Source organism: Medicago sativa, chromosome 2, assembly GCF_051527215.1.
Source record: "Medicago sativa cultivar Bolivia chromosome 2, Bolivia_mono, whole genome shotgun sequence".
Taxonomy (NCBI): Eukaryota; Viridiplantae; Streptophyta; class Magnoliopsida; order Fabales; family Fabaceae; genus Medicago; species Medicago sativa.
This window is the reverse complement of record NC_140750.1, coordinates 74062267-74205326: the sequence shown is the minus strand read 5'-3', so window position 1 is coordinate 74205326 and position 143060 is coordinate 74062267. Positions and strand designations below refer to the sequence as shown.

The window sequence follows — 143060 nt, the reverse complement described above, 5'->3', positions numbered from 1 at the left end:
TACAGGGTAGAAAGCATAGTTTATAGGTTCAATATAAAGTAATACAGATGTTTCATTCATATTCTTGCTAAACCACTTCAAGACAAACATAATCCATCTAGGGCTGTTTTTGATTTACTCAATTATTTTTGTCCCCTATAGCAGAAATATATGTTAGTTTCCTTTTTCCATGTCTTTCAAGTTCCAAGTTTCCTTTTGATTCACTATGCAGTTCTGTGTATGCTTCAATTTCACTAGACAGTTATTTAGTGCCTCACAAAGATAAACTGGTTATAGTCTCTAACTCAATTTTCTTAAAAAAAAATGTGTTTGTTGAGTCGATGTGTGTGTTCATTTTGATATAATTATGTAAGCATATTCTTTCTCCAACGACGTGGTAGACAAAACATAAAAAAAAAAAAATAGTATTATATCTTAAGAGTTTGTTGTTAGGCCTAACTCGAACCATATCACTTCCAATATAGGATTTTTTAACACACACCCTCACGCACATAACTAGACATTTGAAGTGCGACTCACACCCTAAATTAGTCAGTCATATTAAGGGACAGATTAGTCCATGTATAATCTAGGAAAAGTAATCAGATTAGTCCTAAAAAAAACCCATGCTACAAACAGAACTGTGTGACCAAAACAAGAAAATTCTTGAAACCAAATATGGACCTGCGTGTTTGAAGTAACTCAAACGTACGTCAGCTACAAGACTAACGTAAAAAAACAACAAAACTGATACATTCCGTAAAAAAAAGTCTCACATGTCACGTAAAACTTAGTAGTCAAAACTCAACCATAAAGAAAGAAACAAAAGCCAACTTTGAACCAAACCATAGTTCAATTACTATGTTACTCGGTTAAGAATATGGTGTGCTTCGGTCTATTGATGTCACTCAACCATTTGTTTGATATGGTACATAGGACATTCAATTATTTTCTTGCTTGATTTTGTAAACCTTGGAGCATCTCCAATGAGCGTGCCATAGGAAATTTCGTACGCTGATGATCATTGATCTTAATTTTTTAGTTCATCGGAGGAACTATGATATGACAAAATATCATTGAATGCAAATAAAAGAGATATATAAGAGTTGTATAATTTTTTTCATTATTGGAGCAAAATTGATGAGTTGCATATGTATGATGTGGCCGACATTGAGGACCATTTTTTAGTAGAGTATGAAACTCAAATTATGTACCTTAAAAACCGATGCTCTTGCATCTATGTTTTTGCTAAATTTTGGAGAGAGCCTAATGTTTTAAATGCTAGGAATTGATATCCTAGCATGCTAGAACATTGATTATGGGTGGGGTTTAACATGGGAAAGCAGAATTGTTTCCCACCATGGGAAAGTTTTTTATGACCATTAGATAATGTAAGGAACATAATATTGTCATAGTCTTTCAACACTAGATTATTTTTACATTGTCTTCCATCATCCTTCTTTTTCCTCCATGTCTCTACTCACCCACCACCACCAACAACAACCTCTCAAATTCCAGCTATTGACCACCACTGACTCCATCTTCATCACGTTGTTCTTAAAACACCCAGTAAATAAAATTAAAGAACAATTAACAAGAGATACCATTGCAGATTTTGTATGATTGTTTTTAACTTAATGTTTTCTTCATTAATGTTCGATTTTGTTTTCCTATGAACAAACAAGATTCTGAGTGTTATAATCCAAAAGTCATATAATTATTTCATGAAACACAACAAAATTTATTTTCTATTTTTTACTTAATTTTTTGTTGAACAATTAAGTTACAAACAAAACAAGTTAATTCATAGGAAAACAAAATCAAAACCATTGCCGTGAGCAACTTTTGATGTTTGTTTTTAACTTGATTTTTTGTTCATTAATGTTCCCACACTTTTTTATTCTTAGAATTGGTGATTTTTATTTGCATGTGTTTTAAGGTTCTTGCAAAAAAGGCCAAGAATCAATGTGTTTTTGAGTTTATGAATGTTACCTGGAAAGGCTTTGGTAAAACATGGATTTCAGATCTCTGCAAAATTTTGGTATTCATGGGTTGAAGACAATATGAAAGAGAAAGAAAAAAAATATAATACAGGCAGTCTATTATAAAATATGTACACCTAATTAATCTAATGGTCATAAAAAACTTTCCCATGGTGGGAAACAATTCCCCTTTCCCATGTTAAACCCCGCCTTGATGATTATGTCGACTTGAACAATCTATGTATCAGAATTTCAAAGGGGAGTGAAATTGTAACAAAAGTATAGGACGGCTGATATAAATAATTTGCTGGCCTAATTGTTTGAATAACGTACGAGGCCAACATTAGCATGTGGAAAATTGATTATGCTATTCTATTCTATGTCCTAGTAGTAGCTTTAGGTACTTCACAAATGAACTTGCCTAAGAAATTAGCACTGACGTTCCCTTTCCCTTATGACTCTCCCAGCAAAAGATCCATCTCCATAGGGTTTGTTTCGAAATTTTGATGGAATGAGAGGAGAGGGGAGGACTTGTAAGGAAAGAAAGAATGAAGTAAGAGTTGAGAGCTTTGGGAAGGGAAAGGGAGGACTACGTGGGTTAGTATTCTTCCTATAATATAAAATCTTTTTAATTTGAGAAACTAAAAAATTATATTGAAGAAAGGAGTTTGAAAAGTTTGAGTGCCCGTTTGGTTCAGCTTTGAATATAATTGATTCTGAGAGAATTGATTCTGATAGAATTGATTCTGACAGAATTGATTCTGAGAGAATTGATTTATGTTTGGATACAATTATGTAGAATTGATTAAACAAAATGATTTATGTTTGGATGCAATTATGTAGAATTGCTTTTGAATGTATAATTACTAAAATAGACATAGCTAAAGGAGAATTGATAAAGAATGAGAATTGATAAAGGGCAATAATGTAAAATAACGTGTTGTAATAATAAAATATACAAACCTATACACGTTCAAGGAGAATTGATTCTAGAAAAGCTAGAAGCTAGGATTTGTAGCTTCATGGAGAATTGCTTTTGGAGGACAAAAGCAATTCTGAAAAGCTGAACCAAACACGTTGTTTTTGGCTAGAATTGCTTTTGGCACTGTAGAGAATTGATTTTGGGCTAGAATTGCTTCTCAGAAGCCAAACCAAACAGGCCCTGAGTAAATTTTTCAAATTTAATTTATGTTGTTATAATACTTTCAAAATAAAAATACATTAGTCATAAGTATTAATTTATCATTCTTTAAAAAAAACACTCTCAATTTCTTTTGAAAGATTTCTCTACAAAAACACCCTCCAAAGTTCTTCTCTCTTCTCCAAACTCCCAGACATACTCTAGAGTAACCATAAGGATGTGTTTGAATAAACCGTTTATTGGTAACTTATAGCAATATGTATAAGTTTGCATAAGACATTTTTATAGTAGAAGATAAAACATTGTTAAATTGTTTTTCTTTTGTTGTAAATAACGTTAAATTGTTTTTGTATATGTTATAAGTTATTTTTATAAAATATATTGGAGAACTAGTGAAAATAAGTTAAAAAAACTTATGAAAATTGTCATAAATTCTTCCAAACAGTCTCACAAAAATTATGTCGTAGATAAACTCAAATAAACCAATCTAAACATACCCTTAAGTATAATTCATTTAATCCTTATTTATACTTCGGATAAACGTAGATTAATGTTGTGCTTATTTGATATTTTTAAAAATCAATAAGAAAATATCATAATAAATGATCATATAATATTTCAAACACACTTAATTAATTTAAAAAAATAATTTAGTGTCTATAACTAAAAAAAGAGAGTAAACCATCCCCTTCTTAGCCTTCCATCTAAACGTGCTCATAATTTGAAGCAGGATTATTTGAGCCTAAATGTTGCTCCAAACTTAACCCCTACCTAAGCAAATCTCGCAAATTTAACCAGACAAATTCAAACTTTAAATTTTTCAAAAGACAGACTAAAGTCAAAGTTTGAGTTTACCAGAATTCACTTCAATTACAGCAAACTCAAACACACATAAAAAAAAAATTGAAAATTATTTTCTATTTATAAGAAAGAAAGGTAATTTAAACACTTGAATGTGGGATAGAGGTATAATTTAAGGGGGTATGAGGTGAATTATTCTTGATTGTATACTATATACGCTGCTTGTCTAAAATTCAGGCCCAAATGACTCTGCTGTGTCCACGATCAGAATTAATGTTGGGCTTAATACAATTTCCATGGCTCTTAATCAAGAATTTCTTTTTGAACCTCCATATTTCTAAGAGCCCCCAAACTTTTCATTTTACCCCTAATTAGACAACGATAATTCAAACTTAAGTTTAGACTTAACAAATCACAAAAATTTCAATTTTTTAAACAATTACAAATCATTTTTCAAGTATCATCTATTGTAAATTTTTTAGATTAAAACTTAAAGGAACACCAATCATTGTTTTTTCTTCAATCGTAAATGTATAAACAAAATATAAATAGTAACAAAAAAATTATGATACTGGAGTTTGGATTCAAATCAATTCAGTAACACTTTAATTGGTTTTCACATATCAACTCCTTGAAATATTGAAGCCGAGCTTGGTAACGCAAGCTTGTGACCTAAGAAAGGGCAATAAAATGTTGGAAGGTCCTTTGTTGTGTGCCAAAAAACAAAACAAAAAACTCCTTGAAATATTGAACTATTTGTAATAAATAATAAAAGATTTAAAACTTTAAAAAAAATGTTAAATATAAAACTCATCTCAAACTCAAACACTAAAAATTACTCGGCTTCAAACATTTCAAAGAATTTCAAAGAACAATCAACAAATCAATGTATCAGAGCCATCAAAGTTTATATAGTTGAAGGAGTTACACTCTATCAATGTGGGAAATCAATGTTCAAATAAGATTTTCATATTTAGTGCCGAACTTAGGATTTCTTCTAGTGAAATGATCCTATTTGCGAAAGAAAATTAAATTCTTAGTAGAAGTGACATATAACTATATAAAAATTCAAACAAATTATCTACCATGAAATCCCTTCAATGAATTGCAACAAGAAGAAAATATAATAGTTTATCATACAAGTATATATACTTGTGTTGCTCCTCCGGTTTAAGCTTGATCGCTCGTAGCCTTCGTTTTGAATGCAGTATGAATGAATGGTGAATTAAAGGAAATCAAATCTTGTTCGAAATAAAACAATAGGGACAATTTTATTTTGTGATGATGGAAATTTGAGTGAGTGGATTTTAATTAGAGGGAGTGGATAGTTTTATGGTTAAAAATGGAACAAAATATAAAAAACGTATAAGTTATAAGCTGAAATGTTATTTAAAATGGTTTTGTGCCCGTTTGAATTGATTTATTTTTGAGTTTATAAAAAATAGTTTATGTAAAGGAATAAGTTTTTGTGATAAATGTTAATTCATAAGTTCTCATTAGCAAAAATTATATTTTCATAAGATGTTTTTTCATAAACTACATTGACAAGCTTATAAATAATAAGTAAAAGTTTCTTTATTTCGATAAGTTATTTTTATGAGCTTAAAAATAAATCAATCTACGGGACCATAGCATCTTAAGAAAAGCTATAAGCTAGTGAAAAAAACTTACTACCAAACACATCTAATTTATTTAAATAAGCTATAATATAGTCGAATAAGCTATACGCTAGCTTATTTGCATCCCAAAGCATTTGCAAAATGTTTTATTGCTTGGACTTGGATAACATCTTATTTCCACAAGTCGAATAAGATATAAGCTGGCTTATTTAAATCACCAAACATAAGCAAACTCTTTTTTTTTTTTTTTTTACTACAACAATAAAATGTTTTATTGCTTGGACTTGGATAACATTTTAATTCCACACGTTACAAGTAAAAGTCTTCTTAATTTATCAACACCTTGTTACGTAGTAGTAACGTGGAACTCAATCCATTCTCAACTTAACTTTATACACCCTCCGGTCACTATTATAAGCAAAAAACAACATTTTAGATTCATTCATTTAATGATGTATTTGGTCTTTATTATAGACCACATACATCATTAAATGAATGAATCCAAAATGTTGTTTTTTGCTTATAATAGTGACCGGAGTGTGTATTACGTAGTAGTAACACACGTTATAAGGCTTCGAAAGTCAACTAACAATGAGCTTCCAAAAGAAAAAAACGAGCTCCCACTTTCCTTTTTCTTTTCTTTGATGCATAGATTAATTGCAACTTGCATTTAAATAATTAAACGATTTTGTTGACATTAGCTAGCTATAAGATGTTAAAATAGAAAATTGTACATGAGTCCTATCTCAACTAATAAAATATCAAAATTGTTAGGATGGACGTTGTGATTTAAATTTGAACATCGATCCCTTTATCTATGTGTGTGAATTTTAATGGTTATATGTCATTTCGTTTATCTAAAAAAAAATGTTGGAATAGAAAGTTAAATGAATTTTCAAGTCATTGATTGAAAGTGTCATTGGATCAAAATTAATAAAAGAATATGAACCAACCGAACACCACAACATAGTAAAAATCAAACAGCATTACATTAAGACGGCGAAAAAAAAACATCTCCATATTTTAACGATGAGATAACTAAATCATGAAATAAAAATTAAACCTATATTGAAACCACTTATCTAGATAAAAGAAGATAAGAAAACAATACAAATAAATGAATTCAGATAAAAAAAAAAGATGGCAAATCATGATCTACCCATGATCACACGGGCACATTCTTAGTTGGGCACGATCATGACTACTTTTTATTTTTTTTTGAGGAACGATCATGACGAGTCTAATATCATTATAGATATACACTCAATCAATCAAACAACTTCTTATGTTTATCTACCTTTAGTTTTTTTAATTATGTGTTTATTCTTGCTCAAAAAAATTATGTGTTTATTCAGCATTCTAGTTCTCAAAATTTTTTGTCACACTTAATACTCCGTGGAGTAAACCCACGGTACAAGACAAATTAATATTTCTTTTTTTACGTAATCGTTTGAACAAAAAAAATTCTTTGTTGCGAGTTATTAGTTGAACGATCGATTTACTTTTAAAATTGACAAATAATTTTTTTACCTCTTATGCTCCCATTTATAAGCAAAACACAATTTTTTAGATTTATTGAATAACTAATGCATATGGACTATATATAAACCAAATACATTAGTTATTATTTAGCCTTGTACACAAAAAAAAAAATACATTAGTTATTCAATAAATCTAAAAATTTATTTTTTTCTTATAAATACTTTTCAACAAATCAAACAAAACTTAAGTACAATTAGAGAAGTGTAAAGTATAATAATATATGCTCTCTTTAAATAAATGCTTTCTTATTGTAAAAATAAATGCTCTCTCTCTTTTTTTATTGTACAGTGAAATAATCTCTTCTAATAATAAACTATAATCCAAGAAAGTATGATATATTCTCCCTACCCATATTTACACAGCCTTAGCCCTTATGTGTTCATGATATAAATTCAAATTCATCATAACTATATCATACGAAACTATAATCGGAATTTTAAAATGTTTTTTAAAATTTAATATTATGTGGCATGCCATGTGGCAAAAGTTGCATAGTCAGCAACTGCCACGTGGCCAAAACCATGCCACTTCAGCGTTTTGGTGGGGCCAGGGACCTTTTTAAAACAAATAAAAATTTGCAAGGATGTTTTTCAAATTTTTTTTTTTCAGGGACGAAAACCAAAACGAGCCCAAATTACAAGGACGGAAAGCATATTTAAGCCAAAATATATATATATATATATATATATATATATATATATATATATATATATATATATATATATATATATATATATATATATATATATATGGGATTTGCTAGAACACACCCACTAGTTTTTATGTGGGAGTGTTTTAGCAAAGCTACACCTTAGGGTGTATTTAACCACTTTTTAGTTATTCACTTGCTAAAATACTCCTTCTAAAAAGTAAGTGGGTGTATCCTAGCAAACCCCTATAGGATTTGCTAGAACACACCCACTTGTTTTTCTTAGAAGGTGTGTTATAGCAACATACACCTTAAGGTGTATTTATTAACTTTTTAGTTATAACTTGCTAAAACACTCCCACATAAAAACCAGTGGGTGTGTTCTAGCAAACCCATATATATATATATATATATATATATATATATATATATATATATATATATTCTACGCAACTACTTATTTTTCCTTTTTTTTTATACAGTGTTGTCATCCCAATCTCCAAGCAATAGTTCTATAGCTATCAAACAAATAATAGTATCCCTTACCTTCCCTGTTCCCACTAAACATATATATTCAACAGTCAAAACTTTTGAATAAAAAAATGGGCAGTTTCTTGTGTTAGTTCACATACTTTTACAAATGAAAATGAAAATGACCTTATATATTAAAGTCTTTGTTTGCCATATTATTCTTCACTCCACACACGTATTGCACGCATATATTAAACACCAACCCACGTCAAAAACCCATAAACCAAAGAAAAACCAAACCTCCATCTTTTCATTCTTCTTCATTTTACTCTTCTCTCTCTCTCTCTCTCTCTCTCTCTCTCTCTCTCTCTCTCTCTCACAAACACAAAACACAAAGCATATTTATATATTATAGCTATGAGTAACCCCAATAATGATCCAAACCATGATGATCATGATTATTATCATCCATTCGGAAATTTCTATCGTGGATCAAGTCAGAGTAACTTCAACAAAAAAATCTTGCTTACTGCCATAGTTTCTTTAGCACTTGTATTGATTTTGGTCTTAGCTCTTCACCTCTATGCAAGGTATGTTCTCAAACGCCAAGCTCGTCGGAGAGCTGCCATTCAACAACTCAGCCTCACCGTCGCTCAAGCTCACACTCAATTCGCGGAGCCAGCCAACACTGGAGTCGACGCTACAATCATCGCCGCTCTTCCCACTTTCCTCTTCAAACAAAAGCAACAAGAAGAAAACAAAAATGTTTCCAAGAATATTGTTGAATGCGCAGTGTGTTTGAGTGTTGTAGAAGATGAAGAAATGATGAGGTTGCTTCCTAATTGTAAGCATAGTTTCCATGTGGGTTGTATTGATAAGTGGTTAGCTTCGCATTCCACCTGTCCAATTTGTCGAACCAAGGTTGAACCGCGGCCTGAACTAGAGCCACGAGAGGGTCCCACTCCGTTTAAACCACCATCTGAAGGTACATCAGATGGTGCTAGTGGGTCCCCCAAAAATATTTCAAGGCTAAACTCTTTTCGTAGAATTCTTACTAGAGATAGATCTTCGAGAAGAATCCAACCTTCTAGCACTCATCGTGAAGATATTACTATTGATCGTGATTTAGAGAGCCAGTAAATTTTATTATGCAAGAAAATTTAGATTAGAAAAGATACACCATCATTTAAGGTCAACAAGAGTCACCAAATTCATTGATGTTTTACATATATCTTTTTTTATTGGGTTAATTATGTTTCTAGTCCCTATAAAATAGCGACCTTGTAAGTTTAGTCCCTACTTAATTTTAATAGCATTTTTAGTCCCTATAAAAAAAAAATTTACTTATAATTTTAGTCCCTGCTAAAACAAAGTTTGATTAATTATCCTTAAACTCTTAAATTTTTGAACGATTTTTTTGAGACAAGATTAGAACACCATGAAAGGTTCGTTTACTAAAATTTAGAATTTTCTGACATGAAATGAATTAAATATGAATTTTTTAAAACGACAAAAGTTAAAGATAAAAAGTAATAAAATCTGGATGTAGAAATCAAATTTTGCAATAATTTTTTGCGGACGAACTTTTAGTAATGTTCTAAACATGTCTGCAAAAAATTGTTCAAAAATTTAAGAGTTTAAGCATAAATTAAACAAATTTGAATTGAGTATGGACTAATACTCAGTGCAGAAAAACAAAATTAGGGACTAAAAATGCTATTAAAATTAAGTAGGGACTAAACTTAAAAGGTCGCTATTTTATAGGGACTAGAAACATAATTAACCCTTTTTTATTTACTTGTGATTTGCATATATCTTGTCGACCGTGAAATTTGAAATGTAAGAACAGCCCACAAAATTCAAGCATATTTGTCAACTGCCATTGGTGTGAAGCATTGATTATATATATTGCTATTATTATTATTACGAGGTATCTCTTGTATGGTTTTACCGTAATTGGCAGGGAATGCATACTGGGTTGAAAATTTGATGATGTAATGTTTGACATTTTTTTTTGTACATGTTGTGTTAGTCAAAATATGAGCGGTTTTGGTGTTGAATTAATTTCAATGATCGTATAATATTAAACTTATTTTTTAGAAAGGATCTGGTGTTTGGTAACGTGGGTTAACGTAATACTATAAAGACTCCTAGATATATAGTAGTGATATTTTAACAACCATTTTGGTACAACTTTTGAGACAACTTTGTTGTTCTCTCTTCTTATTGGTCAAAAAGAATAGAGAGAGAAAAAGTAAGAGAGAAAATAAAATCATAATGAGAGTATGAGAGAGAAAGTTGTACAAAAGTTGTATCAAAATGGTTGTACAAATATCATTTCTCATATATAATATGGGCAGATTAGGTAGTTGCTCCATGTGATGTGAGCTGAGCAAATGTTACCTGATCATTTTAATTAATGTTTTTTAATTTGTGGTTTTGTTTTACTCTAATTTGGTGAGGGAAACCAAGAATCATGATCCCGATAATTGAGTGAGAACTACGTTACCCTCTCTTGTTTAGGGGGTAATTTACCCTCTCATGATATCAACCAATCAAAATGTAATATGCAAAGACAACATTAAATGTCAAATAAATGAATCAATTTTTTCTAAAAATAAAAAAGTTCATCTTAATCATAAGGTAACTTTTAATACTTTTAATTTTTATTTAGAGTAAATTACACTCCCCTCCCCTCTTATGTTAAAATATACACTTCCCTCCCTTTAAAAATAAAATCTACACTCCTCTCCCTCTAAGATGCTTGAATTACAACCCTCTCCCTTAATAATTAAATATGTACTACACTTTAATCTATTTTAACATAAATAAATATTTTTATGATATATACTAATTTTGAACCACCATTTAAGAAAAATAAATTTATTTCTTTATAATTTAAATATCAATGGTAATTAAACTTAAATATTTTGCTATTAAGTTTATAATTTATAGCATAAAACTAATTTTTATATAACCATATTTTATTGTATTTAGTAATTATTGTAATTTTATTTTTTGGTTGTTTCATATTTTATAATAGGGCTTAAATTATATGTTAATGTAATTGTGAATAAAAAATAGCGAAAAATATGTATTCAAATTTTGATTATGTTAAAATAGACCTGCGATATTTTTTTTTTAAGTGTGTTAGATTATTTTATTTTATTTTTGCTAGATTATTGAGGAAGTAAAGTGTAGATTTTAACATAAGAAGAGAGAAGAATGTAATTCAAGCTTCTTTTAAGGGAGGGGAATGAAATGTTTTCTAATATGTTTGGAATAAGGGGGGAGGAGAGTGTATATTTTAACATAACAGGGGAGGGGAGTGTAATTCAAGAATCTTTGAGGGGAGAAGAGTGTAATTTACTCTTTTATTTAATTATATTAAGGTGTTCAATCTTAGTTAATTTACACTGCAAGACTTTTTTTTTTTTTTTTTTTTTTTTTTTTTTTTTTTGAAGAAACAAAAATGGTATATATTAACAAAGGCGGTGAAGCCTCCTTAGCACAAGAAGTACTAAGAAGTCACCCCAAAAGAGTCAAACAAATGTAGTAATTACACAAAACCGGGTGCGTCGATACCCAAACAGAGCATAGGGTCCGACCACCACTTTTGATCACCGTACACAAATGTGGCTTTACTAGCTTTTAGCCACCATAAAGAATGTAATTTTACTTTTTCTGATAAACCTTCAATGGATGTGTGGATATTATTAAAAAGTCTGTTGTTGCGTTCATTCCAAACCATCCACACACAAAGTAACCAAATAAGCTGAAGAAAGGATCTACGCGCCTTCGAGTGACCTGTACAATTAATAAACTGAATAAAATGGTCACTGAGATCATGAGGATCAACACCGGACACGCCAATCCACGCACGGATATGATGCCAAACTTCACCAAAAGTAGTACAATGAAGAAACAAGTGATTTGCGGTTTCTGCAGTACCGCATCCAGCCATGCACCCAGCTGCCTCGACATCCAGACACCCACGCCTCACAAGATTGACCTTAGTTGGGAGCCTATCCAGTAACAAACGCCAAGCCATAATAGAAACCTTGAGAGGAACCTGCTTATGCCAGACAAGTTCGCCGACACCAACACTTGGAGGATCGGCCATAGTAGTTAAAATTTGATAGGCCCCACGCACTGTGTAAACATCATCATTGTTGGAGTCCCATAGCCACCTGTCAGAAATATCAGACTGCAAAACAACACCATTAAGTAATTGCCTACACTCCTCTACCAGCTCCTCCTCCCATACCCACAAAGGTCTCCTCCAGTTCCACGCCCCTCCTTCAGTCTCCCACCCAAGAGCAAACAAATCTGCCACTGTACTCAGTTTGTTATTCGCTAAGTCAAATAAACGACTAAACCTTGTCCGAAGAGGGACATCACCAAGCCACCGGTCATACCAAAAGTAAGTAGACACACCATTCCCTACCCTCTTCGAAACCCGCTCCTCAAACCAACTCCCCTCACCTTCACCCATCCCGTCCCTAATCTTCACTACTTCCTTCCACCAAGATGAAGTACTCCGGCCCCCTACCTCCAACCTACCTGCCTCCTCACCATATCTGGCCACCAACACCCTATACCAAAGTCCATCTCTATCCACCAACATTCGCCAACACCATTTGCCTAACAAAGCGCTATTAAACTCCCTCAGCTGTCTAACCCCCAACCCTCCATACTCCTTTCTTAAACAAACAGAGTTCCAAGCGACCCAGGAAATTTTCCTGTTATCCTCACTCCCTCCCCAAAAAAATTTATTAAAAATAGAGTCAATGATAGAGATTATACCTGACGGAGCTCTGAAGAAGGAAAGGGCATAGACAGGCAGTGAAGTCAGGACAGACTTGAGAAGAACCAACCGACCCCCAAAAGAGAGAAAGCGACTTTGCCACCGCGATAATCTAGACTTAATGGTTTGCAACACAGGCTCCCAAAAGGCTAACCTCTTCGGATCACCACCAATCGAAAGACCCAGATACACAAACGGAACTTTACCAATTTTGCAATTTAAAATAGAAGCGGCCTCATTCAACCAAGAATCCGGAATATTAATTCCAACCAACATACTCTTCTGAAAATTCACTCGCAAACCAGACATCTCCTCAAACAAATTCAGCACCGCCCTCAAGGCTCGGACATTAGCCCAACTCTTAACTCCAAGTAACAAAGTGTCATCAGCAAATTGAAGATGAGATACTACTACAGTCCTGTCATTACCAACCGCGTACCCATTGAACAAATTGGTCCGCACCGCCGCATTCATCATAACATTAAGGCCTTCAGCGGCTATCAAAAACAAGAACGGAGATAGAGGATCCCCTTGACGCAAGCCCCTTTGTAAAGGAAACTCATCTGTAGGGCTCCCATTAACCAAAATTGACGCAGTAGCAGTTGTCACACACTCCTTTATCCATTTCCTCCATAACACAGGGAATGCCATTTTTTTCATAACTGCGTCCAGATATCCCCAATTTACCGAATCGTAGGCCTTTTCAAAATCCACCTTAAACAACATCAGTTCCTTTTTCTCCTTGCGAGCCTCATCGACAACCTCATTAGCAATCAAAATTCCATCTAGGATCTGCCTATTTTGCACGAAGGCAGTCTGCGAATCCGAAATAACCTTTCCCAAAACAGTTTTCAATCTATTGGCTAGGACCTTTGATAAAATTTTGTAGATAGATCCAACCAATGAAATAGGCCGAAAGTCATTAAGGCGTTGAGGGCTATCAATTTTTGGAATGAGGGATATGAAAGTATTATTGATACCTCTAGTCAGTTTACTGTTCCGGTGAAACTCAGTAATGAAGCGCACAATATCATCCTTCAACTCTTCCCAGAAATCTTTGAGGAAGCCAAAGTTCACCCCATCCGGTCCAGGACTCTTAAAGTTATCACAGTCCCACACCGCTTTTTTAATCTCTGTTACTGAAAACGGCTTAATTAAACTACTTCCTTCCGCGTAAGATAACTGATTGAACTGAAGATTTTCAACCCCTGGCCTCTGCATAAACTGATCCGCAAAATGATCCCGGAAATGCGTAAACACTGCATGCCTAATAGGTTGAACCCCCTCTACAAAAGACCCATTCACCTTCAAAGAAACAATGGAGTTACGTCGCCGACGATTAGAAAGAACCGAATGAAAATATCTAGAATTAGCATCTCCATCCTGTAACCAGAGAAGCCGAGACTGTTGCCAAGTAATACTAGTATTCACACGAGATAGTTCATGAATATTCTGTGAAATACCTCGCATTTCCTCTATCTCATCAGGTGACAACCCTCCATTCTCACCTTTATCATCCAATTCTGACACACGAATTTTTAAAGAATCAATTTTACCAGTAATATTTTTTGCGTGACCCTCATGCCACTCCTTCAGAGCCAATTTAATTAATTTCAAGTTTTCTCTAAGCACAAAGCCGCCCCAACCCACAATATGAAAAGACTTCAATTTATCTTTCACAAACTGTTTGTATCCCGGCATGTCTTGCCAACATTTCAGCATTCTATTTGGACGCGGTCCCCAATTTTCTTCATCAACTGACAACAGAAGCGGGCAATGATCAGATAGACCCCGAAGAAGGGCAACCTGAATACTATTCGGCCACTGCGCGCACCAATCTTCAGATAACAAAAACCGGTCTATCCTGCTCATAGAAGTACCATCTCCTTTAAACCAAGTATAACGACGACCACACAACGGTAAATCAAACAACCCATTGTCCTCTATAAACACATTAAACTGTTGGAAATCACTTACACCACCGCCCCCCCTTGAAGACTTTCTTTCCTCCGCATACCGGACCGCATTAAAGTCCCCACACACACACAACTTCTCACCCCTCACCGACTGCAATCTCACAGACAAGGTTGTCCATAACTCCTGTTTTGCCCGTAAATCACATGGAGCATAAATATTAAAAAGATAGAACTCCTGATTAGAACGAATGAATCTACCATGAATCATGAGCATATTTTCCTGACTAGCCGATGACCACACCTCCACTTCCATAGTATCCCACATCGTTAACATCCCCCCAGATGCTCCCACCGACGGACGAAACGAAAAATCATGACTTGCATCGCCCCACAGAGAATTACAAAGCAAAGCATCACACACTGCTAATTTTGTTTCTTGCAGACACAGAATAAACGGACTTTTCTCCCCAACTAGTTTCCTCACCTCCCTCCTTTTCTCCATCCCACCTAAACCACGCACGTTCCAAGATAACAACTTCATTACAACAACCTCCCCGCGCTGCCCCCTCCCCACACTACTCCTCCTAAACACCCCCAACCTCCCCACAACCGTCATCCCTCACCGGTTCCAACACAGGACCAAACACCTTGTTCTTAGGTCGGGATAAAATACTGAATTTGTTATGATTCGTCCCATTAAAAGAAACACCTATAATCCTTCCTACATCCTCGATGTCCTCCACCCTTGACTCCTCATTCCCTTTTAATGCCACCCAATTCATCCAATCATTATTCACCGAAGCTGATGAATCATTAATCGAGCTTTGTTTAACCTCTTCTAAAGATCTTGTGATTCTCTCCCTTTGACGTCGTCGGTTGCTAATTTTCTGTTTCAGTGATTTCAAAACTTTTGATTTTCTTAGCACTTGCATCACCTCTTCCCTATCTTTACTAGGAAGCCTTGCCACTTTTTTCAATGTAAGAACAGGATGTCGAAGAACACCACCGGCTTTCTTCTTACCAGCGGTTACCTTACTTCCACCTTCACAACCAGCCCTACCTTTCATGACCTTCTTCACACGCTTTTTATTGTTAGAAATAAGCCCAATATCACCCTGTTGAATATTTCGTAACCAATCCACACTCCACGGACCTGACTGAAAAGACCGTGCATCGTCAGTGTAACACGTTGACGATATAATTCTTCTTTTTCTTGGTGCCCAGTTTGCGTCATCTGTAAAAGCTTCCACGTGAGCAGTGCCTTCATTTGCTAACTCCACCGAGCCACTTTTGGTGTACACAGAAGCTTGCTTTTTACCATGTGTGGCTGACGGGCTTCCTTCAATATCACATATATCATCCACCTTTTTTGGTACTATATCACCATTATTTTGACCAATCAAAGAGCTGCCCATGTTGTCTTCAATATTACATATATCTTCCACTTTTTTTTGTACTATATCACCATTATTTTGACCAATCAAAGGGCTGCCCATGCTGTCTTCAACGTGAACAGCAGCTACATTCACTTCCTGCATTTCCAAATTCTCTATCTGTGTCGACACTTTGATATTAACATTACTATTACTCAGCTCTTCTGAGTCTACTAGATCTTCAATGATTTTCTCCGCCAAAATATCAACATTGTTATTTATTTCCAACTCATCCAGTATGTCTGCATGCTCTTGATTAGAAGCTTCAGACTTGACATCTTCATCGTACAAACATGCGTCATCGCCAAGATTAATCCCCAACTCCTCGACAATTTTAATATCCAACACAACACCATCCACCATAATATGATTCGAGACATTTACCACTTCTAGGGACGGAGTTGATATCAAAATTCTTGCAAAGTCAAACCTTTCTCTATTCAACGAACACGTGTCCGATCTTAGGTACCTTCCGCAATCCAAAACACAAAGTTTAAAGAAATCTTCATTCCATGCATGTAAAGGAATCCCATACACTCTAACCCATGCTCCCCTCTGAAAAGGTAACACTGTCTTGTCCCACCGCACCAAGTTAGAAAAAATTAAGTTGAAAAATTGTTTCGCTTCACCGACAATGTCAGACACATTTTTACTTGAAAGGGAGTGCACAAACACCTTGTCTGCACCAATCGGAATAATATCGATATCTTTAAAGCCCGCATCCTCCACACGATTTTGAATCAACGGTATCGAAGCCCCGTCCACAACCGTACAAATCAAACCACGACTTGCCCACATTCGATCTTCCTCATAAGATGTATACTTTCGTATCAAAGTTGTCTTTTTGATCATATTATCCGTACTTGCTTTCCTACCCTCCTTCCTCTTCCCCACTTCCGCCTTAGATCCTCCTCCCTCTCCCTTCGAACCCATCTTCCCCGTTCCTCCCACCATCACCCTCACCGACCCCACCCTCACCTCGCCTCCACCACCCTCCTTTACTCCCCCCACCTTCTTTGTCTCAACGCTCACTCTTTTTTCTCCCTCAAGCACCTTCTTACCCTCCTTAACACCCTCGACACCCTTACCAACCTCCTGACCACCTACACTCTCTCCCTTCCTCACCACCTCACCTCTCTTACCCGCCTTCCTATCAAACCTAGCAAGCACAGCACGGACACAATATTGACCAAAACAGACATTATTTAGAGCTTTCAATAATTTATCCACGTCTCGAACCTTAGCAAACCTAACAAACCCATAAACATCACCGTTCCTATTCCTAATGTTTGGCACAAAAACGTCTTCAAGAATACCGCAAACCTCGAACCCCTTTCGCAAGAAAAAGGTCGATGCTTGTGGAGGAAAATTTGTAATGTAAAAAGTGACAAACCGTTTCAAAGAAGACTCTGCCTCTCTGACATTTCCTCCTTCCTTGTTCCCATTGATCTCACGCTCTGGCTGCTGTTTGGAAACCACCGCATTTCTCACTGTGTTGTGCAAATCTGCCCTTTGCGATGGTAAAGAGTAACCATCAATCAGCTTTGAAGCATCAGTGTCAAAGTCGCACTCCGTATCCCATTCACAATCGCCCCACCGCACCATTCTTCTGGTTGAACGTTCCGAACCTGTATCATAATCCCCATAGTATCGATCCTCTCGTGAAGCAAACCTAACCCTAGACCTGCGTGGCTTGTAGTCGTCATCCCTGTTCCGAATCCAATCACCATCTTGAAGCCTGTCCTGACCGTGTGATTCCTGTCGCCGCGCTTTCCTCCGTCTCGGTCTCACGTCGATCCAGTCTCCATCATTCCCCCCCCTTTGTGGCACCCTGCCTGGACCCCAAACCCCCCCGGTGTTCCTCACTTCCGGCGAAATGTACCGGCGCGACTGCCTGTCGCGATCCTCTCTCTCAGCCCCTCTCAGTCGCTCGGTTCTCATCCTTTTGTCAAGATTTACACTGCAAGACTTATAACAAATAAAATTTTTACATCAAATTTCTTTCATCTGGATGTCCTTAAATTCATCACTTACATTCATAAATTTTCTTCCATTCCACAACCCCGAACGTGAGAACAAAAACATCTCCTTCATTCAAATTTCTTCTTTATTCTTCCCTATTGATCAATTCTTGTTTCTTTTTCGGTTTCTTCCCATTTTGATTGTTCAATTTTGTCGTTTCAAACTGCTGCAGTTTCAAATTATAGTGAGAATTGTCGTTGTTTCTAGAACCGCGTCAGGTATCGTGATTTTTTTTTATTTAAGTAGCCAACCTAATAAAATCTGCTAACACGCATAGACCTGCCCCACTATCAGCCAAAGCCTTTAAGTCCAAACAAAAGAACAAAAGCCTCGTGACATAACCATTTCAGCAGCAACCAAAAAAAATGCTAGCAAACTCCCAAAACATCACAGCAGCAACACCTGCTAGCAATCCTTAAAGTATAACGGATGACTTACTCAATTGTTATAATTAACTACCTCACAACCAAGAAAAATCAAATCAAAAAGAAAAATCAACTCACCATATCTGACGTGCTTCTGGAAATAACGGTAATTCTCACGATATTTGGAATCAAACGAACAACGACGATTCTCACGAAAATTGAAAAAATGTGGCGGTTTAGAACGACAAAATTGAACAATCAAAATGGGAAGAAGAAATTTTATGAATGTAACGGATAAATTTAAGGACATTCAGATTAAAGAAATTTGATGTGAAATTTTAATTGTTCTAATCCAGTCTTGTCGTGTAAACTAATTAAGATTGAACAACTAAATATAATTAAGGCAAGATTACATTTGGGGTCCTTTATCTTATTTTTTTTGTAACAATTTGGTCATTTATCTTTATTTTTTCTCGTTTAGGTCCTTTATCTCTCTTAAAAGCACATATACATCTTTTTTCTCATTTTTATTAAAAAATACATAATTTTATTTCTAAAAATATATTTTTATTAAAAATGAAAAAAAAATCCAGAAATATGATGAAGATATTCATCATCTTCATCTTCTTCCTTTGAATCTTCATCATCTTCTTTAAATAAAAAAATTCTACTAAAATATATCTCCAAATATCATGAATTAATGTTATATTCACCTCAAATCTTCTTTTAAACACAAAAATCAAAACCTTAATTTCACAAATGTTGCAAGGCGGATGGTGGAGGCTTAGTCACTGGCGGAAGAGTTAGGCTTTACAAAAGTTAAGATTGTTCTGGAAACAACAAAATTGATGTGCAAAGCTGCTATCAACTTTGGGGTTATTTTTATGCCGGGTTTGAATATTGAGTTAGAAAATAATAATAATATGTGATAATTTATATAACTATTTTTTTTTTTGTGATGAAACTAAATCTCTTTTCAATAGGGTTTTGATTTTTGTGTTTAAAAGAAGATTTGAGATGAACATAACATTAATTCATGATATTTGGAGATATATTTGTGTAGAATTTTTTCTGATTCAATGAAGATGATGAAGATTCAAAGAAAGAAGATGGAGATGATGAACATCTTCATCATTATTCTGGATTTTTTTTTCATTTTTAATAAAAATATATTTTTTTTAAAAAAAATTATGTATTTTTTCAATAAAAAAATGATAAAAAGGATGTATATGTGCTTTTATGAGAGATAAAAGACCTAAACCGAAAAAAATAAAGATAAAGGACCAAAGTGTTACAAATAAATAAGATAAAGGACCTATAATGTAATCTTGTCTTTAATTAAATAAAAATTAAAAGTATTAAAAGTTACCTAAAATTGATTTTTTTTTATAGAAAAAATTTACTCATTTATTTGACATTTAATGTTGCCAATGTATATTGCATTTTGATTGGTTGATATCATGAGGGGTAAATACCCTCTAAATAAGAGAGGGTAATCTAGAAAAAACCCGATAATTGAGATTTATGTTGACTTGCTCCTGCTAATATATGAAGTTAATAAAGGAGCAGATGGAATCTCTGATTAATCGTATTTGTTTTATCAAACTACGTGCACTATTACCCAAGTATTTTCCCTATTGGGATCTAGTTTATTTTATTTTTTAAAAAAGATATTGTGATCTAGTTTATTGGTTCCTTTATTTTGGACCTTCATGAAAGTAGTTAACAACTCCCTTATATACTCTTTATAAGGGATAAATGGGTTTAAAAAGTTGATGTATTTGATCATTTTTATGAATCAAATACATCAAGGATTAGAGAAAATATTTTTTTTTACTATAGACGAACGGATATACACCATATAAAATTCACATACATAACTGTGAGATCTCATATTCCAACTTAGTGAAGTCGTCAAAACTAACAATATCAAGTTATTGACATTGTTTTATCAAAAAAAAAAAGTTACTGACATTGTTAGTTGAACTAGACGGTCTTAGAGACTAATTGCCTATTTGGATATGCGGTCAAAGCCTTCAAACTTGTGAAAACATGAAGCTCCATTTTCAAAAGTCTGGATTTTGCGTTGAAAAAATGCATTGGAAAATGTGTAAACGTTAGTCTCTTGGTGTGAACAATAAACCAAACACATACTAAGGGTGTGTTTGGATGGTAAAAGAAAGTTTAAGGAAAGAAAGTGAAAGGAATGATTGTTATAGGAAAGAAAGTGAAAAGAAAGTGAGTGGAAAGTGTGATGATTTTTTAGTTGTTTGGTATGAGTGATAGTAGAAAGAAAGAAAGATTTATATTAATAAAATGACTAAAATATCCCTATAAGAATGTGATATATAACTAATTTAATGTTATAATTTTTTTTAAGAAATTTAAAGTTATCATTTTAGTAATAATCGAAAACTACATAACCGTATGATTTTTTTATTCTGATAGAACATGACCATACAAATTTACTTTCATTACTTTATATTTTTATTTTAATTTATTATACTTTAATGTCATGTTAAAAACATTTGCATTTGTGGGCTTTTAAGTAATTTCCTTCAAAATAGTGCTTTCTTTACACTTTCCGTTCTCTAAAGATCAGAAACATTTTTTGTGTGGGACCCAGCCATCATTACCCTTTCCTCCTCTTTTCAATGTGCTTCCAAACTAAGGAAAGATTGTCAATCCTTCTACTTTCTATCCTTCTTCAATCTTTCCCACTACTTTCACCCAAAACAAACAGACCCTAAATGTAGTATATTGGTGGCCGGTTATTCCCATTTTGTTTAAAAGAAAAACTTCAAACATGACATACTCTCGTAAACTTTGTTGCTGCAAACCGGCAGAGGTCGATAACCACAAAGTGTGTATTGTGATACAGGAGAGACTAAGGGTGTGTTTGGATCACCAAAGAAAGTGAGAGGAAAGATTGTAAGAGGAAAGATTGTTAAAGGAAAGAAAGTATGAGGAAAGTGAATGGAAAGTGAGATGATTGTTTTAGTTGTTTGGAATGAGTGAAAGTGAAAAGAAAGTGAAAGGAAAGAAAGATATATATTTAGTAATTGACATAAATACCCTTGTAACCTTAACAATTTTCTTTGACTTTTATTCAATTTTCTTATCAATTAAATCTTTAGTGAAGCTTTTAAAATTTTAAATTAAACAATGCTGACAATTTTCCAACTTTAGCAGGAAAAAAAGGGGCAGTATTTTGTACATAAAATAAAGGCCAATTACTTTTTTAATGCACTGCAGTTTAAAATAATATATAATATTTTGCATATTGTTGATATTACATTAAAAAGGGTTATTTTTGTCCTTTTCTAAAAAGCATGGTCTCCCTCATGTTTCCGTCCATTCCAGTGCTGAAAGGATTTTTGTGTGGGTCCCACCTAAAACTTTCTTTCCTTTCTCATGTGTAGGAGTTCCAAACTATGGAAAGGGAATCTTTCCACTAACTTTCTTTCCTCTCTTCTTATCTTTCCACTGAACCAAACACACCCTAAGACTTGGGCTTCACACATTTGAACAAGAGGTGGGTATTGTGGAATTAAGTCCTCGTTTTGGAAAAGTGTGGAGGAAAAAAGAAAGGGAAGGTATTTGACTATTTTTGGTTGAAATGAGGAGTTAGGTTGGTGTGAATATGCATATAAGGTGACCGAAGTGTTGGAAAAAACATCACACAGAAATTAACGACATTATTTTTTTTTTTTTTGGTTGAAAGGAAATTAACGACATTATTATTGTCTAATGACATTGCATGTGAATCATTGTACACTATATAGACTTTTCTCAAACACTTACATGACTTCCATTACATTGCACCACCTTCTCTAAGAAAAAATATTTGATCTACGAGGAAGATTAACAACGTTAACTTTTCAACAATTTCTTTAACACTCATTTTTTTATTAGATGTAATCAATGTATAACCCACTGCTTTGTGTGGGTTCAATGTGTTCAAAATAGAGTGTCGTTAGTATAACTCTTTAAAGTGCATCTCAAAACATTTTAAGACAAAAGTATAAAGAAAGGAAGAAAGTTAGATCCAAATTTAAAGTGTGCATTGTGTAACAAGAAACTAAAATCAATCTAGTATTGGCATCCCTCATATTACACGGCACAAGTATAAGTATTGTGAATATCAAGCTTGATTGAAATCCTAATCAAAATAACTGAGAGCCAGTGACAAATTATACATTTAATCCACGAAAGTTGTACCTTACGAGTGTATGAGGCGGGTTACACAACATAATTCAAAATCTAGTATGAGTGTTGGAACAATTACGATGTTTTTCAACACTCACTTAATGTTTACATGTACACTCACAAGGAATTGATGGAAATGAGGGATGTGTGTGGTCAAATGACATAGTGCATCTCGATAGAGAGATTATCCTTTTCAATGATTAAATAGAGTAATTCAGTATGAAAAGTGTTGTGTTTTAGCTAACATATCTATTGTGATTTCTTTAGATGTACTAGATTAAAGTATGGAGAACTATAGTCTTTTGAGCAAAAGAATGCAACAAAAACCGGTGGTTTCATTATCGAATGATGTAAAGACTTTTGTTTGATATTTTTATCATTCAAGATTGTTTGTTATTTTACAGCGTTATTTCATTTTACATGTATATTGTTTCAGGAAAAACAATTGTTCAAGTGTGGGGCTATATATGATGATAGCCACTCAATTATACAGTGTTTGTAACATTGATTAGTAGTAGTTTTAGAGTTATTCTAGCAAAATTGTATTTGTTTTGGTTAAGTTTTATAAATAAATCAAAAGAATGATCATGGAGAAGTAATTAATGTACAAGACTTTGAAACACATAAATCATCCAAACTAGACAATTTTGGGGTCATGTTATACTTTTTACAAGATATATCAAGTGATGTTTTTGGGTAAAGTCACCACTGACGTTTCAGTGAGGAGAAATGATATAAGAAATGAAGAAAAATGGAAGGTTTGGTTACTTCTTCATGCGTGATGCGTGCTACAAGCTCCACATCGCGCAACACTGGAGAAATTACAAGTGTCCAACTACTATCTCATGCGCAATGCGCACAAACTGTTCCAAATGTATTGGAAATGCGCTTCTATCAATAAAGAGGCTCAACCTCATGGGAAAAACGCTCTTTGACAATTAGAAAAGGCAAAAATGTGTTTTGGGAAGCAAGTTCGCCTCAACAAGTTTAGAGGCCTAAAGCAAATTTTATTGTGAGGCATTTTACAAGCCTTTTATAATAAAAAGAATTACATAAGTTTTACGAAAATAAATAAAATAATTCCAGATTTATTGGAGATTTATGAAAATAAAAAAAAATAAAAACAAAATTTGTTGGAGCCAAGAGTTGAACCGTGTACAAAGAGAATATGAGACCTTCACTTTTACTAACTCAATTTAGGAATTATTCAGTCATATATATTTATAAGAAAATTAAAATATTTTAAGGCCTAAAGCCTTTGCTTGGGCCATATAGCCCTTGAACTGATCTTGTTAGGAAAGCCAAGAGCGACCGAAAACATGCCCAAGGCGTGAAATCAGCGCACAGTGATCCATTATTCGTGTGTTTCTTTGTATATGCCTTTGTTTTGTTTATGTTTGCTTATCATGACTAACTAATTTTTAGGTTGGGTCTTGTAGATGAAATTCTATGTAGCTACTTGAACCATGTAATTGGTTGAGTTACTTTTGAATACACGAATTGATCTAGGTTATATAGATTGCATTCTTTATACCTTTTTTAACCATATAATCTATTGAGTTACCTTTGAATAGATGACCTTCTGCCTAGTTTTTTCCGGTTAATATTTACAATTAATGCTTTTATGTGTTTGCAAATGTTCATAAATCGATCTACATCTTGAATGACTATTAACCCTAACTTTTGGGACTTGGTCTAATATTAATTGTTCAATCTATAATGGATTTAGATATGTTTTTATTATCGCCATTGTTGAGTTTTGAACCATACATCGTTCTGAGGTGCTAGTCTTGGCGATGTGGTTTAAGAGATTGGCTGTTAGTCTTGGCAATGTAAATCAAATAACATGTTTCGTTTAATTGATTATGGTGTTAATTTCAATTTTTGTGTATGTTGTAACTCCTTGCAACAATAACTTGAAACCATGCAAATTCATAGGTGTTATTGGGTTGCACTTCTGCACGGTTACATGAGGCTATTCTCTATTAATACTCCAATGTTATCAAATGTTTTTTAGAAATCAATTACGAGAGAAGAAATTCCATTTTGCAATCTTCCAAATGAAAGCTTACTTTATATTGGGAATTTAATGATCATGAGCATTTCACATGTGGGTGAGTAAAAACTCATGTTTGTTACTTGATGCTTATTGTTAAAACAGCTTATTCAAAACAACTTATTCAAAACAGCTTATGTATGCAAAAACTCATGTTTGCGATCTCATTTTCGAAAACAACTTATTCAAAACAGCTTATGTATGCAAAATAGCTTATTACGATCTCATTTTCAAAAACAACTTATTCAAAATAACTTATTCATGCAAAACAACTTATTACGATCTCATTTTCAAAAACAGCTTATTCAAAACAGCTTATTTATGCAAACCAGTTTATTATGATCTCTTTTTTAAAAAACAACTTATTCAAAACAGCTTATTTATACAAAACAACTTATTTTGATCTCTTTTTTTAAAACTGCTTATTCAAAACAACTTATTTATGCAAAACAGTTTATTAAGATCTCATTTTCAAAAACAACTTATTCAAAAGAGCTTAGTTATGCAAAACAGCTTATTCAAAATAGCTTATTTATGCAAAACAGCTTATTTTGATCTCTTTTTTTAAAACTGCTTATTCAAAACAACTTATTTATGCAAAACAGCTTGTTAAGATCTCATTTTCAAAAACAACTTATTCAAAAGAGCTTAGTTATGCAAAATAGCTTATTCAAAATAGCTTATTTATGCACTAGATTATTCTGTAACACTGTAGAATAGAATTTTAACATGACCCTGTAGCTTGAATTGTTTAGAAACTTGAATCTAGAATAATCTGTCACAATCATTTAGAAACTTGAATTGTTTAGTAGACACATAATTAACAATCAGTAACAGAGTTAATAATAGGAAAAGCATATCCTACCCATGAGTTACAACCAGCTTGCATAGCATGGCCAACAAGTCTGTGAGCTAGAACATTTAAGTTTCTACAAACATAATTAATAGACACACTACTAAATTCTTCCATAAGGGTCTTACAATCTAGGACTATCAAATCAACACAAGCAATAGAATTTGAACCTCTAAAACACTCAACAATGATAACTTCCTCCTTCTTGCAGGCTGAGAAATAGACACTTTCTGGACCATCCTTAAAAACACAGCCAAACATGGTGAAACCTTCCGGAAAAAGGCACATGCTTCATGTTAAATTCATGGAAGAGAAGCTTGACAATTCCTCAACAAATTGAGGACCATCATGAGATATTCCAGCTACAAAAGAAAGAAAACTCACTGAATTAAAAAAGGCACATGTTAAATTAAAAGATTACAAATAGCAAGTGTAGATACTAACCAGGAGTTCCACAAAGCCAATCATGTGAGCACAATAATGCTTCAACATTATCCGGCAAATGAGCACTTCTGTATTTTAATTAAACATTAAGTTTGGATATCTAGCTTGATCTCTCGCAACTAGCATTTACAAGTGAACTTACCCATGCCCCTTACATCAGACAAACAGAGCAATAGAAGATAAAAAAATCAATTCAAAGACAAAACTATAAAACTAATATACATCAACCCAACTAAATTCAAAATGCCATGAAAGGACCACAAAGTAAACAGACATGTTGTAGTTTCTTATAGCAACTCCTGGCTGAAAAGTTGCAACACGCAATTAGTTTATCAGTTATTAAAAGCATATTTTACCATTAATACAACTATATTTAGTTTAAAAGAAATAGTTGACAAACGATCCATTTGTACACAGGCTGATATATGTGGGAATCCACTCGATTGAATAATAATGGATTATAAATACACAATAATTTCTTATATGTTCTGAAATTTGGTTCTAAAACCATATATTCAGTAAATGCTGTGAAGGTAAGCCTGAAAGTAACAAAGAAACTTACTTTCTAGCTCAGAAAAATGCCTTAGTTCCATAAACATGAGAAAGATGGTTTTTTACACAATTTAATCGGAGTATGGAGAGTTATATACAATTTCTTCCTAACTACTAGATCAGAGAAGATTAACACCAATTTAACAGTTGGATAATTGCCTTGTATTTAAAACTTTAAATACAAGGAAGCAACATAATTACCAAAGAAAATCAAACACGAAAAAGTTCATTGTTGTGTGATGAGAAATAATTGGGAAATAATAATTGCAAAGCTAAGTGATGTTGATAGTTTGGATAATTGCTACTTGAGAATAAAGCTGTGATATCATAAAATGGCTTCAAACACTCAGCAATTTTTTCTGCCTCAATCCACTCGCTATCCGATAAACTCTCAAAATGAGGATCAATGTCTTGTAGGAGGGAAAATGCGTCCCTTAAACCAACAACACTGACAAGCATCAAATAACTGGAATTCCACCTAATAGGCATGTCTTGCAAGTTGCTTAGAACTTACGTTTGAGAGTTGGTCTAAGCAATTTTTGAACTTTAACTTTCTTGCCTTCGAGCCTCTTATATACTTCACACACAATCTAATTTTGTCCAAAGAACCTTCAATAACTTTTATACCATCATGAACAATTAGGTTTAACACATGTGCCCCACATCGAACATGAAAATATACCCCATCAGCCATAAGAGAAGTTCCAAATGATGGATGTTTCTTCAAAATATTGACCATTGCATCATTATTGGATGCATTATCCAAAGTAAGTGTGAAGATTTTTTTCTCGATACCCCAATCCTTTAAGAGACTTACTAACTTCTCAGCCAAATTAACCCTGGTATGAGATGGTGGAAAGTGAAAGAAAGCTAACATTTTTTTCTCTAACTCCCATCTCATATTAACAAAATGGGCAGTCAAGACCATATATTGGTCAGTATTTATCGATGACTGTAACGCCCTATTTCTATTAAAGCGATAAAACACGCGAATATAACAAATATTCAAGAAATAGACGCTACGTTTCATCTAAACAACAACCAGCATGCATATATAATAATATCTCAACAGTCACAGCGGAATACAAACATATATTTCCATCAGTACATATACCATGGTCATACATCGACATCAACATAAAATCCTCCAAAGTCTCAACAATGAGTACACCTCAACAATACAATAAGTCCAACACAACAAAAGACACTGACTCAACCTAATCAGAGCCCTATACTATAACTCCAAAATGATAACGGAGGCTAGCTCCCGCTATCCAAACATGCAACAAGCAACTCACAAGCGACTAATCCTGCACAACGTCTACCCATCCATACAGACAGGTAGGCGGTCGAAACCACTGGGGGTAAGCATTACATTAATCATAATCAACATATAAAAACATAGCATTTAAGGATTCATACATATCACATATACATAATCGTCCCTCCTAGAATACTAGCATCATATGGTTAATATCCCCCATTACTTGCACCTCAAGCTATCATAGCATAACAGACATGTTCAATCTCTAATCAAGACATTGACACAAGCTCATCATTTATCAATAACAATCAATGAAAGGATTACTCACCTCGTTCTTCACTTAGCATACTTAACTTAACAAGTACGGTTCATCATTTCAAAGTTATAAGCAAGTAATCATCATCATCAAAGAAATCACCACATCATATGCGTATATACATATACAAATCTCACATCATCATTAATATCAAAATAATTATCTTCAATTGATTCACCAAGTGTATAAGCACAAATAAATGAGACATGCAATTAGAACATAGTTCAATTATTCACAACCCGTTAACAAAATCCACCAATGTACATATACACCAATCCACACAATCACAACATTAACCAAACACAAATCCACACAATCACAACATTAACCAAATTTCACCAATACACAAATTCATCAAGTCACATATTCAATTATGTCACAACTCATCAACCATTAAATTCCAAATGTCACAAGTATGTATTCATCAAACACACTTATCATCAACAATCACCATTCACATGCAACAACAAGATAACATTTCAATATGCAATGCGCCTATACTCGACACATATATGCATGTGGTACCATAACAACAATCATTAGATGCCAACCGCACATCTATGTAAAAGTACACCTCCTCTTACAACAACTATGTAAAAGTACACCTCCTTTTACATTTCAACATATGACTCAATATGATATGATGCATGGACATACAACAACGACCCGATAATGCACAACTTCACCACAACAACGACAATGTAAAAGTACACCTCCAATTACATTGACTATCTCAACAACATTGCATTATCAAGTATACATATCCACACATTCAACAATCATAATTCACATAAGAGTCATCATCACATAAATCATCATCAACTACACAATATCCCACAACAATTCCACATACTTCTCATAAACCAAGCAAAGTGGAATAATACAACATTTATGATAAACATCATATTCAACCTTCAACAACCATTCATACATCATCTCATCATCATATTAATCTATTCATAAAGGGTTCATAAGCAATTGGCTCTCAAAAATCATTTTCTACCAAGTTTGTCTCCAAAAATCACAACATTGAAAATAATTGAGCACCTAAGCCAAAACCAAGTAAACGAGCTCAATTGCCTATGTCATGTATCCTCATAAGTCACATATATGTGCAGTAGAGGTTACATAAGCATTTCATCGGCCAAATACGATGAATTCATAAAAATCACAAAGTTCGTCTCACCGAAACACTTTTCAAGAAATTTTCCATTTTGAAATCAAAACAAGTTAGACCCCTCTCATCATAGTTTAAATACTACTAAACACCTTAATTGAACTCATAAAACATAAGTTTGAAGTTTGGAACCAATCCATAAGGTTTGGGTCGACTTAAGAGTAGTTATGCGGATTTTTCGTAAAATTTCACCAAGACCACTTTGGAGTATTTTCATTATAACTCAAAAACCAAAAATCATTTTCAAGTCAAACCAAAGCCTCTGGAAAGCTAACAAAATTATCTACAACTTTCATGTTTACACCGAAAACCAATTCAAAACAGAAACGTGCGAAAAAGACACAAGAACGCGAAACAGGGAGTTCTGCCCTGTGCAACTCGCAACTGCGAGTGATTTACTTGCAACTGCGAGTTATGACAGTCCAGTCTCGGGAAAAACCTCATTTTCACCCCAAAAATCCAATTTTGACTTCCCAAAGCTCAAATTTGATCCCAAAGTTTGTTTAAACATTTCTAAACATGAAAAGACACTCAAAATCATATAAAATTTGCACTACAACATCCTCTTAACAAAAATCATCATTTGACCCATTTTTCATCAAAACCACAAAAACAACACAAAGTCATGGTAAACCCCACAATTATGATTACCCAAGGTTCAATTCATCAACAACAACACCTCACAACATCAACAACAACAACCAATCATGAATTCATCACAATTCATCAACAACAACATCTCATATCAACAATTTTTGGGTAAAACACAAAGCACACATATGTACATGATTTAAGCTTGCAATTTCATCATCAACAACTCAATTAGCATTCAATTTACATACCCAAACATTGCATCACAACATAAGCACGAATTTCACAATTAATTTCACAAATAATCAATTATTCAAATAAGCACTTATGTAGAAATTTAGGGTAGAAGCTACAACTAAGTGATTATGAGTAAAGACTAACCCCCTTACCTTAATTCTCCACAAACTCAAGCTAAAGCTTCACTCTAGCTCCCAAAGCTTGGACCTCTAGCTCTCTCTAGCTCTCCTCCTTCAAACCCTTTCTCTTCTCTTGTCTCTATCTCTTCCCAAATGACAAATGTTGGTAACAAAACCCTATTTCTCTACTAACACTAGTGTTTAAATAGGCTTTACTTAATTGGGCTCAACTCACAATGCCTTAATGGGCCTAACCCATTTCTATTCTAACCCAAAATGTTACTACTCGCTTAACGGTAAAATATAACACTAACGGTCACTTACCGGTAAATAAAATAATTACTACACTCTCTCTAGTACTTAGTAAAATACCCACTCTCACTAAGCACTAAAAATAATTCTCAACAAAATTACAAAATTACCCTTACGCATAAAATGACCAAAATACCCCTGAGCCCAAAATGACTAAAATACCCCTCTAACACCGAATTCTACAATTCCAAACCAAAAATACACAAAGAGGCAATTAATCACATAAGAGCACATATAACACACATAAATAAATAATAAAATAAATCTAGCGAAAATCGGGCTGTTACACTGACCACAAGTCAAATGTTAAGCAAATTTTCCCTGGGATTGAATGTAAATAACATCTTAAATTTTCTTTTTCACTTCTATACAGCTTTAGAACATCAACCTTTGCTGTGTTTCTAGAAATCTCCTTAGCATGAGGATGCAAAAAAGAGTGTAAATCGTGAATCCCGTCATGCTCAACAAAGGAAAAAGAACAAGTGTTCTTAACAATTACCTGAGCAATCTTCTCCCTATACTTGTTTTGATCTAGTGGTGGGTAAGATGATATGTCCATTCCTTCGACATGTAACACCCCGTTTTCCCAACATAAAAATTTCATTTAAAAATCAGAGTATTTTGATCACAACGGAATGTCACATACTTCATTTAAATCATAAAATGGATAATAGTAATAATCCTTCAAATTCAACATCATGAAAAATCTTAAACTATTGCAGCGGAAATTAGTTCAACGTTTAAAAGTCTTGGCACGCAGGCCTTATTGAAAAATCTCATAAATTAGTTCATGAAAGAGACACGTAAGGAATAGAAGAAAATGCAAGCCCCCATCCCGTTACGTATCAGAGCACCTAGACACCAACTGAGAGTCCACTCATGAACGCCTCTAATCTTTATTACCTGCACATTACCCACGGTCGAGGCAACATATACGCAGAAGGGGTGAGATTTCATAATCAATACATTAAGCATATAATCCAATAAAATGCATTTAACAACTTAAACATTAATAACATGTCAACAATTAACAATCAGTATATTTTTCATGTCATAACAAATACAATCATCAAATATCATTACCAATTTTCATCACAAATCATAATCAACTTAACACTCAACCTGACGACACAACTCATCTTTGACCATGCAACTTTATCAACTTGACAACAACTTGACAACACAACTCATCTAGACCATGCAACTTTATCAACTCGACAACAACTCGACAACTTAAACATCATGAACTTCTTGATATGCAAATGCATGTGGTACCAATCAGCAACAAAATGAGCATAATAGGCTCTTCAACGTGTGAGCACAAAGGCTGCCGGGCCTAAAGCCCCCAACTTTAATGAGCACGAAGGCTGCCGGGCCTAAAGCCCCCAACTTTAATGAGCACAAAGGCTGCCGGGCCTAAAGCCCCCAACTTTAATGAGCACAAAGGCTGCCGGGCCTAAAGCCCCCAACTTTAATGAGTATGCAATGAACTCAACTTCCAACAATTAGACAACGACGTGTACAACTCATACGACTCATAATCATGGACGACTTCTTAAATTCCAACAACGTAGACCGACTCATGCAACCTCAAGACACTAACAGTCGACAACAGAAAACAGCAGCAACATACAACAATTAACAACGCTTGAATGTGTTAACATTCACATAAAGAATTAATTACATCAATATAAATATCATAAAACATCATTATAGCATTCATGCAGCAACACTTCTAGGTTCAGTCACCATAACAGACTTCTGGAGCTTATGAAAGCATCCTAAACAGCTCTCTAACTTACTTCTAAGGTCATCTCAAGACTACACGTGCGAAAGGATCGCATCGGGACAATTTTGGGCAACTAACAGCCTAACTCGCAGTGGCGAGTAACTTCACTCGCAATGGCGAGCAAAGTGTGCATTCTGGGTTCCTACGTATTTACTCGCAGTGGCGAGTTATTCTGCTCGCAGTTGCGAGCTCACAGGTCACTCGCAGTTGCGAGTTGTGCTGCTCGCAGTTGCAAGTTCTGGGTTCTAGCTCGCAGATGCGAGTGTTCTTGCTCGCAGGTGCGAGCGATGAATGTCAGTACGGCCAGAAACCTAAAAATTCCAACTTTTCACTTAATCTCCTAATTTTATCCTCAATTCAACATCCAATTATCATCTTATGGTGTATCTAAGTTCTGTACACTAATTTAACATCAACCTAACATCTTTTCATGAATCAATCATCAAATTCGGTCTTAAACTAATTCCCAATTCTCACCAAAACTTAATCTAATCATGCTAAATTTATCCTATAGAATCATACTCTTAATAATATTGAGAATTAGTCTCACCCTTACCTTGTAATTGCAGAATCGATAGCCTCTCCCTCAGGTTCTCCTCTTCTGACTCTTTCTCTCTTTTCTCCAAAAGCGTTTCACGTAAAAACGTTTCCCACTTATGTCTGTATTATTTATTTACTCTTATTACTCATCTCACCTATAAACTTACTCTTTCCACCTCACAGCCCAACTTCTAATATTTTTATTTTATTTCTAATATCTTATTTTATTTAATAATAAAATAAGTCACACCAACATAACAACTTCACAACATCAAATACTCCACATAATTCATTCATAAATCATATAACTTACTCAAATCATAAATCACATAAATTACACAAATTATAAATCATATAAGCATATATTTATAAATATATTCTAAACTTCATTGAATTAATTAAATAGTTAAGACGGGCGTTACAACTCTCCCCAACTTATAGAATTTTCGTCCTCGAAAATTTACCTCAAGAAAACAACTCTGGATAAGACTCCATCATCTTACTCTCTAGCTCCCATGTCAGGCTTTCACCAGTCGTTCCACTCCAAACAACTCTCACTAGAGGAATCTCCTTGCCTCTCAACGTCTTCATCTTGCGATCATCAATCCTCAAGGGTAAGGTCTCTACCGTAAGGTTGTCTCTAACTTGCACATCATCACTCTGAATCACATGGGACGGGTCTGGAACATACTTCCTCAATTGCGACACATGGAATACATCATGCAAATTTGATAAATGCGGTGGTAAGCCAACTCTGTAAGCCACCGTGCCAATTCTCTCTGATATCTGATAAGGACCAATAAACTTTGGAGTCAACTTCTTTGACTTCAATGCACGGCCAACCCCGGTCGTTGGAGTAACCCTCAAGAACACATGGTCTCCCTCTTGAAACTCAAGGTCTTTCTTACGCTTATCATGGTAACTCTTCTGTCGACTCTGCGACGCTTTCATCTTCTCTTGAATCATTTTCACCTTCTTGGTAGTCTGTTGAACAATTTCTGGTCCTAGAACCACACTTTCACCTGTCTCAAACCAACACAACGGAGTCCTACACCTCCGACCATACAAAGCCTCGAAAGGTGCCATCCCGATACTTGAATGATAGCTGTTATTATATGTGAACTCTATTAACGGGAGATGACTATCCCAAGTCCCACCTTGCTCAAGTACACAAACTCTCAACAAGTCTTCGAGTGACTGAATTGTTCTTTCCGACTGACCATCTGTCTGAGGATGATAAGCCGAACTCAATCTCAACTTAGAGCCTAAAGCCTCTTGCAAACTCTTCCAAAATCTAGAAGTAAATCGTGGGTCTCTATCTGACACAATGCTCGAAGGAACACCATGCAGCTTCACAATGTCTCGAATATAAATATCTGCCAACTGAGCCACAGGAAAACTAATATTAATCGGAAGGAAATGTGCCGACTTCGTCAATCTGTCAACAATCACCCAAATTGCGTCATTCCCTTTAGAAGTATTTGGCAAACTCGTCACAAAATCCATGGATATACTATCCCATTTCCATTATGGTACATCTAACGGTGTCATCAACCCAGCAGGTTTCTGATGCTCTACCTTCGACTTCTGACAAATCAAACAAGAGTACACAAATTGTGCCACATCACGTTTCAATCCTGACCACCAAAACAGCTTCTTTAAATCATGATACATCTTTGTAGCTCCCGGATGAATGCTCAAGCTACTCCTATGACTCTCTTCCAGAATCATCCTTTTTATCTCATCATTGTCTGGAATACAAATCCTACCTCGGAACCTCAACACACCTTGATCATCGACTTTAAAGTCACCATCTTCAGTTTGATTACTAGCAACCAACAAGTCCACAAACTTATCATCAACCTTCTGTGCATCTCTAATACTTTTTAAGAAATCGTTATCAATTTTCAGCGTTCCTAACTTAACGCTCCGAGACGACATTTCACAAACTAAGCTCATATCTCTAAATTGTTCAAGTAATTCAAATTCCTTCACCATCATAGCAGACATATGTAAACTCTTCCTACTTAAGGCATCCGCAACAACGTTAGCTTTACCCGGATGGTAATTCAAGCTAAAGTCATAATCTTTCAACAATTCGAGCCACCGTCGCTGTCGCATATTCAATTCTTTCTGATCAAACAAATACTTCAAGCTTTTGTGATCACTAAACACCTCGAATCTCGAACCATACAAGTAATGTCTCCAAATCTTAAGGACAAATACGACTGCAGCTAACTCAAGGTCATGAGTAGGATAGTTTCGTTCATGAGTTCTCAACTGTCTTGATGCATAAGCAACAACTTTACCATCTTGCATAAGTACACCGCCTAAGCCCAATTTGGACGCATCACAATACACTGCAAAAGGTTCATCAGGTTTTGGCAAAATCAAAACTGGAGCCGTCGTCAAACGCTTCTTCAATTCATTAAAACTGTTCTCACAATGAACATCCCACACAAAGGCTTTACCTTTACACGTCAACTGTGTTAACGGAAGTGCCAACTTAGAAAATCCTTCTATAAATCTCCGATAGTATCCTGCCAAACCCAAAAAGCTTCTAATCTCTGTAACCGACCTAGGAGTCTCCCATTGTGATACTGCTTCAACTTTAGATGGATCAACCGCAATACCACTACTAGAAATAACATGGCCCAGAAAACTTACCTCGTTCAACCAGAATTCACACTTAGACAATTTAGCATACAACTTCTTCTCCTTCAGCACTTGCAAAACGATTTTCAAATGTTCTGCATGTTCTTCTTCTGTCTTAGAGTAAATCAAAATATCATCGATGAACACAACCACAAAGCGATCCAAAAATGCATGGAAAATGCGATTCATATACTCCATAAACACGCCAGGCGCATTACTCACACCAAAAGGCATCACCTTATATTCATAATGACCATATCGCGTCCTAAAGGCCGTCTTCTGCATATCTTCATCTTTTACTTTAATCTGATGATAACCCGACCTTAAATCAATCTTGCTGAACACACGTGCACCCACCAGCTGGTCCATCAAATCATCAATTCTAGGAAGTGGATATCTATTCTTTATAGTTACTTTATTCAGTTGTCGATAATCAATGCACAACCTCATACTTCCATCTTTCTTCTTAACCAACAATACCGGCGCTCCCCAAGGTGAAACACTCGGTCTAATGAACTTCTTATCTAGCAAATCCTCCAACTGTTTCTTCAACTCAGCCAACTCAGAAGCTGACATACGGTAAGGTGTCATAGACACAGGCTTCGTTCCCGGAACAAGATCAATAGAAAATTCAACCTCTCTCTCCGGCGGCAGACACTTCCTGATGTGCCGGTAAGATCAAACAACAATCTCTTCAGGAAAACTTCGGGAAATCCTCACACAATTCGCAACTTAACACTCACTACTTGATTCTCAATAGATAGTGACGCCATCAACGAAAACATCAAAATTCCATCGCGTGCTAACTGCTTCAGCTGCTTAGTAGACCAAACTCTGCTCCACTTTCTTCTTCGGCAGAAGAGAAATACACCGACTTACTAAAACAATTAATACGAACATGGTTGTACTCCAACCAGTTCATACCAGGGATTGCACAACAAACAACAAACAACAATTAGGACAACATAATGACAGTACAAAAACTGTCAACTGACACAACGCGACTCAACTACTTGGCCGGACGGACCGACCTGCTCTGATACCAATTGTAACACCCCGTTTTCCCAACATAAAAATTTCATTTAAAAATCAGAGTATTTTGATCACAACGGAATGTCACATACTTCATTTAAATCATAAAATGGATAATAGTAATAATCCTTCAAATTCAACATCATGAAAAATCTTAAACTATTGCAGCGGAAATTAGTTCAACGTTTAAAAGTCTTGGCACGCAGGCCTTATTGAAAAATCTCATAAATTAGTTCATGAAAGAGACACGTAAGGAATAGAAGAAAATGCAAGCCCCCATCCCGTTACGTATCAGAGCACCTAGACACCAACTGAGAGTCCACTCATGAACGCCTCTAATCTTTATTACCTGCACATTACCCACGGTCGAGGCAACATATACGCAGAAGGGGTGAGATTTCATAATCAATACATTAAGCATATAATCCAATAAAATGCATTTAACAACTTAAACATTAATAACATGTCAACAATTAACAATCAGTATATTTTTCATGTCATAACAAATACAATCATCAAATATCATTACCAATTTTCATCACAAATCATAATCAACTTAACACTCAACCTGACGACACAACTCATCTTTGACCATGCAACTTTATCAACTTGACAACAACTTGACAACACAACTCATCTAGACCATGCAACTTTATCAACTCGACAACAACTCGACAACTTAAACATCATGAACTTCTTGATATGCAAATGCATGTGGTACCAATCAGCAACAAAATGAGCATAATAGGCTCTTCAACGTGTGAGCACAAAGGCTGCCGGGCCTAAAGCCCCCAACTTTAATGAGCACGAAGGCTGCCGGGCCTAAAGCCCCCAACTTTAATGAGCACAAAGGCTGCCGGGCCTAAAGCCCCCAACTTTAATGAGCACAAAGGCTGCCGGGCCTAAAGCCCCCAACTTTAATGAGTATGCAATGAACTCAACTTCCAACAATTAGACAACGACGTGTACAACTCATACGACTCATAATCATGGACGACTTCTTAAATTCCAACAACGTAGACCGACTCATGCAACCTCAAGACACTAACAGTCGACAACAGAAAACAGCAGCAACATACAACAATTAACAACGCTTGAATGTGTTAACATTCACATAAAGAATTAATTACATCAATATAAATATCATAAAACATCATTATAGCATTCATGCAGCAACACTTCTAGGTTCAGTCACCATAACAGACTTCTGGAGCTTATGAAAGCATCCTAAACAGCTCTCTAACTTACTTCTAAGGTCATCTCAAGACTACACGTGCGAAAGGATCGCATCGGGACAATTTTGGGCAACTAACAGCCTAACTCGCAGTGGCGAGTAACTTCACTCGCAATGGCGAGCAAAGTGTGCATTCTGGGTTCCTACGTATTTACTCGCAGTGGCGAGTTATTCTGCTCGCAGTTGCGAGCTCACAGGTCACTCGCAGTTGCGAGTTGTGCTGCTCGCAGTTGCGAGTTCTGGGTTCTAGCTCGCAGATGCGAGTGTTCTTGCTCGCAGGTGCGAGCGATGAATGTCAGTACGGCCAGAAACCTAAAAATTCCAACTTTTCACTTAATCTCCTAATTTTATCCTCAATTCAACATCTAATTATCATCTTATGGTGTATCTAAGTTCTGTACACTAATTTAACATCAACCTAACATCTTTTCATGAATCAATCATCAAATTCGGTCTTAAACTAATTCCCAATTCTCACCAAAACTTAATCTAATCATGCTAAATTTATCCTATAGAATCATACTCTTAATAATATTGAGAATTAGTCTCACCCTTACCTTGTAATTGCAGAATCGATAGCCTCTCCCTCAGGTTCTCCTCTTCTGACTCTTTCTCTCTTTTCTCCAAAAGCGTTTCACGTAAAAACGTTTCCCACTTATGTCTGTATTATTTATTTACTCTTATTACTCATCTCACCTATAAACTTACTCTTTCCACCTCACAGCCCAACTTCTAATATTTTTATTTTATTTCTAATATCTTATTTTATTTAATAATAAAATAAGTCACACCAACATAACAACTTCACAACATCAAATACTCCACATAATTCATTCATAAATCATATAACTTACTCAAATCATAAATCACATAAATTACACAAATTATAAATCATATAAGCATATATTTATAAATATATTCTAAACTTCATTGAATTAATTAAATAGTTAAGACGGGCGTTACACGACACATTTCAACATATGCTTCAACAGATTTTTTGTCCCGCTGTCCTCTTTAGCTACATAGCTTGTACCACATTTTAAGCATCTTGCCCTTGGCGGTCCTCTCTCATCAAAATACTTCTCAAAGTAATTCCAAGCTAGTGATCTTCTTGTTCTTTTTGTACTAGGAATTACACTTTCCTCATCTTCATCAGGAACATCTTCAACATCTTCTACATTAGACATATTTCCTATAACAGAGTTTAACACGAGTTAAATATTGATTTCAAAGATACAAGTTGTAAATTTGCTTATCTTTGTGATGGCAGGTGCAGCCATGTTTCAGAAGTAGATGATAATTTTTTCAACAACTTAAAAACAAAGGAATTCCAATAATTCAGAAACACAAAACCAGGAATAGTACCTCATGTTACTACAAAATCTATATGACAATGTGATGATTAATCATGTAACTTTTCTCTATAGCATGTTTGGTTAAAGACCAAATATTGTTTTTCTCCATTTTTCTAAATTTATTTTGGCAAATTATTAACTTATCCTGATTCAAAGAGAGAACCATGAGGAATAGTCTCATAGCCTGTTACCTCACTAAACCACTATCCATTTTAAAAATGATAAGCAAATTTTAACTATAAAACACTACAAAATAAATATTTAACATCTTGTATCATACAACACTCAATATTGGATCATACAGAGGTCATCAATTAACCAAAACTTATCAATTAACCAAAAAGAATATATATTGGGGCATAGAAACTACAAAGGTACCAAAAGAATATGTAAATTCACACTACATGATACACGATTGAGATTAAACTAACCTAATTACAGTGCAGAGATTTTCCCTCATCAATGCAATTATAAACTAAACAGCCATAGATTGATGATTTATCGAAGTTAATCACTTTTGCATGGTTAAGTAAAAAATAAATGGCAAAAGGTCTAACCAAACATGCTATTAACTTGGATAAATCCTAACTTGGTTCACAGTTAATTCTCTCAAAACTTATGCAACTTCACCAAGCTATTAACATGTACAATGGCAAAAAAAAAAGAGTGAAAACCCAACAAAAAAACATTACCAGAAAATCGTCAAAAATCAGATAACCCAAACACACAAACAAAATCACAAAGGCACAAAAGTTCTTCAGAGCAAACACAAACAACAATAATCTCAGATAACCCAATTCAGAAAACGCAACAAAATCACATTACAATATAATAGAGACTCACAAAGGCACAGAAGAATCGAATCGTCAGAAGAATCGTCGAAATCGTCGCAGGAATTTGAATCAATTGGAACAGAAGAGGAAGAAGAATCGATTTCAGATTTGAAGAGGAAGAATCGATTTCAGATTTCAGATTTGAACAGAAGAGGAAGAAGAATCGTCGCCGGAATTTGCTACATAGGTGCACTCCGAAACAATTTCAGATTTGAAGAGAAATTTGGGGAAGAAATTAGGGTTCAGTTTTTAATTTGGGGAAGAAATTAGGGTTGAGTTTTTAATTGGGGAAGAAATAAGCTATTCACTATTTAGCTTTTAATTTTTTTAATTTGTTTGATTTTTTTGTTTTAATTTGTTATTTTTTAATCAAATGATCCATTGGATAAAAAATAAACAATAAAAAGTGATCCATTTGGATCTTTAAATTAATTGGATGGACTAGATCCATCCATATTTTTTAATGAATGGATTGGATACAATCCATTAAAAAATAAAAATGTTTTATGGATGGATTGGATGAATTTTGTAGTGGATGGATCAGATGGACATGGATTTCATGGATCCAATTGCCACCCCTAGTTTTGTGACTAAATGTTTTGAGAGAAACAATTATACTCAATTACTTTTTAATTGTTAATGGTGCAAACATGTAGAGAAATTAACGGAAATGATGTTATATGCAATGCAATTACTCAAGACATAAAAAGATATCAGAATAAATGAAAGGTTATTACCAACATTTTATTAAATATTTGTGAAATGATGTTTTCGATATATGCTAAATTTTAAAATTTTAAAAATTGTTTTAACATTGGGTGTTTTTTTAAGTAACGAAATAGTACACCTTTTTTAAATTATAAATTATAAATCGGAGATTTGTATGTATTGGTAAGTGTGGGGTGAAGCTTCAAGTTTGATAATTTTTGTTTTAAGTTTCCAAAAATTTGTATGTGTTGATTATATTTTATGGGGTAAAGATGAAAAAAAAATGTAAAATTAAACAACAAAAAGGGTAAAAAAAATATATTTTATTTTTATATTTTGTAGAGGTTAAGTGTTAATTGTATTGTTATAAGATATAATTTTATCTTCATTGTTAATCACTAAACAATCTGTGTTTTCGTCCGAGTCACGTAACAATGTGATAATTATATAAAAGCAATCAGACTATTGATATTGTGGAATGTTTAAAGATATTAAATGAAAACTATAAGTATTAATGTGATGTTTGTATTAAATATTTTTTTCTTATAAAACAAAAGAATGTTGAACTATTGTAGAATTATTAGGAATCAACACATTCATTTTTTTTCTTGCACTAACAATCATACATGACTTCTTAAAAAAAATCATATGTGATACCTTATCAAACTTTATCCTCAAGTGTTGTAAATCAAATAACATATTTCGTTTAATTGATTATGGTGTTAATTTCAATTCTTGTGTGTTGTAACTCCTTGTAGCAATAACTTGAAACCATGCAAATTCATAGGTGCTATCGAATGACACTTCTGCACGGTTACACGATGGTATTGTCTGTTAATACTCCAATGTTATTAAATATTTATGTTATTAAATGTTTTTTAGAATGCAATTACGAGAGAAGAAACTCAATTTCGCAATCTTCCACATGAAAGCTTACTTTATATTGAGAATTTAATGATCATGAGCACTTCACATGTGAGTAAGCTAAAACTCATGTTTGTTACTTGATGCTTATTGTTAAATAAATTTACAATTACTTGATGTTTATTGTTGAATAAACCCACAGTTTGATCCCTATATTATCGTTCCCTGTTTAATTTGTATTGGGAAAAAGTATATTATGTTATTATTAAATAAGTCTCAGTAATACAAGTATTTATAGTTGAATATTAGATGCATAAGATGTGTGACATCTGTCACACTCAAATAGGCTAATACTTAAGACTAATGAAAGATTTGTTGCTTAACTATTACAAGCTTAACATCTATATTCTAACATTCTCCCCATAAAATCTGTTCAAACTGATGGGGGTGGTGAATTTCGTCCTCTAACTCAGTGTCTAACCACTTAGGCATTACACATAGGCTAACTTGTCCTCACACTCATCATTAGAATGACTTTGTGGAAAAGAAGCATAGATATATAGTAGTTAATAAACTACTATATGTGTAAAAAACTCATATACTTGATGCTGATTATTAAATAAACCTACAATTACTTGATGTTTGTTACTTGATGCTGATTGTTATATTAGAATGACTTTGTGTAAAAAAACTCATGTTTGTTACTTGATGCTGATTATTAAATAAACCTACAATTACTTGATGTTTATTGTTGAATAAACCCACAATTTGATCCCTATATTATCGTTCCATGTTTCATTTGGTTTCTAAAGTATATATAAATATATCAAGTAGTTAATAAACTATTTTTATGATTTACTAGATATACGGGCACTCACGCGCTCATATTTCCACTCTTTTTATTGTGTTTACACGTGTAAATTACCAACAATATTTTATATGAAATTTTGATTTTAATTAAAATTAGAAGTACAAATATATGTGACTTTCAAATTGTAACAAACCCAAAAAATCATGTTTATCTTTTTCAATAACGATGTTAATTTGAGAAATATAATTTAAATCCTTATCTTTTGATGAGAATGTCGATATAACAAAATTTTGAAAACTAATGACTATTTTTATAATATCAAAATTAATGCAGTGTTTCTATTAAATAACTTTTTATTTTATATGCAAAACACCGTTTAATATTTGCACAGCTCCTCTTGCACATTTTTTTTTTGAACGACGCTCCTCTTACACATTTAATGTGCTTATATCTGCAGAAACAAGTTTTATATACATATATGGGTCGATATGATAAAATATTGGAAATCCATGACTATTTTCAAAATATAAACATTTTTTAATATATTTTTTACTTTATATGCAAAACACCGTTCAATGTTTACATCGCATCTGTTGTAGATTTTATATATTTATATTTGTACACACAAATATTTATATACATATATGAGAATGTCTATATGATAAAATTTTAGGAACTCATGATTTTTTTTGAGTAAACAAAATATCAGTATTAATGTAGTGGTTCTCTTGATTTTTTTAAATGCAAATTAGTGAGATTAAAATTGATGAGAATAAACTATATTTATGCCATCATACAATGTCCCCCCCAAGGAAATTGGATATAATAAGGAGAAGAATGAGTACACAAATTGGTTTTATATTTTTCAAAATGACCATTAGATACATAAAATTAAGAAAATGACGAGTTTTAAAGAGGACATCACGAAAATATGTTGGAATACGATATTTATATATTGTTAGTAGATGTCTCTCACACACACATGTATATATAGTCATATATATTGTTATAGATAGATATAGGTAGACATAAAAAAAGAGGTTTTGTATTATCAAGGGGGTGTGAAAACCACGTTCAAGAAATTATGGATATAGATTTATGGCCCATCCATAAGCCCAGTATCTAACCAAAACCTAAACCCTAAATATATATATAGATTTTCTCAACCGCACAAATCAAATCAATCTTGCAAGGAGACAGCACAGGACGCAAGGAACGCAGCGCAGCCATGGGAAGAAGTAAGACCTAATTCCCTTCTAATTTTCATTCATTTCTCTGTGTTTGTTTCGTCTCTGATTATTCCATTTGTTTCTTCATTTCATTTCCATGAATTCGTTTTATTTCAATTTTTAAAGAGATATGATGATGTTTATATTGGTCCGTGTTTCTTATTCACCGTGACAGACAACCCCTTCCAATTTCTGATCTCTCTTTCAGACATTTTTTTTTAAATTTTGATTTGTGATTTAAAATTTAGGGTTTATAAATCACGAGCTGAAATTTCATTATATATGCGAAATCTATTACAGATTTATTTTATGTGTTGATTTGATGCTGCTGTAAGTTGAATCTGAATAATGTTTTAGCTGTTTTAAATTAATTGAGAATTTGAGGAGTTTATTAGAATGAATGATTTGTTTTGAATCAAGTGCCCGTTTGGATTAGCTTATTTTTGAGCTTAGTCAGAAATAATAATTATAAACCAATCCAAACAGACCCTTAATATATTATTTGTTACAGATATGAAATTTGTTTTATGCTTTTGAATTTCATGATTATCCTATTATTGTGTGGCCATTGTAATTGTTTGTTAGTTCTTGTGCATGAACTGTATTGTTTGTTATTGATGAATTCAGGATCTTAAGTTCTTTTCAAACCTTTATGTTTTAGTAAACCTTTTTTATTTTTTATTGCGGTAGTGGCTGCTTTTTGTTCGTCAACTTTTTTACCAGGCACTGTTTGCCATGCTCAATTTGATCTTACTAGTATTCCCAACACATAATACATAATGGAGTCTATTTTAATGTCTATCATTCTTTGTTGTCTTTGGTACTACTATTATGAAATGCAAGAGAAATGATGATATTTATCCATACGGTTCTGTTTTTGATGATGAAACAAACATGCACTACCATCTGATCTCTTGCAAGCTATAATATTTTCTAAATTTTAATTCTATAATTAAAAAAAAAATTAAGTCTCTTGTATTATTTGTTTTCATTGTTTATGCGTCATGTATATTGCCTATGGTATCTGATGTCTAGAATTCTGACTTTTGTCTAGTAGCTTGACATTTCGTTTTACGGGGATAGATCAAACTTTTACAGGTCTTGCGACACAGGAGTTAACTTAAATATAAACACCTATTGTTACTAATTCCCTGTTTATATTTTGAATGTAACCAAGTACTAATTCTAATTATAGTTATTCAAATCGTTATATTTTTTTTTTGTTTTGTTATTGTTTATTGTTCTGCAGTCTATGATGCAATTTTTATATCCTTACTATTCTGATTATACTGTGATTATTCCAAAATATCACCATCTTTCGGCTGAGATTGCAGTTCTATTTTTTTATTTACTTAATAATATTAATTATATCATTGTCGTTATTAAGCATAATGCCATAGATATACCCAAGTACTAATTTTTATGAAATTTATTCAAATGATTATATGTTTTTTGTTTTGTTATTGTGCATTGTTCTGCAATCTATGATGCAATTTTTATATCCTTACTATTCTGATTATACCGTGATTATTCAGAAATATCACCATCTTTCGGCTGAGATTGCATTTCTAAATTTTTTTTCACTTATTAATATTAATTAGATGTTAATCTTTATTAAGCATGAAACATAACAAAAATCTTTGAATGTCATGATATTTTAATGGATGAAACTGATGCATAGTGCATTTTTGTATCTTGATCATATGATGTATTGTACTATTTATGTGAATGTAATCATGTTTGTTTTATTTATAGGGCCTGCTAGGTGTTACCGTCAAATTAAGAACAAGCCATATCCAAAATCACGATTCTGTCGTGGAGTTCCTGATCCTAAGATCAGGATTTACGATGTTGGCATGAAGAAGAAGGGTGTTGATGAGTTTCCTTTCTGTGTTCATCTGGTCAGTTGGGAGAAGGAAAATGTCTCAAGTGAGGCACTTGAAGCTGCTAGGATTGCCTGCAACAAGTACATGTCAAAGTTTGCAGGAAAGGATGCATTCCACTTGAGAGTCAGGGTTCATCCATTCCATGTACTCAGGATCAACAAGATGCTTTCATGTGCTGGTGCTGATAGGCTTCAAACTGGTATGAGAGGTGCTTTTGGTAAGCCTCAGGGTGTTTGTGCTAGAGTGGCTATTGGGCAGGTGCTCCTTTCTGTCCGTTGCAAGGACAACAACAGCCACCATGCTCAGGAGGCTCTCCGTCGTGCTAAGTTTAAGTTCCCTGGCCGTCAAAAGATCATCGTTAGCAGGAAGTGGTAAGTATTTGAAAAATGAAATATCACCTTACTTCGATTGTAGATTTGTAGTCTGGGATTACTCTGGCGTTTTACTTTAATCCATGTATTAACTCTAGTTATTGTTGTTTGTAATGCTTCTTCAGGGGATTCACAAAGATCAACCGAGCTGAGTATCTTAAGTTGAAATCGGAAAACAGAATTATGCCCGATGGGGTGAATGCTAAGGTAAATGTGATGCTGCATGTGAATTCATTGTACTGCATGTTTCATATTTTCTTCCTCATGCTAAGGACATGTACTTTTTGCTAACTTGAATCATGTTAGTTTGGAATATATTAGGGCATGTGTCTGATTTGTGAATATAATCTGTTTGAACACTCAAATGGATACTTTTCTTCAGTTAGTTTTGTTGAAGTAATTAACCTTTCAACTTATAAGTTCTTTTGTGATTTTGCAGCTTCTTGGATGCCATGGACCATTGGCTAACCGTCAACCTGGAAGAGCTTTTTTGAATGCCAGCTGTAATGAGGCTTAGGCTTGTCTGTTATTTTCAAATATTAGTTTTTGGATCACTTTTGTTTTTTGCAAGAATGAATATGAGGTCTCTATTTTGTCCGTACTTTGTTAATTTGAGTTCAGTTAGTTTCTGTCTTGAAGACAACCTTGAATTTATGATTTATGTTATATTTTGTTATGGTTGCTCTATTTCTCCTTTTAGTATTTGATGTGAGAAAAAAAAGGTTCCATTGAGATTTGGTCTCTTTGAAACTAAGCTTTTCTTACTTTACTCATCCAAATCTACTTGCAATCTCACGACTCAATTCTCACAAAATGGGTTCAGTTTCTGAGAATTGGTTATGAAACAGCAAGATATGTGAGAAATGTTTTGTTTATTTATATTGAAACCAACTAGATTTTTTTTTTTTAATTGTTGGTTCAACTCATAACTTTGATTTTTTGTTGGATCACGTTGGTCTTCTATATTGATCACTTTTTACAAGTTTCGACGACTTTTAAAAAATGTTCTACGATTTTTACACAGTTAGGTGTATCTCGAATTTACTTGTACATTTGGAATTTATTTAAACGACCTTTGTAAAATGTTACTATTTTGTTTTTTTTAGGGCAACTTCTAAATATTTGCTTCGCGTTTTCTCTGAAAACAAACAGATTACCCCTTTCAAATCATAAAACCTAATTGTTAAAAAAAATCACACGCAATGACGAATCACTTCTCCTAGTTTTATAAGAAAATGCCATATAGTTCACATTTGATGGACGGTGGAGTTTAGTATGGGAAAGCAAAGTTGTTTCCCATCATGGGAAAGTTTATCCAGAACCGTAGATATAATAATTTTCTATTCTAACGGTTGAGATTCTTTACCTGTTAATGGCAACGACTTTTTGTTGGCACCATGAAACAAAAATGACAACCCCAATCAAAAAAGTAATCAACAGTAACATTTTTTTTTAAGAATTAACAGTAACAGTTTTATGTTTTGTTTACGATTTTATTATTAATTTTAAATTCACTTTAAATAAATTAACACTGTAAATGTCTCTTTTTCATCACTTTTTTATCTTGTCAAAATCAATTTGTGTAAAAAAAATAATCAAAATCCCAATTTTTATTTTACTGTGCCACAAACAACAACCACCAGATCCGGATTCTGATGAGTGATAGGCTACCACTGGGGATCTTGTGGCGACTGACGACCACTGGTTTCTCAACATTTGCAATCGGATTCACATGACAGATGAACGAACACGAAGCAGGACAATGATTTTGTCTTCGTTGAACAAAACTGTGTAAAATATGGTGGAGGAAGTAGAGAAGAGGAACAGTGAGAAAGATGCAAAGAAGAAGAACCTAGCATTTTGTAAACATTGAACCGTGAAATATTTTATTTTCCTTTGAACCGTTTTCTTTTAATTTTTTTGTTGCAAGTGTTCAATTGGATTAGAATTATGGCAAGAGGAGTAGTTTGTTCTCTGACCAATAGGAAGCCATTTATATGACATTTTAATATGTTTTAATTAATTATTTTTTATCATCACAACAACTACAAGTCATGACTGCCAGCTGCAGGTAAAAAACAAAGTTTCCCATGATGGGAAACAACTTTGCTTTCCCAGGCTAAACCTCACCTTGATGGACACATAAAACTTACGAAAAAGATTAAAAACTTAAAATTTGATGGACACAACTTACAAAAAAGATTAAAACTTAGTATAAAACCACACACAATTTTGTTGGGACTAAAGTAAAACATAAAATTAAGGGTTAATTAAGTTTTTAGTCCCTATAAATATTCACAGTTTTGTTTTTAGTCCCTACAAAATAAAGTCACACTTTTTAGTTCTTGTGACATTTTCCTTAAGCATTTTAGGGATTAAAAATGCTGATGGAAAAATTATATAGGGATTAAAAATGTTGATGGAAAATTTTTTAGGGACTAAAAATGTTGATGAAAAATTTTATAGGGACTAAAAAATATAATTTTATTTTGTAGGGACTAAAAACAAAATTCTGAATATTTATAGGGACCATTTACTTAATTAACCCTAAAATTAAAAGGGACGTTGTTTCAATATTATTGTTAGTAAAATTATTGGCATCCCCTCACCTATATCAGTTATCCTGGTGAGGCATTTTTCTATAGAAGGATAAAAACTAGTCTCGTTAGAGAATAATGCATACACCACATGAGTGGTCAATGAAGGATAAGTCTTTTAGAAAAGTAGCATATTAGTCCACATTTTTCCCTCGCAACTATTTTTCCATTTATTTGTCTTCTCAATTACCAGGCAATAGTTCTAACTATCAAACAAATAACAGTCTCTTCCACAATACCTTTCTCAGTTCTCATTAATTTTATCATATACATTTTTTTTTTTGAGGGAAATTTGATCATATACATAGCTAAATGTCAATATTCAACGGTCTAAACATTTGAATTTTTTTGGGAGTTTCTTGTTAGTCAAGGCCTCAGACTATATACCTAATTATAGTATATGCTATATTAATAATATCTTCTTCACTCCACACATATATCCAACGCACCAAGGAACTCATGATTGTCCAATCAAGATGAGACAGTTTAAATATCAAGCTCTGCACTTTTATTTTAAAAAATAAAAAATGAACTTACATATATTAAAATTTAAATTGTCTGATCTCAATTCAACGACCATATATATGCACCAAATGTAGAAGTCAAACACCTGTATATCAAAGAAAAACCAAGCCCCACACCTTCTCCATCTTCATTCTTTCTTTTATATATATCACACACACAAAACACAAGTTAGCAAATAAATGCAAGTTAGACATAAATTATACTACCATGAGTAACTTCTATGGCTATCGAGACCATGAGAACGGCTTCAACAAAATAATGTTGCTTAGCACCATAGTTTCCTTAGCACTATTTTTAATTCTAATGTTCGCTCTTCACAAGATCTACTCCAGGTTCAATCACGAAGCTCTTAGGAGAGCAGCCAATGGCGATGTGAGACTCACCGCCACTCAAGCTCACACCCAATTAACAGAACCACCCAACACTGGTCTCGACCCTAAGCTCATCACTACTCTTCCTACTTTCCTCTTCAAACAAAAGCATCAAGAAGAAAATAACAATGTTTCCAATAATATTGTTGAATGTGCGGTGTGTTTGAGTTTATTGCAGGATGAAGAAATTATGAGGTTGCTTCCGAATTGTAAGCATAGTTTTCATGTGGGTTGTATTGACAAGTGGTTAGCTTCGCATTCAACGTGTCCAATTTGTCGAACCAAGGTTGAGCCGAGGCTTGAACTAGAGCCACGCGAGGGCCCCACTTTGTTTGAACCACCATCTGAATGCACATCAAATGGTGGTGGTGTTAGTGGGTCCCCCAAAGATATTTCAGCATTGAGCTCTTCTCGAAGGATTCTTATTAGGGATAGATCTTTAGGAAGAATCCAACCTTCTAGTACTCCTCACGATTATATTACAATTGATCATGATTTAGAGCGGCAATGGCTTTCTTCTTTAACAATAGAAAGTATAGATTTGGAAAGAAACTATGCATCATTTAAGGTTAGCCAAAGTCACCAACTTCATTGATGATTTGCATATAATTCATCAACTGTGAAATTTGAGAGTTAAATTCAAGTCACAAAATTCTAGCATAGTCAACTGCCGTTAGTGTGAAGAAGCAGTGATTATGTATTTTGTTATTATTTCTGATGATTTATCACATATGGTTTTACCGTAATTGGTAGAGAATAGCAAGAAGGGGTGAAAAAATGATGATGTGATATTTTAGTTTTTTTTTTTTAACTTTTCAATTCTAAGGAAAATATGACCGTAATGTAATAATCTGAAGTTCGACTGAGAAGTAAGTAAAATAATAATATTTTTGAAATTTCTTCTATATATTATGTTAGTCAAGTACGAGAGGTTTTAGTGTTGAACTTCGTTAATTGTATTTATTATATTTTGGAGAAAGAATTTGGTGTTTGGTAATGTGGGTTAAGGGAATATTTTTTGACAAGGTGGGTTAAGGTAATATAATGACTGCTAGATACATAATATGGGCACGTTAGGAGGTTGCTCTATGTGATGTGAGCTTGGCATATATAAAATTAGAGATTAATTAGAATAGACTGACAGTGTAAAATAATTTTACACCATCAACCAATGATATTTATTCATTTAGACACATCACCTTAAATGTTATAAAAAGGAAAAATGAAATAAAATATGGATAATAAATACCATATCCCACATTTATTATTAGCCTAGAACAAGGGGGTTACAAAATTACAACATCAACCTAAGTCTCTCTTACTTTCTCTAACTTTGTCCTACCTTTTTCTATTTCCTGTCAACAATTTTTCACAAAATGGAAAAATAGCTACTGACGAATAAAAGGAAGCAAAAAACACAGTGACGGACCCAGAAAATTTGAGGGATGGGGGCCGTATTTAAATCAATGAATAAACAAATATTAGATAAAGCATGTTTTAAAAAATGAAACGAAAAATAAAATATGAATTTTTTTAGTATATTCTGTCAATATACTATTTTTGACACATGTATCTAATAAGGTGTTGTCATATGAGTTAATGTATATAAATAAAACACGTGAGTTGTCATATTCATTAATAGATGTGGAACACATCATTAGATGCATATGCAAAATAATTGTACATTGACAAATCATACTAGCTAAACTTAGTATGAAAACATAAATACTTCTTTGGATCCTTTTTATAAAAGATAAATGAGTTGACAAAATTTTGTATATTTAGTTTATATTATGAATGAGATATATCAACTTTTGTTGACTCATTTATCTCTTATATTAAAGATTAAATAGAGTATTATTTATGATATATTTTTCTAAACTTAAAATTAAAGAAAGACAAAAATATAAAGAGGAGAAATGGATAACTTTAATAGTTGCATACATTATTATTATTATTATACTTATGGTAGTTATAGGTCATTGAAGAGTAAAATACCAGTACTCAGGCAAGGAAGAAACATATATATAATAGAAAAAAATAAAATAGAAGTGAGGGCCTTGGCCCACAGTGTGGTATACGTGGGTCCGTCCCTGAAAAAACATAACATTAACCAAATGATCCACATATCAAAACTTAATCAACGTATATCAATCCATTGAAAAATAAACAACCTCATAAGTAAATGTACTAAAATAAATTGCTCGAAATCTTCAACCTTCATAACCGCTTCAATGACATTCATGTGTTTAATTTGTGCTATGTTAAAGGATTTCTTGATGGTTCTAAAATCCAAAAAGTTACTTGTTGAGTTTTGCAACTTCAGAAGACTTCACTGATCATACATGAACAAAGGTCTGCAAAATTAGAACATGAAGACAAGGTTTGCCAGGGTGAAAGAATGCAAAATCATAATGAAGATTAAAAATGGCTAAATCAAATGTCCAAATTAAAAAACATGGGTAGAAGACAATTATTAGCAAAGATTTTATTTGATTTTTTTTTTTCCATTTTTAACACCCATAACACTTAAGATGATGTGTCTAATTAGATGCATTTAATTGGTTGATGGTGTAAAGTTGTTTTACACTGTCAGTCTATTCTAATTAATCTCTATATAATTAACCTGATATTTTCTAGAGCGTAAAATGAATCATATCAACCATTAATTAACAAATTAAATATAGATATTGTAAGTATATTATAACAATCATGAGTTTGTAAAAAAAAAAAAAACTTTGATTTTCTTAAAATCATAACCAATGAAGTGTTTGTTTCATTGATTCAAAATCTATTCCCATAAATGTAAGGTTGATAATTTACCGTTCTGCATTTATTTGAAAATTTAAGAAATTATGTTTATGCATTTTTTTAATCGGGTATCCTCCCTCTATACGCAACTACAACTAATATCTCACACTATCTATGGCCATAATAGATAACAAAGTTATCTCTCATGAGAATTTAATACTACTGCATTTTCAATGATTTATATGCATTTTTATTCTCAGTTTTCTTGTTGTTTATTTTCTTGTTTTTTTTTTTAACTCAAACTACGGGTATCTTGTCCTTGTGAGTTTAACTCAGTTGGTAAAAACAATTAGGGATGAGAATAAGCCATGCAGACCTACAGGGCCCTACGACCTAGCCTACGACAGACCATGCCAGACCAGACTTTTTTTTTTTTTAAATAGAGAAGGCTTATGCTTTTTTAGAAGCCTATTTAACTTAATAGGTCAGACCACATGCTATTCAAAAAGCTTCGTAGGCCTATTAAGCCGGCCTATTTAAATAAATATGAATATTATTATTTATTATTATATTATATTTTGTACTTTAAATTAAAATATAAATTTATTAACTTTTTCGGTAATTTAAGTTTATTAGTATACATTAATTTTTCGCATATATAAATGTACTATTATAAATTAGAGATGAAATATGATACATTATATTGTCAAATTTCGTAAACACTTATATTGATTATCAAAAAAGAGTTTAATCTAATCGGTCTATTAGTCGCAAGTCTATTTAAACTTAGATCACATTGCTTATTTAAAGATGTTCATATGATATAGGCTTTTAAACAGGATAGCAGGTCGTATCAGACTTTCAGAAAGTCAGACTCAGACCTAAAAAGTAAGCCTATGACAAGCCGCATGTCAGGCTTAGGCCTTAAAAAAAATTGACAGGCCAGACTTAGGCCTAGCAAAGCCTATCTCGGCCTAGTCTATTCCCATCCCCAAGAACAATGTATAAAATATGCAAAGGTCTGGAGTTTGAACCCCGAACACCAAAAAAAAAAAACTACGGATATCAAAGATTTTGCTACTCAATTAGTTTTTTCCCTTATTCTTTTCTTCTTGAATCCCAATTGACAACTTAAACCTAAATACTACTGTCACTATTTTATAAGCTCCTATGAATATTACTATCGGGTTATGGACATATGCATTTACCATGTTACATGGACTATATGTGTACTGTCCAATGTATATATTATATCTCTTCAATATTCTTTGGCAAGAACTTCTGTATACCAAGAGTCATATTGGATCTTTCTGAATTAATCAGAAAACATGGGTCGCAAACTCAAATATAGGGGCAGCCGCAGAGATAGCATCAAAATGAAAAGTCAAAACAAAATAAGCAACCCTAATAACAACTCTATTTTCTAGAAATACATTTCTTAGGTTGACACAAAACTTATTGAAAAGACACTATAATCTTGATGGATTAACTCCGGTCACAATTTCATACGTTCACATAGTTAAAACATTGTTGTGCGTTGGATCCAGATTGGGCGGTTTAAATGTTGTAGTCACACTTTCGTGATCTCAATTCAACTGCTACCAATATTACGAGGATTGGTTTTGCTATACATCCAAAAAGTTACAACGATGCAACTTGTTGTTGGTTTGCCGTTTATTTATGTGTAATTAATCCTTAATATATAAAAAGTTATCCTTTATGTGACTATACAATCTCATATTCCAATTATTGAATCAACAGACAGGAATCAACTACTCTACCATAAACTCAATTGAATCTTATATGACTTTTTCTGAAATTTGTCATGACATAGTTTTACAATACCAACTACCTTATCCTTTGCCAACATTTCTATATTGTCCCCAATTAAGCTGTATGATAGTAAATATGATAATGATATACAAAATTTCATTCATGAAACAGTTAAAAACTCCATTATATATACAGCGCAATTTGAGTCAAACTGACTATTTACAATTTAGATTTTAATTAATGAGTCAAATAAAAATGATTACATAATAATTTCAAATTACAACCAAACCAATTAAATCCAAGACCTCAAAACTGACACACCTTTCTTTCATTTTATCCATATCCATCACACTCCACATTCCACAAGCCATTGTCTTTGTTTTTCCAAATGGATTGAAAAAGATAAAAAAACAAAATAATAGAAAAAGAATCAAACACAACAAATAAAGAAGTGAAAGAATCATCAACAAACATTATTATACCTCCATTCAATTTTTTCTATATAGATTTATATATAGAGATATACATCATGTTAAAGCAGACACAACTGTTTCTTCCACCCTTTCTTTTGATGCCACTGATGCACATGTGTTTCCCTGCATTCCAATCATGCAAACTTTGAGTGGTCCCTTTCTTTTAAAGCAAAACACATCACGTGCATGCTCTGTTTCATAACAGAAAGAACCCTACTTGTACTAGTAGTAGTACTACTACCTCACCACCCAATAACGTGTGACTCTTCAAACTAAATTTAGTTTCCTTTTCAAAATGGATATTTTACACTTGTTTTTATGCCACATTTGGTTGTAGACCGTTAGATTAATCGAACGGTCTATAATCGACTGTAAATTCAGCGGAAGAAGATCTATTTTGTTCATTTTCACGAATTCACTAAAAAAAATGTACAATGTATTTAACGATTCAATAGAACATGAGTTGCATGCGGTCATGATCCTCTAACCGTATGTTGTCAGTCATATCTAAACCGTGCGAGTAAGATTAAACAATCCAAGTTTTAAGTTCGCTATTTTAAATTTAAAGAAAATTAAAATCCAGATGTGACCTACTGACTATGCACACGGTTACAATTACATAAGGAAATAAAACTTTTGCTGCTTTTTTTCCCTCATTTATTTTCCCTTTCCTTAAAATCTCTCATTTTCCTTATAAAAAAAATTCTGCAATGTCTTTTTTTATAAAATAAAAGATTCACAGTAATATGTAACAGAATAATATATAAACTAGCTAGCTACTTAATTAGTATGAGTTTTCTGAAGAGTTGAGTTCATACATTGAGTAGTTGTTCGCTTTCTGTTTGAGAATCACATATTGGCTTTTGTGATGGGGATGGTAAGGGTGATCCATTAGCATTTTCCATCTTCTTGAGGTTCTGATGGTGATATACCTGTCTTAATCTTTCTATCTCCCTCTTCAGTGCCTCTTGATGAGCTGCATGTAAATATATAAATGTCATTATAGTAAGTACAATATCTGAAGCTTCACCCTAGCTATGTGTCTAAATAGTATTAACTATTAAGGACATTCAATAATTAATGAAAAACAATGATTGGCCAGTAATTATTATTAATAAAACAATAACTAATGTTACATTAAACTTTAAAAAATAACAACTACTAACAGTACAAAACAACTTTAAATCTGATAAGTAAAAAGGAGCTAACTACTTTGAGGCAGGACACTAGACAAGTATATTTGAAAAATACTTAGTTGGTCACAAGTATTTGTACATTCTATTTGGACACATTCACACACTTAATAAAAGATGAAAAAAGAAATAAAATAAAATAATATATATTTTTAAAATTATTAAAAGATAGTATTTTTATGTTTGTGTGCGTTCAAATGGAGTATAGTCATTTTAGTCCCTAACGAGTAAGCACAATAATCCTTCAATATTGATATTAATTCTTTTTATATAGAGATTGATATGACAATAAATAAGTATATTGAAGAACTATTATTACAATATTAACGAGACATTTTAACCTAAGAAACTATTTTGACTAACATAATGTACAATTAGAAACTCTTGAAATTTTGATACATAGGACTATTATGCTTATTTGTTACATATTCAAAGACAAAAATGACTATTACCCGAGCTCAAATGTTAGTAGACTTTTTAAGTATATTAACTACTTTGTGATGGGGGCACATGATCACATAAATAGGCGTGCATGCAAACAAAAACACATTCACTAAATTCATTATAACTCTGTGTGCAGTCTCATAACTATGGACCTGTTTCACTCTTTATTAAATTTAATTTACCACTAGTGAATACTTGACCAACTTCAAGTAACTACAGTGCTATATATAGCTTATTGGTGTGTTTTCTCCATTTTTATTTTGTCATTTCATGCTTGACTTGTCATGGTCTCATTAGGACCACAGGGTACATATTCTTTCACTCATATATAAATTCACTAATTAGTAATAATAATTAAATTGAACAATATAGTATTGAAGAAATAATTAAATTACCATCTTTGAAAAGCTTGTCTTGTGCAAGGGCTGCAATTCTTTCCTTGAGAGCACTGTTGTCAACATTTAGAAGCAATCGTTGATGATCCAAAAATGCAACTCTTGGAGATAGCACTGAAACTTCAGCCTTCAATATATATTTGGACAGTAGAAGGAATAACAAAAAGTCAATAACATTATTATTTGATCATTTCTACTATATACATAATACATTAAATTTCCAGATATTATAGTACTGCAAATAAATAATACAAAAATTATAGTGAAATCATGTTATGTTACGTAACAAACCTGCAATGAAGTTACACTACGCTCAAGCTCTGATATGTATTGCAGCTTCCTCACACGTGACCTTTGTGCTGATTGCCTATTTGCCAAGATTCTAATGCAAAAAAACCAGAATCAGTTGCAAAACTCAAAGGAAAAAAATGTTTTATTTTCATTTACAAACAAAGAAAAAAATATATAAAAAGTTCAAGAAACCAAGATCAACAATATTTCAATTATAAAGAGCAATGCATGAAAACTAATCAACAATTTCAACTAGAATATCAAAATCATGCTTAAAAAAATAATCTACAATAATGAAGTACTAAAAAATTGTGTCATGTGGGCTTTGCAAGTTTATTAGCAAAATTAAGCATATGTATATAGATAAAAATATACTATTAGAAAAAGTTGAATTATGCAAGAAAATTAGAAGAAAAAAAAAATTGTTTTAAATTTCATCCTACATGTTTTAATTTTTATCTATAGTATATAGAAGTGTTTGATAATTACCTTTTGACTCTCTTTGGATCAGTAATTCTATCATTTGAAGAAGTTGCATTGTTGTTGTTACTTTGAGGCTGTGAATTTTCCTGTTTGCATTGGCTTTCTACCTCATCAGGTTCATATTTCAATTGCTTCTCATCTTCCTCTTTCTTCATCTCTCCTAAATCATTTTCCTTCTTCTCTTGTTTATTCTTCTCTTTCTCATTATCATCATTGACAAAATTCTGATCTGAAGGACTCGAAGGGTTCGATGAAGACAACGTTGGTGGCATGTTATTGACACCAGATATTTCATCACTGAACATGGACAAAAATTGTTCATCATCAAACTTGTCGAACTCGTTGTCATTGTCGTTACCATCGTGTTTACCCCGACAATCATCAAGCATTGGTGTTTCTAAGAATGTGACTGAATCGCTCACCGACCTTCTATGAGCGCCTCGCCTTGCCGAGGAAAAGTCGAGGAACTCATCCACCCATGAAGGGTTCTGATTCTGATAATTGTTTGTAGTGACAATGTTATTGGTTGAAATGGATGTTGGCATAATATTTTTTTGGTGTTTGGAAAAATCTGGCCAACTTGGTGACATGTTTGGGATCTTAGGAGGTAATTGTGCCATTTGAGAGAGATGTACAAAACTATATAACAAACAGGAATTTTCACAAACCTCAAATTTGTTGTTGTTAAGGATGTTGTTAATTATAACAAAATGTTATATATCTATATATATGAACATTTCATATAGCATGAAATTAATTAACATACAATGTATGAATGGGAGAGAAGAAAAATGAAAGTGATGAGCCTCTAACACAACCCTTTAATAAATATGTATATTTCCAGAAACCACACAAGGGAATGTTAGAGGGAAGAAAGCCAAGTTAATTAAAAAAACAAAATCATGAACTTTTTCTCTCTACTTTTTTTATTTTTCTTTTTTGTGATGTGCAATATGTTAGTATTTTAAAAATTTTACTAAATTTTATTTAGGGTATACTATTATCCTATAAAAAAAAAATGTTAAAGGGTATCTTGTGTGCAGTAGGGTCACATGGGAATGGAGAAGGAATGGACAGCTATGAACAGCTGGGAAGAGGGACTCAACGGTGTAACTGGAAAGTCGCCAGTGGATTTAATAGCTAGTGGGAATCAGCCACCACGTGCCCTTGTGACCTTCTCTTTAGTGACATGCCCTTATAATAATGATAATCCTTTCTTATTACAAATTTTGTTATAAATAATAAAGTTCCTTTGGAACACACTAATTTTAACCTAGGTTAATTAATTTGAAAATTCTTTTATAACTTCAGTTGTTAGGTAGAGAAAAAGAGTCAAAATCTAGTTAACAAATTTAGGTAGAGTTAGAGTGGTTAAAGAAAATATCTCAAATTAGAGTGTGAAGAATATTTGTAAGTTTATTTATAGGAAGCAAAATGAGAAGCATATATATCTAGTCTAGTTTCTAAAATTAAGATATGAAAACAGAATTAGGTAATTGATTTGATTCCAAATGAATAGTGTCCACGTTCTTGATAAAAGGAAAGAGAACCCCACTTAAGGGAGTTAGTGATTGGTGAAATCATATGGTTTTGTGATCTTTAACTTAGAGGAGAACAAAGACCATGTGCATAAGATATTATTATATTTATAAGGGGTTATGCATGGTGTGTGACGTGTTACATTAAACATTTTTTCATTAAAAAGCTAAGTATAGGTACAGTAGTTTTAAGATATAGTTAAAACTAGAATTGTGAGGACTCGTGGGATTTGGGGTATGAGCTGTGAGAGAGGGAAAAGTGAGGACTTCTTGTGAAGATCATGTTATGCTCCCATGTGAATTGTTTGCATGCACTATATGCTTTCTTTGCTTTGTCCCCAAACCATTCTCACATGTAGGGTATATGCTTTCTTTCTCTCTATGTGGATGTGCATATATGTCTTTCTTGGTACCTTCTTCTATTATCATCTTATTTAACTTGAATTAATTTAGTTTTATAAGGAGGTAAAAGTTTGACATAGCACATGATTAGGAGCACATTCATGGAATTTCATATTATAATCAATGGCATCTTTGTGTTTGGTTGTGAGAAGAAAATGAGAAGAGAGAAAGAGGTGAGAGAGAGTGTGGAAAGAGAGAAGTTGATGAGAAATAGAGTAGATTTCACGTAGTGTTTGGTACAAGAGAGAAATGAGAGAAATAGAGGAGAAAGAAGTGTGATTAGTTTTTGAAATGACTGAAATATCCTTATACAAAAAAGTTTATATACAAATTTATTTTATTTGAATTTAACTTCATATAAAAATAATATAAAAAAGTAATATAAAAATAATTAATTTCTTACATGTAAATTAACTTATTTTCTTAATTAATTATTTAAAATATTTTATTTTGGTCAGTTAAATCAATTCATAAGCTAAGTGGTGAATTTCAATAGTTTAAATTTATATATATAATAAAAGAGGGATCAAATAGGGAGAGGGATATTGTTGTGTTTTGCCTTCTTTATAGACTTGCTTCCGTTCACGACCAGCTACACCAACAAAAAATTTGAAAACATAATTGATAAATAAAATAGTAGCTGCATATGTTCAAAACCAAGGTTAAATATGGAAAAGAAGAAAAAATTCGTAGCTCCCCGCCATTTCTTCGCACATGAAGAGAGAAATGCAAAAGGCATGGGTCCCACCTAATATTGTCTCTCTTCCTAGTCTCTCTTCTCAACCAAACACGAGAGATTGGCTATCTCTCCCCAACTTCTCTCTCCCCTCTTTCTCTCTTTCTTATTTCTTCTCAACCAAACACAGTGTTAAGTTCATAGGTATGTAGAGTTGTGTAGCCTCTAAACGTGGCTATCGAAAGCTAGGTTTTCTAGCTTCAACATATTCACGATTAAATAGAAATGGACACGAGAATAGAAAATAGAACAAAAATCCAAACTCATTTCAACACTATTGGATCATATATGCATCTGAATAACTGTTGATTGTCCTGCATATATGATCTTCTCCTAATTACCACATATTTAAATCTGGGCCAGCTCATCAAGGGGATGCAAATGAAGCATCTATTTTATGAATCAAACTTATATTTTAATTCAAGTAATAGTATAATTTTATTAGTATTTAAGTATCTTTTTCGGCCTTATAGTACTAAGTTCACTCAATCCTTTTACTGCTAAATAATTTAAGACAAAATTAATCAATCATGATTCATGTTTTTTTTTGGTTACCATCATGATTCATGTAAATACATTTAATATTTATTTTTATACTGTTTAATATTATTAAAAATAATTATGCTTAAAAGGTCTTTAAATCTGTTTTTATTTTAGTTTTTAAAAACTCTCTAAATTTCGCTTTAAACCTTCACATTTGTTGAGCCAATCCATATTTAAAGGACTTTCGCGATTAACTATCGATAGGGTTGCATCATATTGGTACATGTCATATTCATATTCACATTATTTCTTATTATCAATATTCTTCTTTCTTTATCTATTGTTTTTTGACCAATAAAATGGAGGAAATACCATTATTTATTTATTTATTTATTTTATATTTAGGTAAGTAACCTTTGGATTTAACTTTCCTATATTAGCTTAGCAACAAAACAAACAATCGCTACTATGGCTACTATTAGATTAAAATCATATGATCACGTTTAAATCAACTTAAACTACATCACAAAATACCAACCGGATGCAATGGTTATGGGTGTTAACGGCCATGTTGGGTTGGTTTAGGCTGAACTCATTATAGATATATTTTTTTTTTTTTGTGGTCGGGGTTTGAACCCCGATCTTGCATATGTTATGCATTATCCTTACCAACTGAGCTAAGCTCACGAGGACGAACTCATTATAGGTCTGATCGAATTTGATTGGTTTGAGTTGGGTAAAAAAAATCTATATTTTTAATGTTCAATTTGAACCGACCCAACCTAATAATGAGTGTGGTTTGGTTTAGATTGGATTAACTATAAATTATGTTTTAAAAAAGGCTTAATTGCACTTTCTCCCCTATCTTTTGCTAATTGTGCGATTTTGCATCCCCTCTTTTTTTTTTTAGCGATTTTGCACCTTATCTTTTTGCCCCCTTTCTAGTTAGATGGACCTTCTTGTGTTTAATTGCACTTTTGCCCTCTATTTTTTTTGCAAATTGTGCGATTTTGCACCCCCATCTTTTGCCCCCTTTCCCCCTCTTTTAATGATGATTTTGAACAAAACACAATTGGCAAAAGATGGGGTGCAAAATCGCTCAAAATAAAAGAGGGGGTGCAAAATCGCACAATTAGCAAAAGATAGGGGGGAAAAGTGCAATTAAGCCTTAAAAAAAAATCCAAAAAATACATGTTTAATTAAATGGTATTCTTTTTTGGGTAAAATTAAATGATATTCTAGTTCATGAAAATCGTAACATTTAGACTAAATTTAATATTAAATATGTCAATACTTGAATTTACTTGAAAGTTTCAATATCATTAGGATCGGGTTAGAATAATTAATGGATTGTTTTGATCTATCCATTAGGATCTAAATCTATATCCATTCAATCCATCTATTTTGCCACCTCTATTTGAAACACTTCAAGATTAATAAAAGTCTTAAAATATATTATAAAAAAGAAAAAATTTAACATTTTTTTAAAGGGTTGGGTTTGCGGTTTTATGGGTTCGAATGATGTTGCATCCGAATTTGAACATATTTGGGTGAAATGAGGGTTGAGTTGGATGATTGGGTTAAACGGATCGCCCAAACCCGCGAACACCCCTAACGATGGCTAAAAAATGTGATGGGTGCTCTTTTAGCCCCATATTTACTCTTTATCCTAAAAAATAACGTTCAAGAGTTATCTCTTTAAGCCTTTATAAACACAAAAAAGTTCAGGAGTTATTTTCCAAATAATTTGCAAATTTATGAGGTAACAAAAGAGTAACCATAAAAAAATATCAGCGAGACTGCAATAGAGAGGAATCTATGTCCATAACCTATCACCAATGCGAGCAATTAAACAAGTGGAAAATTAATTTTCATAATCCATACCCTTTAATTTTCTATTCACTTAATTGTATTATCTTTTAATCAATATGATTAATCATTACGAATAAAAATAGACAACAAATTCCTATAGACAATATTTTTCCTCTTCTGTAATGGCTGTATACATTTTTTTGTCTTTCCCCTTACATATTTTTAGAAACAATCATAAAACTTCAGTTGGTTGGTCAATCAATCATATTCCACAATCATGAAGACCACATTGCAAACTTTGTTAGCTTAGCTCCATTCCATTTTGTACATTCAAAATACAATAGTTTTTCTACCAAAGAAATTTTGTGTAATCCTGTACCAATCGCATGCCAAGATTTCTGCCAAAGACTCTTTAAATCTATTTTTCTATAGAAAATTATATTTTGAAATTATATAAAGGTTTGATACCATGATACCAACAACCAAACCAAAAACTTACGAGAATTTTTTATCTACGATTGGAAGATAAGTAAAATTTAGTCAAAAATTGAACTAAGGTGCCGATCGGTTCAACTTTAAGGCAATAATCATTCGACTTCAACCACTGGTTAAAAACTTGAGATTAACTAAATTTAATAAATAATATTGCATAGAAACAAAAACAATGAGATTCTTGTGAGTTAGCTTTAGACAGTGCAAAACAATATCAGCCTAGACTATATAACAAATAATTAGGAGTCTACATGTAAATTGGAATCCATTCAATAAGCCAACGCAAGAATAAACTATTCACACCAATTGAAACAGCCTAAATTGTGGAATATGCCTAACAAGACCTGTACGTCTTCATTATGGTCATACAGAAAATGAGATACACAATTCTTGTCTTGCTAAAACTCGCAAGCACCAAAGACATGGAAATAAAATTGATAAATATGCAAATGAAACGTATATGATATCTAAACAGAAATGAGCATGCATTGCAATGCACAAATAAACAAGACATTAAGAACTAATATATGTTGTTCTTGATAATAAATAAATATCAATTTTGTGCTAATTCTATCATTCACCATATATGCTCTAAGACTAACCATGAAGACAACTATAACATTAAGCATTGTTATACTCAATCTATGGATAACTGCAAGTGCATGTCCCGAAATGCACACAAAGAATTCAACTAATCCTGCAATCATGAAGAAGAGGTATGAAACATGGCTGAAACGATACGGACGACATTACAGAGACAGAGAAGAATGGGAAGTTCGTTTCGACATCTACCAATCAAATGTTCAGTATATAGAGTTCTACAACTCTCAAAACTATTCTTACAAGCTCAAAGACAACAGGTTTGCAGATCTTACTAATGAAGAGTTCAAAAGCACCTATCTAGGTTTTCTGCCTCGGTTTCGTGCACAAACAGAATTCAGTTATCATAAACATGGAGAACTACCGAAAAGCATAGATTGGAGAAAGAATGGTGCAGTTACACACGTCAAAGATCAAGGCCATTGTGGTAGTTTATTGCAAATCAAGTTTATTAATTTTTTTTTTTTTTTTTGCCTCAAAAAAAGTTTATTCATTTTCTCAGATATTACAGTTTAGCTACTAGTATGCTATGATATATACACAAATCTAGTAGTTCCATGCACAACTAAACGATAAGTCTATACGAACTTTATCTGAAGTGTTTGTGATATGAACATGACAGGATAAATTAGTCTTATAGTTATATCTATAAAGAAAACAGTCTTTTACCTTGAGGAATTACTACCTAACAAGTAAATGTATTTGAAGTATTCTGAAGTTTATCTATTGCTAAGTAGCGAGCTAAAGAGCATGCTTAAACATTTTTGAAATTTATGTTTTGGGCTGATATGGTGATGTCAAACTTGATGCAGGAAGTTGTTGGGCATTCTCAGCGGTGGCAGCTGTAGAAGGCATCAACAAGATCAAAACAGGAAATTTAGTTTCTCTATCAGAACAACAGTTGATAGATTGCGATACTAAAAGTGGGAACGAAGGCTGCAAAGGTGGCGACATGTACATAGCATTCAACTACATCAAAAAACACGGAGGGTTAGCCACTGCTAAAGAATATCCTTATACAGGAAGAGACGGTAAGTGTAACAAGGCCAAAGCTAAAAACAATGCTGTAACTATAAGCGGCTACGAAAGTGTACCTGCTCGCAATGAGAAAATGCTAAAAGCTGCAGTTGCTCATCAGCCTGTCTCCATTGCAACTGATGCTGGAGGTTATGCATTACAATTTTATTCAAAAGGTGTCTTCTCTGGAAGTTGTGGAAAGGACCTCAACCATGGCATGACTATAGTTGGGTATGGAGAAGAAAATGGTGAAAAGTATTGGATTGTGAAGAATTCATGGGCAAATGACTGGGGTGAATCGGGTTATATCAGGATGAAACGTGATACTAAGGATAAAGACGGGACTTGTGGCATTGCCGTGGATGCTACATACCCTGTCAAGCATTAAGCAGCATGCTAGGATAATTGACCTGTTGTGGTTATAAAAATAAAAGAAATTAGCTCAAGAAAGATTGTTTACACCAATCACAAAAGGTTTTAGGAAGAGACGGCAACTATTTGATTGAATGTAATAATATGCAGATAGGTAGACTAAAAATATTTTTATGGAGCACAAAAGCATAAAGTACATGAAATTTCCCACCATCTTATAATATGTGCAATTGATATTCTTATATTGTTTCCTTTTGTGGAGGGTGTTTAACCAATACACATGAAATTACTTCATTTTCCTGTGTCAAAAATACACTATAAATCCATTTTTTTTTTTTTTTAATATAATACAACCATCAAAGTCGGGCTAAGAAGGAAATTCAATTCTACAATGCAAATACAACCCAGTTCAGGTATATGCTCACTCCTTTTCCATGCTTTAACTTCAGAGAGCATAATTCCAAATGATTTGCAACTCCGAGATCCTAGAGCTGCAATCCTGTCTCAGCATTGCCATCGAGAAAACAAAAATGCCACCATAATGCAGAAGGTACAGTCTTTGTAATAGTCACCTTTTCAGCGTTAAGAACTGTACTTGGCTCGCTGCAAATAAGTTAACAGCTAAGATTTAAGTGTTGCGAATCTTTGTCTCACAGCACAAGCTATCTTCCACTCATCAATGCTGGCCAACCCTTCAATTATCTTCTGCCTCACTTTGATATATGGAATAAAACCTCTTTCTGTCATCCCCATAGCAACCTTTCCAGCCAAAACATACTCGCGTCTCTCCAAGCAACCTTCAATCACCAACTCATAACTCTCAAATCCGACAGAGTTTCCCTCTTTCTCAAGGAACTCAATCATCTCAACAGCTTTCCATATCTCTTTGTTTGCCCGTAATGCTGACAAAATTTTCACCATTGTTCCATGATCTGGGGTCAACCCGTATTTCGCCACCATTTGCTTCATTAAATCTTGGGCGTCAGAAGTCCTTTTGACTCTGCACATTGCACCAATTACAATGCCATAACTATTTGAATCAGGAATGCATCCTGCTCCACCCATACCCTTCAGGACATTAATAGCCTCGACAAATTGATCGACAGCACAAAGAGATGATAGTAGATAATTACAAGTACCACAGTCAGGATGATATCCAATTGATTGCATATCAAGTAAAATATTAGCTACCGAATGTGACAGACATCGCCGGTCCAACCAAGCAGATGAGAGGAGAACATGAGTCTGAGGAACTGGTAAGCAACCAGAACGTAGAGTTCTTTGTAGGACAGCAAGTGCAAGAGGGAGGGGATGAGAACTTTGCAGGGTGTAGCAAAGAAGGTAGGAATAGGCTAGTTTGGGCTTATAGCGTGGTCTGAGAGGTATAAAAGATTGCAACATTTCATCAACAATTTGTACTTGTAAATTCTGCGGAAAAGAGGATAAAAAAGAGAAAGGGTTTGAATTTTGGGATCGGGACAACTCCTTAGTAATGAGATCAGGAATTTTAATATAGTTTTTTGATTCTGCTTCAGCTCTAACAGCCTGTTCAACATTTTGTGGTGAAGAAGACATTGAACGAACCGAAGGATATTGGTTCGGAATAGAAAAGAAATGAAGAACAGATCTACAGCGCATTGTTGCTCCAATCGCCTGTCTAGATCCACTAATAGAGTACTGAAACATCTTGTGACATGTGAAAAATGACACCTGTGGCACGGAAAAATATATGTTGGTTCAATAGGAGCAAAAGGGACGGGGATTTATGTCACAATCATACAAGAAAAAATGGAAAGATGTGACCAAGCAATGACAAAATGTCCTTTTTCATGAATATTATACAAAGTGGCATCTTTGCCTAAGCAGATATGCTACTTTCACTAGAAACTACCAACTAGACATTGCCAACTGCCAAGCACTTAATTTTTTAAGAAAAAATTATGACGATGAAATCATAAAAATGCCACATGCCCTACAGCACATCATCACCAAGAAGCCATGATAGCTGCATAGCAATGTATAGCATCCATATTGAATTAACACACTAGCAAACACAGAATGTCATGATGAACAATAAACATATAAGTAAGTTCCAATATTATGGTAAACTTGCATGAATTATCCACATGTAACTATACAAAGCAATCAATGATAAAGTTAGATACATACATGTAATCGAAGCTACAATGTTAAAATTTATAGCTCAACATGTTTTGCATGCTTTCCTTATATCACATAAAAAAACTTAAGCCAGAGCCTTGACAACAATGAAACTAATATACATTCTAGAACATGATTACAGATACAGTAAATGGAAATGACAAAGCTATTCAAAAAGAACAATGAGAATTGAGAACCATTTCAACAATAATCACCACCTTCAGAATCTGTTTTTCTAATTTATGGAAAGAAAAATAATAATAATGTGAGTATCTTTAAAAACATCAAACATATAGAAAACGATGCAGCACACTTATAATTAAAAGGGTGACAAAATGAATTGATTTTACATTTGGACGATAAATTTGAGTATATCAACCATGTCTAGACTCTAAAGCTAAAAATCATATATAGCTTCAAATAGAATCAATTCTAGCATTCCTTGTTTATCAGTTCCATTAGTAAAGTTTCAAAAGCTACAACTAATATGAACTATGAAGAAGGATTTTGACCTGATTCAAAAGTACAATATTTGTGATATGCATATAACAACAAAACCAATAAAAGTTTCATTTTTTGGAGTCCATCTTTGCTCCATTTGTCTTTGCTCAATTTACTCCATTTACCTTCATGGATGTGTGGCACGTGTTAAAAGAATATCCAATGGTTGAAATTAAAAAGGGAAAGATAGGTAATAAAACAAAATCCATAGTCTACTGTTCACTTTCTCCTTCACATCCCTTCCCCTCACCACCTGTAATCAGCCTCTTGCCGCCGCCCACTGGTAATCACCGCCATCTCTTCGTACCGCTGTCGTCATTATTGTCATGAATCAGCCCATCACTGCCACCGTCACGAATCAACCAATCGTAGCCGCCGTTACAAATCATCCCATCGTGGCCACATCACAACGACGACGTTTTCGTGTGATTGTGAAACAGGTTGAGTTTGCGTGAATTATCTCCCCCGTGTCGTTACAACTAACCGCTGAATTTATTTATTGGTTGCGCATGGACAATGCAATGGAATTAAAACACGTTAGAATGAATATCATCAGTTCATTTACCACAGAATACATAAGTTTTGTTTTAGATTTTTTTAATTATAATTGTTGGGTAAGAATATCATTAGTTCAACTTTAAAGCTTCTTCTATTTTGAAATAGGCATCAGTTCTGGAAAAAGATACAGAGAGGCAACAATTCTGGAAAAAGATACATAGATTGTGTTTTTAAAAGCAATCACCTGTGTGTTTGTTTATCTTTCCCTTTTTAATTTCAACCGTTGGATATTCTTTTAACACGTGTCACACATCCATGAAGGTAAATGGAATAAATTGAGCAAAGGCAAATGGAGCAAAGATGAACTCCATTTTTTGAAGTTAGAAAAGAAAAAATGGTCTGTGAAATTTTAGCCAGACCACGGGCACGGATAAAATTTTGAGAAAATGACATAATTCAATATAATCACAACACTACAAGTGTCGGACACCGGGACACGCCTTCACTTAGAAGTGTCTGTGCAAAAGGTCATGAATCATAATTACACCATTTAGTCTAGAAAAGCCTATTCACTGGACAAAAAAAACATAATATTAAATAAGTAACCCAGCTAGAAAAGAAAACGAAAAACAAATTGTCATGAATGAATGATGTCTCATGATCAAAGTATTTAATCATTTTAAAACAAACAAGCATAACAAAATTCTAGAAAATCTAGCAACAGAGTTACAGAGACCTTCCCTATATCGAATTCAAAACAAAATTCCAAACATTCCAATTCCAATTCTAACTAACAAACAACTTGTTCAGAACAAAGTTCCAATTCCAATCATGCAAAAATTCCATTTCAAATTACCAATTCTGAAACCCTAAAACAAGCAATTGGAGAATCAATTGGCTTACCTTAGAGTGAGTGAGAACTGAGAAGAGGAGAGAGAACTGTGTTTGGTCGCGAGATAGAAGAAGGGAGCACTCGTAGGGAAAAAAGGCAATAAATTTTTTTTTTTTTACACATGTCAAATGACTTCCAATTTCTTAATATAATACACACTCCGTTAGTCCCAATTATTACAAGTACAAGAGAAATGATATTTGTATAACCACTATACAACAATTTTCTTTTTCATACTCACATTATACTCTTGTTTTCTCTCTTCCTTTTTCTCTCTATTGATTTTGACCAATAAAAAAAGTTGTCACATAAGTTGTCTCACATGATTGTTCAAATATCATTACTCTAAATAAAAATCTACATTTTACGTTCATTCGATCTTCAATCTATGATGCATGTGGTCTTTATTATATGTCGCATATATTATTTAATGAATGAATCTAAAATGTTGATTTTTGCTTATAATAATGACAAAAGGATATATACTTAGATCACAAATTTACGTTACCACAAGCTCGACAAAAAAGAGCAATAATGATAATGACTTTTAGGGCTTGCTTTACTAGCACTTGTAAAGCAACATGACTAAAAAAGACTTCTTTAGTAACAATCATTGGAACCCTAAGTTTATACTAATGAGTTAGAATTCCATCATGTAATGAAGACATTCATTTTTGAGTGTTTAAACTTTAATTGGATCTCACATATACACATCATTTATTTATAAATTTTTAATAGCAATATCTAATAAAAACTCAATCACTACAATCCAACGCGTCTAACAAAATTTCTAAATGAGTGACACCAATAATAACTAATACTACTACATCCTAGAGTATATTGCAATAGTGATTAGCTTAATGAAAAAAATTATGGGTCTCATTTAAGATTGAAGTGTTTCTTTAGACTTTGTGTCTCACATGTACAAAAAATTATTTCTCTCTAATGGTAATTCATTGGTTCCAAATTGATTCTGGTGTATAATTGATTCAAACATGTTTTGTTGTTTTCAAATATAATTGATTTTACCTCCATATTAATTCTACTTGAAGATAGGATTAATAGTTTTTAAATCCATACTTGATTTTTACACATAAATTTATAGTTCAATTCATTTTTACACGAACACACCGTTCGTTTTAGTCAAAATCATTTTACAGAATCTATTAACTCAAAATCAATTTTTTTTCACCCATAAACCAAATATACATTTAACACAGCTCACATCTTGGACTTCTAGCTCATTGGAATCTATGAAGGAGAAGCTATGAGACTTCTTCAGCATTGTAGTGGCTGCATGATTGGGAAGTTGGATGTGTGATATTACTTGATTCCAAGACGGTTGTGGATGCAACTAATGATAATATAGTGGATGTTTCTGAATTTGGTGTAACTATTTTTCTTCGCAAGCAAATTCTTCAAAATCACCACAATTATAAAGTGTTTTTTTTGCTTGGAGGCAAGTGAACTCGCTGATAATTCGTTAACAAGACCTTCAAATTTTGAATGCTAGTCTCTAAAAAACCCTCACAAAGAAATAGCCAAGTCTTTTCATAGTCATTTTCTTCAAACCATCACAAAGAAATATACTCCCGTGCCAAGTCTTTGAATGCTAGTCTCTAAAAAATCCATCACAAAGAAAATATTTGTCATCAAACCAACACACTGAATATTCTATAACGGTGATGCACTGATTGATGTTTGTTGATGAATAAAATGGCTTCTACTTAAAAATATATCATTTTTTATACTTGTACTTATTTTCTGCACTTTCATTAACTGACAAATTTTTTCATATGGCTTTTTGCAGTCTCCATATTCAAACATGAAATGAAAGTTTGAGTTTTGCGTAAGAAATGTCTATCTTTTCTTGTTTTTGATAAAGAGAAAAGCAAAAGGCCTATCTTTGCTCTTAAAAAGAAAATAAAATGTGATTGGATTTAAATGGTTAATAATTTCCACCAAAAGACGAATTGTTCGAGAGAACATAAGTTTGATTTTTGGATGAAATAATTTTTTATCAGACTTTACTTGCCTCCCGATCGAACTCCAAATTAATAGGGCCTATTTTTCCTGGGTAACACCAAAAAGTTAGAACTTAATTTTTTGTGTGTATTATATTGTATTGGAATAAAATAAAATGTCATGACTAATAATAACTCCATATTGTTTTTTTTGTTGTTGATGGAAATAACTTCATATTGTTGTGCACCGAAAAGGAAATAATTCAATATTGCTTTACAGATATTAATTTTCAGTTGGGACATTATCTGCTCTTTATTAAAAAAGTTAAGAAGATATGAGCTTAGCTTGTACTCTATATATCATGAGATCCATTCAAAAGAATCATAGTTAGCTTGCAAAACAGGGTTGAACTAGACTTTTTCATACTAAATCATGATTATAAAGCTATGCTTATTGGTGCTGTTGCCTAGCTTAAGGCAACTAAATTAACAAAACTAAAAAAACGGTGGGAGAAGTAATATACTAATTGTGTTTGGGTGTATTAATGAAATTTATAATTGCTCTCATGTATTATATAGACATAGCTTTTAGTTGATGGTGATTGGATTGGTTTGTTTCTTCCATCTCCATGTGAACCGTAATCAAGAATTCAAGTTTTTTTTCTTCTTTAAAATAAAAACTAATGAAAAATAATCCTAGTTGCTTACAAATTGGTGAAATTACAGTTGGTACTCAATAATAATGTACTGTCATATATTATTGATTATTAATGCATATAAAGTATTATTATTATTATTATTATTAATGATAAATAATGAATTGATTCAAGTGGTAAGAGACTTGAAAGGAGATATTTGATTTCTGTTAGAAGGGGAGAGTTTTGGTTCAAGTAGTAGGTTAGATGTTTGATTCATGGCTCTTGAGTATGAAAACAATCGGTTTGAAGAGATGAACACATCCTATATTGTTAAAGTTTCGTACCAATAATGATAATCCAAAGTAAAATTATTATTATTATATGCCAAAAAAGTTTGCTTTACCAAAGAAATGAAAACACAATGGTAAGTTAGTCCAATTAGTGAAGATTCAATTCAAATTTTACCAAGACTTTAGTTTGAATCTTGTTGACTATGTGAAGAGTTTGTTAGTAGATATCATATGCTTATCTCTATCAATTTTATGAGTTTAGAGACTTTTATTGACACTCAAGGATTTTTAAATGCAACTCACCTAAATTTTTTCTATAAAAAAAAATCAAAACACATTGATGGGTCATAACTCTAATCTGTCAATAAATTAGATCCACTAAGGACTTGAACAAAAATTTATCATTTGGGCAGTGATATGGTGACATGGAAATCAATATTTTTCCTTGAACATAGTAATTTCTAATCCATCCACCCACTTCTCAATTGCTCCAATATTTAGTGTTTGGTTAGCTGTATGACACTTGTACCAACTTGGTACTATCCAAACTCCAAAACCTTCAATTTTTACAATCAACTTATATTTTTCTCCATCAGTAATTAACTCTCATTTTGTTGTGTAGCCATTAATCAAACAATGTTGATATTCTTCTAAGTACTAATAATTATTCACTATCTCCCTTGTACAATACTTAACCAACTAACACCACTACTACAACACCAAACAAGTCCTTTTTTGCTGATCTAAAAACTCTGTCCTTCCCCTTAAAGAAACAGAAAGCTAAATGCAATAATGTTCAAGTTAAAAAGAGTCACACTAAAGTTGGTGCCATAGGACTTGCCTTATTAAATGCTTCACTTCCCCTCCTTTTCAATTCAAAATTCAAATTTACACCCTTTTCTTTCTTAAGACTACACTTTCTTCTTTTCATTGTTCTACTTTTAGTTCAAATATTTTCTAGTGAAGGAAATATAATAGAAGCATGCAGTGATGAAAACAACAAAACGGTAGAGAAAGCTTTGCTTTGAAAGAAACACAGGAGGTGTGAAACAGAAAATGAGTACAGCAAGATTCATCAAATGTGTTACTGTTGGAGATGGTGCTGTTGGAAAGACTTGTATGCTTATCTCTTACACAAGCAATACATTCCCTACGGTATGATAACAACACATGATGTTTTTTTTGTTTTAACAAATTTAGTTTATGTTTGGTTGATAACAAATTTTCTTGTTCTTGTTTTTTTTGAAGGATTATGTGCCTACAGTTTTTGATAACTTCAGTGCAAATGTTGTGGTTGATGGCAGCACAGTTAATCTTGGATTATGGGACACTGCTGGTAAGAATTTTCTTTAGGTGGTAACGAATCTCCGTTTTACGATTTATAATTTGTTGTGTTCAATTATTAAGTAGCAAAGACATTTAACGGTATATCATATTAGACATATATCAATGTTGTGTATCAACAATTAAGCATCTACTCTGAGACGTCTTGTGCCAGATAGAATGTTGTTTTTGTGTTAATATATTTCATTTTGACTTGTTCGAAAGAAAAAATGTTAAGCCTCTCTGTGTGTAATTAATAGTTATTATTGATCCAAGATTTACTAATTTTTTCATAAAAATTCAGGACAAGAGGATTATAACAGGCTTAGGCCTTTGAGCTATAGAGGAGCAGATGTGTTCTTGTTGGCCTTTTCACTACTCAGCAGAGCCAGTTATGAGAATATCTCTAAAAAGGTTATTGTGAAGTCACATTTATTCACTTGTGAATTTTTATATGGTATAGTTTTATTCAATTGAATCTAACACTAGCTAATTTTATGCAGTGGATTCCTGAACTGAGACATTATGCTCCAACTGTGCCAATTGTACTTGTGGGAACCAAACTTGGTAGGAGCTAAACATATATAACTTAATTGGGAATTTAATGTTACTTACGATAAAAGTTTAGCCTTGGTAGTAATTTAATAATTAATTGGAACTTTTATATTATTGACTTGCAGATTTGAGGGAAGATAGGCAGTATTTGATTGATCATCCAGGAGCTACAGCTATAACTACTGCCCAGGTAAGTCATACAAATTTGTAGGAATTGGATTCTATGCAGTCACACAGTTGCAGATTTCAGCCGCTAATGATGGCTAGACGACTCGTATTCCAAATAGTATTTAAGTTGGCATACGAGTCGTCTGATTTTCATCCAACGACTGAGATCTCTCAATTGCTTGATTGCGTTAACACGCTATCAAGGTTTTTATAGGTTTTTTAGAGTACACAAATAATGTAAAATTTATGGGCAGGGTGAAGAGCTGAAGAGGGCAATTGGTGCAGCAGTGTACTTAGAATGCAGCTCAAAGACTCAGCAGGTTCTGTTTTTTTTAATGCATATATAGTTATATACTCATGGTTATTTTAACATAATCAGAAATTATTGGTAGAACATGTTACAATTAAAGATCTACTAATATTGACCACACTATTAGCTTTGTACTAATGTTATGTGTTTATTGCAATATTTCAGAATGTGAAGGCTGTGTTTGATGCTGCAATCAAGGTTGTTTTGCAGCCTCCTAAGCAAAAGAAAAAAAGAAAGAAGAACAGATCATGTATTTTCCTTTAATCGGTATTCATGTTTGGTGTTTGATGCTGTGACATTTGATTTCATGGTTCAGCCTTTTGAACAAATGTATTCCAAGCTCTACTTTCTTTCAGTTTTCTTGTATTTTTTTGTTGATGGATTCAAATGATGTTCCTAGTTATATGTAACTGGATATCCATGGATAAATTTTGTGATAAGAAATAATAGAATTAATATTGCACAAGATGTTTGTTTTTATCGATCGTCAATACAAGCAGGAGAATTTGGTTGGTCACCTTCCGCGAAGTCTTTCCTTCCAACCACGTTTTTTTCCTTAACAAACCTTGTAGTCAAAACCTTGTTTAAGGGATTCAAGTCCGATTTACTCATACCAATCTAATATTGGTCGACGACTATTATAATAATGACAAGTGGGATAAAATAAACATGTCTATTTCATATATTTTAACTTTAATGATCGAGTGAAGACTCAATTTGGTCCTTCACAATTTTCTCACGGTCTAATTTTGTCACTATATTATAATAATGAGTCACCAACTAATTTGTACTCCGTATAAATTGCCGTGGACTAATTTTAATTTTGTCAAGAACGAAATTGGACCGTGAAAAAATGTGAAAGATCAAATTGAGTTTTCACTCTTAAATTTTTTCAAACAAAGATATGTAATATCGTCTCTTTTCATTGCATTTCACTCCATTTCATCCTTTTCTATGAATTGAAATATAAATAAATTATCAGTATGGTTAATATTCCTAATATTGTTCTTGTGGTTAATCATGATTTCGTATCCTTTTCACAAGCTGTAAAAAGCTTTAAGTTTTTTTGTCATTTGCTTTTACCAGAGGATGAAAGGTTAAGAAGCTAGAATATTTAATTAACTTTTAACCCACATAAACAGCAACAATTACATCAAGATGCAGAACAAAAATCATACTCCAATCTCATTGTTCTTTAAGGAAACTTAACCTCAAAGTTATATTTGTTTGTCTTGCCTCTAAAGAAATTAAACAAGTATAGATGAGTATGTCTCAGCAGAACTAAACACTATTGTTTGTATTTAATAAATATTGTAAAACTCTAATAACACGCATCGAAGCGCCTGTAGCTCAGTGGATAGAGCGTCTGTTTCCTAAGCAGAAAGTCGTAGGTTCGACCCCTACCTGGCGCGATTTCGTTTTTTTTTTTTTTGCTTTTCGGCTTAACAAGATAGATAGATACATTGATCTCGCCGACACAAGTTGAACATTCTATGGAATGATTGTGACAAACTTTAGATTGCAATTTTTATTTTTCAAACACAACAACTTGGATCGTGAGTCACTTGGTTGAAAATTTATTTTGTTTTTTGTTCTTCTTTGCAAAAGTTCTAAATGGTTTATTTTTTTTTGAGTAATAATATTTGTACTACTTTTTGTTGACAACTTTTGTGATAAACTTTTCTGTCTCTTCTTATCGGTCAAAAACAATAGAGATAGAATAAAAACATCATGTGAGTATGATAGAGAGTTGTAACAAAATAGTTGTACAAATATCATTTCTCTTATTTTTTTTAACACATGGCAGTGACTTTTTGACACATCTATCTTAACTCACAATATTAATATCGTTAAATTGACATTTTTATCTAGATTCAAATTCAATATGCCTAGTTGTGTGCATGAATTTTAATAGTATCTAATATTTCACCTATAAACAAATAAAAAACACACTTAGAAAATATAAATGTGACCGCATTAAACATTTTTTTTTGGTGGTCGGCGTTTGAATCCCGAACCTTGTACTCCCTCCGTCCCGTTTTATCTGAGCCAGTTTGGTTTTTCACACAGATTAAGAAAAATGTATAAATAAAGGGGAAAGTGGAATATATTGTATTGGGAATGATGAAAGTTGTATTGAAAATTGAAATGACTCAGTTATTTTGGGACACTTTTTTTTAGAAAATGGGTCAGATATTCCGGGACGGAGGGAGTATATATTATGCATTGTCCATACCAACTGAGCTAAGTTCACGAGGACACCGCATTAAACATTTACGACACTATATTCAAATATAAAACAATAAAGTACATATTTTAAATTTATTCTTTCTAAATTTTAAAATATATTTTCTAAATGTTAAAATTTCATATTTTTATGATTATTTTTGTTAATGTGTCATATTGAACAATGAATGAGTTAACAATATTGAGTTGTGTTGCAATGCATAATCGCATACGGATATTATTACTACTTTAAGATTTTACATATTTTTTATTTGAAATTATATTTTTTACAATAATTTAATGATATGAAGAAAATAAAATAAAATGATAAGATTAGATGCATGTACAAAAATGTTTTACGCTATTAGAACATAAAAATGAATATCCTTAGTGTAATTCATAAATAAAATTGATTTTATTTAAGTTAATCATAAATATCTTCAATCTATTTTGGTTTATCAAATAATATTAACTTCACACTTTAAAATTAAAATACGTTTATAAAGTCTCAAGTTTGATTCTTTAACATTTTTTTTGGTTTTGAAGACGTCTGAATTAGTTGATCCAAGGTCCCGAAAGTGAGTTTAAAACAAATGAAAATTGTAAACGCCTTCCTAACATTGCGAAAATAGCCGTTATTATAAAATTGAAAAGAAAAGAAAAAAAAAAAACAAAGATTCATTTGATTTGATTTGATTTGATTGATTTGAGGAGCGTGAATTCTATTCATACGGCCTCCTTTTCTGTAACAGTCTCCTACGTTTCCTTCCTTCAAAGAGTACACGTCTCTCTCTCTCTCTCTCTCTCTCTCTCTCTCTCTCTCTCTCTTCAAACCCTTTTCATTCATTTTTCGATCTATCTTCATTTTTCATCATCATCATCAATGGGTGCTGTAGACGAAGAATACGATTACTTGTTCAAGTTGGTTTTGATCGGTGATTCTGGTGTTGGAAAGTCCAATCTTTTATCTAGATTCACTAGAAATGAATTCAACTTGGAATCCAAATCCACCATCGGCGTTGAATTTGCTACTCGAAGTGTTAGGATTCTTGATAAGCTTGTGAAGGCTCAGATTTGGGATACTGCTGGTCAAGAAAGGTCACTCCTTTTCTCTTCAATTTCATTCTTTATGCTTAGTTTATGATCTGCTTTTGTTTGTTTGCAAAAAGTGTGTTTTTTTGTGGTTTTGGGTTTTGATCTTAATGTTTAGGACAGTGATCATAAACAGATGATTTTGTGTCTGATAATTTGTTGTTGGGTAGAGAATGAATTGAGGTTTAAGATTTTTGTTGTTGATTGATGAATTGAATTGAATGGAGTGAAAATGCAAAAGGGTGTTACTTTTTTGCTTTTGATCTTGGTGTTTAAGACACTGATCATAAACAGAGGAATTGTATCTTAGAATTTGTTGTTGGGTAGAGAAGGAATTTGGGTTTAAGAATGTCTAAGTGATACTCTTTCATTTTTAATGTCGGGGTTCAATCTGTTGTTAAATAAGGTTTTAAATTGTGATTGTGCTTGTAATTGCATTGTGATTGTGATTCTTAATATTGTAGAGAATTGGGATTAAATATCACTGATATGATCACAAAAACTATAGATGGTAGAGCCTAACCATTGTTTATTTCTTCCAATATCCATTTAGTTTTTTCAAAGTTTGCAATTTGTTCAATATATCGAAGGTTTTTGTTCGATTATGATTGTTCCAATTACCCTTGGATTCTCTTCTAGAACTCTATACTTCTAATCTACAATTTGTTCAATATGATTGCTCCAATTAGCCATAGTTTCTCTTCTAAAAGTCTAGACTAAGTTTTAAACTTGTTATATCAAGATGAAATCAACTATCAAGATGTCTTACTGCATGTTTGGTATCACATTGAGTAATTCTAATGAACTCTCACCGTGATACCAATATGCACTTACTTTTTCCTCTAAAATAAGAGTTCAATTTAGAGAATTTGTTCATTCACAATGTGATAATACTATTCAAAACTAGATAAATATATAACTCATTCCTAAATCTTGTAAACTCGTTTTTTCCTCTAAAATGAGAGTTCCATTTAGAGAATTTTTCTGTCTACAATGTAATACTTACATGCTAATCAAACTTAGATAAATTATATAACTCATTCCTGAATCTTGTAGTCTCTTATTCTTTTTTATGTATCACAGATATCGTGCAATCACAAGTGCATACTACCGTGGAGCTGTTGGCGCATTGCTGGTGTACGACTCAACAAGGCATGTGACATTTGAAAATGTTGAGAGGTGGTTGAAGGAGCTTCGAGATCATACAGATGCCTATGTTGTAATCATGCTTGTAGGAAACAAAGCAGATCTTCGACACTTGCAAGCTGTGTCAACGGAAGAAGCCACCACATTTGCTGAGAAAGAAAACATATATTTCATGGAAACTTCTGCACTAGAGTCGCTGAATGTGGACAATGCTTTCGTGGAAGTGCTCACTCAAATATACAATGTTGTGAGTAAGAAGACTCTTGAGAAAGAGAATGGCTCTGCGTCAGTGCCTAAGGGAGAGACCATCAATATTGGTAAAGATGATGTTTCAGATGTTAAGAAGAGTGGATGCTGCAGTACAGCATAGTTTGAATTGAAAGAGATGTATACATTAGAAGAGGAAGATCTTAGTTACAGAGTAAATTCTCATCATTTTGGGATCCATTTGAAATGTTTTTATATTTGATTGATACCTTTATTTTACCATCGAATTTTGTCCTATGTAATGTGTTTTCGGTTGCTGAGATATATAGGATTTGTCTTAATCTCAAGAGTCCATTATTGTTGTTACAATTCAGGTGTTGTTTGTTATCTTGAAATTTCTACCTCTCTTTCTTTTTGCAATGTTCCTTTTAAATTGACAAGTTAAAAGTCCAATCAATTAAATTCTATTTTGAGACTTAAACTTGACCTTTAATTATTATTTTTGACTTTTATTGATTTTTTTTTTTCTATTTCAATTCTATTTTGTAATAATACCTTTTCAAATATTGATGTAGGATATAAAAAGTTAGCAAATTTATGGTTCAACACAAACTACAACAATAATGGTAATAGAAAAAATCATTTATATTTGATTAATTAGGGAAGTCTGGACCGCGCTTTAGTGACTTTAAAGCGAGGGGAAACATGTGACTCTAAAAGGGACGTTGTTTTTTAAGGAAATGTGACTTTGGATCGCGCTTTAGTCACTCTAAAAGGGATGAACTTGAATTTATCGTTTTTTTTTGTTTTTGAAATTTGGTTACTTCATTACAAATTTGCATCTGGTTATAAACACAGGAGTGAATTCTAGTGAAATAGAAATGACATTTTTTGCACCATGAAAAGGCTTTGTGGAAAATAGTGTTGAAGGATAAATATGGAGGAAGACTCAACTATCCTCTATCCTTTTTTTTCTAAAGATAAATTTAAGTTTAGATCTCTATTAATCTTGTTTTAATTTCTTAAATCATGACCATAATGTCAATAGATTCATTTACTGATATTTGTTGATCTGACAATGCATTATAATTCAAAGGAGGGTTTTATGTTATATCATGATCATATGTGGTTTATCAATGAACTACACAAGAAAAAGGTTCCCCAATAAGGGAAAACAGTTGTTTGGTAAAGTATTTTAATCTGTTGTTGGTTAGTTACAGAGTTTGTTACCTTATGTTACTCTTGCAGCCGCTGATATAGCTTATACTATGTGGTTCATCACAGTGAGTAACCAATCAAAGACACCAAATGACGATGAGGGTGACGGAACTGATACAACATTTCAGTTTCAGTTCAATTTCAACTATAACCCAACTCTCATCAAAATTGTTTGTACCTTCTTGAACTTCCGCAAAAGGAACACGATACTACAAGTTCGAAACAATGCTTATTGTTGTGCTGTTGGAGTATTTACTTCCCATCGTATGTGATGTTGCAACATTGACAGATAAAGGAATCCATGTCTTCGACCGTCTTTATCTTGCCATCCTCTTCCTTCTACTGCACAGTACACAACAAACTCCGGCCAAGATCAATGCACTCACTACCTGGACATTCACACCAATCTTACTAAAACTTGAACTACAAGTAACTTCTTTGCAAGACCAATTCAAACAAACCAAAAACAGGTGTATTCGGATTAACTTATTTGACCTCCTCACCTGCTTGCATAAAAACTTGTGAGACTATTTCAAAGAACTTATAGAAACAACTTACTACATGTCCATCAACTATTTTCAACTTATTTCTATAAACTCTCCAAGATAACTCATGAAAATCGCTAATAGCTTATATGAAAACAATTTATATTTATTTTATCTTTTGTTATAAATAGTTTATGAGGAGTGCTATGCATCGCGAGCAATTGTCTCACGATTGCATAGCGAAATAAGTTTAACCACTTAAAATGTTTGCTGGGTGGGGTAAATGGTTAGCCAATTAAAACACTTGAAAGCCAGAATTCATAGGCTCGGGATGTGTGAGCACTCAATTAAACTATTTATCCAAAGCACATTAATGCTATTCTTAATTCTTAATCAACGACAAACAAATCACATCACTCAAACATTAAATTTTGTTATATTGTGATACAGATAATATAAATTTGTTATCCTAAAGTTGAACAATATAAAACTAATAAAGCAAAAATGAATTAATTAAACTTTATACTATAGCAATGAGAATAGATCTGAGCACAAACATCTTTTCACTTCAAACTAAAAAGAAGCTTCCAACCAAGAGGCAACAAAACATCTCCTAAACCAGGAGGAGAGGGAAGAGAGAGTGAAAGGGAGTGAAGGTCTAAGCATATTTCTCACTCGTGAAAATTGTTTCTCAAGTGTCATACTAACTAAACGTCTCACATCGTTCAAAATAACAAAAAAGTGGAGCGATAAATAAAGAAGCACATGCATCATTTCACTTTTTTTTTTTTTTTTTATCAAATAGAGAATGCTATAAATGCAGGAGATGGCCTGAACCAAAAAGTACAAACAAAGCCATAAGGTTCAAACAGTAGGTCCTAAAGAATCCCTATACAATAGAGGTAAAACAAAAGAAGGGGGGGAATCCCACCACTGATAGGAATTGAAAGCCAGACCTTGCCCATTTTTAGCAAGGGCTTCAGCTACAAGATTACCATCTCGAAGCACATGAGTGCATTTACAATTGATAGAGTTGCAAAATCTAATACAGTTCTTCGAACGATTCTGCAGTTTCCAAGGAATCCCAGTTGAAGTACCATACGCCTTAACCACAAGGAGCGAATCAGTTTCAATCCAAACATGAGTTAGATGCAGATCCTTGGCTTTTTCCATAGCAAGCATGCAGGCACAAAATTCAGCCTCAAGAGAGGAAGCATAACCTATATTTTGTGTCATAGCACCCAAGAAACTAACCTGTGAGTCCCTGAGTACAAACCCAATAGAGCCATTTTTGTGTCACATGCATCATTTCACTAATAAATACATAGTTACTAGTTATATTGAGAAGCTGGACCTTGGTAGAGAGGTTTTAGGTTTTCTACGTTTGTATACAACCTCTCTAGTTGGCCTTCCTTTCAATTTAACTTCTAATTAATTTTTTTTTCTTCAAAAAAAGAATTAATTTTTTTTTCCTTTGATTTACTTCTGAATTTTTTATTACCGGCCTATTGATTAAATAAGTTTTTGTAAATAGATAAAATTTCGTTTTTAGTTTATAACAAGAAAATACATTTTTTTAAAGGATAAGAAAATACAATTTATATAAAAACTATCCTCGGTGTGGTGAATTTTCAATTCAACTATTAATAAAATAAAAAAATCTCCCTTGATTTACATCTGGATTTTTTTTATTAATTATTGGGTTAAATAAATGTGTTTTATTAATAAAAAAAGTGGCATGATTGAATCCTTAAAAAAAATATTTTATTTTTAGTCCTTATAAAATAAAGTAGCATGATTGAGTCCTTATAAAAATGTTCAACATAGGGTTTAAGTCTGAATCCAAATTTATTTTATTATCTTTAAAACTTTAAATTTGAATGTTTTTATTCATACATATTTAAACATTACTAATTACTTATTTTTTTAGTTATCCAAAAAAAAAGGGTGTTCATAATGAGTTAATTTTTTAATACAATAATAAAGCATAGTTTCCTTTCTTTTTCCCAATTTACTAATAAATTAATAATACTACAAAATGGAGTGGGGTGCATCTGTATGAAATTTGTTTGGACTAATTGTAATAGATTTTTGTTGTTCTCGTATTTTCTTTGTTAAATTAAATAATGTTATTATTCTTTTTTGGTGTTAACCCTCCGATTTTTAGAAAACAGATCAAATAATCTAAAGTTCGATTGAAAAGTAAGTAAAATCAAACAAAGAGTCATTCCACTTAAAATCAAACCTAAGGTAGCCAACTATATATTATTAAGGGTAATCGACTATACATATATACGCTACTTATTCAATAATTGTTTTTCAATTTGGGGTAGCCATAGCCACCCCTACTAATGAAAGCATCCTCCCCTAAAGGATGGTGAAGTAGCGTTTAAAGGATCTAAAGTCACGTAGTCAAAGAACGGTGAGTTTGAGGTTAAGAGAAAATATAGAAACTAGAGGATGTTAATGGTGTTTACACACTTTCTTGCTCGATGATCAAACATTGATCTTCCCGTGGATTGTGCCAGGAAAACACTTCTAACAATGCCAAATCATGCAGGCTTCCATGGAGAACCTCATAAGGAATTATATCCTTAAGCCCTTAAGAAGGAACTCAATTAATGATGCAAACAACAAACTGATTCACCAAAATCTTTTGAGCAAACATGTTTGTAGCAATGCTCTAGCCACATGGTGACATGGATGACATGTTCCTCTCAAGTTCTCATGTCTTCCATTACGTCCACACAACTTCAAAATCACCCATGCTTGTTTGACTCTAACTTCAAAATGTTATTCAGCCATCAAAAATAATTTTTTACACTTGACTACTTCAAAGTTTACCTTTTTAACAATAAAATTTAAGTAAACCTACTAAAGCCATAACCAATCATAAGAAAATGCATATAATTGTGATGTCACTGACAAGTTCCCCCCAATGTCCACCAGTCTTATTGAGGCATAAGATGAATCTGGCGGCTATGTTTTTAGTGTGTCAATTACTGTGTTATTTATATTTAGGAATAAATAGAAAAGGAAAAGGGGGAAATAGTTTTGGGATATTTGCTGAGTATTATGTTATGGGATCCAAACTCTAATTTTTGGAAGGAGACATCAACACTCTCAAATTTCTTGGATATAATTTGTCGTCTAACATTATCTCTTTCATTACTTTATACCCTATCCATTTATATTTATAAGTTAAAAACTATTTTTTAGATTTATTGCGAACATCAGATGCTGTAAAAAGTAGTTTTGTTTATAAATGTGACCATAAGAAATATGCTAATCGTGCACCACTAACAATTTTACAATTCATTTAAATTGGACTAGTACTTGGTGATAAAAATTGGTCTGCGAATCTAATATGAAATTTTTGTTCAACTATAAAAAATGTTTTTAAAAAATGCAAAAAATATTTTACAAAATGATGTGCTGGCTGCTTATGGGTTGTCTTTGGTTTAAACGATAAGAACAAAAAAGTATTAAAGAATGACAAACACTTCCTTCGTTGACAATAATTAAAAATAGTTAACAAATGGCAGACAAATAGACGGATAAGTAACATGAAAATGACATTAGACATTATCACTAGCAGCCATAATTTTGAAATATAACAAAAATGACATGACATTATATGAAAATGTAGTGGCACTTATTAAGTTATCATAATCTATAATTTATTCATTACTCCTACTTCAGAATTTCCCTATTCTACTGTGGATTACTTGTCTCTATTTAACAACCTAGTCCTAGTGTCAACTTGATATTAACCCTACTTAGGTGAATAAATGAAAGTGTGAAACCATTTATAGGAAACTGAAAAGCCAAGCATGTGCAACTACCCCTGAAATAGCAAACACATTGCGACAAGCAAAATACAACAAACAACTAAAGGATTGGATTGCTTCTCAATCAAATAACACATGCTCTATGTATAAAGGCATGCCAGAAAAAAATACAGTAGAAAAAGTTTAGCAGGGTATTTGAAATATGTACGTAGATTCTACACTATTGTCATCAGTGGTAAACAAGAACCAAATCATCTTGTGAATCATTACAAATTTCGGTTACAAATTGCGATGTTAGGTGTTGAGAATCTGTCTTCTGGTCATGTTTCATCTTCAATGATTTCAGATGCCATCTTGTGAAAATTGATGTCAGTTCCAGAGGGACAAAGGATATGTACAGAGAACTGTTCTGCACAAAGACATTTTCTCTATGACAGACAAAATGCTTTTATCTTCATCCTCTGAAAAGAATTAACCTATTCTGCACAAACACATTTTCTATAAGTCTATGTCGTACAATTGCTTAGTAAAGCACCATATCTTATTTCAACAGCAGATGTAACATAGCATGATAGGAAAAACCAATTTCATTCACGTATTTAAGCCACAATGGCCAATTTCATAAACCAATTTCATTCACGTATTTAAGCCACAATGGCCAAAGCTTTGTGCATCTGGTTGCCCTTTTACATATTAGACATACAAAATGCAATGAAGAGTTTAACATCATATGGGATTTTTTATTCTTTTATTTGATTAAAGAATGAAATTTCTACTCCATCCGACTAGTTCCGGGTTTGAGTCCCGGGCAAACCATTTAAAATTATTAAATAAAGTAAATATTGCGAAATATATATCGCTATTACATATCATAGCGAAGTAATATCTATAGAATTATAGAAACCATTCAGTTTTTTTTTTTTTTTGGATGAAGGGTGAAATGAGGTAAAAAAAGCATGTTCTGTCATCTAAATTCACCATGATTCTAAGTAAAACTAAATTGGTCATCTCTTAGTATGCTTCCAAGCACAAAACAACAAAGACATGAAATGCCCACATTAGTAACTCTGCCTCAAAAGGGCACAAAAAAACTCCTCTTAATCAAGAACCCCACAAAAACATCACCCTTATTTTGATCCGGTGTATGTTTGGTTTGACAGTAAAGTTTGGCAAAATTACAGCTACACATGAAAATTACGGCGACACCATGATTTTGGGTAGCTCCAAAGTGTAGCTTTTACCAAATCACAGTGGCTCACCAAGCTAGCATGGCAACCTCACCGCTAATCCAAACATGCACTCAATAAAAACTCAAAACAATAACTCCTACTTGTATCCCCTAAACAAAAAATAACTCCTACATGTATATATGGTTTTATGATTAACAGTCATATATTTCTTTAACATGATCTGGATTCTAGAAGCAGATATATACACCATTTTTGTACAAGAGATTTCTAAAGACAACAATTATTTGATGACAAAACAGTTGGACTATTCTTCTAAAGCATTTTTATTTCCATCTTCTTAAGAAGTACTATGAATAAGCTTCTCAATTTTAAAAAAAAACTTGTAAATCTTCACTTACAACAAAATAATTTTTTCCCCAACCTTAAGGATATCTAAGGAGTTAAATGAAAGAGAAGAGTTATAAAAAAATTGAAAAACTCAAATTTCAACTTGTGAAAGCTAATCCTCATATCATAGTTATTAGAACTTAAGAGTTTTTAAACTTTTTGTTTTCTACAAGTGATTCTTGAAAAGTTTATTCAAAGACCTAGCATACATAATCCACAAAGCAATCTAATCCTCCTCCAAGTCCTAAGATACTCCCTTGCAACTCAAATATAAGCAACAAAATATCATATTTGATGGACTAAAATATAAGCAAACACTATCTAATTTCACCATATAATTAATGTTATCATTCCAAAAATACCCTTTAAATGCTCTCATGAAACAAAAGTATCAATTTTACATTACATCAACAAATTATGTGAATCCTTTCACGAATACTTATTTATCTTAATTCAATCATAATCCACCTAAAATACTATATAAGTGATTCTTGAAAAGTTTATCCAAACTCAAAAGATACACACATAAGCCACATAATAATAAAATCCTCCAAATCCTAAAATACAAGCAAATCCCAATTAATTTCATCATATTTAATATTATCATCTCAAAAATATCTTTCAATTAACTTTCTAAATTAGTTAACATATGGTTATTCTTACACTAAAATCATTATCATTATCTTATCTTAATTACAATTAACCATTAAAGAACAATCAAGAAAATGAAATTATCTCAAAAAAAAAAAAATCAAGAAAATGAAATTGCTGAAACAAAAAAAGAAACACATACCATGATCATAATCATCCACTAGAATTGGGTCGATTCCCAAAACCCGTATCAGACCCAGAAACCTTCCTCATCCTCTCATTCCCACCAGACTTGGGTCGCAAGTTTTCCCTAAGACACTCCTCCCTCGGCACAAACCCCGGACGAAGATGCGGCGGCACAAATTTACCACTTTTCACCGGCAAACTCTTCTCTTTCTCGCCGTTCAAAACCGGGTTCGGTAAAAGACCCGAAGACAAAGAACCGATTCGACCCAACGGACGAAGCGAGATTGAATCTGGTCCCGGTTCAGACCGGGGTCGATCTGAAGAAACTGGAGGCTGTTGTTGTTGGATCGGGTTGGGTTTGGGCTGTGATTGTGCGGTTGGGGTTGGATGTGAAATGGGTTTGGGTGTGGGTCGGGTTAAAACGAGGATTCGGCCATGTTTGTTTGGTGCGGAAACTGCAGAATACGAAGCGGAGGAGAAGGAAGAAGAAGAAGAAGAAGAAGAAAGAGAAGGGTTCTTTGAAGCGTTGTTGGTTTTGGTGGTGGTTGTTATGGGTTTGTTATCGTAGATGTGGTTGAAGTTAATGGATGCATACTTGTTGTTTTTTGCCATAAACCAGTTTGTTTGCAGAGAGAGAGAGAGAAATGAAAATGGTTTTCAAGAAGAAGAGATCAAAATAAATGCAAGAAGAAGAAAGAAGGAAGGAAATGAGTTTTGTGAGAATTGTGATTCTCATTTGCGTCTTTCTTTGTCTTGATGAAGAGAGTTTGGGCTTTTTTTAAGTTTTGGTGGGCTTTTATTTGAAGATCCAATTTCAGGCCCAATTTTATATGAATATACTCATGCCTTTGGGAAAATTACTCTTCACCCTTCCAAAACTTCTCTTTTTCCTAAGTGTCGCTGGCCAAGTGCACTTAATTGTTGTACGTTATTTTTTAGACCGGTTTAATTACTTTTTAAATTAGTTTAACCGATTTAAAAAATCTACCAAACAACAAGTAACTGTCATTGATGATATTTTGGCCTTTTTAAGATGGTTTGGAGAGAAAAATGGAAGTCTAAAGAGTAATTTTTATGCCTTAGATGTCATAAATTTGTTTGAAGATCTACTTTTGGACCCATTTTTACATGAATATACTCATGCCTTAGATGTCGTAAATTTGGATATGATAATTATGTTTTAACGTGATTGAGATTGATAAGCTGAGTTGAAACAATGTCCGTTGTGGTGGATGTTGGGGATCATACCTTCAAACACTCTGACGCTCAAGTTAAAACATCAATGTGAGAAAAAGAGAGAGGGGTGTGTGTGTGTCTATATATATAGAACAAAGAGTGATTAAGTGTGTGTGTGTGGAGAGAGAGAGAGAGAGAGAGAGAGAGAGAGAGAGAGAGAGAGAGAGAGAGAGAGAGAGAGAGAGAGAGAGAGAGAGAGGTATCAAGTGAGAAAATGTATCTTGCTTCATGATAAAGGGTGGTTTTTATAGATGTTGAAGATGAGAAGTGGCCAATTACTAAAAGCGCACCATCAATGTTTGTTTGGATCCATTAGTCGTTGAAGAGTCGTTATTAGTCGTTGAAGCGTTATGAGCCGGAGATGATTTGAAGATAAAAGAGAATTACGTTGGATTGGGTCTTTGTGTAGTGGACCTTATTGTTTTTTAAATTTGGTTCATTAATAAAAATAGCATCATTTAAAGAAGTCAATATAAGTATTGAGTCTTAAGTAATAACCAATTCAAAAGCATCTTCAAATAAATTATTGTCTAAAGTTAATTGATTCAATCTCTTCTTCTTGATCACATAATTCATAAAAATATGGTTTTTTAAATTTGGTTCATTAGAGACAACTATCAACTCAACAATTGCAACACCGTCTTAAAACTAAATTACACACCTCTCAGTTGATGTCTCACAATCTTGCTACTTTGTTTTGCTGAAGATATTTAGGCTTTTCTATTTATTTTGGCTTTTATTTGAAGATCTGATTTTGAAGACCCAATTTTAGACACAACTTTATATGAATTGGAAGTTATAAACCTTGGATATGACAAAACAAAACATGATAAAATAATGGACATGATGCACTCCCATTTTTGCGACTTTTCTCATACAATTTTTTTCTTATTTTTTTTTTATAGAAGCTATGCACTTAAGACGTGGGGGAAGTGTGCCATCTAGATGTAAATCTCCGAACACTTTGCAAAAGTTCAAAAGTTAGCTTTTAGATTATTTGCCAAAGGACTTTTATTACAAAATTAACCAAACTGAAAGTTAAAAATAAGTATTAAGCAAATAAAATGCCAAAATCAAATACTTAACGGTCGATGACTATAAAGTGGGAGTGGCCAACACAGTTATGTGTTGATGATAGTCAATGTCACCTCTCTTTTCTATCTATCATTGACGTAACTGGATTACCACCGGTAAGTTATTACGAGAAGTATACATGGTAGCCCTAATATAAGATGACAAATAATCATGGTAACCATGATGTCAAGATAAATTCTAAGAAAATGCAGAGCAAAAAATAAACCATATTGAGTATAAAGAATGTCTCTCAGTGGCACAGTTCACCCACATTTCAAGTGAACCAGAACAACACACATGCCATTATATTCCACTTTAGAAGTGACCTTATTATGTCGTAGCAACTAGCAATTAATGCAAGCGATGTACATTGCCATTGTGACTTGTGAGCTAGCAAAACATATCTTATCATAATGCCAGGGCCATGCGTACATAGTTTAATCGTACTTTGTTAGGAGTTTAGTCGTATTTTTGACAATGATACTCATGGCCGACATAATACAAAACAGTATATCTTATCATAAAATTGATTTATTTAGGAGAAATGATATTTTGACAACCACTTTTTGACAACTTTTGGACAACTTTCTCTCTCATACTCACATGATATTGTTATCCTCTCTCTTCCTTTTTCTCTCTCCATTGTTTTTGACCAATAAGAAGTGAGAAAAACAAGGTTGTCAACAAAGTTGTCATCAAATGGATGTCAAAATATCATTACTCTTTATTTAGTATCATAGTGTATCCCATGTGTTAGGTACTTAGGTTTATATATGCCAGGCTGCCAACCACCGTTTTACAACTGTTTTTTTTTTTTTGAAGTAATACCACCGTTTTACAACTGTTGTTTGTCCACACTTTCAAAAATTATTGTATTATTGCTATATATTTATAAGAATTAACTTATACATTCTATACAAATGTATATGTAGTTGTGCTATATGTTTCATATTTTTTTTTATTATAATGTTGTTATATTTTTACATATATACTCATGTTCCATAATATAAGTCACATTATCATGGAATATGAATTAAGAAGCATAAATAATTTTGTTGAATTATTAAATTCATTATAATTTACTTTTCAAAATTACAAGTCATTAAAGTATGGAAAAATTGTTAAAAAACTGGTATGAAAAAGAGTAATTACAAGGGAAAAAAGAGAGTACTGTTTCATTGAATCTTAAAATGAGAGACTTTTTAATTCTAAAGATTCTAGAACTGAAGCTCATGCATCTTAAATATTTATAAGTGAGAAATTGCAAGTTTAAACCTTGATCCATGCATATCAAATTTATTTACACCTACTTCAGAACTTTATTTACGTGACGATAAATTTTTTTTTGTCTATGCTATGATGACTTATTATGTGCATAGGGGAAATATAAACTTTTTAGGACAATATTAATTAGAGAAATATTTCATGCACTGATGCAAACCACATCCACCCATGAACACCTCTCAATTCATTTGATTTTTAGTTTCTGTTGGAAGAGTCACAAATATATGGATCTCAAGATTATGAAAGAAAAAAAAAATTAATATAACTTACAAGATCATGTAAATTTTCAAGGCAGTATATCTGTTCTAATACAGAGAACTACAGACCAAAACAGAGCACATGGTAAGAGGTGGGTGGAAGAGACACTTTCTTTTAATGAACATAAAACAATGGTTAATGAGTAAAAGAAGTATCTCATTCCTTTTCCAGCAAACTAGGGTCTGTATTTGATACACTCTAAAACCATATAATGCAACCAACCAAAACAAATTAGGCTTGACTTTTTGCAAACTTGCATATATAACCCAACATGTAATTTCCTATCATTCCAACCAAATGTTAAACTTCATTCCTTATTGCAACTTCGATGTGATGTATTTTTGTATTCATTTGTCAACTAAGGGAATATATTGATATATGCTAGCTTTGAGCCAGCTCATGCCAACAAACTCACAACCAAATTACCTTATTAATAATATTCCTCCCTAAATAAAACCCCTCTTCACCTCTCCACATACTCACCAAACCTCATCTTCCAATCTTAATCCTCCTTCACTAACTTACCAACATGGCACTCACCACTACAACACCTCTTGCACTCATTCTTCTCACTCTCATTCCCTTCTTAACTCCACAAATCCAAGCCCAAGCCCCAGCACCAGCACCCTCAGGCCCAATAAACATCACATCAATCTTTGAAAAAGCTGGCCAATACACCTTCCTCATTCGTCTCCTCAATGAAACTCAACAACTCACTCAAATCCAAACCCAACTCAACTCAACTTCTGAAGGTTTCACAATCTTTGCCCCAACAGACAATGCCTTCCAAAATCTTCCATCAGGTATTATATATATAAAACAAATTTATCTACTGTCATAAGTTTTGCGAAACTGTTTGAGAGAACTTACGATAACAACGCATGACATGTTCATAAGATGTTTTGCACTCCCATAAATATAATTATAACTTGCATGTAACTAACATTTATGTCTATTATCAGGAGCAATCAACGACCTCTCAGACCAACAGAAAGTTCAACTCATTCTCTACCACGTTACACCAAAATACTACTCTCTTTCCGATTTCTTAACAGTTTCAAACCCAGTTAGAACACAAGCTTCTGGTAAAGAAGGTAATTGGGGTCTTCACTTCACTTCACAAGGTAACCAAGTCAATGTTTCAACTGGAGTTGTTACTGTACCTATCAACAATGCTTTGAGACGACAGTTTCCTTTGGCTGTTTATCAATTGGACAAGGTTTTGTTACCTTCTGAACTTTTTGGTGCTAAGTCTCCATCTTCATCTCCGGCTCCTAAGTCATCGAAAACTCCTTCTAAAACTCCGAGCAGCAGCGACGTTGAAGGTGATGCTCCATCTCCTGCGTCTAGTAAGAAGGATGATAGTGCAGCTGGAAGGAATGTCGGTTTTGGATTTGTTGCTGGGCTTGGTTTTATTTGCATGGGAGTTCTTTTTTGATGAGAAACTTTTTTGAGTTTCATGTATTTTTTTCATTTGATCTTCTTTTTCTTGGGTTTGATTTGATATGAACCTGGCTTATTCTTTGTATTTATTTTATGTTTTTTTTACATGTATGTAATGCTTGTCTTACATATTTTGAAGGATTTAAAAACATCTCTTGTGAGTATAAATAAGTTTCACATTGGCCTTTAATAAAAAAAATTACTATGTCGTTGCATCAATACACTTTATTTTTTCTTTCAAATTTTCAATTTATACTTGCATTTACATTTTAAAATTAATGATATGATATAAAAAACTCATTTAATATTAATGTAAAACTGATTTGGACTGAAAGTATATGTTCATTAAACATACTGTATTTTGAACTACACAAGTTTGATTGTCAGATTCTCTAAAAAAAAAAGTTTGATTGCTAGATGAAGTGGAAAAAATTTAATAGCACCTACTTGTCTTTTTTTACTCAATTTATTTAACATTAAATATTAGTGCATGGGTTGTTAGTCCATGTTAGTAGCAAGTAGAACATTCACAACTCTCCATCTGAATATATCTGAACGAAAATTAAGAAAGGAAAAATTTGACATCGCCATACATAAATGTTTACACACTTTTGAATGTTCACTCGTGTATACACCTCTTATTGACTTTTGTGTGATGTAACAATCCTTAACATATGTTGAGAAGAATAAAACTAACATATCTAATAGTATAAACTAGCCTAATCATTTATCAACCAACACATTTCAAGCTAATAATAAGATTGCAGCTCTCACAACCTTTTAAACAATCAATCTTATTTTGTTATGATATCTGTTGACGGTAAGCGTCTTTTAAACGATCAATCTTATTTTAGGATGATATTTGTTGACGGTAATCGTTTTATATCTCGTTTTCATTTCTTTCATTGAATCATATTAAAGGTAGCACTAACGTCACAACACACTTTTTAAGACTATATATATTCTTTGGTATGAATATATTATCCTTCTTCTATTGCATTTTGATTTAGTTGCTCGATAAATATTGTTTCCTTAAACAAAATACACAGTCTAATTATGTTCTTAAAAAAATTTATGCTAAAATATACGGGCAGAAGGAGACCAATTTTTTTAAAAAATCTTTAATTCATTCTTTTCATTTCTTCAGAAACATAACTTAAGTAACAAAATCAACAAGGTTTTTGAATTTTACATCCTAAACCCCATATTTTCCAAGTGTCACAAATTCAACATATCTTGATACACAATCTTCTATTTTAATCTTTATCAAATCTTCACCAAAATGTCCCCATTCTTGATGAGAAAGCAAAAGAATTTTTCTCTCCACCCAGCACATTTTACTCGCACCCTGCAGCCATGCCCAAAATGCCCCTGCGCTAGTTAACTTGCGCAAGTGTAAATTAATGCGCATGTTAAGTAACGCTGCGCAAGTTAAGTGGCGCAAAGCTACTTTTTTTTTTAAATTTATTTACTATTTTCAAATTATGTTATTAACTTTATTCAAAATTATTTTGTTTATATTAACTTTATTCAAATTATGTTATTTTCTTAACTTTATTAACTTTATTCTAAATTATTTTATTAACTTTATTTTGAAATTATTTAGTTTACATTAATCTAAATTATTTTCTTAATTTTATTCTAAATTATTGATTCGATATTATTCTTTAAATTAATACAAATATAAATAAAGGTAAATACAACATTAGAAACTAAAAGCAAATATAAAACAAAGGAACAAAATTGAGGCATAAATAATATCTTATTTTATTAATAATTCATACATTACATTACAATAATTCATACAATAAGTTTAAACTTATTCACTAAATCTACTTGGTAAAAAGTGAACAATCTTCGTGGGGTAAAATAGTGAGCAGCCTTCTTGGGGAAAATACATCATCAACCCTTGGGCTAAATTTAAATCTGTTTTTTTTACCACAAGAAGTTCTTTTTACCCACGGTAAAAAGTTTCTGCGGTTAAAAAAACAGGTTTAAAATTATCCCAAGGGTCGATCACTTCCCCAAGTCGGCTACTCACTATTTTACCCCGACGAAAATTGATCACTTTTTACCCCAAAGAGAATATTGAAAAAAAGAAAGAAAGAAGAGAAATAGAGGGAGAGAGTGAGGAGGGGGAGAAAGTGAGATGGTGTGAGGAATTAGGGAAGTATAGAGAGGTATTTATAGGTAGAAATGGGAGCCTAGGTTGTAATTACCATAAATATGGTAAAAAAAAGTGTAAAGTTTGTTAAAAACGTGAATTGAAGGTTGAAAACGTGACCACCGTCCACAAAAACGTGTGTTCTTGAGCACAGACCACCGGCCAATTTGCGTGAGTTAACTCGCGCATAGGCCAGTGGTGCGTGACTTAAGTCACGCATGGCTTACAACTTGCGTTAGTTAAGTCACACATGGCTTACAACATGCGATAGTTAAGTCACGCTGCGTGACTTAACTAACTCAAGGGTATATTTGGAAGCAGTGCAGGGCGCGAGCAAATGTGCTGGGTGGAGAGCAAAATTCAAAGTAAAATAGTACTTTTTGTTTGGGCCTACGAAGATTCAGTCAAAAGGCCCAATAAAATCCTCACTAGCTTTTTCCCCAATTCCCGAACCGTACGGTTTTCTTGTTCAGAAAGTTTAAACCCTACTCATAAAAATCTTCATAAACCCTTTAACCTCATTTCTTTCTGAGAAACACTACTTCATCGCAATCTTCAAGGTACAAACAATCCTCTCCATTTCCTCAATATTCTCTTTCTTCAATCTTCCACCTTAGAAATCAATTTTCATTTTCTATTTATTTGCGAGAATAATTTTTTGTGTAGTTCATTTTCGTTTTTGTTTAGGGTTCATTGATTCTAAATCGCGCGTTCGTGTGTTCGTTCACGCGCTTGAAATCTGAAACTATAATTGATGTTAATCGTTTGATTTATTATTTTTTGAAGATGAATTTTAAGAACGCGAAAGTTCCAAGTGGTGGCGCTGCATCAACACTGGCGAAATTGGGAATTATTGGTGGAATTGGTTTGTATGCTGCTGCTAACAGTCTTTACAATGTTGAGGGAGGTCACCGTGCTATCGTGTTTAACCGTCTCGTTGGTGTCAAAGACAAGGTCATTTTCTAGGGTTTAGGGGTTTGATTGTATCTTGATTTCGTTGAATTCATCGGTTTTGTGAATTGAAATGATATGGGTGTGTTGTTTGTTGTGTAGGTTTATCCTGAAGGAACGCATTTTGTGATTCCGTGGTTTGAGAGGCCGGTGATCTATGATGTTCGTGCACGTCCTCATTTGGTTGAGAGTACTTCTGGGAGTCGTGATCTGCAGATGGTAAGTCCCTGTTTGGATGAACAACTTATTTGCAGCTTAAAGCATAAATACTTATCATAATAAACACTTATGTATAAGTTTGCATAAGGTTTTCCTATAGCTAAAGATAAAATAAAGTTAAATTGTTTTTGTATTTGTTTTAAGCTGTTTTCATAAGCTACCTTGGAGAACTTATGAAAATAAATTGAAAAAAGCTTATGCAAAATGGTGTAAGCTGTTATCTTAAGTTCTCTCAAGCAGCCTCACAATACCTATGTCAAGAGATTAGCTCAAATAAATAAGCCAATCCAAACATGCCTGAAATCCAGTTTTATTTAGACTTGCATGTCATCATTAGGATAAGTCTTTTCAACATAATAAATAACTTGCATATCTTCTTTTTTTCCCTCTATTCTTTGTGATGGTATACCTGTCTGAAAATCATTATGTATTTTTCCGTTATGTGCATCATTCATACTGGACCACCCCCCTAGTTAACAAAGTAATGTCCTCAATCCTCTATATGTTTCATTATGTTTGACCAGTGATATAATTTTCATGAATGTGAAACAGATATAGAACTGTATTCAGATTTTAAAAGGTGCGTTCACAATTCCACATGAATTTGTTTTGAGGAGCTTATAATATAGACATCGTTTTACAAAGTTTATATTGGAGTTTACCTTTGTTAAGGATTGCCTCTCCAGTTTTATAAATAGCTTATATATAAACTCGTAAATGATAAGTGTTTATTGAATAAACATTTATATACAAGTCTCCCTTTAAATTTAGAAATGTTTATACATGTTTAGCTGATTCCTGATTGCAAAATCATTGTTGAAGTATTTGAACAACTGCTAGGTGGCTATTTTGTTATTTGCATAAAATGCCCATTTTTGATATATCATATTCAAATGGTGTAAGGCTTAAACATCAAAACATTTAGAAGTGTAATGATATAATTAAATCCGTTAGTATTTAGATTTTTCTCATTGATTGTAGACATTTCAATCTTGTGATCCTGGCATTTGGACTTAACTATACATGCCGATGATTATTGTCTACTCCCTCCTTTCCTATTTATAAGAAACATTTAACTTTTTTGATTCATTGCATAAATGATGTATTTGGTCTATATTCTATACCAAGTACATTAGTTACTCAATGAATCTCAAAAGTCAACTTTTTCTTATAAATAGGACCGGAGGGAGTATTTAATTGTTGTATCAGCTTAAACTTCAAAACATAACATGTGCCCCTTAAGAACTATTTCAAATCAGAAATGCTATAAAGATATCTTGATCATTTCCGTTGTCTGTGTGGTGATTTAAAATGGTTTCTCTTTGAACTTTTTGATGCCGTTAAACATCTGGTGATTGGCCTTGTAGTCTGAATTTCCCTTTTATGTTTAGCCTCTGAATTTGCATCATACTCTCACGTAATATCTGCAACATGTCCTTTCTCCCACTTTCACAGGGTTGTTTGATGACTTATTATGTCTTCTAATATTTTTGGATGTCAATGTTGGAAGTTTTAATTAATAATTCATAGGTAGCAAAGATGTTTGGTTTCATGAAACCAATTTCCAGTACTTCAAGTTTATAGATTATAGATGTTTTATAAATTTAAACATGTGCAATATTGATTTTTTCTTTAAACCGCATGTACACACTTTACAGGTGAAAATTGGGCTTCGAGTCCTTACTCGTCCTTTGCCTGGCCAGCTACCTACAGTTTATCGGACCCTTGGAGAGAATTATAATGAACGGGTTTTGCCTTCAATCATACATGAAACTTTGAAAGCTGTGGTTGCCCAGTACAATGCCAGCCAACTTATTACACAGCGGGAGGTAAGTAGAAAATCTAGTTGAGATGCATTAAAACTCAAGTTATTTTTCAAACCATGTTGCTTGGGTGAGGTATCTATTTTCTTTTGCCTGTCATTATGTTAGATTATTTTTGTTTCTATATTTGTCAGAAGCATGACGAATATACATACACATGATCTGTCCTTGAAAGTATTATGTGTAAATTCTTGTCATTACCCAGTAGCATATGTTTTATGAAATTAAAATCACATCCTACAATTTATTTATTGGTTTGAATTCATTTTAAGTGGGAAAGTATTATTGTTTTGTTTGTTTAATTGACATCACTGTTAATTTCAATTCTCAACAAAGAAGTATATGTTTTAATAGATCTATTCTTTGTAGGCTGTTAGTCGTGAAATCCGGAAGATTCTGACTGAGAGGGCAGCCAACTTCAACATTGCTCTTGATGATGTGTCAATTACTAGTCTGACCTTTGGCAAGGAGTTTACTGCTGCAATTGAAGCCAAGCAGGTGGCTGCACAAGAAGCTGAGAGGGCTAAATTTGTTGTGGAAAAAGCTGAGCAAGACAAGAGAAGTGCTGTAATTAGAGCACAGGTAAGAAGAAACCGTGAATTCTTATGCAGTTACTGCTGTGGTGCCTGGTACATGTTTTTGTTGTTTTTATATTTTCATGTAGAATACATTCGGAAAAAGTGTTACTTATTATTCTATCTAGCCCCAAAACTAGCACTGTCTTATCTATCTGTTCTCTTGATCATGATGTTGGATACATCTTTGGTAACAAATAACAACTGTCTTTGTTCACAAATCTGGTTGTGTTTAATGTGGGTTTTAAAATCGAAAAATACTAACAAGTGCCCTTAGGCCATTGTTTAAGGAATCAAAAGAAGTAGCTATTACATAGAAAATGATGTATTTATTACTTCAAGAGTTTGACTTGTATTTCCTAGACAAAGTTTCCTTGAGTTTCTTAAACAATGACCTTAGGGTTAGCATGACGTGTTAAAATTAAATATTAGTATGTAATATTTGCAATTGCCAGTTTTACATCTCAGTCAATTATTGATCAACATTGAATGTTGGAACATATTTTGCTTCTTAAATATTTAGTTCCCCCCTGACCTTTTTTACACATCAACAGGGTGAGGCTAAAAGTGCCCAACTGATCGGACAAGCCATTGCCAACAATCCAGCTTTCATCACACTGAGGAAGATAGAAGCCGCGAGGGAGATAGCACATGTTATTGCAAATTCAGCAAACAAGGTTTACCTGGAAGCAGGTGATCTTTTGCTGAATCTTCAGCGGATCAACTTGGATCCTAGCAAAAAATGAGCTGGTTATTCTGTTTACAGTTCTTAATAATTTTCTAGTATAAAACGATCGATTTGAAGGATGTAATTTTTCTTGAAAAGTTTCATGAATTCTGACCTAGTTGGAATGAACAGACAACTCCATGGCGGCCTTGTTAATTTGGGGGAGGGATTATCTGAGACCCAAACGAATGATCCAAGTTGCATAAAATGAACTACCTCCAGTTATTGAATCTGGCATCCTGATTTAATTTTGCTGCCTGAAATAAGTTCGTTGGATTTTTATATTTTTCTCAGGGAATCTTTTCTAATGAGTTAAGATAGTGTATTCAACTGCTAAAAGTTTTTGTTTATCGGTATCATTGTTATCTTTCATTTCATTAGGCCGTGTATTACCTGCATTATTCAGCCTATAGTTGCAGTGCTTTTTACCCCATGATTTTGATATCATAAGCTGCGAGCAAACATCAAAGAGTATGTTCCAGAAGTTGTGCTTAGGGAGTGTTTGGCTGTTTCTATAAATTGAATAGGAAATGAGGAAAAGTTTGTTCCGAGCTGTGGATACGTTCGAATTAAAATTAAAGATTGTCGGTTTGGCACTGTTCCTTGTCGTTTTGGCACTGTTCCTTGTCGTTTTGGCACTGCGGTTATAGTACTCACTTTTGTACACCATCGTGTTAAAAATTTATAATTAATTAAGTTGAATGATTAAATTGCCGGTCTACGAAAAAAAAGATGTCTATCAAACATTTTTTTTACTAGAAGCTCTTCAAAATTAAAAGTGGTCTTTGCCCTAAAAAGGTGGGGGGCTTTGTGGAAGGTTCCAATGCAGCCATGGGATTATCTCTCACTTTAAGGCTTCAGCAGACGTGGCATAACTCTAATCGCTCAAGTTGGTTGTTAAGTGTTAACAGCATTGCTGACGTCATGAGTCGTTAAACATTATCCTTTTGCCACATGGATACCATGTATTGTGACAATGCTGACGTAACACTTGCTCATCCCTTTCCTCACCGATTCAATGTGTGCCACCTCCGTCTATACGTAATATTTAAAGTATTGGAAAATGATAATATTTAAAGTATTGGAAAATGATAATAAATGAAAGTTAGTAGAATTTTTTCATACAGTTTATGTATTTAACACGTTCAAATATAAAAAATAATTTTTTTTTCTACATGTAAGTTATAAATTGTTTTCATTTAGACATTAAATATTTTACTATTTATATCCAAATTGATTAAAATAATAATCACAAATTTTCAAAGAAAAATTAGAAATCTATTAAATTAGAACCACATAAAATAAGTATATTATTATAAGTTCGGATGACTACCTCATCATAATCAACACAAATCGAAGTGCATACTACCTTGTATTGAAGTTTTCGCACTTCATTTTACAAAAAGTTATTTTTGTTTCCTTTCCATACAATCACTATTTGTTGATAAGTTATTTTTGTTTCCTTTCCATACAATCACTATTTGTTGATTTTTTTCCTTTGTGGTGGCCGGGGTTTGAACCTCAGACCTTGCATATTTTATGCATTGTTCATATCAACTGAGCTAAGCTCACAAGGACAACCACTATTTGTTGATTTGCAAGACCTTATAAGATTTTAGTTTAATGAAAAAACAAACAAATTAGTGACAATCATATTTTCTATTTTTCTTTTTTCCTATGATCCACCCCATCTCTTTTCACATCCAAATAAATCATATTCTCCGTATTGTCCGGGATCTCATCTCATCAGCAATGAGAATTTATTATTTTAAAACAAAAAACAGATTTAAGACAAAACATGGAGCATAATAAGTTGGGCGCCGTCCAAACAAATACGTACACAAATTGCAAACAAAACAAGTGACAACCTTAAACGTCAGCCACAACAACATTAAGATGACCGAATACTACCGCGTAGTTACTTTGAACATTATTTTCCTCAATTCCCGTTGACGTCATAATGAGTAAACGATTCATTCAAAATAAACTTAAACTCCGATTTGGTCTTTCACAATTTATCAATATGAAATTTAGCCATAGTTCATACTATTATAATGAGTCAAAATTTATAGAGTGATTAATTTGTTTCTAATATAAAAATGTCATAGACTAATTTGTATTTTTGTTCGAAAGAATTGGACCACTAGCAAATTGTGCGAGACTAAATTGAGTCTTTTGTCAAAAATAAAATAACGAGTAAACGATCCCATCCCCTTCTCTATTTATATATATTCCATCATCTTCATAATCTCCATAACCAACCCACTCTCTCTCAAAACTAACATCATGCATCAAGCAATTCCTTACATGTCATCACACAACAATTTTGGTAACATCAATGAAAATTATTATTCTAACAAGAAGAAGGAGAATCATGCTTCACCCAAAGGAGAAGAAAAGATGATTTTGAACATGGTTTCTGAGAACGCTGTGATAGTGATTGGGAAACGAGGTTGCTGCATGACTCATGTGGTGAAAAGGCTTCTCCAGAGTCTTGGTGTTAACCCTGCAATTCATGAGGTGGAAGAAGAGAAAGATGAAGTAAGTGTTGCAAGAGAATTGGAATCAATAATTGAAGGAAATGTGCAGTTTCCAATGGTGTTTATAGGTGGTAAGTTGTTTGGTGGATTGGATCGTCTCATGGCTACTCATATTTCTGGTGAATTGGTTCCATTGCTTAAACAAGCTGGAGCTTTATGGCTATGATTTCATTGTTTCTTGTCGTTAATTAATCCATTTAGTTTAAGGAACTAATGTTTGATTTTAAAAAAATTACAGATTTACAGTGTTTCTTAGCATTCAATTTGGCTGGTTATTTTCTTGACATAAATTACGATGTAATCTTATTCTAGTTAATCAAATTCAAAACACATCAATTCAAAATGCCACCATCAAAATTGATGGTCTCTCATATGCTATGATGGTTGGAATTTTGTGGTCAAAGGATGTTTGGATTTTAAATAGGTCGTTTTGCAAAACGTTTTAATTCTTTTTCACATTGTGTTTTGAGATCTATTTTGTTTTGGTTTCAATAGGTTAACTTCCACGGGAGGTTTGGTTTCAACATATTATTACCTCCATCATATTTGAGACACGTCAAATATGGATATATTTTTCAATTGGATTTTTGAATTTTGATTCACTATGTTATGGAAGTCTAACATCTTCAATTAGTCACAATCTCACTTGGTATTTTGATATCTATTTAAAGGGATGTCTAATGATGGCAACACTTTGAGACACGTTCGTGATATTATATTTCTCTACAAATATCATGTAGTTTAAAATTAGCTAAAACCACAACAAACTATGTAACTAGTTAGCCTAAAATCAGTGTATACAAAATGTAGTCTTATATTGTTATAATTATCAAAATAGAATCACATTAATTATTTATGTACAATTCAAAAATAGAAAGATACAAAAACATTTGATATGATAAAATGCTGTTTAAATTCATAATTCTCCGCTTCACATTACTCGGTCTATGTAAATTTTAGCGCTAGACTTTTGAGAAAAAAAAACCACCTTATTTATAATATAAAAAAAAAAAGAAAAAAAGAAAGGAGAATCGTCTCATAACATCTTGGGCTCAATTGTGCACCAGCCCAAAGCCATTGCCTACTCCATCGTTTTTTTTTTAATTTACAGACCCCATGCCTTTGTATTACTAATTTTCATCTTCTACAATTATTTTTGACGAGGCTCTTCAAGAAGGTTCAAGACAATCAAGAATTAGATAAACACAACATAATTAGCTAGGCTTTGATAATTTTGTCTAATTATAACTTATATGTTATGGACAAGGAAGGAGTATTTGTGAACAGACCACCTTTGTTGGATGGTTCCAACTACGACTACCGGAAATCACACATGAGTGCTTTCCTCAAATCCATAGATAGCAAGACATGGAAGATAGTTCTAAAAGGTTGGGAACATCCTCTTGTTCTTGATAAAGATAACAACAAGAAAACTATACAAAACCCAGAAGAAGAGTGAACCACTGCTGAAGATGAGTTAACTCTTGGAAACTCCAAGACATTGAATGCACTATTCAATGGGGTTGACAAAAACATGTTCATAATGATCAAACAATGCACTGTTGCCAAGGATGCCTGGGTGATTATCAAAACTGCACATGAAGGTACATTCAAAGTAAAAATGTCAAGACTTCAACTTTTGACTACCCAATTTGAAAATCTAAAAATGAAGGAAGATGAGAACATTCAGGACTTCCACATGAACACCCTTGACATGGCAAACTCTTTTGATTCACTTGGGGAAAAGATGTCTGATGAAAAGCTTGTTAGAAAAATTCTCAGATCTTTACCTAAGAGATTTGACATGAAGGTCACTACTATAGAAGAAGCTCAGAATATATCCAGTATGAAAGTTGATGAGCTAATAGGATCCCTCCAGAATTTTGAAATTGTGATCAATAACAGGGAAGAAAATAAAGGGAAAAGTATTGCTTTTGTCTCTGATGCTGATGTTGAAGAATCTTAAGGAGATCGTAAGAATGATGAAAACTTGTCTGAGGCAATTGTGCTACTTGGAAGACATATTAACAACATTCTGAAACAAGCTGATTGGAAACCCAGATCAAATGGTCAGAACATCAGGTTCAACATCATTGAGCAACAAAATAATTCAAAGAATACTAGAATTGATTGTGTACAGTTTCAAACATAATGCTTGTATATATTGAGTTATTTGAAGTCATTTAATTCTATTCAGAATGCATGTATAGTTTATTGAATAATATCAACTATACTTGATTGTGCTTCGGACAATTTAGTTTCTTAAATTTGAAAAATGACAATTTAAAAGAACATCAGTCAAACTTGTCCGTTTTCTGAACACAGCATGTTTTATGTTTGTTTTGACGAATGCAAGAGAGAATTCAAGGTAATACATGCATGTCTTTAATTAGTTTTGACGGATGTCTCCTAAAGATATACTTTTATATAAGGACTAATGGCAGAGGAACCTCTATTCATTCCTTTCTTTGGTTCCCAACTGCAGAATCAAAATTCAAACCTTCCACAGTAGTGTTGGCCTCATTGTAAACTATAAAATTTATCCTCCTACTTGTTACCTGCAATTAGACAATAGTGATTCACTGCAGTGCAATTGCAATGCATAAGCAAGCAAACAATTTCAAATTTTTTATGCATCTTTCCACGATGAAAATCCTAGCAAATCTGTAACTCAAAGCTTTAAGGACCTCCAACAAATTTCCATCTATTTTGGTTCTAGGAAGCAACCAAAAACTGCACAAATCATGAGTAGAAGAAGAAAGAGTAACCATAACTCTTGTATCATTGTCTAGAGAATTTACCAAACAAAAAATTAATTTGATTGTTTTACCTATGTCTGTTGAAAGTTTACTTATGACATTTCACAGGATTTAGGTTGAATAAGGCCAATTTTATAGACTTAAATATACATAGACTTGATGAATAGTCTTTTGCTGCATCAAAATAAGCATAGAACCTTTCAAATTGTGGGACAAAATCTAAAAAATGACTAAAATGTTCGATATTTTTCAATTTAAAGGAACAAATTGCTATTTCACATATTTGAGGGACTAAATTGACCGGCCCTTGCAATTTCAACAAATAAAATGCCTATTTACTTATTTGGTTTGTGTACAATTCTAACGAACAACAAAATATGTGACAATTATACCACAGTTTGTACATTTGGTCTTAGTATAAGTCTCATATTTAAAGCCATCTACGACACAACACTTGATATGGGATAATCTGATAGATTTATAGTGATATTGGGCAGCCTTGCTACATTTTTGTTATGTTTAACTATGGTGCATTATTATGCAATGTTACATACAAAAAAGAGAGGTCAATAAGCCAATATTAAAAAAAATGGAAATGAAGAAAGCTTGTATTACTTCCCTCCAAAAAATTCTGTTTAACTTCTTCAATTTATGAAACATGAATTGAAGCCATGCTTTAAATCAAGGATACATAACAGCATAAAAACAAACTTGTACGTAAGTGTTAGTTGCAGGTACTACATGTGCATTCTTTGACCCAATGAAAGTTGAAAAGTGCATAAACAACATAATCATCAATTGTGGGATTGACTCTAACATCTTTTGAGCACAATCAAGTTCCTCTTATCCAAAATGAGTCGACAACACAAACGATTAAACCACTCCATTTTCAATACCGGTGAGTGTGGCAGCACCGAAAAGCCATGTGAACAAAAGCATCATGAAGCTATAAGCCAACCCAACAAATAGCAAGACAAATATGTGATGCTGCACTTCTTCTCTATCCTACACAAAAATTTGTACTAATGAAAACCAATATAAATCCTAAAAGTGCACAATGTGATAAATATGAAGATTGAAGTCTACATGAACTTTAAAGGTGTTTATGGAGAAGGGACACAAATTATATAGTAGCATACATGTTTCTCCAAAAATGATTTTATTTTCTAATAACTCACCCCTTTAATGTAATCATTTACTTGATTAAATATATATAGTTAGGAATTATTCAAATTATCCTATTGCTTTACCATGAATTCAATAGCATCGTATCAGAACTTGCAATACACATAGCAAGTAAAAATATCTTTGGATATTGGTAACTGACATGAAGACTATAAGTGCTATCCACACTATATTGTAAAGCAAGCTACAAAGAGAGCAAGCAAAAGTTATGATCTCTGTTAAATGGTATCATTATTTAATTATCTAAGTGAAGTTATTTCAAACTGATAAAAGCAGCAACAATAGTGATAGAAGTACCATTGCAACAATGAGCTTGAGAACACAATCATCAGTCCCATTGGACAAATTATCTCTTGAAATCCATATAGATTCTACACAAAACTATCATTTTACTAATCAATTTTAATGCAAATGTCAAAAATGCTTTGCACCAAAGTGAGCTTGATGCGATATGTCAATTCACAGTTAACTTTAGATGAAGAATTCTGTGTAGATTTGACATGTTAAACTAAACTACACACCTGAAAAGACTCATACTAATAAGGCATATGCAGTTCAGTAAGAATGAGACACGTTCAAGCTAACATAATTATTAATTTCCATCTTGATAATCAAAAAAGGAACCATAAAGTAACAAAGGAATCATAAAGACTCATACTAAAAAGTAAAGATGAGAAAGAATGAATAAAATACCATTGTCGTATGATTTTTGCAATGAACTTACAATGTCAATGTCGTATTCCATGTGGAACGTCCTCAATTTCATCAAGTCACGACCTTGCACACAGCAACAAATGAATTTGTCCTGAACTGGGCAGACATAATCACATGTGTAGTAAGAAATTCAACATCAGTTTAATTAGTAATGAAGCGACACAACAACAAAAATCAACTGATACCAACAATGGAACTGAGATTAAGCCAACGATGGAAAATTCAGTAGCAACCAGATGTTTGTGGTTTGGTAACAGAATAGAACTAAAAAAACAAAAAAAACAAATATTAATGTTATTGTCCTCCAGAACTCACATATCAGCTTAACAACCACCTCCTCTCCAGTTTGTATATTAACAGCTGATATAAGAAACAAAAGAATCAACATGATAATATTAACAAAACAATACAATTACATTACAATGTACCCAAATAAATGATTTAAAAACAAAAAAAGGGAATAAAGATGAACAAACCTAGATAGAGCTCTCCAAAAGAACCACTCCCAATTTTCCTTCCAAGTTTAAACTTTCCACCAATCACATGATCCATAATAAAATCACCTTTAAATTTTCAATTCAGCCATTGATTGTGGATAAATTCAAATAGAGGAAGGAAAAAGACCAAATTGATTGATTCTCCACATATTCTTTCACCTGAATCAATAAAAATCCTAACTTTATTCCAAAATCCACCAAACCCAACAAAAATTCACAATCTAATAATCAAGATGAAATGCAAATTGGGGGTAATGAAATACAAATCCAGTGAGTGACATTTTAGATTCAACAAACCTTAATTTAGATTCAACTACTTTTTTCAATCCATATTCTACCTGCAACAATCTCAACTTAATCAAAAGTAAGAAACTTTAATTTTGGAGAAAAAGGGTATTTGTGTTTCAGCCAAATCAAAAACGAAAATTTAATAATCCCAACTCACCTTGATTCTCTGTAACTTTTGTTGATAGATTTGAGAAGGAAAAGATACATGCAAAGCTTCAATTACTCAACAATGGAGGTTTTGTGAGTTATTGGCATCGGTTGAGAAAGAAGAAAGTGGAGAAATGCTGCTAAAACACCAAATATATAGGCAACATGAGGTGTCAACAAAGAATTTTCACCGATTAGAAAATTACCTAAATGCCCGTATGAAGGGCAAAAATGGAAATATCTATTGAATGTTTTTTATAGTATAGTTAGTAGACAAGTAATAAGTTTTGCACTCTGACATTCTAGAACTAAACCAATATTTCATATTTCTTAACTGCAAGTCTGCAATATGCCTCTTTCTTACGTTAAACAAACATTACATAGAAGCATTTTGATGCAGGACGAAGAGGGCGACTTAGGCCCCAAAAAATAAGTACGAAATTTAGGCCCCAAATTTTTCTTTTAGGGGTCTATTAGGCCTTAAAAAAATTGGTTAGTTTTTTGTATCAAGTTTGTTGTTTATATATATTTATTAGTTATAGGACTCAAATTGTAGGTTCGTCCTAGGTCACCAAAATCTTAGAAACGACCCTGCATAGAAATGAAGAACAAATGATCAATATTCATGGAACTTGTGAGTATGAAAAGAGAACATTCAAGCAAAATCGAACACCATGCAATTGTTAGAATCTATAGTAAGCATACACTACAATGCCAAGTAAATTTTTCTCTTTCAGGAAAATTCTTTTGCCTCATAAATCTATTTCTCTTTCAGGAAAATTCTTTTGCCACCATACCTCTATCCATCTTTCTATCTGTCATACCCCAATTTTTGACCTAAGGATCTTACATTCATACACTGGCACGCGTCGTTTAACCCAGATTAGTCTCTGACTTTTCAGTAAAAAAATCGTCAGAGAGGTATTTTAAAATACCTCATTTTTGGTTCCGTGTCAGACCCTCTTTTCTTTTTATTTTAATTTCTTATTTTAATTTCCATCTTTTATTTAAGTTTTTTAATTAACTTTAATTTTGTTTATAAAAATCTTTAGTTTCTTTTTTAATTAACTTTAATTTTGTTAAAAAAAATCTTTACTTTCTTTTTTTAATTAAACTTTAAAATATCTTTGTCTTTTTTATTATTTATTTTTATTATTTGTTTTAGTCTTTATCTTCTTTTTTAGCTTTATTTTTGTCCATAAGTACAAAAAACAGTCCAAATGCAAGCTACAGGCTGGCGTTCATCAAGTTCCAGTGCACACATCATCTACAACACAAACTCAGGAACAGAAGCACAATACGTTCCTCTTATCCCAATCCAAAAGCCATTTTTATCTGCTCTTTCAACAAACCCTAGAACCAAATCCAACACTATAAATATCACCTGCAATTCATCAGCAAAGGGGGCCAATTTGAACGCACAAAAATTCCCAGGGGCCGAAATCATACACAGACCAAAAATTCATTCACCTGCAAAACATAGATACAGCCAAACATAAACTGCATCCAAGCAACGTAACACACAACCTCATAAAATCCCATCAATCCCAAACCTACAAAGAAATTGATAACAGAAGAAACATTTTTCATCACAATAACAATCAAAGTCGCACCATAACCAAATCAATTCGAAACCGCCGTCGAGCCATCGAAACAACGTAACATCACCGAAACCCAAACCGTCAACAATCTGCGATCAAAGAGACGCGTTTCGGAATCAAAACAAACGGTCCAGCAACAATTTCCAATCGTTGAACCATCGAAATCGAGCTCAATACACTCTCAATCGAGCCTGAGAACAAAGAAGATGAGAGGGACAGAGACAAGAACGATCCAAACCTGAACCGTTACAGCACCATCACAACATACAAGGAAACAACAATCTCACAGAAAACAGAGTCGAATTGCTCCTCCCTCAAACTATAACATCAAGTCAGAACCGAACCTGAATCAAAGGTAAAAAAAGGGTCTTCTCTTTCTCGTTTTCTTTTATCGATCTAAGGCCTAACATTGGATTTTTGTCATCTCTTTAAAAGAAATTAGCTTAGGAAGAGATTAGGAGTAGAAAAAGCAAAAAGCGGGGGGGGGGGGGGGGGGGGTAACAAAAACGTTTGAGGCGGCGCCGTCGTTGACGGCTAACCGCCGCGTTGTAACCGTCTCCGACCACCCCCTACCGCCGCGAGACCCACCGGTTTCTGGGCTGTTCATTGTTGCTCTTGAAGAGCACCTGAAGAAAGAGTCGAGAGCAATTCCTTGAGAGAACAGAGAGCTAGAGAACAATGAGAAGAGAAGAAAGAGAAATTCTTTGTCGAAATGAAGGAGGGGGAAGGTTAACGTGTGTTTATAGATAGCCTCTGTTCCAATGCATGCAAGTGCGTATTAGGGGCGTGTACCCTCGCGTCTTAGCCAGTCTGATCTAATCTAGTGACCACTGTTGCTTTAACTCTTGATCAGATCAAGGCCATTCGATTTTGATCAGATGGCCCTGATTCAATCCTCAGGCCCAAACGCAGCTTGCACTTTCCTGAGGCCCAACTCCTTTTTTTTTACTATTCTGTACACCCCCTTTTAATTCCTACACCCCTGTCTTGCATCACTATTTCTTTATGCATTTTAATTTCGTCTGGCATTTTTTATTTCTTTTGCATTTTTATTATTCTTATATTTATTAGATTAGGCTGCATATCTATCATTCATTTATCTATTGCATACATATTTATTTTGTGTTGTTCACTTCTTATCATATGGAACTTAGAATGTATATATAGGCTCATTGTAAATAATCCATGCATTTTTAGTCTAGTTGATCATGCATTTTAATTGTTTTTTTATGTCATTGCATTAGAATGTGTAATTTAGGCGTTATGTAATTTATTTACTTCTCTTCGTCTTGTATAGAACTTAGAATGTAAATATAGGTTTAATGTAATTTATTTATTTTTTCTTGCAGACCATAGAATGTATTAATAGGTCTTTTTGTAATAGCTTAGGTGCATGTGTGCGTGAGTGGGTGTATGTTTACTTTTATGCTTGGTAGTTTAGGTAAAGGGCCCTTGTGGTGGTCCAACGCCACCATGTGGGGTCCCTACGTTTTTATTCTTTTGTGCTTCGATAGTTTAGTTTCATTCTAATTATTTGAAAACAACAAAAACATGCAAATAATCACAAAACACAAAAAAATATTTTCTTAAATAAACCTTGATCCTAAATCAAGTGAGCGTCTTTTCCATTTTATTTTCTTTAATCAAATACCAATCAATTTAATTTTATTTCAAGTCTATTTTCATTTAAATTAAAAAAACACAAACAAATTCTTATTTGCCACTTGGCTTTTATTTTAAAACCTTTTTCAAACTAATAAAAAACACTCAACCAATCAAACGTCAATTTTTACCACGAACTACGTGATTTTGATCCCTCCTGGGTACGTAGGCAAAAGACATTCGTCCTTCCAAATCAATAAAATGTAGATAACTAGGTCTTTCTTTTAATCATTCAAAATTTCATCTTTTTTCAAAAATAAGCAAGTTATAGCACATTATTTTAGTGAAACCAAGAGGTTCCCGTAGAGTACTACGGACATAAAGGGTGCTAATACCTTCCCTTTATGTAACTAACCCCCGAACCCTAAATCTTTTCAAAATGGGGTAGTTTGAACTTTTTCCCCCTTTTCTTAAAAAATAAAATGTTCGGTCGTGAAATAATCAAGTGAGTCAAAAGCTAATCAAATAGCCTTGATCTCCGAAAAATGACGCGACAGAAATGGCGACTCCACTGGGGACCCCCTAAGAGGGTTGAGCCTAACTTGGTTTCATCTAAATTTTTGTGCTATTACTTGCTAAAAAAATAAAAATAAAAAGATGGAAATATGTGTATGTATATTCTCTCCTTCTTCTTTCTTCTTTCTTTTAACGTGAGTGGTGAGATAAGTCCTACACCCGGACTTGAGGGAAATTAAGATAGGAACGGGTATAATCATAGTTTCCATGCCAAGAGTACTCTTCGGTATTGGTACATGTGATAACCCACTCAATGGAGGGATCTTGGAGGTATACTTTTGTCGTCGTGAGTACTCGCGTATGGCATGTTACTTTCAAGTGACCGTCGAAGTTGAGAACCTTTAGTCACCTTTAACCCATCTTGGCCTTTTAGGACGTAGTGCGGTGGCTAGTCGAGAGTACTCTCGTATTGGTCGACACGCGATACTACACCCAAACGAGACTAACCTACGAATTTTGTTGGAACGAGAGTACTCTCGTCACCTGACAAATATTCGGAAGTGGTTGAAAACTTTGGGAACTTGGTAGAACCCTTGTTACAAGTGCAATTGAAATCATAGTCCTTACCAAATGGCGTTGTTACCCTTGACCCCAACATTATGGACTTAAACCACACCATGTTTTCATTGTTCTTTAGCATATTCATGCATACATGCATATCTTCATAAAAACTTTTTATCATCAAAATATCGAAGGACTTAGATAAGTCGTCTTGTAAACATCAGAGGTATAGACCTTGTAAAGAGGAACACCAAGAAATACATTTTCAAAAGTCTTAACTAGACTTTAGCTTTATGAGGGACTTTTTCCTTAACTTTGCTTTTACTTTTAAAAAGGAAACTGTTCGTAATATCTTCAATTATCAAATGAAACAATGTTCCTTATGATGTTTACAATTACTTTGACAAGTCCTTCAAAAAAAATTGTGTCTATTTTTGCATAAAGCATCATGCATCATTCTGCATTTCATAGTCTCAATTCTGAGTCTCACAAATTTTTCTCTTCCATAAAAGGTCAACCCACCTCAAAAGTGTCATGGTGTCCTCGTCTGAAACCAACTCGCATTTACAACACTTGAGCAATCATAAAGAGAAGATGGAGTTTATCGAGCAAGAAAATCAATTGCTCCGTGAAGAAATGGCGACTATGCAAACTAAGATGGACGAAATGACTGAATTGATGAAGACACTGACAGTTGCCCAAGCACAAGCACCTCCACCTCCTCCTCCACCTATCAGGACTCAAGCCGAAACTGTTTCTACTGGCCCTGAATGGACGTTTTGTGCCGATACTCCGGAGTACTCTGCTCCACAACGTTCCGTGCCCTGGTTCCCGCCTCTTACTGCTGGCGAAATACTCCGTCCCATTGCTTGTGAAGCTCAGATGCCTACCCATCAATATGTAGCTCATGTTCCTCCACCTCCTATGAGAGCTCCTCCAGTCGCTATGACCTATTCAGCACCTGTGATACATACCATTCCACAAGATGAAGAACCCATCTACCATTCAGGGGATATGGAAGCCTATGATAGAGTGAATGACTTACAGCAAAAATATGATGAAATTCAGCGAGATACGAGAGCCCTCCATGGGAAGAAAGTGTTTGGGAAGATTGCTTACGATCTCTGTTTAGTGCCGGACGTCCAAGTACCCCACAAGTTCAAGGTACCAGATTTCGAGAAGTATAAAGGGAATTCTTGTCCTGAGGAGCATCTAACAATGTATGTGAGAAGGATGTCTGCCTATGCCAAAGATGACAAAGTCCTTATCTATTTCTTCCAAGAAAGTTTAGCTAGTCCTGCCTCAAAGTGGTACATGAATCTGGACAAAACAAAGATTCAAACCTTCCGTGACCTGTGTGATGCTTTTGTTGAACAATACAGTTACAATGTAGATATGGCCCCAGACCGAAGTGATCTTCAGGCTATGACTCAGGGAGACAAAGAAACGTTCAAAGAGTATGCCCAGCGGTGGAGGGATATTGCTGCCCAAGTCAGCCCGCACATAGAAGAGAAGGAGATGACCAAGCTCTTCTTAAAAACTCTCAGTCAGTTCTATTACGTGAATATGGTCGGAAGTACCCCCATGGACTTTGCTGAGATGGTTGCTACGGGTGTACGACTAGAAGAAGGAGTCCGAGAAGGACGATTGATCAATGAAAGTGTCCCCGCTGGCAGTTCAAAGGAGAAAGACCAGGGAGTGAATATGGTGAAAGGTCAGCAAGTCGATCCACATCGCCAGGCTCAAAAAACGCCGCAGTATGACCCAATTCCTATAAAATATCCGGTTTTGCTTCCACAGTTGCTCGAAAGGAATCTAGTCCAGACCAAGGCGCCTCCTCCGGTACCAACAAGATTGCCAGCATGCTATAGACTTGACCTTTTCTGTACCTTCCATCAAGGGGCACCTGACCATGATATTGAACATTGTAATGCAATGAAGAAGGCAGTTCAGAATTTGATCCGGACCAACCGCCTGACCTTCTAAGACTTAACACAAGGAGTGGTTAACTATAATTGGGTCGCTGTTGACGTTCCTTCTGCTGTTTTTTGTTCAAATAATGTTTGTTTGTTGGTTTTCGCTTTTCAAAAAAATATCCTTCCATCCCGCCCGAGACGGAAGAGAACTTGTGTAGGGCTTTTTGCTTCATGTGTTTTCCATCATTAATGAAAAGGTCGTTTTGATCTCGACTTTGTTTTTATTCTGTGCTTTTTCTGGAAAAATGGTAATACAAAAAACCAAAAAATAAATTTCATTCTCAAATATCTGCATAATCATAACTTGTACTTACTTGTCAAAATCAATAATCAAATCATGCATTAATAAACCCGTTGAACCCTTTAATCATATACTCTCTTCCAACTTTGAGTTCCTTGTATCCGAAGCTGAATAAGAGAATGAAGAGACTCCCGATGAGATCTTTCACATACTGGGGCATCTCAGCCATCGAAGTTGTCAAAAATCAAGAAGATTGTCCAAAAGACGACATTCACTTACAAAGACTGGCATGAGATGTTACCGTTACCTTACTTGGGTATCATGCTTCAGCACACACTTCAACAGGGGTAGCCCCCCCTCCTTCCCCAATATGCAACATGGAGGTCACGCTTCCTGTGGAGGTCGAAGTCCCGTCAATAGGAGTTCTGCTAAAGTCCAAGCTTGATCGAATTTAAACGCATGACGACCTTGTACAAATATATCAAGAGAAGTTTGAAACAAGCTTCTAACAAAAAGGTTCGTCCCCATGAATTTCAAGAAGGGAACTTTGTACTACTTTCCAACCAGACTCTAGGGGCAAGTGGACGCCTAATTATGAAGAATTGTGTGCAATGACTCTTGTGACTATGGATGGTGACAAACTCACACGTCCCATGAATGCCGATGCAGTCAAGAAATACTCTGTCAAAAATAGAAGCTCGATAAGTCGCAAACCAGAAAAGGCGGCTTAGGCAAAAATGAGCGTCTCGGTGGACTGAAAACCCGAAAGGGCAGTCCAGGCAAAAATTAGAGAAAAAAAAAAGATGATGATTATCCTGATAGATTGAAAACCCAAAAGGGTGATCTATGCAAAAGTTAAGGATCATGACAAGTAACTGCATCAGCCAGCACAGTCCTCTTGGGGCATCCAGTCGTCAAAAGAACCTCCGATTCGAAGCATCTGCAGATCAAAGACTCGGAACTGGGGCATTCAAAGTTGTCAGGGAGTATAACGGTTATTGTGTTCAATGTACCCTTCCCATTATATTTACCATTTTCCAAAATTTTCAAAGATCCGTGGAGCCATGCCATTGGTAGGTCACCACTCAATTCATCAAATTTGAGTCTGTGTCCATTTATTTGGAACTCCCGCTTATTCTATTTGCAAAATTTCTTCTATTTTTGATGGCAATACTTGAAGCAAAAATTTTCAAAATACAAAAACCTTTTTTTTACATCTTTTGAAAAGTGTGAACAACAAACGCACTCTCTTTGAACTTGTGAGTAGTCGAAGCGTACATCAGCATCTGCCTCGAGAACGGCTACATTCCGGAAGAGAAACATGTCTAAACACAATGGAGGGGACCTCTGCTTCAAGCAAGATGCTTTCACAGTCAAAAAAAATATATACAAAAAATAATACAAAAAATCAATGCTCGCTAAGTTGAAAACCTGAAAAGGCGGCTTAGGCAATAGAGAGCGTCTCGGTGGACTGAAAACCCGAAAGGGCGGTCTAGGCAAAAATTAGGGGCACAAAAAAGGAATATACTCCCGGTGGACTGAAAACCCGAAAGGGCGGTCCAGGCAAAAGTTAGGGATTTTCAAAAAAAATACAAAAAATGACTGTCGAAGCATGACAAGGGAAAAGCATTCCGTGCTGATTTACAAATGGCGACTTCTTCCAGGCTGTTGGTTAAACAATGGGCTTTCTCCCCAAGATTCATCGGTTGCTGTTCATCAATTGCAACCTTGTGCTAGGTTTTACACCGTCAACGGCTTGATTTGTTCGCAATAACATCATCTCCAAGGAAGTTTGCCGAGTGTTTGTACTGCGATGTCAGTCCGACTCCCATCTTACCTATCTTGTCTTGTTTCATCAAGTCATCTGTCATATACAGTCGTACAAGTTACATCCATACATTCATACATCCATTTATACAATCGTACATTCATACAGTAATACTTTCGCACATTCATACACTCATGCCTAGACAACATATACACAACATCAATTCATACATGATTGCATTAGTCACCAAAATCTTGTTTCGGTTGTGTCTCTTCAGTTCGATCTTCACTTATCATTGCGTCAATCAGCAAGTTTCTGCACATGAACATCTGACATTTACCTTCTCATCATTAAAAGTGTCATCCCCAGTGTGTCTGGTCCAGAGATGTCACTTATTATAAGCTCGGTGGATTCCGGCGAACTCTTACAAAGCCTGGTGGATTCCGGCCAACTCTTACGAAGCCCAGTGGATTCTGGCAAACTTTCATCAAAAAGCCGAGTGGATTCTCGCAAAAAGCCGAGTGGTTTCTCGCAAAAGCCGAGTGGATTCTCGCAAAACTCTTATGAAGCCCAGTGGATTCTGGCCAACTTTTTTCAAAAGCCGAGTGGATTCTCGCATATGTTTATCAAGCCGAGTGGATTCTCGCAAAAGCCGAGTGGATTCTCGCAAAAGCCCAGTGGATTCTGGCAAACTTTTATCAAAAGCCGAGTGGATTCTCGCAAAAGCCGAGTGGATTCTCGCAAAAGCCCAGTGGATTCTGGCAAACTTTTATCAAAAGCTGAGTGGATTCTCGCAAAAGCCGAGTGGATTCTCGCAAAAGCCCAGTGGATTCTGGCAAACTTTTATCAAAAGCCGAGTGGATTCTCGCATGTTTACAAAAGCCGAGTGGATTCTCGCATGTTTACCAAGCCGAGTGGATTCTCGCAGAAGCCGAGTGGATTCTCGCATATGTTTATCAAAAGCCGAGTGGATTCTCGCGGAAGCCGAGTGGATTCTCGCAAAAGCCGAGTGGATTCTCGCATATGTTTACCAAGCCGAGTGGATTCTCGCAAAAGCCGAGTGGATTCTCGCAAACCTTTTATTTTGTTTCAAGCTGCCAGTCCCGAACAACGGACCGCTTGATTTTACTTTTCATATTGTTTCAAGCTGCCAGTCCTAAACAACGGACCGCTTGAGTTTATCTTGTTTCAAACTGCTAGTCCCAAACAACAGACCGCTTGAGTTTATCTTGTTTCAAGCTGCCAGTCCCAAACAACGGACCGCTTGAGTTTATCTTGTTTCAAGCTGCTAGTCCTAAACAACGGACCGCTTGAGTTTGCTTTTTAGCCGCCAGTCCAAAACAACGGACCGCTTGCGTTTACCTTTCATCATGTTTCAGACGGTCAGTTCAAACCAATGAACAGTTTGAAATCACATTTTATCTTCTCGAAAGTGTCATCCCCAGTTTATCTGTTCTAGAGACGTCACGAATCAATTTCAATTTCAATTTCAAAAAGTGTCATCCCCAGCGTTAGTTGTTCCAGTGATGTCATTAATCAAATTCAATTTCAAATGTGTCGTCCCCAGTTTATCGTTCAAGAGATGTCACCCCAAAGTTTTTGTCTTCACACAACCAATACGGTAGTAGACAATCTTTCCCCAGTGAAACTACATTTCCCCTAGCAGAGTCGGATCCCATTCTTCAACGAATTTGGGTATCCCGTCGTTGTTTCTCGTCTCAGTCAAGTCAACTTTGTCGTCCTGCATTCATACAAGCATTTCACGAGCATTTATAGCATCTTAGGTCCAAAATTGGTGTACTTTGTATTTAAGTCTCTTCGCTCTGATCGAATCAAAGATTCCATCTTCAAATCTCCGGACGAAGAAACTTAAATAGGGGCAACTGTCATACCCCAATTTTTGACCTAAGGATCCTACATTCATACACTGGCACGCGTCGTTTGACTCTGATTATTCTCTGACTTTTCAGTAAAAAAATCGTCAGAGAGGTATTTTAAAATACCTCATTTTTGGTTCCGTGTCAGACCCTCTTTTCTTTTTATTTTAATTTCCATCTTTTATTTAAGTTTTTTAATTAACTTTAATTTTGTTTATAAAAATCTTTAGTTTCATTTTTAATTAACTTTAATTTTGTTAAAAAAAATCTTTACTTTCTTTTTTTAATTAAACTTTAAAATATCTTTGTCTTTTTTATTATTTATTTTTATTATTTGTTTTAGTCTTTATCTTCTTTTTTAGCTTTATTTTTGTCCATAAGTACAAAAAACAGTCCAAATGCAAGCTACAGGCTGGCGTTCATCAAGTTCCAATGCACACATCATCTGCAACACAAACTCAGGAACAGAAGCACAATACGTTCCTCTCATCCCAATCCAAAAGCCATTTTTATCTGCTCTTTCAACAAACCCTAGAACCAAATCCAACACTATAAATATCACCTGCAATTCATCAGCAAAGGGGGCCAATTTGAACGCACAAAAATTCCCAGGGGCCGAAATCATACACAGACCAAAAATTCATTCACCTGCAAAACATAGATACAGCCAAACATAAACTGCATCCAAGCAACGTAACGCACAACCTCATAAAATCCCATCAATCCCAAACCTGCAAAGAAATTGATAACAGAAGAAACATTTTTCATCACAATAACAATCAAAGTCGCACCATAACCAAATCAATTCGAAACCGCCGTCGAGCCATCGAAACAACGTAACATCACCGAAACCCAAACCGTCAACAATCTGCGATCAAAGAGACGCGTTTCGGAATCAAAACAAACGGTCCAGCAACAATTTCCAATCGTCAAACCATCGAAATCGAGCTCAATACACTCTCAATCGAGCCTGAGAACAAAGAAGATGAGAGGGACAGAGACAAGAACGATCCAAACCTGAACCGTTACAGCACCATCACAACATACAAGGAAACAACAATCTCACAGAAAACAGAGTCAAATTGCTCCTCCCTCAAACTATAACATCAAGTCAGAACCGAACCTGAATCAAAGGTAAAAAAAGGGTCTTCTCTTTCTCGTTTTCTTTTATCGATCTAAGGCCTAACATTGGATTTTTGTCATCTCTTTAAAAGAAATTAGCTTAGGAAGAGAGTAGGAGTAGAAAAAGCAAAAAGCGGGGGGGGGGGGGGGTAACAAAAACGTTTGAGGCGGCGCCGTCGTTGACGGCTAACCGCCGCGTTGTAACCGTCTCCGACCACCCCCTACCGCCGCGAGACCCACCGGTTTCTGGGCTGTTCATTGTTGCTCTTGAAGAGCACCTGAAGAAAGAGTCGAGAGCAATTCCTTGAGAGAACAGAGAGCTAGAGAACAATGAGAAGAGAAGAAAGAGAAATTCTTTGTCGAAATGAAGGAGGGGGAAGGTTAACGTGTGTTTATAGATAGCCTCTGTTCCAATGCATGCAAGTGCGTATTAGGGGCGTGTACCCTCGCGTCTTAGCCAGTCTGATCTAATCTAGTGACCACTGTTGCTTTAACTCTTGATCAGATCAAGGCCATTCGATTTTGATCAGATGGCCCTGATTCAATCCTCAGGCCCAAACGCAGCTTGCACTTTCCTGAGGCCCAACTCCTTTTTTTTTACTATTCTGTACACCCCCTTTTAATTCCTACACCCCTGTCTTGCATCACTATTTCTTTATGCATTTTAATTTCGTCTGGCATTTTTTATTTCTTTTGCATTTTTATTATTCTTATATTTATTAGATTAGGCTGCATATCTATCATTCATTTATCTATTGCATACATATTTATTTTGTGTTGTTCACTTCTTATCATATGGAACTTAGAATGTATATATAGGCTCATTGTAAATAATCCATGCATTTTTAGTCTAGTTGATCATGCATTTTAATTGTTTTTTTATGTCATTGCATTAGAATGTGTAATTTAGGCGTTATGTAATTTATTTACTTCTCTTCGTCTTGTATAGAACTTAGAATGTAAATATAGGTTTAATGTAATTTATTTATTTTTTCTTGCAGACCATAGAATGTATTAATAGGTCTTTTTGTAATAGCTTAGGTGCATGTGTGCGTGAGTGGGTGTATGTTTACTTTTATGCTTGGTAGTTTAGGTAAAGGGCCCTTGTGGTGGTCCAACGCCACCATGTGGGGTCCCTACGTTTTTATTCTTTTGTGCTTCGATAGTTTAGTTTCATTCTAATTATTTGAAAACAACAAAAACATGCAAATAATCACAAAACACAAAAAAATATTTTCTTAAATAAACCTTGATCCTAAATCAAGTGAGCGTCTTTTCCATTTTATTTTCTTTAATCAAATACCAATCAATTTAATTTTATTTCAAGTCTATTTTCATTTAAATTAAAAAAACACAAACAAATTCTTATTTGCCACTTGGCTTTTATTTTAAAACCTTTTTCAAACTAATAAAAAACACTCAACCAATCAAACGTCAATTTTTACCACGAACTACGTGATTTTGATCCCTCCTGGGTACGTAGGCAAAAGACATTCGTCCTTCCAAATCAATAAAATGTAGATAACTAGGTCTTTCTTTTAATCATTCAAAATTTCATCTTTTTTCAAAAATAAGCAAGTTATAGCACATTATTTAAGTGAAACCAAGAGGTTCCCGTAGAGTACTACGGACATAAAGGGTGCTAATACCTTCCCTTTATGTAACTAACCCCCGAACCCTAAATCTTTTCAAAATGGGGTAGTTTGAACTTTTTCCCCCTTTTCTTAAAAAATAAAATGTTCGGTCGTGAAATAATCAAGTGAGTCAAAAGCTAATCAAATAGCCTTGATCTCCGAAAAATGACGCGACACTATCTATAAATCTGTTTCCTCTGCAGTTACAATGCCAAGTAAATTTTTCCCAAAGACTGTTTGATTAGGTCCACCAAGTTAAATCTATCCCAAAGACTGTTTAAACGACATCAAAGTTGAACAAAAAAGCTTGCATGTTTGCATACAAATCAAAAGGAGGTTGGCGCTTGAATGTAATAAAATACTAAGAAACAAATACAAACACTCCTCAAACAAGTAGAAAAAGAAAAAAAAACTATACTCCAATTACTATGTTTAGGAAACCTAAACTGTCTTTCAGTTTTTAACATTTCACTTCATTCTAAATAAATTGGACAAACGATATAACATATTCAAACTAATGCACAATTTACAAAATAAAGACTTTACTGAGACTCCTTCTTTATAATATGTTTCCTATAGTTGAACCATTCATTTGCATTCTGCAAAGCAATCAGTTAATCATCTTTTTTTAAAGCATTTCAAATAACTTGATATTTTCATCAAGTCAAACGTATACTTTCAAATAGAAAAATAACAGACTTTCAATATAAAATTTATAAAGCAACAATATTCATAATTATAAAATGGTTTGTATTTTTCATATACTGCATAATCATAATTATGATAACGAGTGATTGACAAATCATTTTTTATTATTCAAGGTAAAATGATCCTAATAAACACAACCATAAATCTCTTAGTTGTTTACAAGAAAACCAACTAATGACTTATATCTCTTAGTTGAGAACAAGAAAACCAACTAATAGGTTATTGAATTTGACAAACCACTTTTTCTTGTAAGTTATTCTATTTGATGGTGCTTCTTCAAGACCGATTTCCTCAACCATGTGTGTACTTAAATCATAGCAGACTAATTTTCCATCCTTTATTTTTTGGAAGAATATATCACCATTCCTCCCTACTCCAACAGGTTCCTCAATACAGGAGGGCAAAGGTCCAATAGTGAAGAGTTTAGTCCATGATTCACTCACACCAAGTTCACCTAAAATTAATATGTCAAAGGTAGTCGTGTCTACATACCAAGAGATCAAAGCGATGGACCCATTTAACATCACCAATCGTGCCACCATACCATAATCAATATTGGGATCCTCAAAATCTAATTTGTGATCTATTATGGGCGTGCTTGTTGTAAAAAACACATAGCTGCTGAGGTCAAATGATACCAAGAAAAGTTGATCATTAGTTTCATACAACCAATGACATATTCCATCATCCGAGTATAATAGATCTCCATTTGAATCCGGAGGCATATTGACATCAAGTTTTTCCCAAGTGTTACATCTTAGACTATAAATCTCCCATACATCATCATAAGATATTTTTTCCGATTGCGCATCTTCTGGTAGATTGGGATAAAGAAGATCTCTTTCACTTAATGGAAAATAAGCTAGGCGCCTAATAATCTTGTAGTCATCTCTAACATGGTCATAACCAAATCCATGACAACGAATCAAAGGGCTCCAATAAGGTGACACCCACTCCATAGGACTGGGAGGAATGACATTGACTTCATTTGTTGTTGGATTCCACAATACAAGTGCACTATGATCTGCTTTGGAAAGGCAAAGAGTTCCGTTAATAGTGCTAGAACCCAAAATAAAAAAGATAGGGTGCTCCGTTTGAAGTGGAGTTGGCAAGTCCGATTTAAGTCTATTCTCAAAGCTCTGACTTGACAGTAAATGCAAAAAGGACGCAGTGTGACCTTTAGAGACAACCTGGTGTATGATGAGTGATGTATCATCGCAGTAGGAGTGAGAAATAGATATAAAATTAGCCCTGAACATGGTGATGAAATACTGGTTTTCAAACAAGAGAGACCATGTTTTGTGTACACATCCAAAACGCTTCAAAGATTTTAAAGGAAGTTTTGTCAAAACTAATAATGCAAGATCTTGAGGTATGTTATTTCTAACCTTTTTTTCACCCAAAGATTTGGCCATCGAGAGAGTGGAAGGAGTTATTAAGGAAGAGGGAGAATGTACAATCGTGTGTGTCTGTGATTGATTATAAACAAACAATGTCCTTGAATACTTAATTCACAAGTAAGGGTTTGACAAAGATTACTTAATTCATAAGTTTTCCTTTTTTAACCTTAGTTTGCTCTCAATAGTATACCGTTTTGAACACCTTAATTGAGAGAGAAGCAGCTGTACTTATCTGTTTCCTAATTTTAATGAAGTTGGTTTGTTTATTCTCACAGATTTTCTCAAGATAGTTAGTCAATGATATTCGTTAATATAATATAGGTGTTTGTATGGAATCGTGCACGTCTGTCTACTCTTTTTATTAATTCGTATAAATTATGAACATTATTTTTTATGAATTTTAATTGAAAATATTTTGATTTTAATTAAAATTATAGATATAGATAATATATATTTTGCAATTTCGAATTGTAACAAATTATACTTATTTTTTTTAAGTGATACCAACAATATAATAAATATAATTCATTTAGAAAAACAATATAACAAATATACTATAAATTCTTATCTTTTTGGAAAATGTTAACTAGTGTTTCCGGGACACTCTTTAAGGACAACAAGTAGAAAATATTTATGAAAAAGCGTGTAATCAATGCATTGGAAATCGAAACATTTGATTTTTTTTTTAAAAATAATTTACTTATTTTGGAATGCTTAAAGAGTGCCCAAAGGTACTCGTTAACAAGACCCTTTTTAATAACACTAACTGTTGGAACATGTGTGAAAATTGAGTAAAAAGACCAAACAGAAATTCTCATGTTGGGTAGAACTAGTATTGTGTGGATTGAAAAAAGTGGAAGTCCCACATCGGATGGAACATACACATTAGTAGTGTTTATATAGTGGGGGTTTACCTCTAATAGGGGTACAGAATTATGTGAACGAAATAAGCACTAGAGAAAATATATAATATATATATATTAATATTTAGAAATGATAAATTAAAGGCTAAAGTGCAACTTTAGCCCCCTATCTTTCAAAAGGTTGCGATTTTGGCCCCTCAAGTATGAAAACTACAATTTTGACCCCCTAACTTTTAGCCCCTTTGCACTTTTGGTCCTTTTGGCCAATTTTGACCGGTCAATGCCTACGTGGCATGCCACGTGTGTAATTATTTAATTAAAAAAAATAAAAAATCATTTTTTAAATTAAATAAATAAAAATTTAAATTAAAAAATAAATAAATCAGAACAAAAAATAAAAATAAAAAAATTAATCTCAATCTTTTATTTCTTCTTCATCTTCATTTCTTCCTCCCAATCCCAATCCCAATCCATATCCTTTTCAGATCTAGTTCTCCATCATGTTCTTTTCTTTTTTTTTAAACAACATAACATTAACAGCCACACACAAGTAGTGCATAATGGCAAGAGATTACAAGGTAGCATGACTACTCCATTTTCAATTCCACAAAGCCTCAAATCCCGGAAGCTTGCGTTAAATCACGGTCGCCGGCGGTTATGAAGCTACGGCAGCGAAGAGTGTGTTGCGGTGGCTTTGGATTTGCATTTGGGTAGAAGAATGGAGGAGTGAGTGTTGATTTGGAGTGAGTGTTGATTTGAACGGAGGGTTTAGAGAGCAAATCAGAACCAGCAACAACAGAACCACAAAGCCTCAAACCTCAAACATGCCTCAGCTGCGCACAATTTCTTGGTTCTAAAAATGATACCATGTTTAACATGATTTCCATTTCAATGGCCGTTGCTGTTGCTGCGTACGGTGAAGCTAGATTTGATACATGGGGGTTATTTTACAGCTTCGTGTTGTTGCTTTCGAAGCGACGAGATTGGTTGTGTTGCACCTTGTTGTTTGGTTTTCTTGTCTGTTCCTTGGATCCTTGTGGATTATCCTTGTTTAGGTTCAGATTTAAAGTGATGGTGGAGGATTAGAGTTGAAGAAGAGGAGGATTTATGACTTTTGTTGTTAATTTTTTTTTTCTGGATTGGATTTGGAATGATAAGATGAAGATTAAGATTTGGATTTTATTTTTAATTTATTTCTGATTTTTTTTATTTTTTTAATTTAATTTTTCATTTATTTAATTTAAAAAACGATTATATGCTTTTTTTATTTTTTTTAATTAAATACTTACACACGTGGCGTGCCACGTAGGCGTTGACCGGTCAAAATTGGTCAAAAGGACCAAAAGTGCAAAGGGGCTAAAAGTTAGGGGGCCAAAATTGTAGTTTTCATACTTGAGGGGCCAAAATCACAACCTTTTGAAAGATAGGGGGTCAAAGTTGCACTTTAGCCTAAATTAAATAATGAAATTAATCATTATTAGAAAGTGTTTTCTTAGTCCCCAAGTTTTGCTAAAATATTTTGGAATGCAATCTAGAATATTTTGGAACACAATCTGAAATATTTGGGTAGACAATCTAATATATCTTAGTGCTTGATCTGAAATATATTTTGGTGCATAATATAAATTTTTGTACTCAATATAATATATTTTGGTACTCAATTGATATGTATTTGTACTAGATCTAATATGAGAATGACTTGTTCCCAAAGTTTCTCGCTTATTAGTTGTGAATTTTCTCTATAAATAGAGAGCTCACACAGTGCATTTTACACACGAAATTCACAGTTGATGCTTCTTGTGTTTTTCCTCTCTTCTCCCTCCTTCGACTTGCGTTGACAAGTCCTTCTCATTTTTTCTAATCCTTCTGCCCCTTCGGAATTAAGAATGTTCTTAAGACAATATAGTCCCTTTTCGGTATATTGTCCCTTCCGAATCAAGAATGGTCTTAAGAGCATTGTCCCTTAAATTATTTATGTCTTTTTTAGAATAAATAATATTTTAAGATCATAGTCCCTTTATGGTATAATAAGAATGATCTTAAACATATATATTCTTCTTCAATTCATGGAGAAATTAGATATTAGAATGGTCGTAGCACCATATTTGAGTGGTTGAAATACCATATTGATATTTGGAGATGTTAAAATAATTAGAATGGTGGTAACAAAAATATTTTCCTTCAAAAAAGGTAAAAAATTATTTATCAAAAGAAATTAATAATATTAGGGTTAATTATGTTTCTAGTCCCTATAAAATAGCGACCTTGTAAGTTTAGTCCTTACTTAATTTTAATAGTATTTTTAGTCCCTATAAAAAAAAAATTTACTTATAATTTTAGTCCCTGCTAAAACAAAGTTTGATTAATTATCCTTAAACTCTTAAATTTTTGAACGATTTTTTTGAGACAAGATTAGAACACTATGAAAGGTTCGTTTACTAAAATTTAGAATTTTCAGACATGAAATGAATTAAATATGAATTTTTTAAAACGACAAAAGTTAAAGATAAAAAGTAATAAAATCTGGATGTAGAAATCAAATTTTGCGATAATTTTTTGCGGAGGAACTTTTAGTAATGTTCTAAACATGTCTGCAAAAAATTGTTCAAAAATTTAAGAGTTTAAGCATAAATTAAACAAATTTGAATTGAGTAGGGACTAATACTCAGGGCAAAAAAACAAAATTAGGGACTAAAAATGCTATTAAAATTAAGTAAGGACTAAACTTACAAGGTCGCTATTTTATAGGGACTAGAAACATAATTAACCCATAATATTATTACAAAATTTCGAATGAGATAAGATTCAATGAGGTTATTTATTTTTGCCGTAAGACTCCGTTTTTTATTGATATTATTGTCAAACTAATATGTTAGTTGAGGTGTTGCCTAATTGCTCTCAATTGTCATTCTTTTCTTGGGCTGACAAAGGAACTCTATCCCTCAACTTTGGGATAATTAACTACTCCAAAAAGTGTTAAATATTGCATTTTGAGGGGCTTTTGAGCGCTACTAAACTAAGAAATGCATGAAGTAAATATAAAAGCATAAATGTAAAGGGATAAAAATATGTAAATAGCTTGAGTTTGATTGATTGTGTGTTAAATAAAATGTACAAGATGAGTCTTTTTAGAAAAATACTAGTTCAATATTAGCCAAAACGACATGGCAGGCAACGATTAGCCTCACTCTTTTATTCTTCTCTATTTTCCTTTAAGATTCTTTAGTTTTCAACCTCGAGTCTCCAATACTAGGAGTCGAAAAACTTTGACAACTCAATAAGGTATTTACGATCTTTCCTTTCGTTGGCCGATTCTTTTCCTAATGCTTTTATTGTTCAAGGAAGAAGCCAGTTAATTCATAAAATGTAAGCGAAAAACAATGTGCAAAAGAAACCTTGGCTCATAAGGGAAAATTGAAGCTCAACGCTGTCCAAATTGGGAAAACCTCTGATTGTAACCCATCTTGGGGTTCTGCTATGACACATTTTCTAACTGATTTCTAGAATTAAGGCTCTGTTTGGTAAACCCAAAAAAAGAGCTTTTAGCTCTTAGCTTTTAGCTTATAAGCTCATTTGACAAAAAAAGCTCTGTTTGGTAACACTTTAGCTCTGTTTGGTACAACGAGCTTATAGCTTATTTCAGGAGCTTATAAGCTATTTTTCAGAAGCTACTTCAAGTAGCTTTTGAGCTTATAGCTTTTAGCTTCTCATTTTTTCTTCCATATTTACCCTTATTATTCAAAGCAAAAGCTATCAGCTAATTTTACCAAACACTTCAACTAGCTTATCAGCTAAAAGCTATCAGCTAGCTTATCAGCTAAAAGCTATCAGCTAGCTTATCAGCTATCAGCTAATTTTACCAAACAGAGCCTAAGACTCCTTTTACTCAATTAACAACTTGTTACCCCTATATCCTAGCCTAGAAAATGCTTGCTCTTTAGAGGAGGTCATTAATCAAACACCAAGACAGTCTGCTTCATATTAAAATCTAGTCATCGCTCTTTGGTACGTAGTTCTATAGTAGTAATGGAATAGATAGTCGCTAGTGTTTTCACCTCATTTCCCAGCATTATTAAGAATCATATTCAAATCACAAAAAATTAGCTAGTCATCATTTTTATTGATATCAGCAAGATCATAAATAAGGTCATATGTGTTCTATATTTTTAATTATGATTGGAAATTTAGAATAGCCATAGACCCCAATAGCTTCATTTTTTATACTGCCTAACCCGCAATAGTTCCATGAAATTAGTCTCATTGCCCTTGACCAGCCTTGTCAGCAAGGTTTGCCAATTCAAGTGAAGCATATTGCTTATCTCAACTACACTATTTTCAACTTTTTGGATCTGGGTTGCTTGTTGGCAGGTGTGAATAGATAAAGTTGAGCTAAGATTTTACAAGATCTAGATTCGGTGTATTAAAAAAATTAAGGTCTAAGGTTGATATGTAATCTGTCATAGGTAATCTGTCATAGACTTATATTTAGGTTTGATATGGGCATTATTAAAGCATATAGCCAGGTAATTTAATATATGTTTAAAATATATTAATGAGATTAAACTCTCTTGTAATATGAGATTTCAGAAAGATTGACTATACATGATATCATATTTTAATTCTAGTTTATCATAACACATTTAAATATGCAAAAATACCAACGTAGACTAATATACTTAAAACCCATTTGGGTTTGGCTTCATATCCCACAAGGTCTCAGGTTCGATTCATTTCGGTACTGATTTCAATATGTTAGGTTATACATAGTTTTATTCTGACTTTAAATCTGGCCCCCACAAATATACAATAAAATTTGATCCATTAAATTAGTCAGTCTTTAAACCGAATACCGATTTTTTTTTAAAAAAAAAACATTATGAGCTAGTACAAATGTCTAAAATTTGAGTCTATAAAACAAATTAAATAATATGTAATTTGTTATGTCAAGTAGAAAAAAGAAACATTAATAAAAAAAATATCAAATATAGATAAGATGATTAAAGTGAAAGAAAAGAAAGTAAAAAGAAAAAAATGTTGAAGAATATAAAGTGGGGCAGAAAATTAATAGAAACTAAGATGATATTTCTTCTTTAAACTTCTTAATAAATGGCCTGAACATTTCCCTTAATTAAAAGGACATGGTTACTCTTGTGTAAAAAATTAAGGTGTACACTAATCAAAAGAAGACCATTGGTAACTTTTTATACAAGTAGACATTTTCGGGTAACACTTTGGTGACATTAGGGTGTCAATGTCACGTGATATTGGTCAACCACAATGTCATAAGTGTGCAAAAAGACAAAAAATACTTGTTAGTGAAAGAGAAGAAAGTCATGTTTTTTTTTTATCCTTTTGCACACTTATAACATTGTGGTTGACCAATGTCACATGACATTGACACCCCAATGTCACCAAAGTGCTACCCGACATTTTCCCCTTACTTTCTTTCCAATTGGAAAGAAAGCGTTTTTTGTGAGGAGCTTGCTAAAATAAACTAGGAAAATGTTAACAAGTGCCCAAAACTTTATCCTATAACCTTAAGGTGTATAATTTCGATGTGGCAAATTGTGTGCCTAATTTGATGCTCATCTCAAAATATGTTGTATCTCTCTATTAAGAACAAAATTAACCAGGCCTACTCTTAGCCATGTCACTCTTTTTCAAACTCTTTAAGAACAAATTATATAAATGTGTGAATGAATCACATTTCTCATTTCTTCAAATTACAAATGAAAGAATGTGTCATTCGCCATGCTAAGCCAAATATAATTTTTTTTTAAGGAATGCTAAGCTAAATATTATTGAAATCCTCTAAGAAAACTTTGTATTGTAACACTTAACAACGGTTCAACATCTTATAAATGAAGAGAAAATAGTTTTGTTCATCCCTAAATTTATAACGAATAGCCACAATAATTCTTCAACGTAAAGAAATTATAAAATAGTTTTTGATGATTATGCATCTTATTAGTCAAAATAGTCTCTAACATTAAAATATTTCCACTAACGTCATGACAATTGGAGTTTTTTAACAGTTGAAGCGTGATGTGTTAACGTGCGAAGGGTTAAAATAAGGAGTATACATGAAAGACGTAAAATATTTTAATAAAAAATAGAAGCATTTGTTTCATCATAAACTACTTTGATTAACGAAGTGTATAGATAGTAGGGTTAATATGTGTTTACCCCCCTGTAATTTGGGTGAGTTCCGATTTTCCCCCCTGTAAAAATTTTTGTTAAGATTCCGACCCTGTAATTTGAAGATTCCGTCGAAAACACCCCTGGTCGAATCTGGCACACGCCAGGTGCTGATGTGGCGCACCACGTCACCTTTTTATGATGACGTGGCACACTGACTGTATAATTATTTTATTTATATTGTACACATGGCATTTTTTATTTTTTATTTTAAAAAAATTTTAACATTTTTTTTTAAAAAAATCGAAAATAATTCTTAACAAATAAAAAAAATGAAAAAAAATTCTGAAAAAATAAAAAAAATACCGAAAAAATTAATAAAAATGAAAACAAAAATCTGGAAAATTTTAAAAATAAAAAATAAAATCTGGAAAAATTAAAAAAAATGAAAACATTCGGGAAAAAATTAATAAATTTCGAAAAATTCATATTTCCAGATTTTTTTCAATACCGGAAAAATGAAAACAATTCTTTTTTTTTTTCGGAAAGTACTTGTCTTTCAACCGTATAACATGATTTATATACCGGTGTCAATCAATATACATTGTATCCTGTTATTCGGACATGATTTTTATAAATATGATTAATCTTGAAAATTTTGAAAATGATCAATCTTGAAATTTTTGAAAAAAGATTAATCAGCTCTTTGGGACTGGTTGTTTCTTTTTAAAAATGTCCTCAATTTTCAATACAAATAAAACATGTAACACATCGTAAATATTAAAAAAATTCCAGATTGTTTTTATTTTTCGAAAAAGAAGTTTTTCAAATTTTCTCAACAAAAAAAAATCTTGAAAATATTTTTATTTTTAAAAATATGTGTACAAATTTATTTAAAAATTTAGGAAAATTCAGATTTTTTTTCATTTTTTTTTTACGATGTGTTACAAATTTGAGAATATTTTCTAATATTTAAAAATTGAGGATAAAAACAATCTGGAAATTATTTGTATTGAAAATTGAGGACATTTTTGAAAAGTACTTTCTGAAAAAAAAAATGAATTTTTTTTCATTTTTCCGGTATTGAAAAAAATCTGGAAATATGAATTTTTCGAAATTTATTAATTTTTTCCAGAATGTTTTCATTTTTTTTATTTTTCCAGATTTTATTTTTTATTTTTAAAATTTTCCAGATTTTTGTTTTCATTTTTATTATTTTTTTCATTTTTTTTAAAAAAACTTTAAAAAAATTTTAAAAAATTATTTTTTAATTAAAAAAAACAATTTTAATTAAAAAAATATTTTTTAATAAAAAAATAAAAAATGCCACGTGTACAATATAAAAAAATAAAAAATAAAATAATTATACAGTCAGCGTGCCACGTCATCATAAAAAGGTGACGTGGCGCGCCACATCAGCACCTGGCGTGTGCCAGATTCATCCAGGGGTGTTTTCGACGGAATCTTCAAATTACAGGTCGGAATCTTAACAAAATTTTTTACAGGGGGAAAACCGGAACTCGCCCAAATTACAGGGGGGTAAACACATATTAACCCTAGATAGTATTTTGTTAATTTGTTACATTGAAAGAATATTGTACTACATCCGTCCCATTTTAAATTACCTAATTTAAAAATATATATTGTTCACATGACTTGTTTGATCCTCTTTTTACACTCATATATAAAAACAAAATATAACATACAATATGCTATGTTTCTTCAAAAAAAAAAACATACAATATGTTATGTTGAATTCTTTCCGATGAATATTTTTGAAATATCAAATTTTCATAATTTTTTTACTAAATTATTAAAGATATTTAAATTTAAAATTGTGTATTGATAGAGTGAAATATGTCTGATAATATGAGACGAAAGTATATTATTGAAAAAAATTAGTACAAAAATTATCATTAAATATTAGTTGTTGTATATATACACAACACAAGCAGCTTGGTACCAGTAATTCCCCACACCTACAGTTGTACTACTACGTTTATCCCTCCTCGTCTAGTCTAGTCTAGAGTCTAGTCTGACACGAATATTTTCTTCCTTCCTCCACCACCAAATTTGTTTTTCTTGCTTCGCTACGCATCGCATGCTGCCGCGTATGCAGTACATGCCATCATTACCTCGATTTCATGCTGGCCCACCTCCTCACATACAGACAAATAGCACTTTGTAATTGTGAGCTTAAAAAGGGAACTTTTGATTGTATGGTTTCTTTATTTCTCCATCCATTTCATAATGAGTGTCGTTTAAAATTTATATATATATATATATATATATTAAGAAATGCACTAATTAAAAATAAAGAGAGAAATTATTTTACCAAATTATCTTAATCAACTATTAAGTTTGTTTTCATTAAAGAAAAAAAATACTCCCTCCGTCTCATAATATAAGCAAAAAAAAACTCATCTTCTTTGTCCCAAAATATAAGCAAAAAAGATAAACTTTTATCCTATTTAATCTTGTTTTTTTTAAAAAAATATTTTTTTCAAGATTTTTTTTTGTTTATTCTCATAAAATTAAATGCAAATTACATTTAATTTTCTTTCTCTTTCATTTTTTCAATAACCAATAGCCAATAAAAATTGTTTTTACATATTTCTATAAAACTTTTTACAAAGAAAACACAAAAATCTATACTCCAAATTCTTATGTTTTAGTTTTATTAATAAGTGTGATTTTTTTTCTTTTCTTATAATTTGGGACGGAGGGAGTATTTTAGAAGTAGTGTATATAATATTAATTGAAGAGTACAATTGAAAAGAAAAAGTTATTATTGCATTGGAAACTGAAAGTGACATTCATTTTAAAATATTTTTTGCTAAAACGACACTTATTTTAAAACGGAGGGAGTACTTTTATAATTGTAATTGATTGATATTTTAAAATTTATTTTAAGCAATTTGTAAAAATAATAATATGATATATAAAGCACCAAAATGCCAGGACATGCAAAAGTAAGTTTATGTCTATAACAAGTTCTACTTGATCTTACAATCAACTTTTCACACTAATTTTTTTTCTTTTCTCTTTTTTGTTTTTGCAAAAATTATTCCCTCTCTCTTACATTCTTCTTTTTCCGGAATGTCATGACCCGCGACCATAGGCTAAGCGAAAGAATCGCAACTAATTTTCATACGTTGCTTATCCAATCCTACTCATAATTCAAAACAAAATACTTCCTCCTTCAAAAAAAAAAAAATTCAAAACAAAATACGGATACCACTATCATTTACATTAAAATATTTGTTTTTTTGTTTTTGAAGGGTACAAGAAGATAAGATAAGTGATCACTATGTTATTTAATAGATTGGCAATGTCGAAATCGTTATGTTGGACGCTTTTATCCTCTTTGAATCCGTGACCTTGTAGCATGAAGTATTCATATCAAAATAGTGAGTATTAAACACAAGAGATATCTGTAAATAAAAATTCAGGGTATTGACATGATGTTGTATGCTTGAGATTTAGTGGCGTGCTACTCTTTATGTCTTAAATTCAAATATTTCAAATATTTCAATCGTCAATAATCCATGTGTTGATTTTGTTCATATAAAGCTTTGTTCTGCTTTCTTGACTAGGTAAAAAAAAGGTTTGTTCTGCCTTCAATTAAATTATTGTTACCGGATAGTAGAATTGGTCTTCAAACTAGTTAATTTTAGAATCTAATACCAAATTTCTAAAAAATAATAACGAGGATTAAAAACCTAAAAGATATAAACTCATCTATATAATATAAATTTAGGACCTATTTCATGTCCCATTATGGAAGTTATTTTCTCTTCTTTTGGTTATGACATGTGGCATCATAAACTAATAAACCCCTCAAAGTATGGTTATGACACGTGGCACCATAAACTAAACCAAGCATTCTTATGCATTTGATATTTATTGCTATTATTTTATGTTTATTTTTTTATGAAATATTCTAAATTGATGCATTGTTTTTCCAAAAATAATACTATTATTAATATGACATGAACCGAAAATGGCAATATACATTTCATATTGATTAAAATATTATTGATATGATTTGGTCAAAGAATTATGCATTTAAATATTTTTAACATGATATCGTTTTTTTTACATGACCTATGTTTATTTATTTTTTAAAAACCGAGTTAGAAAATGTAATAAAAAAATACAGACGATTTTCGAAATATCCCAGTTAAAAACTCAAAATTCAAAATAAAACTAAAATTATTAAATAACTATTTTTTTTCCAAAAACAAATACTTTTTTTTTTCTTTTCAAATTCATATTTAAGTATCGGTAAAAGAAAAAGTTTAAATATGTTTATTTTTAAGTATGGACAACCGCACATAAATGGGTGATTGGCAAAGAATATCAAAAATATGAAAACTTATGATTGTATTTAAGGACTTTCTAAAATAAACGTTAAACCTTCCCTAAAAAAAATGTAAATCACACTCTTCATCTTATTTAATGCTTTCTTATAATCCAATCAAATTGAATCATGACTCATTTCTTTTTTATTAGCCAATCAAAATGAATCATGTCGCATTTAGTTTTCATAGACCAATCAAAATTGATCATTCCATGATTTTTTCCCTATATATAGATAATTTTTTTCCATTATTTTCATATGTCTCTTCCCCCATTTCTTCCCCCCATAAAAAAATTCATAAAAAAAAAGAATTTTCTATGTTTTTAAAGCATGGAAGTTTTTTGTCAAAAAAAAGCATGAATGTTGAATCACTTTGTTGTAGATTATGGGGTTGATTTTAATTTTTATTTGTATCTAATTGTTAATTGCTAATTCTACTTTCTCAGGGTCCCATTGGAGAGCATGTATCTCCATTCTTCAACTTCAAAGCGTTCAAAATCAGCAATATAATTTTAAGTCGAAGCAATGTTTTGTATTTGATATAGAATCAAGATGTTAGAGTTTAGATACGTTATGTTGGTTGAATATTACTTAATGTATTGATCTGTCGAAAAACTAATCTCAATAAATTGATTTAGCTTATCCTAAAAAAAAATATTGATTTAGCTTTTATCTATAACTATTTTATAAATATTTATCTTGCATGAACTCTTATTTTATAAATATTTAGCTTAGACTTTGTATTACACATGAACTCTTATTTGATAAATTCTTAACACATCTCCCGATATGTTACACAGCATACTAAATGGTTGCATGCAATTGGTTCAGATCATCTAATTTGGACAAACCATTTATAATAAGAACACATTTTAACTTCATCATGATTTACTCTGACGACTTTTCATTTATCACAGTTTCTTCAGTAGAATGTATCAAAAGCTTCAATCAGCCATGGACCAATGGACATGGTTTCTCGAGACACATAATCGCGACTTCTAACTCTAAAGGAATCTTCCAATTAATGTAATTAATGGTTTCTTTTTGCAACTAATTAATAACATTTGTCATTAAAAAAAATCATTTGTTTTATATATTTTTTTTTATCAATTCAATATATTAAAGATATCACTTTTCAACTATGATAATGAATAAAATATTATGTCTTTCATTTGTAAATAGTATTCAAGATAGTTTTTGTATTTAAAATAGCAAATTATATTTATAAAAAAAAAAGCAAATTATAGATATTTTAAGCATATTTTTTAACGAGCTTTTTAGGCTAAAAATTTATTAAGAAAAAAATGACAAATAAAAAAATTAAAGGACATAAACCTAGCCAAATAAACAATTATGGACATAAACCGAATTCAAAGAAAGAGGCAGCATAATCTTTTCAATTAATTTCAATGATTGTCTTTGTCCCAATTATCTTTACTGTCACCTTAAATTTCATTTAAAAATATTATGGCATTTAATCAAATTAACTTTACACTTAATGGACATGAGATGAAATTAATTTGCGATGAAAATTTATATGTATGCAATAATGCCTTAAACTTTATTGACATTTTTCAACTCAGTATAAAAATTTCTTATACGTAGCAATATCATAACTAATTATAGTTTACATATTTTTTGTTTTGCATCATTAGAATTTATATAAAATTTCGTCTGTAGTTTTTCATGTGATTTGAAAAATTTATGTGCTAAAATTAATGTTTTCTCTCTCTCTCTCTCTCTCTCTCTCTCTATAAAATAAAAAAATAAAAATTAAAAAATATTGATAGCACAAGATATGCAAAAAAGAGATAAAAAAAACAAATATATCATGTACCAATTTTTTTTTTTGAAGGATTACATGTACCAACATAGTAGCTATAATTTAAAAAGGGAGCAAAAATTAGTAGAATCAATGTCTATATTTCACATAGGAAACATCATTCAAAGCAAAACATTTTTGTTTTTCTCTATAAGGAATGATTTGGTGGTGTATAAAAAGCATTGATTAAGTTCATATTATTTCTTTCCATAAAAAAGTTCATATTATTTGTAGAAGCAAGAAAATAAAAAACAAGGGTGATAAGAAGGGTCAAAGAAAAACGTTTTTTTCTTTATATATAAGGAATGATTGAATTAATGGTACATAAAAAACATTATTTAAGTTCATATTATTTATGAAAAAAAATAAAAACATTTGTGATGAGTCATGAGAAAAAAATAAATTACTCATACTTTTTTATCTACTCATATGTTTTTAAAAACAACTTAATACTTTTATTTTTCATTTTCACATGATGTAATTTTTTTATAAAATATATTATTAATTATTTTTGCAGTAAATTTTGGATCCATACGTTAATGTAGTGATTTTCTTGAATTTTTTCTAGATATTGATTCTAATTTCACCATTCTTCACACAATTCAGATATTGAACCAAAGAATTCAAAATTCTTTTCAATTTTATTGTATTTTTTAGTTTTCAACAATACTCACTATTTTTTACAAATAGTGAGTTTCAACAATACTCACTATTTTTTACAAATAGTGAGTATTGTTATTTCAAAAAACAATACTCACTATTTGTAAAAAAAAAAAAAAAATACTACTCTCATTTTTCAGTGGGTCCGAAACCATTAATCTTAGAGTTTGCTTGATTTTGATGTATCAAATTGTAAGAGCATCCCTAATGGAGACCCCCAATTTTGAGTTTTTAAACGGGTCCCACATGTACACATCATTCTTTTATAATTTTTTAGTAAAAGTACATAATAAATACTCAATCACTCCAATGGAGATCCTCTAACAAAAAGTATAAATGGTTCCCACCAATAACTCTTCATCATTTATATTTCAACACTAACATATTATTTTAATAAAAAGTATTGTCGGGTCCACTTATGAACTGGGGGTCTCAAGTGAGACTCTCGGTATTAGAAGACCCTAAAAAAAATTCCCCATGGGATACCTATTAGTTACCTGATCTTAAATGGTGAAGATCTCACCGTTGGGGATGCTAAGCATCTATTTTTACTAGACATCTATTGTCACCGCGTATTCGATTAGTACACATGTTTGTCTTCATTTTCAGTTATTGAAGTGTCATACAAGCACATAATAAGAAATAGTACGAAAATATTTGGGAAGAAGAATATAATAAATTGTACGAAAAATAGAGAGAAAATTAAAAGGCGCTTTTATTTCTATTTTGTCAACTAATCATAACACATTGGCGTTTTTCCATGGTTTGTTCCCTACCAAAGACCAAAAGTGAAGGAATTTGAAATAAAATAAAATAAAAATTTAATTTTTTAATTAATATAAAAAATTAAACAAATGACATAAAAAAAGCTAAGAAAGCAATTCATCATAATGTTCAGAGTTTTGATGGAGTATACAATGAGTTGGATCATCACATTTTGTTAAGATAATCCTCAAAAATGACATAACACCATATTTTGACCCAAAATCTTAAGACATTAGGTACATGATCCAACATAGATGTTTAACTTGCACATGACACATTAACTTCTCCCTTTTCAGTGTGAGATTTCTTGTATTTGTGACTTGGTGAGATTGTCTAATAAGTTCAGAGGCACAACATCTTAAAAAAGGTGGGTTGATAGCGGTTTCAAAGAGGGATGTTTTTTTATTTCATTTATGAGAAGAGAGAAAGTAAATTAGACAAAAAATAAGTCAATTTAGGTGGGCTAATTTTGCTTCTTCAAAAATAAAATGAAAAAGGAATTTGAACATAGAGAAATAATAAGGGAAAATAATAACTTGCTGTTAGTTTTATGGGTTTGTTTAAGGATTTGGAGATTACTGGGTAACTATACTGCCAGAATATTACACTTATTAAAAAAATTCCATATCAATTTTAAATGTATAATAAACATTTATTTTGTTAACTTAGTATTACACATCTACGTTTTCCTTTTGTGAGATCCCGCAAAAGACCAAAGGTGAAGATTTTTTTAATAAATGGATAGAATGCAAAAGCATAAAGAGAGAGGCATGACGTCTCAACTAGATTGGCACTTGATAACTAACTTTCTTCTTTGCTCATACTCTAAAAAAGGATAAGAAATTTGAAATAATAGATGTTAAAAAAAATATTGTCATGATAAAAAAATTGCACGAAAGTGAATAAATCAAAAATATAAAATTTAAGATAAAAAAAGATAAACAAATGACATTCAAAAAATAACAAAATAAATCATTATAATGTTGGTACTTCTCATGGAGCTTACATTGGGGTGTATCATCGTATTAGACTATATGAGAAACCTCCCAAGTGAGATTAATATTATATCTTCATTCAAAATATCTAGGCACGTAGTGTTATGCAGTAGGTTTGCATTGGATTCAATAAATTTTTAACTTTTTTTTAAAAGAATAATATTTTAACTCATTTTCCAATGCAATATTTCTATTTTTATCTTCTTGACCAATGTCCTAAGGGCACGCTTTAACATTTCCTTATAATTTATGTTAATTAAATTTTATTTATTTTTTAGAATAATCGCGAACTAACTTCTTTAGCCAAATCCTCGTGAACGAACATGGGTACAGAAGTTAGTTCATGAGAGTATGATTCTCATTTTGAAACGTGGAATATAGAAACTCTTAACAAAAAAAAATTATGAAAATAGTGCACACTCGCTAGGAGGATGAATAATTTTATGTGTCTACATAAAAATATATGGGTGTGTGGAAAGGAGAACAAATTAGATATTTCAGAATTTAACTTTTGGTATACTGCAAAGTTGGAACGAGAAATGGGGAAAGCATTATTGTGGGTAAAGAGTGGAATAAGGATATTATTGATATAAAAAGGTTGGGAGATAGGATCATAGTCCTAAATTTTGTAGTGGAATAAGATACCTTTAGCCTTTGTTTGGGAGTTTGGAGGGGATGGGAGGGTTTTGGAAAAAAGGAAGGAGCAAGTGGAAGAAATAGAAGACATTGGGAGGAGAGGGCTTTGGGGGTTAATTTTTTACTCATAATAAAAAATCCCCCTCATTTGGGGGAACTCAAAAATTGTATTGGGGGAGGGTTTTGGGGGGTTATGGATGGTTTATATGAATTTTTCAAAACCAATCTATGTTGTTATTATATTCTTAAAATTAAAAGTATATTAATCATAAGTATTAGTTTATCATTCTCTAAAAAACTGTTCTTTCAAAAAATGTGAATTTTTTGTCCATTTTTCTATATATTTCCAACCCCCCAAAGCCCTACCCTCCCTTCCCCTCCAAACTCCCAAACAAAGCCTTAATGTTATTAGTGCTTATGCACCTCATGTAGGGTTAGAAGAAAACCTTAAGTAAAGTTTTGGGAGAATTTATAATACTTAGTGCAGGATATACCATTAGGAGAAAAGATTTTAGGAAGGGATCCAAATGGTCATGTAAGGAGAGTTTTTAGAGTGTTTATACGGCTTGCATTGGAAGGCTTCATTGCACGCCGCCTGGTATAGGGGAGCTGTACTACATGAGGATAATGTTGACCGTTCAGAAGGGTTGCATGGGATATAGTTGCATAAAAACAGTTAATGAACATACCTATGACACGTTCCAGGAAGCATGCTCTGCTTTGGGATTACCTGATGACGACAGAAAGTTTATAGATTGTATAACGGAAAATGGTGAGTTGGGTTCGGGTCAACAACTACGTTGGTTGTTTGTGCATCTCTTAACCACTAGCACAATGATGAGCCCTAATATTGTATGGGATGTGACATGGCAGTTGCTGTCCGATGGTATCTTATTTGAACGTAGGAGGCATCTGAATGTTCCGGGTAATATTTATTGTACTTATTTCGAAATCTATGTACCATTTTGTTTTGTGTAAGATCTGATTTTTGCATTTTTTTCTCGGGCTAAAAAGGTCCAGTTTAGAAAAATGGTTAACATACTCATGCTCAAAGTATTGTATGCCTATCTCCATAAATAAATTTATCTATTTAAGTAGTAATAATAAACAAACCCAATAGTCTTTCAAAAAAAATAAACAAATACACTATTAAATATTTTTGATTTGATGAGAATAAGTTTATACAACAATATATATATATATATATATATATATATATATATATATATATATATATATATATATAATACGAGTGTATGCACGTAAGAAAACATAAGCTTAAGTAAAACAGAGATAAATTTCAGGCTAGCTAAGAAAGTAGGTATATAGCTTTCCACTATGTATATCTTGATTAATTTGTTCACATTATCTGTTCATTAATTGATTAACTTTTCACATTATCTACATTAGTTTCCACTCATGACATCATTTTGTAGAAGTTCCTATATCTATTTCTTCTGTACATTTAGTAACTAATGACTTGGGAAATCCTTTACAAATAAGCTTATTTTTTTAGTTTGAGTTAAGCTGAAAGAAGCTTTTATCGATTAAGAGTTGAGTTGTAACTTCAATATCATTTTTTTCATTGCATTCCATATAATTCTAAGAACTTACGCTGTCTACCCACAAGAGGCTACAATTTACCCTATCATTTTTAGTTTTTATGTCAAAGACAGAAGTGAAAATAGACATGTTTCAACACATAATGATACGTTTAAATATAAAGGCTTCTCATATAAAGCTAATATTTTTTTCTTTCTCTTCAACGTGCACACAGATGCATGCAAAGATGTTAATATTAATTTTGTAACTTTACATTTAATATACAGATCTATGTATCAGTGAAGATGACTTAAAGATCCTGTGTTTGATTCAAATTGAAATGCTGCTTCAGGAAAATGGACGGTCGCTTACTGAATTCAAATCTATGCCAAGTCCAAATGCAGCAGACATGCCAACGTTCACAAACAAGCTTATCGTTGATGAGCTAAATTACAACAAGGATGAACTGGCAAAGACACACGCTGACATGTTATTGATGCTGACTGATGAACAAAGATGTGTGCATGACAAGATCATGGACTCCGTTGGTTCTGACGACGGTGGTTTCTTTTTCTTATATGGTTACAATGGTACTGGAAAAACCTTTATATGGAAAACATTGTCCACTGCTGTTAGATCGAAGGGGTTAATTGTTTTGAATGCTGCATCCAGCGGTATAGCGGCTCTTCTATTACCAGGTGGAAGAACCGCACACTCAATGCTGACAGTCACTGTTGAGATTAGTGAGGCATCATCTCTGACCATGGATAACAATAATCCAAGGGCAGACCTGGTGCATGCTGCTAATGATGCACCGTTGGTGTTTTGATGCAGTTGACCAATCGATGTGTGATATCATGTCCAAGAATGATCCCGTTAACGAGTTTAGACCTTTTGGTGGAATGACGGTAGTTTTAGGTGGTGATTTCAGGCAGACATTGCCTATTGTCCGAAAAGGATTGATGCAGGATATTGTTGATGCATCAATCAATTCATCAAAGATATGGGCTTATCGTAATGTGTTGAGGCTCACTGTTAATATGAGATTGGGTGCATCTTCGGTACCTGCATAGCAGGAAGAAATTGCTAATTTTGGCAAGTGGATACTCTCAATTGGAGACGGCAACGACACTTCAGATGAGAATGGTGAAATGAAGGAAGAAATTCCTGAAGATTTGCTCATATCCGACACAACAAATTCGTTGATGTCACTAATAGACTTTGTACATCCCGATTTGAATGATAAAATTGGTGACCCACTCTTTTTCCAAGAAAGGGGAATACTCGCACCAACGCTTGATTCAGTTGAGCATGTTAACGAATATATGATGTCACTGATTCCATGTGAAGAGAAAGAGTATTTAAGCTCTGATTATGTTTGTCGATCGAGCGAAAATTCTGATGTCCAGAGCGAGTGGTTCACAACGGAATTTCTTAATGGTATTAAGAGCTCTGGAATTCCAAATCACCGGTTGAAACTAAGGGTAGGATGTCCAGTTATGCTGATAAGAAACATCGATCAAGCCAATGGACTGTGTAATGGTACGAGGCTGACAGTTACTCATCTAGGGAAGAGCACGATAGTTGCTACCGTCATTACAGGAAAAAGGGCAGGTACCAGGATATCCATTCCCAAGATGAATCTTATTCCGAGTGATCCATGACTACCCTTTAAATTTAGACGCAGGCAATTTCCATTGACGCTTTGTTTTGCAATGACGATAAATAAAAGTCAGGGTCAATCTTTATCTCGAGTGGGAGTTTATCTTCCTAGGCCCGTGATCACGCATGGACAACTCTATGTCGTTGTCTCTCGAGTTACTTCTAGAAAAGGTTTTAAGCTGCTCATATTGGACAAAGATAATAATGTTTGCAAGGAGACCACAAATGTTGTGTATGGTGAAGTTTTTCAAAAAGTATGATCATTGATTATGTTTTAGAATTGTTGTTGCTATAATTGAGAAAACTAAAGTTGCGTACTGTTTGTAAGTCATATTTTCTTTTTATTTCGTTGTAAGGCGTACTTGTCATTGCAGGACATGTAATTTCTATATAAGCAGATCCTCCTGCAATTGACTTTTAATTGATGCACTTTTCAGGTATAACAACCATTGGACTTTTTATTTTACATCGTTGTTACCCTAAAATACAATATTTACATTAGACCATTGGTTTTGTAAAAAATAAAAACAAAGAACAATCAACATTTGTGTAGCATAAACTATGTTTATACACACCCGTAAAAAATCTAACATTTGCATTCACATATTGGATCTCTACATCTGACACTGACTATTTTATAAAAAAAAATACAAATATTTTAGTTTTTATGATTAATATAATACATTATGTCAACAAATAATAATATATAGTACGTCGGCGTATTTTTTGCAAAAATATTACATATGCTAAGTTTAACAATGAACAACCCTTAAACTACAACTATATTTTATAATTATAAATCCCAATACTTTAATCATTATGTGCAATGTTTAGATATTTCAAAATATATACAAAATTAAGATGATATTTTTTCCATATCAAATTTAAATTATAACCACACTTATAACTTTAAGATAACATAATATAAAATCTATAAATTTGATCAAAAAAGTTTTTTATTTCCCCGTGCTTGGCACGGGTCACTACACTAGTTTGCTACTATTTGTAGTTCGTATTTTTCTTCTTTTAAATACTCTCTCTGTCTCACAATAATTATCTATTTAACATTTTTTTCTTTTTCTCAAAATAATTGTCACTTTAGAATACTAATGTAGCATTTATTACTTTTTTTTCATTATTATACTCTTATTTATTGAATTTCATCCAACTTAACTACTCTACTAACTACAATTAATAAGGATGTTTTAGTAAATAATAATCCCTCCGGTCCTTAATATAAGAAAATTTTCAAAAAAAGTTTTGCTCCTATTTATAAATTATAAGCAAATGTCACAACTTTTAAGGATAGTTATTGCTTAAAAGATTTTTTTTATCCCTCATTTAAAGTTTGTCTTTTTAATATTAGTTGATATATTTAATGTTTCACAACATTCTATAAGGGTATATTTGTAAAATGTTTAAAAAGTTACAACAATTAATGCTGACATTGGTTTTGATGTTCTTTGGTTTTTCTTCTTATATTAAGGACAGGAGGGAGTATTAATTTTACTATTGAAATAAACACAATTAATCATTTTCTTAATAATTGTGCACAAATCTTAAACGATTACTCCCTCTAGTCACTATTATAAACAAATTTTGACATTTTAGATTCATTCAATAAATGATGTATATGGTCTTAATTGTAGACCACATACAACATTTATTGAATGAATTTAAAAAGTAGAAATTTGCTTATAATAGTGACCAGAGGGAGTATAATTTATAAACAGCGGGAGAGAGTAATCAATTGGGAAGTTTTTTCTGTTTGTTATAATTTAATAAAAAAAAAATGTGGATATGAAAATAAATCTAAAACAAGTAACCTTCTCAGCCACGACATTATAACAGGCGCAAACTCCTTTTGCTTGGCAGGATGTGATCAAGTGGAAACTGTGCAACATATGTTTTTTCATTGTGATCTGTCTAGTTCTCTTTGACAGCAGGTTCGGTATTGGATTGACATTTCAAGTGTAGATCATCAAAGTATTTAC

At 32.9% G+C, this 143060-nt stretch overlaps 16 protein-coding genes, 4 non-coding genes and 1 pseudogene across 29 annotated transcripts; 15 read left to right on the top strand and 6 right to left on the bottom strand.

Moving 5' to 3' along the window:
- Positions 1 to 8601: 8601 nt before the first annotated feature.
- LOC146950639 (RING-H2 finger protein ATL40-like) lies at positions 8602 to 10110 on the top strand. Its single transcript, XM_085746586.1, has 2 exons — positions 8602 to 9416; positions 9969 to 10110. The coding sequence occupies exon 1, from the start codon at positions 8602 to 8604 to the stop codon at positions 9322 to 9324; it is 723 nt and encodes a 240-aa protein (XP_085602712.1). The 3' UTR covers positions 9325 to 9416; positions 9969 to 10110.
- Positions 10111 to 43855: 33745 nt separating this feature from the next.
- LOC146950635 (large ribosomal subunit protein uL16-like) lies at positions 43856 to 46851 on the top strand. Its single transcript, XM_085746579.1, has 4 exons — positions 43856 to 43916; positions 45663 to 46164; positions 46290 to 46371; positions 46604 to 46851. The coding sequence occupies exons 1-4, from the start codon at positions 43907 to 43909 to the stop codon at positions 46679 to 46681; spliced, it is 672 nt and encodes a 223-aa protein (XP_085602705.1). The 5' UTR covers positions 43856 to 43906; the 3' UTR covers positions 46682 to 46851.
- LOC146950638 (small nucleolar RNA Z195/SNORD33/SNORD32 family) lies at positions 44748 to 44823 on the top strand. The gene has a single exon (XR_015029571.1). It is a non-coding gene; the product is annotated as a small nucleolar RNA Z195/SNORD33/SNORD32 family (small nucleolar RNA).
- On the top strand, positions 45152 to 45240 carry LOC146950637 (small nucleolar RNA Z196/R39/R59 family). Its single transcript, XR_015029572.1, has one exon. It is a non-coding gene; the product is annotated as a small nucleolar RNA Z196/R39/R59 family (small nucleolar RNA).
- Positions 45384 to 45472, top strand: LOC146950636 (small nucleolar RNA Z196/R39/R59 family). Its single transcript, XR_015029573.1, has one exon. It is a non-coding gene; the product is annotated as a small nucleolar RNA Z196/R39/R59 family (small nucleolar RNA).
- A 2591-nt stretch (positions 46852 to 49442) lies between the features above and the next one.
- Positions 49443 to 50607, top strand: LOC146950634 (RING-H2 finger protein ATL40-like). The gene has a single exon (XM_085741576.1). It carries the CDS (start codon positions 49494 to 49496, stop codon positions 50250 to 50252), a length of 759 nt encoding a protein of 252 aa, XP_085597702.1. The 5' UTR covers positions 49443 to 49493; the 3' UTR covers positions 50253 to 50607.
- A 3728-nt stretch (positions 50608 to 54335) lies between these two features.
- Positions 54336 to 58313, bottom strand: LOC146950633 (basic leucine zipper 34-like). 2 transcript variants are annotated; one of them, XM_085746563.1, is made up of 6 exons: positions 57467 to 58313; positions 56978 to 57068; positions 56687 to 56813; positions 55473 to 55630; positions 54664 to 54777; positions 54336 to 54555 (listed from the first exon to the last, which is right to left on the bottom strand). In XM_085746563.1, exons 1-5 carry the CDS (start codon positions 58078 to 58080, stop codon positions 54709 to 54711), a joined length of 1059 nt encoding a protein of 352 aa, XP_085602689.1. In that variant the 5' UTR covers positions 58081 to 58313; the 3' UTR covers positions 54336 to 54555; positions 54664 to 54708. The 2 variants fall into 2 exon arrangements, with proteins under 2 accessions (XP_085602689.1, XP_085602688.1); XM_085746562.1 differs by having other exon boundaries at positions 54336 to 54777.
- A 5068-nt stretch (positions 58314 to 63381) lies between these two features.
- Positions 63382 to 65223, top strand: LOC146950632 (KDEL-tailed cysteine endopeptidase CEP2-like). The gene is made up of 2 exons (XM_085746578.1): positions 63382 to 63950; positions 64336 to 65223. Exons 1-2 carry the CDS (start codon positions 63527 to 63529, stop codon positions 64926 to 64928), a joined length of 1017 nt encoding a protein of 338 aa, XP_085602704.1. The 5' UTR covers positions 63382 to 63526; the 3' UTR covers positions 64929 to 65223.
- Positions 65107 to 69086, bottom strand: LOC146950631 (Pentatricopeptide repeat (PPR) superfamily protein). Of its 4 annotated transcripts, XM_085746575.1 has the most exons (4): positions 68975 to 69086; positions 67827 to 68059; positions 67585 to 67698; positions 65107 to 66622 (listed from the first exon to the last, which is right to left on the bottom strand). In XM_085746575.1, exons 3-4 carry the CDS (start codon positions 67615 to 67617, stop codon positions 65534 to 65536), a joined length of 1122 nt encoding a protein of 373 aa, XP_085602701.1. In that variant the 5' UTR covers positions 67618 to 67698; positions 67827 to 68059; positions 68975 to 69086; the 3' UTR covers positions 65107 to 65533. The 4 variants fall into 4 exon arrangements, with proteins under 4 accessions (XP_085602701.1, XP_085602700.1, XP_085602702.1 ...); XM_085746574.1 differs by having other exon boundaries at positions 67585 to 68059; XM_085746576.1 differs by lacking the exon at positions 67585 to 67698 and having other exon boundaries at positions 67699 to 68059.
- A 3245-nt stretch (positions 69087 to 72331) lies between these two features.
- On the top strand, positions 72332 to 74677 carry LOC146950630 (rac-like GTP-binding protein RAC2). The gene is made up of 7 exons (XM_085746572.1): positions 72332 to 73010; positions 73104 to 73191; positions 73483 to 73592; positions 73682 to 73745; positions 73859 to 73923; positions 74156 to 74221; positions 74377 to 74677. Exons 1-7 carry the CDS (start codon positions 72912 to 72914, stop codon positions 74473 to 74475), a joined length of 591 nt encoding a protein of 196 aa, XP_085602698.1. The 5' UTR covers positions 72332 to 72911; the 3' UTR covers positions 74476 to 74677.
- Positions 74678 to 75550: 873 nt separating this feature from the next.
- Positions 75551 to 75623, top strand: TRNAR-CCU (transfer RNA arginine (anticodon CCU)). Its single transcript has one exon. It is a non-coding gene; the product is annotated as a tRNA-Arg (tRNA).
- A 1433-nt stretch (positions 75624 to 77056) lies between these two features.
- On the top strand, positions 77057 to 79277 carry LOC146950628 (ras-related protein Rab11B-like). Its single transcript, XM_085746571.1, has 2 exons — positions 77057 to 77535; positions 78613 to 79277. The coding sequence occupies exons 1-2, from the start codon at positions 77321 to 77323 to the stop codon at positions 79043 to 79045; spliced, it is 648 nt and encodes a 215-aa protein (XP_085602697.1). The 5' UTR covers positions 77057 to 77320; the 3' UTR covers positions 79046 to 79277.
- Positions 79278 to 81449: 2172 nt separating this feature from the next.
- Positions 81450 to 81821, bottom strand: LOC146950627 (uncharacterized). The gene has a single exon (XM_085748656.1). It carries the CDS (start codon positions 81819 to 81821, stop codon positions 81450 to 81452), a length of 372 nt encoding a protein of 123 aa, XP_085604782.1.
- A 2882-nt stretch (positions 81822 to 84703) lies between these two features.
- On the bottom strand, positions 84704 to 87457 carry LOC146950626 (proteophosphoglycan-like protein). 2 transcript variants are annotated; one of them, XM_085746569.1, is made up of 2 exons: positions 86747 to 87457; positions 84704 to 84857 (listed from the first exon to the last, which is right to left on the bottom strand). In XM_085746569.1, exon 1 carries the CDS (start codon positions 87340 to 87342, stop codon positions 86758 to 86760), a length of 585 nt encoding a protein of 194 aa, XP_085602695.1. In that variant the 5' UTR covers positions 87343 to 87457; the 3' UTR covers positions 84704 to 84857; positions 86747 to 86757. The 2 variants fall into 2 exon arrangements, with proteins under 2 accessions (XP_085602695.1, XP_085602696.1); XM_085746570.1 differs by having other exon boundaries at positions 84714 to 84852.
- A 3606-nt stretch (positions 87458 to 91063) lies between these two features.
- Positions 91064 to 92267, top strand: FLA13 (FASCICLIN-like arabinogalactan protein 13 precursor). Its single transcript, XM_085746568.1, has 2 exons — positions 91064 to 91385; positions 91545 to 92267. Exons 1-2 carry the CDS (start codon positions 91112 to 91114, stop codon positions 92018 to 92020), a joined length of 750 nt encoding a protein of 249 aa, XP_085602694.1. The 5' UTR covers positions 91064 to 91111; the 3' UTR covers positions 92021 to 92267.
- A 2389-nt stretch (positions 92268 to 94656) lies between these two features.
- Positions 94657 to 98714, top strand: LOC146950624 (prohibitin-1, mitochondrial). The gene is made up of 6 exons (XM_085746567.1): positions 94657 to 94749; positions 94976 to 95143; positions 95243 to 95359; positions 97018 to 97188; positions 97552 to 97764; positions 98312 to 98714. Exons 2-6 carry the CDS (start codon positions 94976 to 94978, stop codon positions 98501 to 98503), a joined length of 861 nt encoding a protein of 286 aa, XP_085602693.1. The 5' UTR covers positions 94657 to 94749; the 3' UTR covers positions 98504 to 98714.
- A 2007-nt stretch (positions 98715 to 100721) lies between these two features.
- Positions 100722 to 101472, top strand: LOC146950623 (glutaredoxin-C9 pseudogene; annotated as a pseudogene). The gene has a single exon (XR_015027629.1). The product of XR_015027629.1 is annotated as a glutaredoxin-C9 pseudogene (transcript).
- LOC146950622 (casein kinase 1-like protein 9) lies at positions 100741 to 106776 on the bottom strand. 3 transcript variants are annotated; one of them, XM_085746564.1, is made up of 6 exons: positions 106625 to 106774; positions 106477 to 106517; positions 106159 to 106338; positions 105998 to 106042; positions 105693 to 105778; positions 100741 to 104788 (listed from the first exon to the last, which is right to left on the bottom strand). In XM_085746564.1, exons 3-6 carry the CDS (start codon positions 106232 to 106234, stop codon positions 104657 to 104659), a joined length of 339 nt encoding a protein of 112 aa, XP_085602690.1. In that variant the 5' UTR covers positions 106235 to 106338; positions 106477 to 106517; positions 106625 to 106774; the 3' UTR covers positions 100741 to 104656. The 3 variants fall into 3 exon arrangements, with proteins under 3 accessions (XP_085602690.1, XP_085602692.1, XP_085602691.1); XM_085746566.1 differs by lacking the exon at positions 105998 to 106042 and having other exon boundaries at positions 106625 to 106776; XM_085746565.1 differs by lacking the exon at positions 106477 to 106517 and having other exon boundaries at positions 106625 to 106748.
- A 4712-nt stretch (positions 106777 to 111488) lies between these two features.
- On the top strand, positions 111489 to 112880 carry LOC146950621 (uncharacterized). The gene has a single exon (XM_085748655.1). It carries the CDS (start codon positions 111489 to 111491, stop codon positions 112878 to 112880), a length of 1392 nt encoding a protein of 463 aa, XP_085604781.1.
- A 7394-nt stretch (positions 112881 to 120274) lies between these two features.
- On the bottom strand, positions 120275 to 121667 carry LOC146950620 (F-box only protein 8-like). The gene has a single exon (XM_085741575.1). The coding sequence runs from the start codon at positions 121633 to 121635 to the stop codon at positions 120409 to 120411; it is 1227 nt and encodes a 408-aa protein (XP_085597701.1). The 5' UTR covers positions 121636 to 121667; the 3' UTR covers positions 120275 to 120408.
- Positions 121668 to 138455: 16788 nt separating this feature from the next.
- LOC146950619 (uncharacterized) lies at positions 138456 to 141487 on the top strand. Of its 2 annotated transcripts, XM_085741574.1 has the most exons (3): positions 138508 to 138634; positions 138736 to 138787; positions 139692 to 141487. In XM_085741574.1, the coding sequence occupies exons 1-3, from the start codon at positions 138632 to 138634 to the stop codon at positions 140231 to 140233; spliced, it is 597 nt and encodes a 198-aa protein (XP_085597700.1). In that variant the 5' UTR covers positions 138508 to 138631; the 3' UTR covers positions 140234 to 141487. The 2 variants fall into 2 exon arrangements, with proteins under 2 accessions (XP_085597699.1, XP_085597700.1); XM_085741573.1 differs by having other exon boundaries at positions 138456 to 138787.
- Positions 141488 to 143060: the final 1573 nt, after the last annotated feature.

What these genes read in the sequence shown, in the direction of transcription:
- LOC146950621 (XM_085748655.1), top strand. Translation starts at nt 111,489, where the DNA reads ATGGAGTTTATCGAGCAAGAAAATCAATTGCTCCGTGAAGAAATGGCG.
- LOC146950628 (XM_085746571.1), top strand. Translation starts at nt 77,321, where the DNA reads ATGGGTGCTGTAGACGAAGAATACGATTACTTGTTCAAGTTGGTTTTG. An exon ending in GATACTGCTGGTCAAGAAAG is followed by an intron (nt 77,536 to 78,612) that starts GTCACTCCTTTT and finishes TATGTATCACAG; the next exon opens with ATATCGTGCAATCACAAGTG.
- LOC146950619 (XM_085741573.1), top strand. Translation starts at nt 138,481, where the DNA reads ATGAGGATAATGTTGACCGTTCAGAAGGGTTGCATGGGATATAGTTGC. An exon ending in GAGGCATCTGAATGTTCCGG is followed by an intron (nt 138,788 to 139,691) that starts GTAATATTTATT and finishes TTTAATATACAG; the next exon opens with ATCTATGTATCAGTGAAGAT.
- LOC146950634 (XM_085741576.1), top strand. Translation starts at nt 49,494, where the DNA reads ATGAGTAACTTCTATGGCTATCGAGACCATGAGAACGGCTTCAACAAA.
- LOC146950631 (XM_085746576.1), bottom strand. Translation starts at nt 67,782, where the DNA reads ATGGATTTTGTTTTATTACCTATCTTTCCCTTTTTAATTTCAACCATT. An exon ending in CGTGCCACACATCCATGAAG is followed by an intron (nt 66,623 to 67,698) that starts GTAAATGGAGTA and finishes TCCGTGCCACAG; the next exon opens with GTGTCATTTTTCACATGTCA.
- LOC146950635 (XM_085746579.1), top strand. An exon ending in ATCATCGTTAGCAGGAAGTG is followed by an intron (nt 46,165 to 46,289) that starts GTAAGTATTTGA and finishes ATGCTTCTTCAG; the next exon opens with GGGATTCACAAAGATCAACC. An exon ending in CCGATGGGGTGAATGCTAAG is followed by an intron (nt 46,372 to 46,603) that starts GTAAATGTGATG and finishes GTGATTTTGCAG; the next exon opens with CTTCTTGGATGCCATGGACC.
- LOC146950632 (XM_085746578.1), top strand. Translation starts at nt 63,527, where the DNA reads ATGAAGACAACTATAACATTAAGCATTGTTATACTCAATCTATGGATA. An exon ending in CAAAGATCAAGGCCATTGTG is followed by an intron (nt 63,951 to 64,335) that starts GTAGTTTATTGC and finishes AACTTGATGCAG; the next exon opens with GAAGTTGTTGGGCATTCTCA.
- LOC146950622 (XM_085746564.1), bottom strand. Translation starts at nt 106,234, where the DNA reads ATGGATCATGTGATTGGTGGAAAGTTTAAACTTGGAAGGAAAATTGGG. An exon ending in TTTTGGAGAGCTCTATCTAG is followed by an intron (nt 106,043 to 106,158) that starts GTTTGTTCATCT and finishes TTCTTATATCAG; the next exon opens with CTGTTAATATACAAACTGGA. An exon ending in GGTGGTTGTTAAGCTGATAT is followed by an intron (nt 105,779 to 105,997) that starts GTGAGTTCTGGA and finishes ATGTCTGCCCAG; the next exon opens with TTCAGGACAAATTCATTTGT.
- LOC146950627 (XM_085748656.1), bottom strand. Translation starts at nt 81,821, where the DNA reads ATGACACAAAATATAGGTTATGCTTCCTCTCTTGAGGCTGAATTTTGT.
- LOC146950633 (XM_085746562.1), bottom strand. Translation starts at nt 58,080, where the DNA reads ATGGCACAATTACCTCCTAAGATCCCAAACATGTCACCAAGTTGGCCA. An exon ending in GTAGTGTAACTTCATTGCAG is followed by an intron (nt 56,814 to 56,977) that starts GTTTGTTACGTA and finishes TATATATTGAAG; the next exon opens with GCTGAAGTTTCAGTGCTATC. An exon ending in AAAGCGAACAACTACTCAAT is followed by an intron (nt 54,778 to 55,472) that starts GTATGAACTCAA and finishes ATTGGAATGCAG; the next exon opens with GGAAACACATGTGCATCAGT.
- LOC146950620 (XM_085741575.1), bottom strand. Translation starts at nt 121,635, where the DNA reads ATGGCCAAATCTTTGGGTGAAAAAAAGGTTAGAAATAACATACCTCAA.
- LOC146950624 (XM_085746567.1), top strand. Translation starts at nt 94,976, where the DNA reads ATGAATTTTAAGAACGCGAAAGTTCCAAGTGGTGGCGCTGCATCAACA. An exon ending in AACTTATTACACAGCGGGAG is followed by an intron (nt 97,189 to 97,551) that starts GTAAGTAGAAAA and finishes TATTCTTTGTAG; the next exon opens with GCTGTTAGTCGTGAAATCCG. An exon ending in GTGCTGTAATTAGAGCACAG is followed by an intron (nt 97,765 to 98,311) that starts GTAAGAAGAAAC and finishes ACACATCAACAG; the next exon opens with GGTGAGGCTAAAAGTGCCCA.
- LOC146950639 (XM_085746586.1), top strand. Translation starts at nt 8,602, where the DNA reads ATGAGTAACCCCAATAATGATCCAAACCATGATGATCATGATTATTAT.
- FLA13 (XM_085746568.1), top strand. Translation starts at nt 91,112, where the DNA reads ATGGCACTCACCACTACAACACCTCTTGCACTCATTCTTCTCACTCTC. An exon ending in CTTCCAAAATCTTCCATCAG is followed by an intron (nt 91,386 to 91,544) that starts GTATTATATATA and finishes GTCTATTATCAG; the next exon opens with GAGCAATCAACGACCTCTCA.
- LOC146950626 (XM_085746569.1), bottom strand. Translation starts at nt 87,342, where the DNA reads ATGGCAAAAAACAACAAGTATGCATCCATTAACTTCAACCACATCTAC.
- LOC146950630 (XM_085746572.1), top strand. Translation starts at nt 72,912, where the DNA reads ATGAGTACAGCAAGATTCATCAAATGTGTTACTGTTGGAGATGGTGCT. An exon ending in TGGATTATGGGACACTGCTG is followed by an intron (nt 73,192 to 73,482) that starts GTAAGAATTTTC and finishes ATAAAAATTCAG; the next exon opens with GACAAGAGGATTATAACAGG. An exon ending in CAGCTATAACTACTGCCCAG is followed by an intron (nt 73,924 to 74,155) that starts GTAAGTCATACA and finishes ATTTATGGGCAG; the next exon opens with GGTGAAGAGCTGAAGAGGGC.